Raw genomic sequence first — 144,179 nt, 5'->3', positions numbered from 1 at the left:
TCTGCCTTTGTACACACAATCCACCTACCACTTTCTCTTATTATTACTCAATACTAGGATAGCACATAAGGCTTCCATAAAGACAGCATTTTTTTTTTAATTACTAAATTACTTAAATCTTTGCAGTTTTTTATGCACATTTTTTTCTGCAACTTTGCAGGGTACTGAAATCCCCCAACCCCACCCCCACCCCACCCCACCCCCACCCCCACCCCGGGAAAAACTAGCACTACACTTTCATCATATTTTCTTTTATTTAGTAAGGAATCTGCATTCTATTGAATGAGACTTTAATGCATATTAATTACTCTAGAGGCTCCCGTTCTGCTCATGGAGAAAGCTGCAATTAAAATATTTTAATTATCCACGATCTAGGAATTTGTCTCCTTAAAGACAGCTTGATGCGTATATTTCCTATAACTACAGATCGTCTTTACAGTCCACTCCATTCATATATATATTTATACAATGAAGGACGTTTAGTTATGCATCAGCATTGGTGAGATCAATGACTGCTTTCACTGGTATCGTGTAAGAATATAATAAAAAGAAAAAATCCTAAACAGCTTTTCACTATATTCTTGTTTTATACACGATTTGTAATGACGATTTATTAGGAGAGTCTTTGGGGGTGCATCAGGGTAATGACCTTAAAAAGCAGCAAAATTGAGAGATTAATGATTCGTCCCAAATAATAATAATAATAATAATAATAATAATAATAATAATAATAATAATAATAATAATAATATATCTCTATAGATATATTTATACAGTCCTAGTTATATCTAGCAGTAAACTAAATGCTTAGCTCACAGCATTTGTGTTTTTTGTTGGTCATACACATTTCAAATAAAGCGTATCTTTAATTGACACCAGAAGGACCAGCCTGCTGTAACTGGGTTTGTTTTGCAAGTTTTCCTTTTTCTGCTTGTTTGAAGTAAACAGTAAAACTAAACAAAAAAAAAAATTAAAAAAAAAAAGAAAACGCAGCCCGCATTCACTGAGGATTAATGGGAATTCCATTTAACAGCTTGTATGCCGGTGCATCAATCACTAGAGATATGACAAGGTGCTTTGTGAGATGTGCAAACACACCTGCTGCAGCGTGCGTGCTTCTCATGCTGTTACACCTGCCTGCTACTGCACTCGGAACTGCACTGAAATGGGATTTAGCACTTATTCATATGTCTTTCCACTGTATCTATGAAATAATAAAAAAAAAACCTTTAGAAATACCAGCAGTCAAGTCTAAGATTGTCTCCCATTGCAGGGATACTTTCTGTAACCAGGAAACAAACTCGCCATTAGCACAATTACCCCCACACCTTACTCAGTGATAGGAATTTCATTTGAAATAAAACATTATTTTTGAACTATTTAGTTTAGGACTAGCCAAGATGGTCCATATACAAAAAATATAACAAAGTTGTTGTTCTGCGGGCGATTCTTTTTGATAGTATCAGCTGAATATCTGCATTCATGAAAGCAATCGGGCAAAAAGGCAGGAGATCAGGCATGTGTTAAAATAGCAATGCCATTGAGTAAAAAACAAATGATTTTTAACAAATAATAGCAAGCTTAAACTTTTGGCTGCTTTTCGCAACAATCCACTGGAGTTCCTTTTAAAACCCCAGGCTCTACAGGACTGTCTCAGTTAAACCAAATTGAATAATTCATTGACTGATTGAACCTCTAATCAGGGCTTTACATGAACCCTTTCCTGGGTTCAGATAACAAACACTTATTACATTTATAAAGTTATAAAACACATTTAAATATGGAGATAAGAATAATACTGTGATTGATGTAGTTGGTGGAATAATTATGTGCATTAAGACTGTAGATCATGTAAGTGAATGAGAACAAGCACAAGTTATTTACACAATAACCACAGAAATAAACACTATTCACCCCATCATGTGTGTATGTAAAATACTCTATTTATAGCTATGTTAAAATCTAATAGTACATTTTAATAAAACATATTCAGCTGCTCCTATCAAAAGGTCATTAAAAAAAATCCTTTTGTTGTAGATTAGTGATTATAAATGCATGCTAAAATCCCACCCTTCTTCATCTGCACATCCTTTTCACAGCCCTCATAATGACCTGCATTTATTTCCCACAGTTGAAAAGCAGAAGGTACATTATGTTTCAGTAATGAGTGTTCTGCAGTGCTTTAACTCAGTCAATAGCCGGGGCCTCTTATTTATAAGCCTTCTCCTGAAACAATGCCATACTGTGTGTGAAACCTCTGAAAGTCATTTGAGGTGGCAATTGAAAGTTATTCAGCACTCAAAGAAGTTTCAAAGACCTTCAGATGCTGGAATAGCATTGACCTCTTAGTTTCCTAAAGGCCATATAGGTGTATTTAAAAGAAAGAAAAAATATTGAGCAGCTGAAACAAGTCACCAACCCTGCAAATGTTTTGTGTTGACCAGAGCAGCTAAGGGAAGCCAAACAAACCCATTGAATTGTACACTCTCTATCTGGAACCTGCAATGCAACAGAAATACAAACATCAGCCCCTACAGTGTATTCATGCCTATTAATGTTTGCTTCATCACTGAGGCCACTTTACCTGCGTATAAATCAAGGCATCATATCACCATGAAAGTGCATTACTTGAATGTTTTATAATGTTGCAATGCATCTTGCTGTGTATATATGATTGCCAAGAGCAATTACGAGATACCAAACACAACTCTTCTGAAAAATCAATTTTAAGATGTTACATTTTCTTTGAAAGCAGAATATACTGAAAGTGGGAAAAAAGTCAATAGCCTTTCCTAATTAAGGATTCTTCAACACATCTGCTGCATAAAACCAGCACAGAATGGGTTTAAAACCATTAAAATCATGTGACATTATGATCCTTTAACTCTACTGGACCATATAAATGTACATCTATACATATATATATATATATGTATGTATATGTAAAGAGAGAGAGGGTGTGCACATGAGAGAGAGAGAGAGAGAGAGAGAGAGAGAGAGAGAGAGAGAGAGAGAGAGAGAGAGAGAGAGAGAGAATAAAATACCCTCAAATAACAGTTATGGGGTTCAGTACATCAAATTCATAGTGCAGTAAAATAAACTCAAAAAGTGCTCTTCTCCGTGAAAGACATAGCTTTATAGTTATTGTAACATGTAAGACATACACATTTCAGTTCTGTAAGGATCAATATTCATACATCATTTATGAGAAGACTGCAAAGGACAGTACAGGTTATTAATCACTGCCTCGATTACTGGGTCAACCAGAACAAAACCTTGTCTTCAACATTGCCTTAAAGAAGTCACAGCAAAGCATTACTATGAAGAAATCCTTGTCTAATACTTGGACATTCAGTTACACCTACAGTTAGGGGTCTCCCAGTCAATGACATTGCAATAACACAGTGACTACACAGGGCTGTATAGATAGAATGCAATGACATGTGTATAGATGATTTGGAACTGCTCTTTACTGTGGAATACAACTTAATCAATCTATATGAGTTTCTGAAAAACCCTGAGCCAGGTACGGTTAAGTGACAGAAGCTGAAACCTGAATGTATACCTGTGGCAAAGTGCCCCGCCCCTGTGTGCATTTGTGTGTTCTGTGTTGTGTATATGCGTGTATATGTTAATGTTGGTGTATAGATTGGTACACGGGATATAAACGGGTCTGTGTTTCACGTGTGTTTAAAGTGTATAATTATATTTAGGCACGAGGATGGCACATCACTTCACGTGCAGATAAAATGTGTATAATGTGTGGCACGGGGTTGCACGTAATGAATTCACGTGCTGGGATTCAAGTGAGTAATTAATTAGTAATTGAATCCCAGCACAACAGTATATATAGATGCACAGTTTCACTCAGTGGGGGTTGGTGTTCGGTGAGTGGAGAACGGGAGAGAGAGAAGGAGAAAAGAAAGTCAAAAGTAAAGTAAAGTAATTAGTGTTTTCACTCACCGTGTTTGTCCGTTTGTCTGTTCACTGTTTAGTCTGTTTTGTTTGTCTCTTTATTTTGGCGTATAGTGCCGTGTCCCGTGTTTTTGTGTTTCAAACCTTTTATTTTCTGTTTATTAAATGCTGAGCGCGATCACGCGCCCAGCTTATACCAAACCACATCTCTCTGTGTATTCCTTCCTGCTTCCGGTCTGACGCCACCCACTCTGGCCGTCTTTGTGACAATACCACACTGAATTAGTGCAATACAGGCTGAATGATGTAAACACTGTTTGCTTGTCATGTGAGCCATGCACATTCCTCGTTTCAATGGTTTTAAATAGAGGAAACCTTTATAAATCAAAACACTGTGGTCTATGACAGATAGATAGATAGATAGATAGATAGATAGATAGATAGATAGATAGATAGATAGATAGATAGACAGATCCAGCTAATATGTAGTATTCTACACATTCAATTAACTAACAGCCTCCAGTTAGCTTAAATAAACATTTGGTCAAACCTAATAGAATTATCCCGGAACTATCTAGTGATTACACAAATGAAAGCAACAGCCTGAATTCCGCATGGCATATGGCACTTCAACAGCTAATCCCATATGGGCTCATGCAGGCAACTTTACAGAAATACTGACAAAAAAAAAAAAAAAAAAAACTAAATATGGGTCTGTTGTGACAGCCAACAAATATATTTGCAGTTTACAAAAGAAAGAAAAAACGCTGGAACATGATTGTTCTGCTGTTTAACAAACCCACAGTGCCTGATGGAAAGAGGTAAATGAATTTGCCAACTGTTTATGTGCTAAAATAGTCGCGGCAGCATGTTCCTCCAATAATTCAATGATACTCAACAACAGACATGAAGAAAAATAGCTCTGGGCTCTGTTTGAGATCTGCCTCCAGCTTATTTCAACCAGAGCTCCCCAATCCAAAGCAATTACAAACAGCGTTTATGAGTAAGAGTTCTATCACACAGATGTGGCTAATAGACAAAGACATGTTTTTATTATTATAGCCCGCATCCCTTAGTCTTCCCTAATTAAGATCTGTATGTGCCTGTGGCAGTCTGGCTCGCAGTGGTGACGTCACGGACCAGGAAGTAGAAACCAAAACAATGGATGGGCGGTTAAAGCTGAGTGCAACGGCACTCAGCGTATTTATTAATAAACAAAATATTTAAACAAACCAACAAAACACAAAACAAAAGGGCACGAGGGCCAAACGAATAAACAAACAAACAAGTAAGTGTCATGCTGGACAATCCAGCACGTTTTAGCAATTGTTTTTCGAATGTTGCTCGCTCTCTCCGCTCCCCGTACTCTCCTCTGTACACCCAACAACCCAGAGTGCAGAGAGCTGCAGGTTTATATACTCTGGCCGAGGGATTAACTAGTTGTTAATTATCTTATTATCCCTCGGCCAGAGTCTGCACGCGTTTGGTAAGGATGCATGACTGTCAGCTAGTTAAATAATCAGTAGCTGATCAGCCATGCATCCTCACTGGGTTTTTAAATATAAAATAATAAAAGACGCAGCGCTTTTACCCGCGCCGTAAACAAAAATACAAATAATAATACATAGAGGCGGGACACTCCGCCACAGTGCCCGAGCAATGAACTGGAAAGCAAATGCTTGTATACATGCTTGTGGTAAATATCCACACATGCTGTACCCACCCCCTAAACACACCCTGTACTGTCACTAATTTCAATTAGATCCAGACAAAATCCATAATAGCTAATGCGATCTGTAATACTCCTTTAACTAGTCTCATTATAAATTGCACTAGCATTGCAAAATGTGTAAATTAGTACAACGTATGTGAATATTTCTGAACTTCACCTCCCTCTTTGAGGTATATAGTTCTTTAAAGTATCATATCTAGTAGAAAGGCTACACCTTGTCTTATTTTCTTGTAGCATTTTAATGGGTTTTCTATTCCACCAGCATGATATTGCTTCAGGCTCAAAACTCAATTTCTTAGTCTTGAATAGACAGCAATTGCACAGACCTAACTGAATTGAGAAGATACAGTGGCCTTTCCTCTTGAATAAATTGGGGCTCAGTTTTAATACAGCAGCACTCATGTAACACACAAACACATTCTGATTTCATTTCCAATGTACAGCATTAACAATGTGAAGGTTTTAAAGAAAAAGCAAGCTAAGCAGCTCATTAATGTACAAAACATATGAATCAATGCATCTATCGATCTAACTACATGTGTGTGTGTTACTTCTATGTTAAAACCTGAGGATCCTGCATAGCACATGTAGCTGTTACTGGGTCCTTTACTGTAATGGAAACTGCTGAGGATTTCTCTACAAGAGTAGAGAAATGATAACTTATCAGCTTCATTTCATATCACTGCCGCTCTGGACGTATTGAGTTGACTATTCAATATGTTCCGCCGCCACTCTGGTACTGTTCTGAAGCAGACATCTTACACAATACTGTACTGTGCACCAGAGGAACAGGAGCTTTTTATTGCTATGCATCATGCACAATCCTCTCATCACTCTGGCAGGCAGTGTATGGGTGCAATCAGAGATTCTGTGGTTGAATGTGGCTCCACTTTTCCATGGAGATGCTATGACGCATTCTGTATCTTGTGTTTTGATCCAACAGAAGCACAGTCATGTTATTTATTAGTGTGTTTGTTTAGTAAAACAAACCTTTTTGATTAAATAGCGATGTTTTTATGTGTCTTTGCGTACATTTATTATTCCAAATAAATTATACAAATAGTACGCATCCTCTATTTAAAGTCATCATTTACTGTTTTGTATTAGCTGAGATTCATCATACCCTGCAGGTGAATGTGTCCATTAATACATTACTATAATGTACATTTTCACAACACACAACTTCCAGGAATCAATGCAGAATCTCAGCAAATCATTGTTACTGGGATTAGAAGAGTCTACAGTAAATTAGCCCACTGTAGCATTCCTGCTCTGTGCTGGCTCAGCATGGAATCAGCATTTATATATGTCCATTTATAATCCAGTTTGCAACGGCTTTAAAACAAACATGCACAATAGAACAGGGTTTTTACTTGTGTTTCTTTAGCTAGAAACACTCGTCCAATAGACACACAGTCCATTTCCTCCACCTAAGCAGTACTGCCACAGATTTAAGACTGTATTTGCTTTCATAAGATTAGTAAAACACAGAAGTGTCTGTCTTCCAGTCCTGGACAGGGAATACATATAGTTTTCTTTTACCCAAAAGATTGACTGTACTTCAGAGGCAATTCAGATATGGCACGATCGTTTTTTAAATTATGTGTGATTAAATTAAATGACATATACCGGTAATGCAGACTGCCTTTAAGGCAAACTACTGACTGCTGTCCTCTTTATTTTCATATAAAGACGTCATTGGTGCCATACATGCTTTATAAGATCCTAGTCCCATATCATGACAAGCAGCCAGCCCATGCAATCACATTTTCACCTCTCTTACATAGTCCTGTCATGGTTTTTATTCATAAAAAATGCACTTTTACTGTAGTCAGGTTTTCAATAAACACAGACTGTGGTGATGTTTGTTAAGGCTTTGACATAATGTTACTAAAGAAAACAGGACTGGCTGCACTTACTATACATTGTGCTTGGCAAGCAATTATACATTATTCAGTGTAAACGCAGTGAAACACTGAGGATGCAGCAGTAGCCCAATAAATCTAGCACTGTGCTGCCAGATGTAAAGTAAAAGACACATGTCCTCAGCTTTGCAGCACCAAGCTCAATAAAGGTTTCAAATGCAGTGTAATTACATTCCAATGAGATTTCTATACGTTTTTACTACCAATTACCACAAGTTAGCTACAGTAATTTTCAGGATCTAACTGGTACCTCATGTGTTACATAGTTGGACAACATTGTATCTCTTGTAGAGGGTGCACCTCTTCTATTCTACCAAATAGAAAACACAATAATAACCATACATTGGGTTGGTAACATCGATTAAAAACAAACACCATATCAAAGCCTTGTAAGTAGATGTCTTGAAATGTTCATGTTTTCTCACCCTTTATTAAAGCCCCACCACCACCACACACACACTGCTATTTCATTGAAAGGTATAGACTTCCTCTATTTGTTCAACATTAGGTAGAAAACGTATTTTTTGAGATATTACAGAACTCTTGTTTAGTGTAAGTGTGCCCTGCATCAGGATCTCTCGTTTTGAAGTCTCTGGCTTCTAGGAGAATACAGAGGATCAAAGAAAATGAGAAGATAGACAGATAGCAACATTCAATATGAAGAAGAGCCTGTTATACAGCAACAGCAAAACAAGGGCTCCTTACACAACCCCATAACCAGGGGCTCTCTTCACTCAGAGTCAACTCATGAGTTATTGAAAGAGTTTATTTTTATGAATTCAATGTGACAGGCACTCCTCTAGACTGTTATCAGCAGCAAAGCCAAAACGATTTCTAAAAACAAAGCAAACGGAAAAGGGCCAGATGTTTGCATATGCAAGACATACCTCAGTGCTGGCCACAATTATTATAGGGGTGTCCACAATTACTACAGTACTGTCCAAAAACACTACAGTTTCCGATAGTATACGACACTTAGCACTGCAGTATACTACAGGCAATGAGGTTTTGGACAGCAACATAGTATTTTTTTAAATATGGGATTGCTGTATTGAAGGTTCCAGTAAAGTATATAACTACTAGATCTTAAACTTATAAAACGGCCTTTTCTATACAATGAGGCTATGAAGGAATTAGTCAAAGATAAACATTTTTTTGTGTTATTCTTCTTCTTCTTATTATTTATTTCTTAGCAGACGCCCTTATCCAGGACGACTTACAATTGTTACAAGATATCACGTTATTTTTACATACAGTTACCCATTTATACAGTTAGGTTTTTACTGGAGCAATCTAGGTAAAGTACCTTGCTCAAGGGTACAGCAGCAGTGTCCCCTACCAGGGATTGAACCCACGACCCTCCGGTCAAGAGTCCAGAGCCCTAACCACTACTCCACACTGATTGTTCTCCATGGGCGCTGCATTGTGCATTGCAGCCCAGTGTGAATAGCTACACACTCGGCTGTGTGGTGTGGAATCTGTGCTATGGAGGGCCCTGCTCCTCTGGGATTACATTACCGAATGTTTTCATTTCAGTAAACTATGTAAGCATCCTTGGGGAGTTAACTGCAAGCTTGTCCTACCATCAGCGATAACAATCCAACCTACAAGGTTTTTTTTTTGTTTGTTTTTTTTTGAGGAAAATCTATTGTGCCTTCTGCCTTACGCCGTCTTATTAATGGCAAGGAATGCTAATGCATTTTGAAATAGAGCCATATCTTCTTGGTTCAGTTTTATAATTGCATATTCATGCGGCCTTTGTGTGTGTGTGTGTGTGTGTGAGAGAGAGAGAGAGAGAGAGAGAGAGAGAGAGAGGGAGAGGGAGAGGGAGAGAGAAGAGAGTGTTTGATGGACCTACACGCGAATGTGCAATGCATACTGATCCCTTAACCATTTTTACAGCCAGTCTGATTCAATTAGTTCTTGTCACATCAACAATAAAATGGACAGAGCCAAAAACAATCAAGATGGCTTTGACAGTAAAATGGTTATTCATATGAAAATATAAACGCAGCATAGACAATTCATCAAATTATAATCTGCACATTTTTAGAGATTTTTAATTGGTTTGGAGAAGTTACCCTGCAAAACTTTGAAAAAACAATATAAAAAAAGATGGAACAATTATTCACACTGTGACTGAAGGGCATATAATAAAAAAAGAAAAAAGAAAAAATGCTAGCAAGCACCAAAGATCCTACTGTTGTAGAAAAGGAGTTATTTTTGTAATATTTGTCTATTTTATATGTTGTATGCCTTGTCACAATTTTCTAAATGTAAAGGCAAACTTGTGGAATGTTACATGCAGTACAATGTACTTAATGTGCAAAAAAAATTACACATTAAGTACAATGTAACTATGCATAATAACATTGAAATTATGTGTAAGTCAACATGTATTTACTAAGTAACTATTCTGTAAATACAGTGATTAGAGACACTTCATGTAAAGTGGTACCGCACTTTCAGCTTGCAACATTGAAATCGTGTGTTTGAAACATGTATATTAAAGCTATCAATATTTTTCTTTTTTTTTTGTAAATGTTATTTTAATATTTTATCACCTTTAGGGCGTCCGTATACGTTGAATATACAGACTTCTCGGGGGTTGAAGCCACTTGACTTTGTTTCGTGCCTATATTCAGCGTATACGGACGCCCAGCTGGGCCTTATTACATACATATCACACACGCAGATGGGATGTGATATAAACATAGCAGTCCCAATGTAGCTTTTTGTAATACGATCTGAAAAAATACACCAGAACAATGTCAGTAATGCAGGAAAAATCATACAGCGTGGATCAATACAACTGTTGGCTTTCTTTTATAGTTGATCTTTTAATTATAAAATGGAGCCAACTCATATGCTTTTGCCATTTCAATTGTTTAATCTTTCCCTATTACATTCGAGAAATGTATGCAAACCCTGGATTCACAAGCACCAGAGACACAGTTTGCATTTGAAGATTAATCACACAAATGTTTCTGAAGTCGATGCAGCCAGTGTTAGACTACTCTTTATTCAAAATAGCTTTTAGTCCCTATAAACCTCAACATGGTGGAGCGCAAATCCTCTTTGAAGCCTAGAGAAACATGCTTTGACATTTTAAGTCTACAACCCAAGTTAATGAAAAAAGATTAGATTCATGTGTAAGGGTGAGTGCCGGGCACAGTCTGAGAAAGACATTCAATTGAATGCTGAAGTTCAAAGTAAGAGCGTGTTTATGCTTAAACAAATTCTCATGGTTGTCTTTATTCTCTCCAGTGGGAGTTGAATATCTCCAGTAATGGAAATATAATCAAGAAGGTGTACAGTATGCATAGTACATACGTATATGCATATGGTAATTAGGACAATGGCAATTATGATATTACAAGAGGTTGAATTACTAGTGTAATAAAAATGAACTGTACATATTTGCACCGAGAAAATATTTTGTTAGTGCCATCCAAACATATTCATAAGAGCACTGTGCATGTAAACACACAGCCCTCCTGTAAACCTCACAGTAAGAATTAGCATGTCTCTATTGCTTTCCTTCTCTCTATAGTGAAAAGAATCTGTGAACAAGTGGAATTCTAGAACGAGGAAATGGGACTCTTCTGTATGCTCCATGTGTGCTACTCGTGGGCTTTCCGACAGCACTGTTTGTATGTGATGCTATCTGCTAGTTCATTATCAGCAATAAGTCAACTACATTCTATCTGCAGATCATCCAATCCAAACATGGTACCTTTTTGCAATGTAAACCAATTTTGTTTTTCTATTGCAGATAGTATTAAACAATGCCCTAAGAGTACAAGGCTGTCTAGAAAGGAGTGATTTATTACAAAGCAAGGAGTCTTTGCGTCAGTGTGTAGTGCTCTGCAGTGTAAAATAAACTCATTTATATTCCATATTGCCGGGCTCCCGTACTTAATATTCCTGTCAGCATTCTGTCCATGCATTCTGTTGAATTCAGCAGCAATAAGGCAACCATTTTTGAGAAGTGTACAAATAATATCAAACACTTAAATGCAAAAAAGAAGGCATATCCAGATTTAAAAAATGCAAGGCTTCTTTGAACATCTTTCAAAAATGCTAGATTTTAACTCAATTCGTTATCAAAGGGGATAAAGTACAAGAAAGCAAGCTGCATTACTACTACTACTGCTACTACTACTACTACTAATACTAATACTACTGCTACTACTACTAATAATAATAATAATAATAATAATAATAATAATAATAATAATAATAATAATAAAAAGAAGAAGAAACCACAGGAAACCCATCACATTACCATGTTCATATTCTGCCTAATGTGTGGCTGTGCAGTACATGTTGTGTTGGTTTGGCATGAGGGTCTGTTCAATTGATCTAAACAATGGTGCATCTAAATACTGCTGTTTTTTTTTAATCATTAAAATGTTAACATGTGTTTTTGTCTCTCAAAGGAGGTACAATGTCAGCTTTGGTCCTAATTGAATACTTGCAGTATATAGATTTGCTGTGGTATAGACCAACTGAATAAACACCATTATACCCACAGAAAAAGGCTGCATGTTATAAAGAATGTTATGAACAAAATGCCATGTGCTGTTAATAACAATGTAGTAATGTGTTTTATAACATTCTTATAACAGTGTAGCAAATAATAATTATACTAATAACAATAAAAAAAGTGTATTGACATTCACTGCTATTATTTCAAATCCCAATCTATAACTGTTAATAGCAAGTTAATAACGTATTTTAGAGATTCATGTACCCACTTACAATAGATCCCTACACTAAAGTGTGCCTACCAATATTCCTATATTCACAACATGAGATAGCAGAGCCTTATGAAACACATGTACACATGTACCTATGCTGCAAGACAAGCATTATACAAACTTTTATAAATGCTTTGCAGAATGCAAGAGGTCTATCAGTAATGGGGTTTGTTACTCTTATACTTGTTAGTCTATATAGTAGACAGTGTGGTCTGGTGGTTAAAGAAAAAGGCTTGTAACCAGGAGATCCCCGGTTCAAATCCCACCTCACTCATTGACTGGCTGTGTGACCTTGAACAATTCACTTAACCTCCTTGTGCTCTGTCTTTTGGGTGAGACGTTGTTGTAAGTGACTCTGCAGCTGATGCATAGTTCACACACTCTAATCTCTGTAAGTCGTCTTGGATAAAGGTGTCTGCTAAATAAGCAAATAAAAAATAACCAAAATAAATACTGGGTGTGAATAAAAACAAACACCACTTTGAGTTGCAAATTCAGCAGCAAGCACAATATACAACGAAAGTCCCGTGCTGTACCAGGCAGAAAGTAAGCAACCTTCCATAAAAAAAAATGACTGGTCAAGCTATTTAACAGCCAGACGTACAATGTATTCTAATCTCTATAATCGTTGGTCATCATTAATCATCTTTTTAATTGGTCTAGTGAGATCAGGCTAATTCCTCTTTATGAACAAGTGGTTTGTCATTGAAATCCTGTACAATATGATTTCCTGGTTCCAAATAAACTGTTAATTAAAGCTGGAGCTAAGTAGCCTGAGAATTGGTTTATGTAAATTTAGAAAACAAGATGCAGTTAGGAAAGTAATTAAGAAGAGTCAACAGATTATCCAGTAGCGTTGCTTATCAGTCAATCGTTTTTTTAAACAGTGAGCTGTATTTAAATGATGCAGTTACTGTAGGAACCCAAGTCATGAAGAGCACAAGTTGTAAGACGGGCCGCTCATTACCAACCATCGTGAGATGGATCATACTCTGTAGATTGTAGCCTCCTATTAATATTGAAACACACAGTCCTACAGACAGCTGAGCCACAGGCAGTGTCTCTGTATTCCAAGGAGGCTATGAATGAGTCATTTAAAGCAACTGCAAAATGCAGCACGGACAATTCAGAGATTTAACACTGACCACTTTAATGCACTACCTAATGTGATATGTTCTAACCGATGCCCATCTGTAATAGGAATACGACCTTTAATTCCTCTGAAGCCAGAATAAAAAGGTCTGTCTGAAACTGTGTTGATATGTGGCCTGTGGCTGCTGCTGCCACTGCCTATTTACAATTATAGTCAGGAACCTCGCAATGAAATAAACCCCAGCATGTTTATTAAACAAGACCATAGAAATTCCAATTCGGAATCAAATCAAAAGGCAATTGAGAATCAGACGGGCGTAGCAATGCATGAAGGACTCTGGAATCTCATACATACAAATGAAACGCTCATGTAATGCGCAATCATTACTATTATTTTTTAGGTGAAACTACTTTTTTTTATATGTTTTACACCCAGAAGTAATATGTTCAATTAGGTTCTCTCATGAGCCAGAATCATTGTTCTTTGATTTAAGGGTTTACCATATGCAAAACCAATTAGAGGATGTTGGTATGCATTAAGCAGGGTTTGCATTAAAAAAAACCCTCTACATGCACACCCCCACCCCACCCCCACCCCCCTGCACCCCCCCCCCCCCCCCACACACACACACACAAACACACAAACACTCACACACACACACACACACACACACACACATGCACACACACACAAACACTCACACACATACACACACACACACCAAACTGCATGGTTATCATCAAAATGGATCTGTTTAGTGACACAAACAGCATAATAAAAACGACCTTGGGTAGGTTGTATTTTGCTTGACACAATGGGAATATTCTGTTGACACAAACTCCTGAATGCATGGGAAGCAGTATAGCATTGATGCATTCCTCTAATTGGCACTGCTTGTTTTCAAGTCAGTGTTCTGTTTCTTCATGAATAGAACATCATCCCATTAAAATTCAATGGCAGCAAACATTGCATTTAAAACAATGACCTTTCTCATTAGTGAACGGAAATCCAGCTCCTATTTTTGCCTTAAAAAGACCCCCCCCCCCCCCTTCCATTAATTAAATATTGTATTGACCAGTCCACCAGCACCACGCTCAGAAGAACAAGGCTTGTACTGTACTGCCTAATTTTGTGTGTAAATCCCTTGAAAGAAGCATGTTAGGTTAATTTTAAAAAGCCAGCACCAGTGGGACAAGGGCTTTACTGTGAGAAAATGCTCTTTTCCCTTCGTAGGTGAGAAGTTCTTAATTCCGCATTAATGCTGTGGGTTCCATTGTTGGAGGAGGAGAGCCCTGCTGTGTTTCAGCAGAAATAATGTAACATGAAAACATTCTCTCCATGCAGCTCTTTGTTTCAGATCGTTAATGAATGTGTTAATGCTGGTTGGAAGTGGTCTAGTTCATGTGTTGAGGCTGTATTGTTATGTAGCGATTCTGGAACTTGTGAATTACTGACACTTGTTATGTTGAGGAAAGCAGATAGCAATGTATTAGCGCTATATCATGCTCCTTGGACTGGGTGTGACTGAACCCCCGACTCTGCCAGTCCCAACAGTGAGTTTACAGCTTCTGAAGCTGACAGTATTAAAAATCACATATATCACCATGAATGTCTTGTGTGTCCCCTAAGCTCAGCGAGGTGGATAGTATGATATCCTGTGATGACGGCCACATCTGAAGGCATGTCTTTCAAACCCTTGCTGGGTTCATTGGAAACCTCGTACTGCCCAGCAATGCTGTATCTTACAGGCTCCGCTTTCATTTCCTTCTCTCTGCATTGAGAATGGAATCACCTTTATGGGTACAGTTTAGATTGTCTCCTGGAAGCTATCAAAGGACCACCATCCAGGTTTCCTTTGTAAAAGCATAGCAAATTGTAATTAAGCGAAGTGAAAGCATAGTATAGCCCAGAAAAGTATGGTAAAGCAAAGGTATGGTAAAACCATAGTGTGGTAAAGGATTGAGACTGATAATTTAGCATTACATATGGAAATCTTGAAATTTTGATTTGTTTCTTTCACATTGTCATTGTGTTTTCATTCCGCTGAACCCGAAAAGGTCCCTGTCCTGAATTGGATGTATTGGGGAGCAGAACTGCTTCAATTTGCTGTGCACTGTTTCTGAGGATCATCAATTACAGCAGGAAACAACAGCTCCCACAACAGCCCTTTCATCGCTCTTCCCAGCTCAAGGAGAGTTTATTCCACCCGGAGCATTCAGATTTAACTTGCAGAATGTTGCTCAGATTCTGAAAGAAAAGGAATTTAAATTGATGGCAGAGTAAACAGTAATGTCTGTTTTAAGCCTTCTGAAATCTTCTCTGAACTTGGTGTTAGGGTTATTAGTATTATCTCTATAGTGTGCTGTTAATGTTACATATGGAACAGTCAAGTTGCAGCTCCTAGTTAAGGAATATTTGCACCTGGCTACCATTAGTACAGGCAGCCAGTTTGCCCTGGTCAAGTGGACCTTATTTCCTGCGTTACCAGGTGATCCTGCTCAATTAAGGATTCTTAAAAATGATGGTAGCACTTTACAAAAACATTTACACATGAAGTACATGGTAACTATGCCTAATGACATTGGAATTATGTATATGTACAAATGTATTTACCAAGTAATTACTTTGCAAATGCAGAGGCACTTAATGTAAAGTGTTAGTGAAATGCCTCAGTGATGCGTTCCTGAAACACTGTTCATAAGAAACCTTAGAACTGCTGTATAACATGACATGAAACATTTCACTAATGAGGTGTCATTAAAATGTTATTGCAATAAGCTGTCACTCCTTGTTAATAGTTGTATTGTCAAAATGCTTAATAACACAATTCTACATGTTTTATAAATAGATCCTTGAACCAAAGTGTGACCTTTATTTTGCAAAGAACAAAGTTGTAACACCATGTAGCCATGCAATATGCAATAACACCAGCATGGGTATCCGGGATAAATAAATATATTTTTCCTTCTTTTCACATTTTTCCAATGTGTACATTTAGCCCCGGTCCAGAACAGTGTTGCTGCCACCTGCTGGCTGCAATCAGCAAAGAAAGTTCAGTTCAAAACAAACATTGAAATTCTTTATTACAATTACAGTATGATTCCCATCCTTATTAGATGGATGACTATAGGATTTGTGATTTTCTGGTAATCTCTGTAATACAAATACAGAGCAATACAATACAATATATATATATATATATATATATATATATATATATATATATATATATATATATATATATATATATATATATATATATATGTATATATATATATATAGTTTAGACTAAAATGAAATCTGAATCTAGTCCCCTCGGGCTCCACAGTTGTCTGTATGTCCTGAGTACATGAATATTTATAGGCAATGAATATTCACAGCCATGCTTGACCTTAACCTCAACCTGCCTTCCTCCAATACACTTGTGCCAGGTTTAATAACACAGACCATGTTTATTAAAAGGTAAGCTGAAAGGAGAATGTTTCTGTTAAACAGCAACTCTGAAAGCAAGTCTATGCTGTTGTTCTTATATCTACAGATCTGATACCCTCACCGTGAGATCATTAGGCTCCATCCTTCTGAAATGTTTAAAAATCTGTCGATAGCCAGCAATAAGATGAAGCAGAGATAAGTGACGACACCATTAAATGTGTGCTGTTGCTGTGCTCAAGGTGCCTGCACGTTAATTTGAAATTGACATGCCCCCCATCTTCATGTATCATTGGAATATTCTGATTAGACTTGAACTGACATTTAAAAAGAAACACTGTGAAACAAAAAGAAACACTGTGAAACAAAAAGAAACACTGTGAAACAAAAATAAACACTGTGAAACAAAAAGAAACACTGTGAAACAAAAAGAAACACTGTGAAACAAAAAGAAACACTGTGAAACAAAAAGAAACACTGAAACAAAAAGAAACACTGTGAAACAAAAAGAAACACTGTGAAACAAAAAGAAACACTGAAACAAAAATAAACACTGAAACAAAAAGAAACACTGTGAAACAAAAATAAACACTGTGAAACAAAAATAAACACTGTGAAACAAAAAGAAACACTGTGAAACAAAAAGAAACACTGTGAAAATGGCATTAGAGGAGAGAGAAGGCCGAAGCCACCATTTTCTTACTGACTTTGACTGCGACAGCTCTCTGGAGTTTTTGCCTTTTACTGTCAGAAACGCATTGTATTAGATTCATTCTGTGCTATCTGACCGTCAGAAACGCATTGTATTAGATTCATTCTGTGCTGTCTGACTTTCAGAAACGCATTGTATTAGATTCATTCTGTGCTGTCTGACTTTCAGAAATGCATTGTATAAGATTCATTCTGTGCTGTCTGGTTTTTGTTTAGAGTTAGGGTTAGGGATAGAGATAGGGCTAAGTTTGGGGTTAGGATTAGGGTTAGATCATGCAAAAACATTACACATTAAATTCATTGTAACTATACATAATAATATTGTAAGTATGTGTAAGTACACATGCATTTACTAAGTAACTACAATGTAAATACACAGTCATTAGAGATACTTAATGTAAAGCGTTACCCAAACTGTATACTTTTTGTTAGGTTACATCTGAGCAAATTTACTGTGGGCATCAGGATTTTACTGTGGGGTCTTTTGGAACCCACGACCAAACCAGATACAGCAGCTGCTTGAGGGGCACCGGTATGCTGTTGCTATTTTTCTGCACATTAATAGGAATACCAGCAGCTGCCTAAAAAAGACACTGAGAGCAGCTGGGCCCTGAATACAAATAACTCAGGAGTTATTTAAAGTCTAAACCAAACCGTCCCATACATTCCAGAATCATGCTCACTCCTTTAATTAAAGTTAATCTAGAGCGTGCGGGCTCGGGGCAGCTCCGTGGTGCACTTCATAAAGTGGCTTTCACTGGCACATTTATCCATTGACCTTTCTCAGGAATATTATCTCTATGCCAATGTTGTTTTTCAAGGCAGTCTTTATTGTACAGATGTGGACTATCCCAGCTCCATAGCAATGCCATCTGGCTTATCATAGTCACCCAGCACCATGAGCTGTACCATCTTGTTATGAAGGCGATCAAAAGGTACAGCAGATAGCCGTATGCCTGCTACCAGTTATGTTAAGGGAAAAATATATATATATAATTACTATAGAAAAGATGACTCTGTCTCTCACTCCTAATGCAAACCTAACAGGACAGAGCAGCAATTGCAAAACTGCTGTATATGCTTTTGCTGATAAGATGCATTTCTTCCAGGTTTTCTTATTTGTGGGTCTCTTTCAGGACATGCTTTTCAAAGAACAAGGTCAGCCCTGCAACCCCTGCTCCCCTCCCCCATTATTCATTTCACAAACAAGACTTTAAAGAAAGCGTAAACTGTAGCCAAACATAAATATACTGTACAAAGAGCCTGCCAGGAACGATCACACTGGGAAGAAAATCAGTATGCTACTTCAGCCTTCCTAGCTCAATTTGACTCGGGGGCAATGCAATAAAATGTAGTTGCTGTTGTTATTTTTGTATTTATTGTTTGTATTTGCTAGCCTGGCACAAGGCAAGCCCTCCTGCTTGTTGTGCATTGTGTTGCTGCAGCAACATCTCAATTCATCCTGTCAGACAGCTATACAAATAGATGAGGTACAACAACATGCCGTTTTCTGTACTTCATTTACTTTCTAGTGCAATGTCACATGGGGTAGAAGCCAACAAACCATAACTTCACTTGACATTTCCTCTCTCCAGTGACCAGTGATAGATACTGCCTGACAAAGCCTTCATTATCTCCAGGAACAGAGTGGACACTACATTTTTTTTTTTTTTTTTTTTGGTTTTGTACTTAAATTGAAATGAACTCTCATTATGTAAGTAATAAATGCATAACATCAGAACAAAATGTTAGCAATTGCTGGGAGCCATTGGACATCCTCCAGCAACCACCCATTTTATTATTTGTGTTTTAGGTCTTTTTCTTTTGGAATGTTTCTGAAAACCAAACAAACACTGTCTGCAGATACAAATATTATTCCATTATAATAACCATATGGTTACATGAAAATGAGTACCCTACTGGAAGAATTAGGTTTTTTTCACTACTGAAATTATTTTGTGATATTGTGAGACAGAAAAGGATGGGCCAGAGCATGTCACCCAAATCGCATCACAGGGCAAAGGCAGTTTGCTATATTTTATAACATAATTATAACATGTTAGTATTGTCTCAATAAAGAGTGAATTGCAGTTAACTGTAGTTCCTTGTTAATAATCGTCACAGACTTTAAACTTTGCAGATTAATTAGAAATGGATCCTTAAACAAAAGAGTGATACACTTTGCAGTTCTATTGCAAATACATTATTTGTCTTAGTGTTGTCTGAGTGGTGGCATATATTTCAATGCCTTGCATTCCCCCATGATAAGCACCAGAGGGAAATCAGACAAGTCGATTCGCTGGAAAATTAAACAATTGATGGTTCACCTCTTGTGGAAGCGAATGGGCAGGCATCCACTTTCCACTGCTGCGCTTACAGTTTCCATCAATAAAACTCCGTAATTAAAAAGGTTATCGAGCTGAGGTGTTTTAATATTCTTAAGCTGGCTATTGAGCACAGATGTTATGAACCTGTAAAGTGTTCTTGTTCAGTTTGAGACTCCAGCATGCATTATTTACACAAGACCCTGGAGTGCTGTTTAAAAGATAACAAATGATTTGCAAGTAAACAAACAGCATCTTCTGGTCCCACTGATTGTTGTACACTTTCAGAAGCATGCTGTAGTACATTAATTGCTCTTCTAATTACTTGTACAGAGACCTGAAGGCTTACAATTTGAACATGCTGTACTGTAGACAGTATCTGCAATTACTGGTTTAAATCCTCTGCAGATTGTTGCACAAACATTTTATCTATCTATCTATCTATCTATCTATCTATCTATCTATCTATCTATCTATCTATCTGTCTAATCCAAATCTAACACAAATCTAGTGTACTATAACTATTAGATTGTATTATGATGTATATGTATATATTTGTATTCATATGAATCTATATATTTCGAAGCAGCCCTAAAGTTAACGCTATATTATTTATTGTTTCTCTCACTTGCTTCTAACCCCCTCCCTGCTGTGTTACTATATATATATAGTAACACAGCAGGGAGGGTGTTAATATCCTCCCTGCCAAAAACTTGTATTGGTTTTATTGTTTTACTGTTTAATTATTATTTATTGTTTAATTATCACCTGCACCTGGCTACCATTGTAAATTAGAGCCAGGTGCAGGGTATTTAAAGGAAGCAGCCAGTCTGTGAAGGAGCCAGATTGATAGAGTGCTCAACTGTAGTTAAAGGTACTCTGTGTAGGCTTTTTGTTATTTGTTTAAAAACTTTTAGTTTTGTCTGTTTGGTGTCTGTTGTAACAGGTAAACAGTTTTGTTTTCGTTTTTATTAAAAATAGCGCTAAGTGCGAAAATTCAAGTCTTGGGTCTGATTTTAAAGGGGCAAACAAACAGTGGAGAGTGAAGCCTGGTTTACAATATATATAACCCTGTAACCCCGCCTATGATGAAAGTCATGGATACTTTACAGTAAAACCTGTATTCATGGCCATCATGCTTGTTCTTTATATATCGGGCCTTAGCATCTAGCTTATTGATTGCAGGCTGATCTGTCGTCTGATGTGTGTAATGATACAACACAAGGGCAAAAACACACTGACACGCAAACCTAAACCATTTTGAATGCCATTAGGCTGTAACATTTCAACTGATGGCTTATTAAAACAGACAAACCTGTTTCCCACAACTGCAGCGAAATAAATCTATTCAAATACATCTCTCTGCTAGCACTGATAAACCCCACTGTCTATTTAATCTCGACAGTGTAGAGCTGTGGATTGAAGGAGACAGCGCAAGTTCCCTGCTGCAGACAGGCTGTTTACAGAGTTTAACTAAATGTGCTAATGCTTTAATATATATTCACTTTCATATCTAACATTTGGTATTTTACAGAATCCACTTTATGTTTACAATACAAAATATGACATTTTAAGGTCACCTTTCCACATGACTGACATTTAAAATACATTTCCCTTCCTTCCCCGTCCCTTTGTTCACTGCTCAGGATAAACAAATTCACAGGAGCGGGGAATATAGCACCTGACATGACAACCTGTTCCTTTTATAGTGATGTCACCAGGACCAGTAGCTGTAATTACTGATCTGTTTGTTCATTTCACACATTGGGGTCTATTTTAATAAATACATGCTCACACTTTACATGAAGTGTCTCTAATGACTGTGTATTGCATAGTTAATACATTGCAAAAGAATGAGGCGGATCCCAAAATACTCAGGAATACCGGGATAGGAAACTCAACTGGGGTAACCGTCACAGTTTCCTAATTTAATCTAAAAGAAAGGAAAAGAAAAACAACAAACACAAACAAAGACAAGTAAAAAGAAACAACTCCGAAATTGTATTTAAGAGCCAACCAGCTATGATCACTACTGAAGTGAATCCAAAGGAATGTCTAAGTGAGACAACTGACTACTGATTAATTAAAACTAAACCCCTCACAACTTCTCTCTGAATTGCAGTAGGACAGTAACATATATTAAGGTGTTAAATAATCTCCAATCCATGCAATGCTTTTTTTTGTAGAGAATTTTTCAGACCCTAGAGAAGCACAGTATTCACTGCATTTTCCCTTTTTTTTTTTGCCTAAAATGAAGCGTGTGTCTTTAAAACTGCAGTTCCTGAGCTCTTCTCAGAGTTTGAAGGGGGTTACAGAATAATAAATACTCCCCTGTCCTCTGTTTAATGAAATATGACCTGTCCGCTCATCTTTATCTTTTGTAAAACGCATCCACAGTATAACATCATCCACTTGAAATGTTTCAGGTAATAGCTACTTTTTCATGTTAACTTTCCACCCTTTCTTTGGACTGGTCTAAATAACCAATCAGATGAGTCGACTGCTGATGTCATTTCCTGGTGGTATTCTGAACTGTTTTAGGCCATGTAGAATGACACCTGGTTAAACCTATCAAAACATTTATGTCTTGTGAAAACCTTTAAGATGTTTATGAATGGTAGCCTATGCTTAACCATTAATGAAATAGGATTAGAATATGAATCAATAAGGCTATACAGTTTGTTTAGAGGTAAGTCACGACTGTCTGTTTTGCTTTATTATAACAGTAACAGCAATGGTTTTAAAAGTGCTTTTAAAAATAGAGGCTACATTTCTAAATACATTACAAAAACAGATCTAGGATATGTATTACTGTCGGCTTACTACAGCGACTCTGAAAACATGTTGTCATGTTTGTTATTGTACTATTCTTATGATGTAATAATTATCACTGAAGGTATGGATGTGGGCTGTGGGTTTAGATTTCTACATGTATGAATGTTAAAGCTATGTCTTTGAGAATATGTTTGCATTATAAAAATATAGGCTACAGGGTTGGGAGGGAGGTGCGTAATTAAGAATTATGCAGCAAAGTTTCACTAAACTGCCACACCATGGTGCTCAAACCCAGGTTTTAAAGACAGAACAAGCAGTGTGTTTCGTCCTCGTCCTCTCCCGTGTTTAATATCAGCCATTATGCCACGATTCTAGAATACTCTTGTTACCAAGACAACAGGCAATATCAGTTATCACGTAAACAATCTGCTGTATTATTAAACCCAATATGAATTTCGGTCATTAAGATTCTCATTGAGAGAGAGAGAGAGAGAGAGAGAGAGAGAGAGAGAGAGAGAGAGAGAGAGAGAGAGAGAGAGAGAGAGAGAGAGAGAGAGAGAGAGAGAGAGAGAGAGAGGTTGCAACTCCCCAAGGAATGAAAGCCCATAACATATTTGAATTACAGTTACCATTATCTAATTTCCTATGTCTGCAGATATCTTGCTTTGAACACTGCCAAGTCCTCTGTGGATTCCGAGATTTTGTTACAACATTCCACTAAGTGTGTGTGTGTGTGTGTGTGTGTGTGTGTGTGTGTGTGTGTGTGTGTGTGTGTGTGTGTGTGTGTGTTGATACTGGAGACACACATTAGGTTCAATTGAATGTAAACATTACATTTTTGCAGATTGATTATTGAAATGTCTGTCTGTCTCTACCTAAACATGCTCCCTGAGCGCCCTCTGCTGGCTTGCTTGTTGCAATTGCTCCCTGGTCATTTATGTCACAATAATTGTAATTAAATAATAATGCTTTGTTTTTACATTATTCCAGGTAGAGTTGATTTAGAAGTAAAGCCAAGTAAAAACAAAAAAACAGTTAAAATGGTAATTAATTAGTTGTTGGTCTATAAAAGTATAACAATAATAAAGCAATGACTGGAGAGATGAATGATAACAGGGTGATAAACCTGACCAGACTCTGCCAAACTGGTCTCTAAAATGCTGGTAAATCCAGGTGTGTTATTGGGTGTTATTGCTATTATATGTACATGAATGAGGGGTGTTATTGCTATTATATGTATAGCGCCTTTCATTCCCTGGAACCTCAGATAGTTTGCAACCCCTGAACTGCAGTGAATCACTGAGCAACTACTGAAGCACAACCAACCCTGGGGTCAAATGCAGCACACCGCAGATTGAATTTTCTCATTGAGAACTCCTTTACAAATGCTTACCATGGTATTTTTGAAGCTTTCCCACCCTTTTCTCAGAGTTACGCTATGCATTTACCACAGTTTGCCCTGATGTGCCATGTTTATTAGTATGCTTTACCACACCTCGCTATGCTTTAACATGCGTTCACTGCTCTTTATTACTCTTTGCTGTGAAACTGTTATCAGGGCTGCAGCTATTGAGGAAAGCGAAGGGGGTAAGGATTTAACACAGGTCCTACAAGTGCAATCAGAAGTGACCACCTTTTTTATAACTGAACCCATAGCCGCCAGTTACATTGCTAAAGCTGAAGTGGTTTCCCTGCTAAGAAACAGGAATTTGCCCCATACTGAAATATTACATTTAAGTAGCTTTCTTAATGACTTTGAACAAGAATAAGTAGACCAAATAGACTTTATTTCAAACAAAATTGGAAAACTACACCAAATAATAATATGCCCTATCTCCAGATCCTTGCAATAGCTCTAACAAAAAACTGAAAAACAAAAGGCCTGAAACAAATAACAGTTTATACAAAAACAATTCCAGAAAGTCGAGAAGTGGTTGATTTTTGACTCTTACACAATCTTTTGTTTAATCGATAAATTACATAATGTTTGCATAGCATTGCCATCATTGACAAGTCATGATACAAGTTAATTTAATATGAATAAATACAAATTGTATGAATCTTATATACATCCTATATATATATAAAGCCCCTGGAACATGTGCTTAAATATTTCATTTGACTCAGTTACTCAGTTAGATTATACGAAACATTCAGTATTCATCAAATATCACAAATGGGATTTCTGCTTTTAATACTCTCATAAGTCTATATGCCATGAGACACCAAGCAACTTGGGGGTCGTTTTTCAAGCAAAAAGAACAGTTTAAGCCACACAATTTTTTATTTTTTTTTTAATTTTTTTTTATGTAACTATAACACATTGTACTTTAAACTGCCATTGTTGTTTTTATTAGGGGTTTTGTGTTTTTTTGCTTATTTTTTTCTTTGTTACTTCCATGGGGTTCAAAACAACTTACAACTAGCAAAACAACATACAAGAAAGTCCAGCCATCAGCGGCTGGGAAAGAAAGCCCACTTCGACAGCTCCTGTTGCCCATGTTGAAGGTGTATTCCTTATGGACTTCCCCGTAGGGCCAATGATTTGCTGCTGCTGAAGTTGTCAGTTTGTTAGTTAGTTTGTCTTGTTTATTCCAGGTAATTGGTTGTTTGAATGATCTGGAACTATAAAAAAAAAAAAAGAAGAAGAAGAAGAAGAAGAAAAAAGAGTCAGTATAAAATGTGGCGTTCTGAAGAATTTTAAACAAAGGTGAAACAAATCAATAATATGGGTTATATATATATAAAAAAAAAGAGAGAAATGTTAAGAATTACTTCAGGAGCGGTGTGGAGATGAAAAGGAGAAGGCTCAGCTTGTCCCGTCTGCTGTGTTTTCCGCCACTGCCTCGTCCTGCTGGCTGGTCACTATCTCAGTGTCATGTTCCTCGCTGGTGTTTTCTCCCTCTGGTGTCTCTCCTGGTTTTTTTGAAGCATCCACTGCTGTGGTTTTGCTGGTATTGCAACCCATCCTGGTGTCTTTGTCTTGCTGGAACGAGCCTTGCAAGGTCTTCTAGCAGAAGATGTGATCAGAACCTGGTCCTGGAAGTGTATGAGCTCCGCTGGCTTCAATTTGGCTAAATAGCTCCACTCCTGTACTGTTTGTAGAGGAGAGTCCAAGGTTTCTATGACAACTAACTAGGTGCCAGGCAAGCTCAAGCCCACTGGCAAAATAGCAGCAGAGGATTTGCAAGGCTGCAAGCTTTAAAAACAAAGTTTTAAGTTTCAAAGTGCATTAGCATCTTTGCTCTGACCTATTGTGTTTCTCATTTGCTAAGCAATAAGAATTCTCAGTTTAGTTTTAACTTTTTAATGCGTTGAGGCATGGTTACCGGTAAACAGACGTTCTTTGCCAGGAGCTAAGTAGCCACAGCAACTAATTATCATAGCTAGGCCTATAGCTAAGTTCATTAGTTCAGCTTTTGCAAAAATGAAACCATCAGTTATTTTGTTTATATACTGACAGAAGTAGTAATGAATTAAATGGTTTAACCATGTAACTGTTTTAAAACAATATTATAGCCTTAATAGCTTGTTGGCCACTTTGGTTTCAAGTTAATATTTGACATGTCATGGTGACTTTATCATATCACAATCTCATTGGTAATTTAAAAAGCAGAGGTTGAACAAACAGCAATGTTTACAGGTGATAAGGCCTGCAAGGAAGTGCTTGTTAATGATGTTCGTCATAACAACCAAAGCAAAGGCCTACCACACGCCTCATATGCAGGCTTTCTTGAATAATCATCATACTGCTGACGTTGACTCACATGCCTTACTTCCTAGGTTGTTGACGCACAGCACACCCAAGACTCATGCAGATCTCAGCATGGCTGAACAAGCTGCTGCGTGTTTACAATGAAAAATAAAAGATCACATTTAAGAAATGTCTTGGTCGACGACCAGTACAGTGGTTGCTTCTCTGCTCTGCATTTACTGATGTACTGATCTAGTTCATACTGTAAAATTCTTTCAATAATATATGAAATGCCTTTATTTGCCCAGGGCTGCCACCGCAGACCCCAAGTCACTTTAAGTAACCTTCTAGAAAGCACTTTGAGAGCCCTTCACTAATGCTGATGCGAAATGTTACTGCTAGCTACATGTGTTGCCACTTTCCCAGCCAGCTGCACTTTGCCCATTAGTTTAATGTCTCTGTTGTATAAACAAGCACAGATCAAAGAGAAATCTGCTCTAAGGCCTTCAGTGATATAACATCTTTAACGAGTGGGTTCAATCAGCAGATGTGTAATCCGTGTTCATTCCCTGTTTTATGGAGCTACTCAATCAGAATTCCAGAACTTCATTTCAAACACATGTGTACTGATCCCCTGTGTTTGGTTGGATATCACCGTAGAGCTGTGTAATAATGCAGGGGCTGTATTTCAGCATTGAATTCTGATAGTTCATAAATGAGGTCCAATCTCTCCCTGGCTCTCAGTCTGCTTTGGTAATCAGGCCTGATTCATAAAGCACTTTCCAGCAACGGGAAAGCAACATGCTTAATGCACCTGAGCTGTTTCTTGCTAATCTTTCAACATGGCAAGTTTGAGTTCCCCTTTTTCCATTGGCAAAGAGCAGGTGGTGCAAACTTAGCAATGGAGAAAGCACGCCCTTCACTCACCTGGAAACGTGGTTCTTGATGTTGAAAATGAGGTGTATGCTGTAATTAAGGAGATTGCTATTGAGTATTTAACACAAAGCTGCTAGGAAACAGCTATGACTAGCAAGGCCCATGCTTAAGGATGGCCCAAGGCATGTTTGCAGCTTGCAGCTGATGTAATTGCAGGTTGATCTACCTGTTTCCAGCAGTCACACCAAGCAACACAACATCAGGGATAGAGAGTTCATATAATTGAGAGGTAAAGTTCTGCGATATGCAGAGCACAGCATAGCGTCGTACAATCACGGTTAATCACATGTTATATAATTATTAGTAATAAAGCATTGTACAGAAACCTGGTCACCATGATGAATGCAATGCAGATAATGACAAGGAGGGGTTGATAACTTTATTAGCTGTATAGATTTCTACACAAGGCTTGCCCCTACTTGCATTCAATATTTAAAAAAAGCTGTATTGAAATCCGTCTGCAATGTGAATGCTGATGAACATTGTTCTATTACGTGCACTGTGATGAAGTCCACTACATCATCTCTCAGGAAATTCCTTGTAAATCAGAAGCATACAGTGGATCATGGGAAGCAAGTCCTCTACTGAAAGAAAGAAAGAAAGAAAGAAAGAAAGAAAGAAAGAAAGAAAGAAAGAAAGAGGAATTAACAGAAATGGTTCAGGGAAACCCCAGGGCTCAAAAGCACCTGGAAATACTAAAGAAAGGAAGCACACCCAGGCAAGTTGCTTCTTGTATTTGTGTGCTGCTTGGCAGGCCAGATACTGTGTGCTGTGTGAAACGCGGTCATGAGCAAATACTCCCATGATAGCCTGCTGCTTTCCTGGCAACGCAATCAAACAAGCCCTGAAGAAAGTCTTCACCTTCTGAAAGTGAAACTACAATGATTTCACAAGTAATAAAAAACACCCATAACCAATGTACTCTCAATCATGCTACATTTAGAAACACTACCAAGAAACTTAAAAAGTTAAATGATAAACGTTTCTACTAGAAGTCTTTTTCACTGTTATCAATGTATACTTGAAACATTTGCCGTTTAACTTATTAGGCCTAAGTTCTTTTAGTATTTCTAAAAATAACAAGGATTCTTTATCTGAAGAAGCTTAGAAACTATTTTCTTTTCTTTAAACTGTTAACAACTATGTGACTTGTTACTGATGAGCAACAAATTGGGTTATCTAAAGTTGTAAACATATACCATTTTGTGGGAGAACTACAGTTTGTCTTGTTTGTAGTGACTTGTGCAGTCGTCAATCACAGCACTGACAGTGTACCAGGCAAGTGAGATGTAAGTATGGTTAAAGCATGGTGAACTAGAATCAACCACGGGAAATGATCCTATATAGGAACTCAATGTTGTTTGCAATGTGTCTCTCTATAACACTTTATGTTCTGTCTATTCATGGCTCAATTAAGCTCTGTGATATTGTAGCACAGTATCTGTTTGTGTATGAGTGCTATCTGTATTATACTAACTTCTGCCTGCTATATCAGTGCAATACACAGTGTTTGAATGTGCTGGTCTGCTTCTTCATAATAGCTCCAGTTTTATTGCATCTTCATTTGTTTGTCTGCAGATTGCAGGTCGCCAGATTCACGGATGAGCAAGTCCCAACAGCAGTAATGTTTATCTGTATGCGTTTCACCTTTGAGGGCCTGTCGCCACAGAAACCAAGATGACTAATGTATATAAACAGTGCATTCATGTTTAGGTTAAGCACTGTAAACAAAAGATGAAGAGGGCTATGCAAACACATGGGAGTTTCCATGGTCATGTACCCTGCAGGCATTCACACCAGGCCTGATAGCCCACCCAAGGAACGCTGGTTTTGTCAGCCGATGAAAATTCTAATGAGAATTCTAAAGTCCTTTCCATTGTCTCTACATTAAAGGGTATATCCCCTTCTGTCACAATTTTTTAATTTATTTATTTTAGACATTTTCAAACAGCTGAAACAATGCACCTATAACCGACGGCGTCGTTACTTCCTGCTTGCCGTAGTACTTCGGGAAGCACCCGTAAGTGCAAGCTTGAGTTCTTGGTGCATTCTTTTATGTTGCCACTAGATGGGGGCAAAGAGTTCATCAGCAGAAAACGAGTAGGCTTTAATTGTGCTTTTACAAGACTCATTGACATTGCACTGTGTTAAACAAGGTGTCTCAAGACTGGAAACGTCTTAAGGAGTGTTTCTGTTCAGTAACATTTTAAATACTGCTCAGTGTCCCATATTTAAGGCTGGCCTCCCAGTTTTTTTTATCAAAAATTACAAAAATGTATATAAAAAAGTGATAACATAGATAATTAATTAATATTAATTAGTATTAATAAATCTGTCTCTACAGCATGAAGGCACCATAAACTCAAAAAGCAATGTTTTACATATTGTGTATAGCATTGTACACAAGCTTCACCTATTGGCACACAATCATATAAAAAATCAACCAGAATCTCAAACCCACAAAACCCACACAAAATAAATACATAAATACATACATACATACATACATACATACATACATAAATAAATAAATAAATAAATAAATAAATAAATAAATAAATAAATACAAAGTTTCCATTAAACCATAATATGAGGAATAACTATGGTAGCGTTTTACCAAGACACCCACCAGGGGGAGCCCCTCTCACTGCAGTTTCTTTAACTTGTGGAGGATTTGATCACTGCAGGGTGATTCATAAATTGAAAGATTGCTTGTATTGATTCTCACTAACCTTCACAGAAGATTCACTGTGAATGTAAGAGTGTGGAGTAGTGGTTAGGGCTCTGGACTCTTGACCGGAGGGTTGTGGGTTCAATCCCTGCTGCTGTACCCTTGAGCAAGGTACTTTACCTAGATTGCTCCAGTAAAAACCCAACTGTATAAATGGGTAACTGTATGTAAAAATAATGTGATATCTTGTAACAATTGTAAGTCATCCTGGATAAGGGCGTCTGCTAAGAAATAGATAATAATAATAATAATAATAATAATAATAATAATAATAATAATAATAATAATAATAATACTATGCTCTCCAGAAGGGTCAGTGCATTTCAAAGACCCCCTCTTGCTTCCACACCTGCCAGGGGGTTGGCAGCTGGAACAGCCAACCCAGTAAATAATCCTGCTAACCCCCTAAAGCGGTCCCTTGAAGTTTGTGCGCTCTGTTCTAGAGCTATTACTGTTGATTACATTAGACAGGGATGACTTATTAATTAGGCTTCTGCAATATACGGGACGCTTTGTTCAGTGCAGGTTCCAACACCCCACAGTATATGATCAAATGGATTTTAAGTATTAACAAAGCACTTTCTAATGTATTTACTGCAGTTTATATCTGGCTTTAGAAATACATTATCAGTTAAAATCATCGATCCTGGGACATTTGAATCAAGGGATAAGGAAATAGATGTTTAACAGTTGATTTTTTTTTTTTTGCATCTGAGGGTGAATTTTTGACTAATTCAAGGAGCAGGTTTCCTTGACTTCCCTTCTCCCCTCTCCGGTCCAGCCTGCACTGAAGATGCACACTCAGGGGAGTGCAGGGCCAAGGCTCTGGGAGTAGTTTTGCAAAAGCCTTGGAGCCGGGAAGCTTTTCTGGTGCCGTACCAACCCAAACCCAAGAGCTCAGCCCTGAAAAGAGTCCCCTAAGTCTGCTGGCCTTGAAGCTCACTGCACTGACCCCCACTAATGCTAACACAAACCAGCTTCAGGTCAACACTGCTTACCAGCCCCCAATCAGGGTAAACCAAATTATAAAACAAACCAAAAACTCCTATCTGAAACATTGGGACATTGAGTATCTCTCCACTGTCAGAAATACAAAGCAGAGACAGATCCTGACCAAGTACCGGCTCAGTGACCACAAACTGGCCATTGAAAAAGGCCGACACAGGCAGACCTGGCTACCCAGAGAGAACAGGCCCTGTGGTCACTGTGAGACAGGAGAGGTTGAGACAGAGATGCACTTTCTCCTGCACTGTGAGAAATACAACCAAACAAGGGAAGCATTCTTTATTAAAATAGTAAATGCCCATCCACTTTTTCCAAATATGGCAGACCCAGAAAAACTGTCTGTACTCCTGGGGGAGAGACACACAGACCCCCTGGCTGCCCAATTCGTAGCCACCTGCCACAACCAAAGGGACACGCAGTGACACTCTGCATGAGGAGCACAACTTGGGAGGAGAGGAAATGCATTACTTGTAGCCACTGTATTATTTATTTTAATTATTTTCTTTGATTATTATTTATTTATTTAATCATTAACAGTACTATTTTCACTTTTTTACTGTACTTTATAAATCAGTTTGTATATATATATATATATATATATATATATATATATATATATATATATATATATGTGTGTGTGTGTGTGTCTGTATTTATGATGCATTGTATATATACATGTAATTATTGTATAATTGCTTTGGCAACACCTGCTATTGTAAGTCATGCCAATAAAGCACCATTGAATTGAACTGAGAGAGAGAGAGAGAGAGAGAGAGAGAGAGAGAGAGAGAGAGAGAGAGAGAGAGAGAGAGAGAGAGAGAGAGAGAGAGAGAGAGAAATAATCGAAAGCATTAAAGAAAAGAGAGAGGTCAACTCAAGTCAAGTAAACTATGTTTCGGCCAGTGCCTTCTTCAGTGTACTCATTAAAAACTGTATGTGGGTGTATTTTTAGATCTGCAATCATACTGGTATTAATCTACTGAAGAAGCCACTAGCCAAATCGTTAATTTATTCAACTTAGTTTCCTTGAAATTCGGAGTTCAAAGTTAGGGGCGACTAAAAAAAAAAAAAAAAAAAAAAGAATGCAAGCTTGAATTAGAGACACAAGCACAGAGATGCTCTGGAAATGAATGAATTACCAATTACATTGGAGACACAAGCACAGAGATGTTCAAAAAAATGAATGCAGTCACCAATTACATACACAACACAGACTAGTATCAGCCATTGCTGAAACGCTAGCATGGTGCACCGGGCTAAGCTATATTTGGGCATGTAAAGATGTGTCTTAAGCATGTCAAATAGTTTGTGTTTCGTGTACCATGCCCTTTGACAGTAATTTATTTCCAACAAAGAACTCTATTTTACACAATACATTAGACAATTAGAAACAAACAACACAGATGATTACGTTGCAAACTGATTTGACTACGCCTTTAAATAAGAGTTGCAATGCATTAGCAATCTTTCCTCTGCAGCATAATGTTCGTGCAGTTTTGAACTACAAGAGGGCGCTGCACACCCACAACGGGACCTCCGCGTTGCTTTCCCGACAGCCTCGCATCAGTATCCGGGAGACTAATGCCTCGGAGCAACCAAAGTAAAACCTCCGCGGATTGGCTTTAGCCTCGGCGCGGCCATCTTACATGTGCTCCGTAATGGCATTTTTGGCTTTATCCCTGTGAGCCCGTCTCTAATTCATCGACTGAGCCGCGGCTTCCAGGCTTCGGGGGCGATTGGATCACAGTCCCTGCCGAAAGAGCCCCGAATTGCGACTTGTCGTGCCCCAAAATCAAGATCCTGCCGACTGTCCAATCAGAAGGCAAATAACTAATATGCAAATATTATGTGTCATCATCACGCTAGCGGCGGTGGAACCGCTGAGGTAGCCAGCACTGGTGGAACCAAAAAAACTTCGCAAATAGCTGTTCTTTGGAAATTATTCCTTTTTAATCTCTGCTTGGGGGGGAAGCCCGTTTTCACAGGTAAGTCGGTACGATTTACATTTAAAAAAACATATTGTGAAGCTGCTGTGCTGTGTGTGGGAGAGAGCGAGCTGTCATATAGGAACAAGGAACCCTGGGCACTGTGTTGGTGAAAGGAGCGTGTAGTACTGGAAATCCCATAGTGATGAAACTGCGAAATAATATGCTGAACTGTCTCCCACCATCAATCAGCACACCCGCCCTGTCCAGCAGCGTAGTGTCGGAGAAGAAGAAGTCAGCTATATTTATTGTTATATATGCATACAGCAAAGTAGAAGAGCGTAATGGCGAAGTATTGCACATAGTTGCCAGAACACACAAAAAAAGGAAGGTTAGACCTGTTGGAAATGTAGGAGGTTCCCTACGCGGCACACTGCGTTGTATGGGTGAGGGAGGGAGGGAGGAGGAGGAGGGAGTGAGGGAGTGGGGGGGTTCCACCAGCTAGTCTGTGCCTGACCCCTTTCCCTCCTGCTTTGCCCCAGGGAGAACTCCCTCTGCCGTTTTCCTCTTGTGTAGCGTCAGCAGACCAGGGAAGGGTTTTGGGGTTGGGTTTAGGAAAAAAAAAAGTATAGCGCTGTAGAAACACGTGTGCCATTCTTTGATAGCAGAAACAAATTAATCCGGGGTACAGCCTTACAGCATGCATCCAGCAGCTGCGTGATTTCAATTCAGAAGCTAGTATTGAGGTGACCCCGGCGGCTCTAGATTTGTATTTGCAAACGGGATTTGTCAAAGAACAATTTGAGGATAACAATAGGAAGAGACACCTACACACACACACACAGGATGACAAGGTCAGTGTTTTTATTTTTGTTGGTGTTGGGGGTTTATTTTTTAATATTTAAAGCCTTTATTGAGCTGGAAGACAATAATAGAACTGGGAGCGATTGTTAAACTTTCGTTTTGGCCTTCCGAAAGGAGGTAGCAAGATTAATCATACATACAGTTCAGTGTAGGGATGAATTTCCAACGTAGTGCATGTAAAACACACACAGATAGGCATGTGGGCGTTGTGTGCACCTGCTTAGACAATAGATAAGTGGCTGGAGCTTGACTTATTGATCTTTATGGACAGAGTGTAGCCTAAGAACGCAGACCAGCCAATGCCTGATACCATCCACCTATCCCAGTGTTGAAGTTGCGATGTTTTTTTGTTTTGTCACTAAATAAGATACAAGCTCAGTTTGGGTGGTGTTCCGGCAATGAATGTTTTTATTATTGGGGAGACCACCCCTTATGCTAACCATATAATAACACTTTATGCCATTGTGATGTTCCAGGGATTTTTGAATTGTGGTGTGTGTGTGTGTGTGTATGTGTGTGTGTGTTTGTTTGTTTGTTTGTTTGTTGTTTTACTGTTGAATGTAACATTGGCTTATCGGGGATGGAAATAAGACTCCTATTCCACAGCAGTTTCACCCATTCCAGGTTTTAATATGATTAGCCACGCTGTATAGGTAACAGCTCAGTTGTGTCTAATTAAACTTGTAGGAAAACCAGGAATGGATCAAACCGCTATGTAATGGGAGTCTTATTTTCATCCCTGCTTGTCATTATCAGATTTGTGAAAAGCTCCCAACACATCAGCACGGTAATCCCAGGTTTCCTATTAGTCTGATATAAACTTGTTTTTTTGTTGTTTTTTAAAAAAAAAATAGTTTAGATGTATTTTTTTTTATTGAATTTTGTTATGTGAAGTCTGATGTCTGACGCTTGACTCGAGGAGGGGTGAGGTCTGATGTCTGACTCGAGGAGGGGTGAAGTCTGATGTCTGACGATTGACTCGAGGAGGGGTGAAGTCTGATGTCTGACGATTGACTCGAGGAGGGGTGAGGTCTGATGTCTGACTCGAGGAGGGGTGAAGTCTGATGTCTGACGATTGACTTGAGGAGGGGTGAGGTCTGATGTCTGACTCGAGGAGGGGTGAAGTCTGATGTCTGACGATTGACTCGAGGAGGGGTGAAGTCTGATGTCTGACGATTGACTCGAGGAGGGGTGAAGTCTGATGTCTGACGATTAACTCGAGGAGGGGTGAAGTCTGATGTCTGACGATTGACTCGAGGAGGGGTGAGGTCTGATGTCTGACTCGAGGAGGGGTGAGGTCTGATGTCTGACTCGAGGAGGGGTGAAGTCTGATGTCTGACGATTGACTCGAGGAGGGGTGAGGTCTGATGTCTGACTCGAGGAGGGGTGAAGTCTGATGTCTGACGATTGACTCGAGGAGGGGTGAAGTCTGATGTCTGACGCTTGACTCAAGGAGGGGTGATAGAGGAATTTATTGATGCGTGAGACTTGAGTGGGGGGTGCCTAATACTTGACTCCAGTAAGGGTGTTCTAAAATGGACACCGTACACATGATTGCCGTTACTAGTTTTAGAAGACGTGTGGTTGGTTTCACAGAGCCTGATTTAGCAGTGGTCTTGTTTTGCCGCTTTTTAAATTGGGAAAGGTAGTCCAAGATTAGTGCCAGTCAGGGTGTGTGATACCAGCCCTGCTCATTTTGTGTTTAAGACCTGAGCTTCGCTACTCTTCCACTGTAGCTGAGCTCGTAGTTACAGAAGGGGGACCAGATTGCCAAAGCTTAGAATCGGAACATATAAAAAATAGTTTGAAAACCATACCTTTTTTTTTTTTTTTTTTTTTAATTTAGTAGTCACCAATTAGATTTTTTGTGTTTTCTCCCCAATTTAATAGTGTCCAATTTTTTTTGTTTAGCTCAGCTCACCGCTACCACCCCTGCACTGACTCGGGAGCGGTGAAGACGAGCACACGCTGTCCTCCGAAGCGTGTGCCGTCAGCTGAATGCTTTTTTTCACACTGCAGACCCACCATGCAGCCACCCAGAGCTACAGTGTCGGAGGACAACACAGCTCTGGGCAGCTTACAGGCAAGCCAGACTACAGGGGTCGCTTAACTACCAATTAGTTACGCTAGGATAGTCTTCCTGTTAAGTTGCTCAGTAATGTTCAAGTTCCGACTGTATGTCAAACTCGGGACAGAAAATAAAATGAACTGACACACATGAAGTTCAGAGCACCTACTGCTCACGGTTGTAATTCCAGTATCCTGTGGGCAGTTTGATGCAAGTTTTTGGTCATTAACAGCAGTTTGTTACCATTTAGTTTTCTTGTATTTATTATTATTATTTGTTTATTTGGCAGATGCCTTTATCCAAGGCGACTTACAGAGACTAGGGTGTGTGAACTATGCATCAGCTGCAGAGTCACGTACAATTATGTCTCACCCGAAAGACAGAGCACAAGGAGGTTAAGTGACTTGCTCAGGGTCACACAATGAGTCAGTGGCAGAGGTGGGATTTGAACCGGGGACCTCCTGGTTACAAGCCCTTTTCTTTAACCTCTGGACCACACACTTAACTATTTTATATTGCATGCTAATCACAAACATTATGCAACAGGTTGACAAATATGTTGTTGTTATTATGTATTTATTTGTTTTTTTAATTATTGTAGTAGAGGAAGCGTTTCCAGAAAGTCAGTTATTTCAATTTTATTTGTTTTAACTTTTCATTTCACAAAGACATTTGAATTTAATGCTAATGGCTGTCTACGTGCTGTACTTTTAACAGAGAAAACAAAATGAGAGATTGAAGGTAAACAACATGTTTATTTTCTGGCCTGAGGCCAAGAACTGGGAAGGAAGCCACTTCCCACCTTTTCACAGCTCCCCTGGGTCCTAGTGCTCTTCTAGTTACAGCTGTTAGTCAACCGTGCACTGCCAAAAACCAGCAAGAGAGAAAAAAAAAAAAAAACAGCTTGGGCAGGCGTTATTTATTTCAAGAATGCATGCTAAGAGTATTTGATTTTGTGTAGATCAGGTTCTGATTTAAAACATTTTCCATCCAAAGTGACACGTTGTGTCGCCTCCGTGGGGATGTTGGGAACCTGTGCCTCGGAACCCTCAAGACCTTTCCAGCCGCGGTCCCTACGGAACCTTGGAAAGTACTTCTGTTAGCTTCTGTTCCGCTAGATCTGCAAGTGCTGTACATGCAAGCACAAACCTACCAGAAATTACAAACTGCCTACAAAAAAGAGAAGTTGAACATATCTAAACGAATCAGGGTTATTTTAGTAACAGATCTCAACATGGCAAGGCACACAAATGCCAGTGCCCATCAGGTACACTTACAACAGGACCATGCCATGCAGCACCTGACCAACCCACCTTTGGTGTATGGACAGATGCGTACATTTTAATACCCTCTGTAATGCTAAACCTAACATTGCAATTAAAACAAGGGCTATTGGATGTAATAGGCCTATATATTTTATTTTGTCGGGTGCAAATGCCAAGTGGATATGTTCGGCAGTACAGTTGTGTGCCCCAGTCTGCAGAGCGTAGGAATTGTATAAACTCTCCTATCTTCACTGTTAAAGGTCTGGCACCCTGTTATGTGAGTTTACTGTCAGTAACTTCTGTTCACTGAGCTGACTCTCAGATAGTGTTCCAATGTCTTGTTCAGTTTCTGGCAAGATTGCATTATGCTGTCCATTAATCTTCGACTTCCACATTCTTGCCATGACTGTAGATCCTAAAAAAATATATATATATATATGTGTAGATTATTGTACATTAAACTGGATGGTCTTTTAGAGCGCTTTCAGAAACCATGTTGCTGTATGACTCAGGTGGTAAGTAAAGTTCAGTTCACGACGATGGTCTGTAAATAGGGAAATGGCCTGTGATGTGCAGTCTGCAGTAAAGAGACATGCAGGAAGCTGCTGCCTTGCTCTGTGAGACACAAAGACTGACATCACTTCCTGGAGCTGCCTCGCCTGGTGACCATAATCTCACGCACAATCATTTAGCAAAGACGTGGTGAATTGTTTAGTGAGTTTACTGGCAGTGACCTGAGAATGGGTTCATCCGTGTGTGCAAGGCAGCTCGAGGGAGACCACAGCTGAGAAAAGACTTCCTTTCCTAAAGTGCTTTTATTTTTTGTTGAGAATAGTATCTGGTGTATCATTGCATTCAGGGTAAATCTTCATCAACCTTATAACCCCTTTTTCATGGTGAAGACATTTTACATTTTTTAATTTTATTTTGTGTTCTATTTTTTCACATTAATCATATAGTACAATGCAAAAATAAAATAAAAAAAAACCTTCCTGGTATCCAGCCCCCGAAAAAGAAGAAAGATACCAGTGATAACATTTTGCTAGTGCTAATAAGAAATGAGAACAGATTGAAAAAAAAAAGTAAAAGTACTCATATGTATAACTGTACAACAGCAGGACTTTTTTTTCCTTTTCTAGAATGATCAATCTAGGCTTTACACTTCACTATTAAGGAGTAACCCTATTTTTCTCCCCACCCTCAGGGTCATGATGAGATACTGCATGCCATTGCTTTGATTGTCTGTATGAATGGAGCTGTCCTGGATTTGCTGGTGATTCGGTCTTGAGAAACGTGTTGCTTGTAACCTCGGGAGAAGCTGTGCTGAGCCCTGAAGCGGCAGGATTACTGATCCCATGATGGACTTTTTCGATGATGCTAATCTCTTCGGAGGGGGATTGGATGGGCTGACGGACGACAGCTTTGCACAGACTGACCCGGTCTCTCTGGTGGATGAGCTGGGCCTGGGTGCCGAGTTTGAGCCTCTGCAGGTGGAGCCTCTTGGCCAGGTGAAGCAGCCGGGGAACTCCCCCTCCCAGCCTGGCCTCTGCTTTGAGCAGCAGATGAGTCAGTTTGAGCCCTTGAAGGGTCACCACCACCACCACCACCACCGGCAGCAAGGGGGACAGCCCTTCTCCATCCCCAACGAAAGCAACAACAATGTGCTGCCCCGGCACTCCCAGTACACTGCTTCCCCGGTGCACCAGCCAAGCCAGTCGAACGGGTTGTTCCCAGATGTGGCGGACGGAAGCCCGATGTGGGGGAACCAGAACGGAGCTCAGTTTCACCAGCACCACGGGAACCTCCAGTCTTTGCAACCACAGCAACAGCAGCAGCAACACAGCAAAAGCTTTGCAGCACATCATGACTTTTCCTTATTTCAGACCCTCCCCCGACAGCAGCAGCAGCACCGCCCTCCTCACACGCTACAGCGGCAACAACAACAACCGCCGCTCAACAAAAACGTCGGCCCGTTTAACCCTGGTGGCCAGGAGGCTGTGAACCAGTCTAACTCCTTTCTGGAAGTTCACAGCTCCTCACCCGTGGCCAACGTCCACCAGCCAGATAGGCTGTCGAGCCACCCAGCTCCGTGTCAGGCCAGCCCGGCAGTTTCTGCGCACCACTTCTCCAACCCTGCGGCGAGTGTGTCCCTGTCTTTCCCGGGACAGTCATCACCCTCCACCTTGAACTTGCCTGCTTGCTCAGTGAATGCCAGCTCTCTGTTCCCACCTTCTCAGTATTCCTTTTCTGGCACCTCAAACGGAGGCACGCTGCTGTCTTCCACCCCCGGCAGTGGTCACTCCCTTGGTGTGTCCGACTTCCCTGGAGGGAACGGAGCCTTTCCACTGATGGCAGGGACCAACGGGGGAGCGTCGCTGCAGCCGAGTCGGTACCCGCAGGCTATAAACCCCAGCTGCGAGAATGCTTTCCAAACTATGCATTCGGGGCTGGGAAGCTTCAATGGATCTCCGATGTCTACGGAAGACATGAGCTGCTACCCGGCTGTGGTCAGTAGGTCCTCCGACACTCTGGGGCACGCTATCCCCCCTGCGGAGAACCCTCTAGCCAGCAGCAACGGCTTTCCCATGCTGGAGGAGCACTTGCTTCAGCAGGTGCAGAGTCACAGCGAGGCCTTTCCAGAGCTGGACACGGTCGGCCTCTTGGAGGAAGACCTGCTGCCCCAGTTCGAGGCCACCTTCGGCCCGCAGGATCCCGGTTGCACGCAGGATCCCGGTTGCACGCAGGACGATTCGGGTTCCAGCGACTCCTGGCCAGAGGAGGGTAGCTCGCCAGGGGACTTTCAGGAACAGGTAGGTCCCTATCTGTTGGTGGTCCTTAAATCCAGTCCTTGTACGCTTCCAATAGACCAGGTTTTAAGGTCGTATTTTTCTTCTTATTATTTGTATATTAGCCTATATAGGTTTTTATTTATTTATTTTTGTGTCATTAATTGTTGTTTTGTTTATTTAAATTGCTGTCTACTACTGTATTTAGATACACTATTTCTATTTTCAGCTGTAAGCGCTTAGTTATTAGAACACTAGAAAATTATACAGATTAAACAAAATGCCTGTTAAGCACCTGGTTGAGACTGTCAGTTGGAAACCTGATTCTTTGGGGTACTCTGGAATTGGAGCCGAGGCTCTGGTTTGGCTGATTTATTCAGTGTATAGCAAGTTGCTGGAAACACAGCCCGCTAAGGCAAACCCTGTTTCAGTTCCTCATGCACTTCCTTTAAGACTAGGAAGAGGTTTCTCTGATGCTGTACTGAGAGCAAGCGTCATTATATAATCCCTTCAGATGTGTCTTTCACGGTACAGTGAGCTTCGCTTTCCAACTTGAAGTGTGAATGCTAATAAACGGGCTGCTCTCTGGTACACTAGCTTGCATCTCGGATCCTTCAACAGCAATTAAACATTAGAAATGACATTTTTAAAGTAGTAGTTGCAAGAATGCCTTTCCTGGGTTGAACAAAGAATACGCTTTTAAAACCAGAACAGCTGGGAGCCTCTGGGAACTATATTTAACCAAGCAAGCAATCAATTTAACCAAGCAATCGTTGATCAAACATCTAGAACTGATTGCATTTAACACATGCAATCAAAGTTATTTGGAAAACGTGTGCATATGTTAAGGTGATTGTTTGAATATACCCACAACCAATGCAGATTAAGCAAGATAAGCAAAAATTACAAAAGGTAATTTATAAGTACATATAATTAATAATAATAATAATAATAATAACTTAAAGCATCAGAATAATATTCTGCTCCCAGTTCATCGTCGGATTTAATGTAGCATCAGGTATGTTCTGCTGCACACAACTCGGCTATCCTATTGTTGTCGTCAGATATTTAAAAAAAATCCAAACACAGCTCTTTACTGCAGCTTGATTGCATGTTACACTGCAAGGAAAATGACTGTCTCAGTGTTCTTGCGTCATTAGTAAGCAAACCAAACATTAAATTCTGTGCTGGAAGAAATTTCAAGCATGAATATTGGTGTACATTATCGATAGGCAACCGATTATCTGTGTACCCCTAAATTAAACATACTGCCGGTACAAATAACTATAGTAAAGGTACAGTATTAACTCCATCCCATCCTTGGAATACATTTTCTATTTTAAAAGTACCTGTAGGAATTGTCCCGTCTACAGATCTTGTTCAACCAGCTCTTGAGACGGTGCCTCACCTCTTGGTGTTTCCTGTAAAAGACAGACAGATTAACCAGCCCACCGAAATCTACTGGCTCCATCTGGATCAGCCCTTTAAAAACGGATTGCCCAGCCCTAGACTTGTTTCTATTTCCAACTTTTTGTAGCAAGAGAAACTGCGGCACATTTTGCCATTTGTTTACATGCCATTTTGTAGCGATGAGGTGCATTCGTGGAAATCAGAATACAAAACAATTCAATGATATGACGGCAGATCTGGAAAGACTGAATAACCCAATCAGTGTGCCTCAAGACACTCTCGCAATGACAAGTCACATTGAGTAAACCATTTGAATTGAAGTTTGATGATAATGAGTTATCAGGTTACAAAACAGTACTGTATCAGGTGTGAACGAATCGCTATCGGTGCCAAAAAGGTGTTCTTTTAAATGAAGTTCCTGTTCCTTTAGGTGGAACATTTACATGGGAAAGACGAAGTGTTCTCTTAGGAGGCGTTCCTCTATGCAGTAGAGTAGTAATTGTAATAATAGTTTGGAAATTGTGGCTTAACTGACAGGCTTTGAGCATTAACAATGTTAATGTATCCCGACACAAAGGAAGCCAAAACATCACTAAATAATGTCCATGTCCAGATGACCGAAGTTCAATAAATCTGATATTGCTGGAGGCTGAGGGCTGTATTACTATAGAGCAAAACGATCATTCAAAAGGTTTAGTTCAGTTACAGTATTGGTTTGTTTTGTGTAAAACTATCCAAGGAGCAGTTAGTGAGACCTCGGATTACCATGCATATTAACTTCCAAGCCTTCATAACCAATGCTTGTTGAAGTATGAGCTTTGAGATACCGCTGAACAGCAGCAACAGATGCAACATGTAGCCACCAGACAGAGCCTCCTGTAAATGTCACTTGGAAGCCTGTAATTGTAAGCTCAGAAGGTCTCCCTAATGAATACCTCCTATTAGTTAACATGCTCAAGGTCTGCAATCCAGGCTTCAGGCAGGTAGGGGGAAGCTGATTAAGGAATTACTGTAAGCACACTTAGAGATAATGACATGTGGGTCAGACTCCAGGCTTTGTCCCAAAGGTTACAGGTTTGAGTCCCATCCCGGTCCAGGGGTTTGGGTGTGGATTATGCTGTGTTAAGGAAAAGCACAGGCAAAAACTGAATACCAGTGAAAGGGACAAAACTTTCTTCTCCTCCTTTCTCTATAAACAAAGTGGGTGTGAATAGGGAGCCCAGAGCAGTCCAGTGCTGCCCGTTTGCTGGGATAGCTGGAGGTGTGGGAAATTGAAGATAAAGACTCATAATGTACACGGTTCTAAACAGGCTTAGAAACTAACAATATTGTGCTACTAGTCCAAAGCCCTCGTACCTTTTGAAACTTGGTAGTGCTGATGTAAACTTACTAGTCCTTATGTGAAGTGCCTAAGTTGGAATCAATAACAGCATGAAGCTCTGCCTGAAATTGACACCGATGACACAAGTAAAATGTTTATTTTATTGTACATTACCTATGTTGCTATTTACAAAAATGCTGGCTAGCTATGAATTACTATCTACAATAAACTCGCGTACACATGCAGTCTTCACAAAAGTCCCAACAATCCCCCTGGGGATGAAATTGTTAGTTTGGTGGCTATTTTTTTTTTTTTTAATTAGCAGTAGGAGAAAACCGCTTCAGCAAGTACAGTAGAATCTGCCAGAACTGACGGACGCTGTATCTACTATAGATACTAATGAGAGGATTACAAATACAAAAGAAAAATGAGGGAAATGCAGATCTTTAAGAAAGCTGGGAGACTTTGTATAAATGGATTTTATATGTTTAAATGCTGCAATAACAGTTCTGCTTGTCTTATTTTCCCCCATTGGTGCTTGAGCCCCGGAGCGCTCACCAAATCACCGCCTGTGCACCTATTATCAGTGATTAAAGCCTGGTTTTTAAACAAACTGATTATCGCTCACCAGTACTGTGTTGGGATAAGAAAAGTGTGTTTTAAAAAGTAATTTCAGCTTCCAATCACTTAAAATAGCGAGTCCCAAGCTTTAAACGTGTTACTGTTTATAGATAAGAATATATTGTGTTATTATGTTTTAAGCAACATACTACAATGATGTTAATTATGGTAATTGTTTGTTTATTAGTTTTAAAATGTTTAGTAAAACATGGCCTATTGTTTGACCTCGTTAGTACAACTGGCCCCCTTTGCTAATGACATCTTCAGTCAGGGTCGTAACCCAGTATAAATCTCCATTTTTGTAAAATGACTTTACACTTGCTTCAAAAGATGCAACGTGTTTCAGTAAATTCAAACGATAAACTTCACATCCCGCACAGAGGGAGAACACAAATGTAAAACGTGATTAAGTGGGATTGGCATTGCAGGGGAGGTGAAGGGAGGTTTCAGTTCCGAGTGACTGTTTCCTAAGCATTATTTGTGAATGCTTATTCACCACTGCTACACCCCGTTAGAAAATTGAATTCCCTGCATTTTTTTAACGCAAGACTGAACGTGAGAGTATATGAGTACATTTGTTTTAAGTACTCGCCCAGAGGATTACTGAGACACAGACATCAACTAGCCCTCATCAGATTTAATTCGCCTCGGGCGAGCATGAGTTTCTAACCCTGGTTCTAACATTTCCTATTCCGCTGTAGTGACCAGGGAATCCCCCTCCCTTTCGCTGTAAACTGAGCCTGATAAGGGAGATCCCCTTGCCCTCTTATTGCATTTTATTATATTGTATTGATTTGACAGGGGGCTTTGTGTCTGTGAGTAAGCAGGCGGGGGAACCCCGTTGTGTTTAAAAGACTTTAACAGGTTAAGATGGCATCCAGGGCATGCTTTAGCCTTTACTGTGCATGTAATGTCATTTACTTTTCAGGATGCACCTAGTGTTAGTTAATTCACCGTCAGATATCATCCCAGAATGATCAAACGCCTGTCTGTTTTTCAGTGCTAGTTCTTGCCTCAACCTTGTCCTGTGCACAGTACAAATAATACAAACAGTCGCTTCTCCTGCATAGTGTTTGGTTGTGTTTATTTATCAGCATAAGATCCTGATCCAGGAAAGCTCAGGAAATTGGGTAGGAGAGTGTTCCTAGAAATGAAAGGCTTCATCTATTTAAACACATTGCTTTGCTTTTCGGGAATCGGTTTAGAAGTAATGGAGGTCAGATATAATGAGAGTCTGCATCTGCTGCATTTTATTTTCACTTGGAGGTGAAGACAGACATACAGAAACTGAGAGAGAGGGAGGGAGGGAGGGAGGGAGAGAATGCAGTTTTGGATGGCCTGCGTGTGCCCCCTGGTAATTGAAGGGGAGTAAGGAAAGTCAGTATAGTACAGTAGCTGTGAAGGTAACCCTGCAGATTTAGCAGCAGTAGGAGTGTGCTTTGTGAGAGAGGACGGTTGGAGCCAGCCCAGAATTGCTAGTCCTGTTGCTTCCTGACACAGCTGAAAAGACTTGTAACTTATAACTCTGAGACACCTGGAACTGCACTTCGCTGGCTCTGTGTGTGTGCGCGCGCTGCCCTAGCACGCCCACCTACCAAACTGACATGGTTGCACAAAACCACTCCTTACCAGGAGCTTGCAGGCTGTTGCCCTGTTTTGCGGAACTCCCGAGGGGGGGGGGGGGTTAAAGGTTAACAGGAAGTAAGTGCCAGGAAAAGGGGTGGGGGTGGTTCTTGGATTGGCAACTGCCTGTGAAGAGCTTGTGCGACTCCAGTCGGTGTGAACAATACAGTAGGTCTGAGCGAATTCTTTTGGGTACTTAGGTTTCTTTGCTGGTGTAGTTCAGTGTCTCGGGGGCCTGCTCAATCACCCAGCTGGAATTGTGGGCCGTGGATGTGACGCAATGCCTCCTCGCTGTGTGGTTGAGGCCTACAGTTCAGCTGGTTAACCTTTTGCATACAGGATAAAGTACTGGAACTATACAGCCTGTCTGCCTTTTGCTTTGTTTCTTGTGACGGGACTTTACTGGTAGGGCTGCAGAATTGAAAACAACTTAAAGCCTGGATTTCAGAATTATTGTAAAGGAAAGCTTTTTATTTTTTATGAATTAAATTAAACAGATGAAACGCTCAATTAAACGGATGTTTTGGATGCAATAGACACTGACTTGATTGTTTAATTACATGTGGGTGGGCAGGCGCTCTGTGTGTGTGTTTGCTTTTTGTTTGTTTTTGTGTCCTGTCCATGTGCTATGATTGAAACAGCAGCCATTGTTGATGTGCATTTAATTTTTGTTCAGTTTTGCACAATTCAAGTGAGTCGACACAGGATCGAATTGTATAAAAAACCTACAGATGTACTGTAAGGTCTTTTAGTTTTGCATGTACAGCACTGAGAATATCTCGCTGTAATCTGCTAGTTGAGCAGTAATTTTGTTGTTTTGATTGTCCCTTCAGCGTGTTACTCCCAGTTTAACCCTGTGTCTTTGTCTCAGTGTAATCTTGTTGTGTGGTACGCTGCCTGCAGCATGGTGTTGCTCTTGTGTCTTAGCTCTGGGCTGGTATTGAGAAGGAGAATGGTGCAGGTCTGTTAGCAGAGGGAGGGGCTGGGACTCAGACCCCTGAATTACTATATAGGGAAACGCATTGTCTGTAGAACTGTGTAAAATGGGTCATGTCCTGCAGTTTGGCTGTGAGATTACACACAACAAAAGACACTCTGTACATGACATGTTGACATGTTTTAAACCATAGACATGTACACAGCTTAGGAGGTACTGGGATTTTAAAAATGAATAACTGAATTTTATTCTTTTATTTCTTGCACATGATTTGTAAAGTCAATCAAATGACGCCAGTATGAACATTTCTAATCTTTAACCAGCATTTCCTTGGTGATAGTATTACCATAAACAAGAATAACAGCAGTTAAAAGAAAGCAAACACGCTGTCCTGTTGGATCGTCCAAAGTTCAAATGATGAGGTTTGGGTTTGTAAAGCAGGTTATTCCCCCGTAACGGAGTTGTAGGTCTAGGATGAACTTTAGTGTACAGCAACAGTACCACTTATTGTGTGAACCATTATACATTGACACATGAGCTCTGGTCATAGCTAGCCCCCCCCCCCCCCCCCCCCCCAACTCTTTATTGGAATGAACCCTTTCTTATGATACTGTGCCCCCAACTCCCCAAATTTGACCAAAATCTAGGCCTAATCAGTGTCTCTGGATGCAGTGCAGTGGAATCACTTTTGTTACCAAAGTTGATGTATTCTTTATAAATTAGCTTTTATTTTCTGCTGTTCATTCAGCCAATGAAGAGTGCCCTACCAGAAGCATGCACGCGCGCACACACACAGTGACATGCTAATAGAATATTCAACAGGAATTCTGAATGAAAAGCATTTCTTTCAATGGTTATCCCACTAAACTCTTTAGCTGGTCCTTATCTCTGCTAAAACATTCCTTTGAGACCACAGCGAAAAATAAATAGAATACAGCGCAGGTAGAAAGCGACATGCTCTTGTACCATTGTCTCCAGGGATGATAGCGTGGCTATGTCGTTTGCTGTAACTAGTATTAAAACCAGGCAGGCCAGATGTAGATCAGTAATATTGCATCGCAGTAAGCCAGATTTCGAGGCTGTGTGGCCCAGTGGTTGATGGCTGAAGTGAGCTTGTTCAGGGCACCGTGGTGGTGTGCTCCTGTTCGCTCCTGCTTTGTAAGAGCTGTATGAAAGGCAGGCTGTGGTGACCACAGGGTGACCCCTTGTGCTGTTGTCTCAGACAGCTGTGAGGCAGAAAAAACTAAAAAGGCCCCGGCAGTTATTTGACAAGGCACTGTGTTGGGCCTTCTCCAGTGCAGACTCAGGGCATTTCAGCCTTCAAGGGCTGGGCTAGTGCAGTATGTCTGGCCTGTGAGTACTGTTCTGCCTTTTTGAAGGAGAAGAAAATATAAACGGATTGAAAGGTAGCATGTTGAGTCCTCCTTTCCCAACCACAAATGGGGGGGGGGGGGAGGGGGGGGCGGCGGGTTTGGCATTTATTTTTTTCTGTGCCCCAAAGATGCCCTTGTACAGTCAACATCTCTGTAGGTGTGGTCTTTATGAATGAAAGCCTTTCAGAAATTACAAGTCAGCCAGCCGGCATGACATGGTCTCTTATTTAGAAGAAAATAGCAGGTTGGCAGGATGATTTATTTTTTTATTTTTGCAGGTTGAACAAGAGCCGTAATTTCCTCCTGCAACCGCGTCCCAGTGGAATGGTAATTGGGGACGATGAGCTGCAGTAACGTTCTGACAGCCTGATGAGTATTTATAGTAACTGTCATCCGTTCGTTATCTCCAGCCTGCACCTACCAGGGTGGAGTACTCATTGCATTAGTCAGGCTAATCTGCACTGGTTATTTGAGCATTGTACGGTGCAGTTAAACATGCCAATCTGGGACATGATGCTGATGACACAGTAGGTTTTTTTTTTTTTTTTTTTTAAGCAGTGTCAGCTGTAACATGTCAAAAGCATGTTATATCTTGTAAGTATAGTAGGTGCTTTAAGACCTGGTCAGGGTTCTGACTCAAGTCCCACGCTAATATCAGCATGCAAACTCCAGAACATGCTTACGTACAGCAAACAGATACACTTTAGAGTGCAGGCAACAGCTTTTAGAAATGTACTGTGAAGGCTAATTGATGTGATGATGGGCATTCTGTTTTTATTTGTATTTTTTTTTAGATGCACAGCTTCTTTTTTTCATGCAGTTACAGAACCTTGACCTGCTTGACAAGAAAGGCCCTGTCTATACACAATGTGTGTTGATAGAGGGGATGTTTATGAAGGATTCCTCAGCCAGCTGCATTCCCACAGCTGCGGTCTTCACACATCCTTATGTCAGGAGTTGATGTCATTTTGGTCAGGAAGATGGATGAAGCTGTGTTCCCCTCCCTCTTCTGTACAGCTGACGTCCCGCTGTCATGCTGTGTGCAATACTGGTGGCAATCGACTGCTTCAAACCTCACACCTGACTGCTGGTGTGCAAGCTCTCGAGTCACTTTGGAATTGGGATACAAGTCTGGGTGCTGCAGGCATGAAGCATGAAGCACACTAAAGCTCTGTGCCAAATTTTAGACGTTGTGATTATCCAGCTGCAGGAGATTAGTTACAGTAAGGCTGCATACTGCAGAATGCAGCTTGTAATTTACACTTTCCTAAATAATGCTGGTTCTCTTTTCAGTCGTGCAGAACTGCAATGATGAAGACGACAATGGCAACTGAAACATATTTCAGTAAAACTGCATATGCAGAAATTGTTAATGTTATGTCGACTAAGTTCACTGACTTGTAAACTACAGCATGATCCGTTCTTGAGTTCTTCAGCAGCACACTAGCCTCTAAAAAGTAAAAGAGTTGAGTTCTTCCTATTCCTGTTTGTCATTGCTCCTTGATTGCTTCCATTTAATCCCATTCCATATCACTCAAGCCCATCGTAAACCCCTTTTCTTTCACTGCGCCAGGCTAGTGGGGTGCCAGATTGAGTGCTTCAGTAATGTGAACACTTATCTCGCAGAAACTTGGCAGAGGCTACTTGTGCTGGTTTCAGGCCAGTGACTTTGGAGTGGAAGATTTCACATCCCATTGCAATCCACTGACCCAGTCCCAGACAGCCACCCCAGACCCCTCCTCATGCCTCAAGGTGCAGGCACTGGATCCCAGGCCAGGGCTGACTGGCTCTGTTTGCACTGTTGTCTGAAACGGTCAGAGCTGCGTATGCCGGCTGCTTAGAAAAGATAACTGCATGAGACGAACACAACAGAATACTGTGCCACATGGAAGCCAGCAGCGCTCTGTCTTTGTGTGCAGGGCTGCAGAATAATCGCACGCTTTTTGGAAGCCGACAGGAACGCTCATGTCAGCAACAGCATCTGCCTGAAACCCCCATAGTTTTTTTTTTTTTTTTTTGCACAGCTAATTGAATCTCTTATCAAATTCAAAGTGAAATACAAATATTAAGCCTAGTCTATTACTTTTTGTCTTTTGTTCATTTTAAACGTATCATTGTTTGGTTCCAGAAGGTTTGGAGTCTGTGCCCCAAAGATTTTGGACATTGTGCTACCTGGTTGTATGTACTGTAATTAAATGCTGTAGTCGGAATGACTTGCCCTTTGGAAGTAAGCAGGCAGTGAAGGGGTTTTAGACGTGACTTCTGTTATTAAATTCAGTGCAATGTCTTGACCTATTCTTTTAATTTTCAGTAACCCCCAACGTTATTTGTTTCAGGATAGGCTTTCTGTAAGGTTCCTGCTGCTGAAAAAGTTTCAACAGGAGCAGTATAACTTGATAAGCACAATTCATGTTGGTTTATCATTAATCTGCGTGAATGATAAGAAGATCGTCTTCATGCAATAACAAGTGCATACCAATGAAAACGTGCTGCACGTATGGCAGGTATGTTTGTGAGGCAATGCTGTCGAGACCCTAGGATAGATTTCCACATGACGGAGAATGAAATCTAAAGGCGTCTCTCTCATGATGCATGATGTCCCTGGCAAGGCTGGGAATTCCTTGTGTTTGCCAGCTGGAGAGCAGCACAGGGTGACTCGTCTGTCTGCTTTCATTTAAAAAAAAAAAAATAATAGATTTCAACCTTGAAAATAACAAAGTTCAGTAAACTGCACGACTACCGACAACAAATAAAAACTGCATTTAAAAAAAAAAAAAGATATTAAATGGGTGCTAAGGTTCAAATTGCAAGTGAATTTAATTAATAATAATAATAATAATAATAATAATAATAATAATAATAATAATAATAATAATGTAAATTAAGTCAGTATTAAAGAATCTTAAATATAATTTTCTTTTTTGATAATTCAGGAACGGTATAATGTGGGTAATCATTTTGCCTCAGGTCGACACTGCCTAAAAAACCCCACAAATTGTTCCAGGTTCATACTCACTGCCATCCCCCCCTTTTATTTTATAAGAGTTTACCACAGGGCTTTTACAGTTTTATCATGCTTTTCCCATGGTCCTACTCTGCATTTCCCATAGTTTACCCTGGTTTACCATGTTTATTAATATTAACTTTCACTGTACCTTGCTATGCTTTTACTATGGGAAACTTTTATAAGGGTAACTAAGACAGGCGGTCAGGTATAGTTCAGTTATAGAGAGCTCTATGGGATTGTTCATATCTGTTCTTTCTTAACTTCCCAACACAGAAAGGGGCTTCCTTTTCAGTTGACACCATTTCCAGTTGCATAACACTGTTGAATTTCACGAAGGTGCTCTTGTGGGAAGTACAGGGCTGTCTGAAGTCTGTAATCTCCATTGTGAAGCAAATGTTAATTTGAGCCTTGGAGTGCATGTCTGCGTCCTTAAGACACCCACACAGTATCTCAGTGACCTCATCCTGCAGGGATATTCAAAGCATCACAGCCATTAATGCAAGCCACAGATGATTCAGAAAAGATTTCTGAGCTATGAAGGTAGTTGAAAAGAAAGTATCAGTATTAAATATCAATCTGGCATTTATTTGGGTTTATACAGTATGTTTATTCAGAGAGGCTTTAGGTAGTTTTCGTTTAGACTATTCAGATTGCAACAATGTTCTGTTCTAAAAGCTCGGAATGCAATCAATTGTTCTGAAGATTCTGCTTGTTCTGCACTTCAGCATTAACCTCAAAATGGTTTGTTTTTTCCAGTATCATGTTGCTGGACGTGAAAGATTGTGGTGTGTGTTTGCACCGCACTTGAGGCTTGCCGGTTCATCGTTCCCAAGCAGAAAGCCAGTAAATCTGTATGAAAGAGCTTTTATAAAACAGCTAGTGGTAGCTGGAGAGAGAGAGAGCTGTAATGCATGGCCTTTAAATGCGTACGCAGCTGCAGAGCTGTGTAGAGGTGCTTTAAATGTGTTGGAGCAGGTCCAGCACAATAGTCTCCCGCCACGTACCCAGTTACTGTACTGTAATGTAATTCACTGACTGCGCTGCACAATAAGAAATGGTCCTCCTGTTTATGCACTGGGCACTTTCTGTATTCTCCTGATACTGCATTATAATGGAATTCATTAACAGGAATGATTTCCACTTGCAGTGACCGTCCACCTGTGTGTGTGAGAGGACCATGGCATAGCAGTGCTCACTGTACCGGATTACTCTCTGACAGGATGTTAAATATCCCTGGAGATTACTGTACATTTTAATTGGTCTGGGAAATAATATATCTGAAGTTTATGTCCATTTAATTAGTCATCACTCCAGACTAACTTTTTTTAATTGAGCAGGTTTATCTAACCTTGTAGCCAGACCTGCCAACCAAGTGCATTCTATTGAAACTGGTTTGTTATATTTAAACCTGTCCCACAGGCATGATCAGCTTCATGTTAAGACATGATTCCTGGGTGAAATGTTTACTACTTCATCCACAGTTCAGCATTCTGTCTGCACCCAAGGTGTTGTTGGCTTACCAGTTTGTTTACATTTGCCTACAGTACTTTTGGCAGCAGGCACACAAGCTTCCTCACTTCTTGCAGCTTTCTGGCCACGTGAATGACATGCAGAAGCAGTCTTATGTAAGCGTGAAGGAAAAACCCTTCTTTAGACATGGCTATTAATATTAGCTAATCGTTAATAGCTCTGAAACTACCACCTGCTTGTTGCTTGCGTTGAGAGAACAGAACCTCCTTCCAGTGTTCAGCGGAACAGATTTGCATTTTAACTGCTTCGTTGCAGAGAAGTTTCTGCTGTGGGCCCTGCATCAGGCATGTGCAGGCTTTCGCTAGTCTGCTGTTGTGTTCTCTGCTATTTCAGGACGAGATGTCTAGATGCACTGTCTCGAAAGCAACCAAAACAAGCACAGGCAGACGGGGGAGAAGATAAATGCAGAGGCGCGTTGACTGCAGTACAATTTAGCTCAGCAGGGCTGGGTTTCTCTGTAGATGCAGACGGTGTGAAATGCAGTATACAATGCTGTAACGTACAGTACATGGAGGAATTCACTGAAGCTACAGTACAGGCTTGGGTTAGGCAGTGTGTGAGTGCAGTGTTACACTGCATTGTTTTCTAACGGTGCACTCACATACATACATACATACATAGATACATACATACATAAGTTACAAACCTCTGTACTAGACCAAAGTAACTGGTTAGTTGGCAGACCCTGTAAGTTTAGTAACAAGTTCAAAATAAGTGGCTAGTTGGTTCACACTGTAGTGGATTAGGTATACAATTGATTTAAATATAAATTAGTCTCTAGGCGCCCTGTTTAAGAACATCCAAATGTTAATAACTGAGACATACCATAATAGTTCGGTGGGATCATGTTGAACTCGGATTACCTTAGACAATAACCGACATTCACACAACGTGTCAGAAATATAAAAAAATAGTTTATTTAAGAATAAAAAGGGGTGCTCAACTCATCTAATATTACAGAAAGGAAAGGCTATTGGTTAGAGAGATGCATCAAGGGTACAGTTCATTGATTACTTAGCCAAACGGTTACAACGACCATAACATCATTAGCATACATGGTTAATATACTAATATTAAATATGGCTTATCACACAAAGTGTCTACTTTGCATTAGTGTTTCCACTACCCGTTTCTCGTTGTAATCGATCATGTCAATATGCACAAGAATTAATTCAACTTGCCATTCAGAAGGGAATGCAACATTCCCGTACCTAATTTGGCAAATTAGTTTTACTGTGTTAATTTAGTTTAGACGTGATGTACTAAACTATTAATATTTTATCAACCTCAGTTGATTATATATTCAAATTAACTCAGAAATGGGGCAATGATCAAATTCTCTGCATTTACGAGGCAACTCCTTTGAGTTGCACATTTCAAAAAACAAAATACATTTCTTACACACTCTAAAACAGGACGTTATATTCTATTCCTAGAACAGTTTATCCACTAACTTGGTAGCATTTGCTACAGTTACTTTCTCGAGTCATAAAGTATTTAATATTAGATATGTTGAATACTTACCGATTTCCATATAAAGAAGTCAATCTGTGTTGATGAACACTGCAGCTCTTTGTGTCTGCAGTTCCAATGAAGACGGTACTTTGTTGTACGCATTGTATTGGGTAGGCTCGTAATAAACAAATAGTTCTTTTCAAATGGAGATCAGCTTGCTGTCGTTCCTCTGAACTCCAACACGCTCATGGGCAAACTCCTTCTTTTCTGAAAGTCGCGCGGCTGGTTTTGTTGTCCTCACTTCCACCCTGTGATTGGTTAGTTTGGTTATTTAGGGCTGAGTCCACGTGGGGTGTTTCGCATTGGTTGTTCTCGTTCAGAGACCTTGTTCTCAATTGGCCTCTGGTTTCGACCCATGTCGGCTCTATTTATGAGGGGTACTGTTCACTGTACGAGGTGTCAAAGCATACTTAAAACTGTCTGGCTTGCCTTCTGCAAGATACTGCTGGTGCCTAAATGATTAATTCAATGAAAGGTAAAGATAAAACACTTGTCCAGCAGTTAGTTTAGGACTCTTTCTAAAAGCATTCTTTGTTAGTGGGGGAGTTTGTGAGCAGAAACCAAGTAGACACAGAGATGGCTTAAGACCCCCCTTTGTATATTTCAATCCTGTTAATTTCATACACAGAATGATGTTATGACTCCCTCTGACGCTACAACACTAACTGTACAGAATACTAGCAGCTCTGGACAGTGTTTCATATCCGCTGTGTAAACGGTGTTTAATGTTGAGGCACATGTCCACTCTACTGTAGGTCTGTTTCCAAAGGTTCCAATTCCAAGGACAAAGCTGGCCTGACTCTTAAAGGGGCAGTGCTTACAAATGACCGTATTGACGATGACTGTTTAAGGGATTGTTTAAAAGTGGTCTTCTCTGTACCGGGAGGATATGTACACAGGCATTCGTCATGTACGGTCACTGCAGACGTACTGAACTGAAGCAATGTGATTTACTGGGTGCACACCGTACATTTACTACTTAACATTGCTCCTCTTACCATGGAATCTGGTATTGTTAAGAAGTTCTGGATGGTAACACCAGCCCGTAATGCACAACAAGTCATGGGTGATTGGAATGGTAAAAGTACTTTGCATACTGCACTACTGCAAAAAAAAATGTTTTTCAATAAATGGGTTTATAGTACACGATGAGTTTCAGGCATGGAAATAAGACTCCTATCCACCCATTCCAGGTTTTACTACCAGCTTGATAAGCCACAGTATAAAAATAACAAGTACAGGCGTGTCTTATTAAACTCTTAGTAAAACCAGGAATGGATGGAAATGCTGTGCAATGTCCTATTTCCATCCCTGAGTTTTCTTAAAAAAAAATAAAAAGAAAAAAAAGAAAAGCAAACAAATCCTACTTGCGGGAATTACAAAATGACTCTTTCTCAGTGCAGGCAGAGGCCCTAACCTATGTGACCCCTCTCTCCCCCACCCTACAATATTAAGATAGACCAGCTCTCCTCTCCCCCTACAATATGAAGATAGAGACCAGCTCCTCTCTCTCCCCCTACAATATGAAGATAGAGACCAGCTCCTCTCTCTCCCCCTACAATATGAAGATAGAGACCAGCTCCTCTCTCTCCCCCTACAATATGAAGATAGAGACCAGCTCCTCTCTCCCCCACCCTACAATATGAAGACAGAGAGCAGCTCCTCTGAGAGGATTGCACACTGGGGCATTGTGCATAGAGACAGGATTCCTTTAAACTGCTGTACAGAGCAGCTCTACAGTAGACTGCAGATGAAATACTGTGTACCGAGATAATGCACTTTGCAGGGGGGGGGGGGAGAGGGTGCTCTACAGTATTTTATTTGCATGTGTTATTTGCTGATAAAATATATACATTTTTTTTTCCACCTCATTTATTGTTAAGTTTCTAATTAGCATGTAACTCAATGAGATGTCTGTATTATTACAGCAGCATAGTGAATACACCCTCCAGGTTTTCTTCTGAAGAGAAGTGAGGGTTTGACTAGGTAATGAGAATGTGTGGAGCTCTCCCCTGTTGCACAAGATATTGATACTGGGGAGGTGATGTACTGTACAGTGTGCAGATGTGCAGGTTCTATTCAGCCCTTGAGAAGCATTACTTTAAGTGAATGTGCACAGTAGGGTATGCTGTTATTAGTATTATGTATTACTTTTTCAATAAGTAGTTAAGTAGTTGTCTTGTTTTTGCTCTGTAGAGACAGTATAACCGGACTATCGCTGTGGTATTACTATACTTTTATGCTGAATAATTAAAAAAGAAACCTGCTGTAATTGTTATTATAATTTAGATGCAACCCCCAGTGAAGCCTTGTGTTAGGTCTGGATTCAGATAGCTTGCAGTATGTAATATATTTACATAACATAGCAGTTAACATAACAAAATAAACGGAACAAAGTATCTATTTCTAAAGCTTCTTGATGCTGATGTACTGGTAACGCTCCCCCTTGTCTTTGGATGGCCCTGTGAAGTCAGGTTGAGTGAACAGTGCTCTTTACAAAACCACAGAGGAATTCAGGAGGAAGCAGACAGCCAGATAGGAGAGGGGTCCTGTGAGCTGCTATATTCATGGCCGGGCCCCCCTCCCTCCTCATATTCATATCAGATGGGATGGTTAGTCCAGTTGTTGTCACAATCGGATTTCCTGAGGTTTCTTAATCGCTGTTTCACTGTTGTCAATGGAAATCCGCAGAGAGCAGTCTGTTAAATTCACACAAAAAAACATGAAGTTAAAATAATGATGCAATTATTCACACCCTTCTTGGATATCTCCTGGCCATGCAATAATCAGATTTTTTTTTCAGTATTATTGTTGTTTTTTTTTACAGTGTATGTGATCTATATCAGTCCTATGTAATAAAAAAAGAAAAAAGAAAACCAGGTGTCTATAAAGACCTTCCTGAGGTTGTTCCAGTAAAAGCCTGTTTGTCTGTGTACGCGGTCGACGTATCTCACTGGTCTTGTGTACTGTGCAGTTTGATAGCATTCTTTAGATATGGTTTCTTGTGGGGTATTGCATTGCATAAAAGAAGGACTGAGAGACCCAGAAATTGCTCTGCCTCGCTCGGTTGAACTGCAGATGAGTTACTACCCAGAACCAGAAAAAAAAACACAATGCTCCTCGACTGCCTGTTTTTACTGAGAGGAATCCCGCGGTTCCAATCGCTCCAAGCTTCACTACCGTACGTCTTGAAAGGAACCCATTCAGAGAAGACTTTAAAGCATGCTACTTTGTATACCTTCAGGGATTTACTTTCATCCATTCATAGAAGTGTGATAGTACAGTTGTGTCGCTGCTATAGTCTCCCTGCTCACAATGACATTAGAAAAGACATTTAACAGCATTCCCAGGCATTTGTATAGAAATCCAGTCCTTTGGAGGTTAAAGTATAGAGAGCATAATGGAATAATAACTGGTAGCACCATCTGCTGGTCTACTTCCGCAGAGAGTAAGAGAGGAGGGGGGGGGGGGGAGAGAGAGAGAGGATTTTAACGACATCTCTAATATTCATGCTGATGTATTTTGATGCTTTGTGCTTTCATTTTACTCTGCTTTGTTGGAGGCTGACTGGCTGTGCTGGCTATTGAGAGAGATAGAGAGAACAACACACAAAACCTTTCAGTGTACAGAGGAGGAGTAGCCTACCTTACCCCGGGATGTGGAGAATCAATGAGAGGAGAGCGAGAGGGGTGCCTTGCTAGATCACAATGTGTGTTTACAGGCAGCCGTACTCCTTCTTGCTGCTGCCGAGATAAATAGGCCGTTTAGCAATCCTCTCCTAATGATTTCCTCTTGAGCAAAGCCTGGGGGGTGGGTTTGGAGAGAGAGGGAGAGAGAGGGGGAAAAAAAACTGGCAAAAAAAAGAGCAAGGCTTTGTTAAGACGACCGAAAAAATGTCTTCAGTGAAGAGGCCAAGAGGAAGGGTAAGTGAACTGCTGAGCGAGTGGGAGGAGGAGGGGTTGCCAGGGCTAAAAGGGTAATAGGATTGTATAACGTTCTTTGCTACTGGCTGCGCTGCAGAGCTGGCCTCGCATCGCCATCTTGTGCTTGTTGCTGTTTTCTTCAGCCTCAGTAAATTGTTTAGCTCCCAGGCCTAAAGGTGGCTTGCTGTGTTGTTTTTTTTTCCCCCTCCCTTCCCATTTCCTGACGCTGGCTCCCTTCAGCCTCCCTGTGCTGCAGTGGGTCTCTTGGTGTGCTGTAACATTACTCACTGAAGCACACGCAGGATCTGGCCCTGAGAATGTGTTTGGAGAATCCCAGTGGCTGTTTCCCTTGTTGTTGCTGCTCTCTACAGTTTATTCGTGGGTGAGAAAATGGTAATAATCTCAGGCGTGTGTGTGTGTGTGTGTGTGTGTGTGTGTGTTCATTTTATTTAGATTTTATTTGATTGTTTTCAAGTTGAAAGCAAATGATTAAGGTGTTCAGTAGTAAATGCTGCTCTTGAAAATGGAAATTGAAATGACCATGTCTCGTTTCACAAGGCAGATCTTTGAATTGGTGGTTTAATTTCCTGTTGAATGACATGTAATATTTGTTTGATGTTGTCAAGTCATGGTGAGGTAACATTTTAATAATGTAGACCTATGGAATACGTCTGAAATGTATTTCCTTAGTACACTATGCTGTTAAACATGTGAGACTTAAATTACTTGTTTTATCTCCCACTCTAAAAAGGTTTATAATTATATTAAGCAATGCTAGTTGGGGACACAGAAATTGAATGTTTGTTGGTTGCAGATAATTAGGTTTTCTTGCAGTGCAGTAAATAAATAAAAGGCATGTTGTAAAGTTCACCAGCTACCAGCTTTTGCAGGAATAACAGTATGTCAGAGGTGCTCAATGTTTTGTTGCACTTGTTCACTAAACCATCACTCGTTTTAATGCAGGGCAGTTGATCTTGGGATAGTCATATGGCTCAGAAGTGCAAACACATTATTGCAGATCTTGTATCCTGTGCAAGGCGATTCTTGAGAGCGACTCATTTTGTCCGGTTGCTTGTTGGGTTATTAATTGGCATGTTCCTGATACTTCCCATTGCAAATGTTAACCTATTTGTGGGGTTCAGGGGGCGGAGCTAGGCACCAACAACCTATCATCTGCTGTCATCAATTAAATCTACCTTATTTAAACATTAGTCACCTTTACCTAGCTGTCTTGTGTTTTTTCGTTTCCTCTTCCTCTAGCATCTCAACCGCCTTTGCATCGGTCTCCTCTGGGGGGTTAGTGATTCCACTTTCTCCAACCCTTTGTTAAGCTCCGCTTCATTTACCTCATAGAGGAGGGTTCTCCATGAGTCAGAGGGGACCCCCGGCCAAACCCTTCCATCTGCATGTATGTTTCTTTTGGGATTCTTCTTTCAGGTCTGATGCCTCTATGTGAGGGTCCCCAAGCGGTGGCATCCCTTGTATTTGTCGGGTTTCCTCAAAGACGGTGGCCCCTCTCCTGTTTGTCGGGTCTCCTCAGCGATGGAACCCCCCTTTTTATTATGTTGGGCTTCGAAGAGGCGGAACACCACGCATTATATATGTTTTAACAAATACTAACTTTATGTTTTCTTTCCGGTTCGTGAGCCTCTTTGTATGTCGGGTAACCTCAGAGACGGTGCCCCTCTTGGTATGTCGGGTCACCTCAAAGACGATGGCCCCCCTCCTGTTTGTCGGGTCTCCTCAGCGACGGAACCCCCCTACTGTATATGTTGGCTCAGGAAGAGCCGGAACCTCTTTTGTGTTATCAATACTAATTCATGTTTTTCTTTCCGGTTCACGAGCCTCTTCGTATGTCGGGTAACCTCGGAGACGGTGCCCCTCTCGTATGTCGGGTCACCTCAGAGACGGTGGGCCCCCTCCTGTTTATCGTGTCTATCGATCAAGTAAATGTTGGGCCTTGAAGAGGCGGAGCCCCTCTCTCCATGTGTATATGTTTACTAACTCTGTCAATAAACACTTATCAGGTGGCATAGCTCTGCCCTGTGAACTGACACTTGCAGTGCAGCAAGAGGAGGTCATTTGATTGCCTTATCCGTTAGATGAAAAAATATTGATTACATTCATGATGTTGCATCCCGTCTGATCTCAGCTGTGAAAGGTGAATCCGATGCAATACTTTTTATTTTTATTGTACCCCCTTCTATAAGTTTGCTAAAGCAGAAATAACGTGTAGTGTATACAGTGCAGATCTGTGTACAGGTGCTGTATATCATGGTTGGTGTAGTTGTTGTTATCGCAGGATAATAAAACCTTTCAAATTGCATGTTTCCTGTGGGGACAGACCATCATTTCTGTTATCCGGACCTATAATGTTACAATCTACACATTCATATTTCCAATACTTGATTTACTGTTGAAATGTTGAGACTCAGGCTGTGTGATTGATTGTTTAGAGCTTGCCTTAAAGGCCTTGCCTCTCCCAGTAATACTTTACTGTGACACAAGACTCCATTGAGTGTCGGAACTGCCCCAGATAATTAATCAGTATGTATTTGCTATGTGCAGCACTGCTTACTGTAATAATATAAGATACAGTAGTGCCGATTCTGTTATTGAAAGTTGCCTTTGTAAAATCAGGTTGGGAACTCAAATGGGCCTCCGTTTGGTAGGAGGGAAAGGTGAGGTCTGTGTGAGATTTCGAGGAGCACATTTCCAGTCTTAAATAGTAAACGGATTGAGAAACTCTTTCTGAAGTTTGTGTGTGTCTCTCTCTCCCTCTGTCTGTTGCAGCCCCCTTCCTCTAAGAACACTAATGGTTCAGGCTCCCAGTCCAAGCTGCACAGCCCCCAGGTGAGGAGCAGCCCGGTGTACTCTGAGAGGAGGCTGAAGAAGGCAGCGGCGGCGGCAGCTGTGATGATGGAGGTTCTCGTGGAGGACAAGCAGGAGAAGGCCAACCGCATCATCTCAGAGGCCATCGCCAAGGCGAAGGAGCGCGGGGAGAAGAACATCCCACGCGTCATGAGCCCCGAGAGCTTCCCCAGCTCCTCCAGCGAGGCCCGGCAGGAGCGCAAGGCGGCACGCCGGCTCAAATCCAAACCTAAACCCAAGGACAAGCTCTCCAAGAAGGCCAAGAGTGGCCCGTCCTCCAAATCCAAGCAGAAGACCAAAATCGGGTGAGTCGGGGTGTGTCGGCACTTCTTTGTCAGCAAATACCCAGTAAAAGCTGAGAACCTTTAGACAGTACTAGAAAAGAGGAAAAGATATTTGTAGATGTTAGGAAGGATATATGTAGATGTTAGGTGCCCCCCCCCCCCCCCCCCCCCAAAAAAAACTGAAATATCTGCTTCCCATTACGGTCCCAAAGTTTAAAAGTTGTGCAGTGTGTTTTAAATGCGAGGACCACATTATGATCCGCATACTCTTTGGGTAGGACACTGGGTTTTACTGTAGTCACTGTTCTACCATTCTATATATTTCCTAAACAATTATTATTATTTTTTTTTTTCATATTTTACCATTGCAGAAGTTACTGACTCAAGCCACTCATGTAAGTCACTAACTCTTCTGATCTGTAGGCTATTGGTTGATAATTATATCTAGCTGGCAAACCACCCAGTTACAGTAACCTGTAGATAGCAAGAGGGGCTGTGACTTGCAGTAATAGTCCAGAGATGGAAAGAAGACTCCTATTGTGTAGCAGTTTCAACCATTTCCAGGTTTTAATACAAGCTTGATTAGCCACAGCGTGTATAGGTAACAAGCTCAGGTGTGTCTTATTAAATTCGGCAAAACCAAGAATCAATCAAACTCTTATGCAATGTCTTATTTCCATCCCTGTAGTTGACCTTGTTCTCGATAGACCTAACAGTTGAAACAGCTTTCTAATCATACCCTGGTTTGAAAGTTACTTGCGAGTTGGCGAGTCACACACTGACAGCAAGCTCCTGTTGTGTACAATACCGCTCCTGCCGTTTCAGATGATCAGAGATGCAGCCAATACCAATGGCCAGGAAACAGCAAATGGTCTCATTTAAAGCTAATGAACCAGTGGTCAGGATTGGACCGGGAGTGGATCCATTAGGAGCTGTGCACTGGTGGCTGGCCGGGTGCCTGAGTGCTACGGTGGTGCTGGTGCTCAGCCCTGACTGTCTATGTAGGGCAGTGGTGCACAACCCTGACCCGGCCTCAACTTCCACTCCAGTCTGGGTTTTGCTCTAGCAAGGTCCTAAATTAGTTAACTGGCCCTCAGCAGGCTCAATTAAATGATGTAGGACCTGCTTTTAACAAAGACCTGGACTGGAGTGGATCTAAATGAAGCTAGGCAATGCATACAGTATTGCTGCTGCATACTACAGTTTTTAACAGTCGTTTTTTTTTGTTTACAGAAATTATCCGTAGAATGAACAACATTTTATTTTTGAAGTCTTGCTATCTTTCATATAGCCTATTGTGCAAGAAAAGCACATTTTAAGTACAGTTTTTACCCTATGGACATAATTATAATGCTCCGAAAACAAACAGAGTTGTACATTATGGATTAAAAAGATTGTAATTGACGAGACAAGGCAAAGCGATCTCGTAATATCCTTGTTTTTTGTTTAATGGCTCTTGTACACTATCTCACTGATAACGTGCTTAGTGTTGTCGGATGTGCATTGTTTTTTTTTGTACTAGATTGTGTCTGAAAGTACCGTTGCTGCTCTGTAGAAGCACAGGCCTGGTTTGTTTAGGATCGGTGTGGATCAGGGGGTTTGGGTGCTGGAGAATTGATGTCTGATATAGGATTCCTGAACTGTTTGCTGTGCTTGGAGGGGATGCCAAATCTGCAATTGCACCAGTCTGCTAAGCAAGAAGGGGCGACTGCTGCTGATTTAGAGGAGAAAACACATTGGTGGATAATATTGTCTGTTCAGTTTTGACAGATATTTTAATATTCCTGCTGTAATGTACCTCATGTGTCTGAGGCCTGACGACGCACTTCATAATCCCATTGCACAACCTTCTGAAGAATGCGTTCTGGCTAAACAGTCAGAGGGTGTGAGATTTCATTAGATGAAAGGAAAGGAAAGAGGTGTACAGCTGTCCTGCAGTGTAATATTGGGGGAAAAAATGCTGAAGGACCCTTGTACAGGAAAATACAGGACTTTACTGACAACATGGCCTAACTGTGAGCTGAGCACATTTGTGAATTGCAGTATGGAATAGTGAAATGTGGAGGGAGCACTGTCCTGCAATAGCAAGGCCATACAGTAGGTGGAATTGGAAGCTTAGTGTCGTAGATTGGCTGTGAAATACCCGTTCCTGTCCTCAGAAGAGGGTGTCCCCGACAGCACAGGGGCCAGTGTGAATGAAATGAACATTTATTTTAAATCGTATTACTATATGCCCCAGCTACAGAATCTGAGCTGGACTGTAAGATTATTTTGGCTGGTTTCGCAGACCCCGATTAGCACAAGACTTAGATTGACATTTGTTAGTCCAAGATTAGTGATAATTGGGGTGTGAAACCAGCCTAAATTCCTACTGCCACATAATTTTGTTCGATAGTTACTGGGGAACTAATGTGGTGCGTGTGTGTGTGTGTGTGTGTGTGTGTGTGTGTGTGTGTGTGTGTGTGTGTGTGTTCCTGTTATGGCTCACGTCAGTTAAATATGATTCATAATAAACCTCTTAACAGCCTCTGTGTTTTGTCTAATATTATAGCATTAATGTAGCCGTGGCTTCAACATTCTCAAGAAGGGATTATTTCATTGCAAGCCTGGCGATGAGTGAATGACTGCAGATTGGCTTACGTTGTCAAGAGAATTGAAGGTGCAGGAGTTAAAATTGCTGCAGCTTTATATTAAATGGAAGAAAATAAATATGTAGCTCAGGTTTATTCCTGAAATATTTATGTTTGCTGCATTTGCTCTTCTGCAGAGGTATTAACCTTTTCTCTAGATTTATTACTGTACCCTCCCTCCCTCTCTTTCTGTGTTTCTCTCTCTCTCTCTCTCTCTCTCTCTCTCTCTCTCTCTCTCTCTGTGTGTTTCTCTTTCTCTCTCTCTCTCTCTCTCTTCTCCTGTATGCATGCTTTATGTTCCATTTTTAGAGGAGAGGGTAAGATATGCTCTGTTCTTTGGCAGAAAGAAACACGTATCTGTACGGTAGATATTAGGTTTTATATTAGGCAATATTTTCTGTGAGTGATGACCAGCCATTAATTGCAGAAGCTATATGCATTGTGGTGTCCTTGCAATACATTGATACAGCTGAAATGTGATCTTCTCCTTGATCTCCAGTATTTAGACTATAACCCGCATTCTTAAGCAAGAGGATATCACATCTGCACAGGGTATCAGCAGAGCTCCTTCTTGTTCTAGATGATATATTGTGAACTCTCAGACTCCAGTGCACAGGGTATCAGCAGAGGTTCATGTTGAACCTCGGTTCCTGGTATAAGCCTTGTGTGGTTTTCATTGTAATGTTTCAGTGTAGCATGGTGACAGTATAGACTGTGATGCACCCTTTCAAGTGAACTCATCATACATGGGAAAAAGAATCCAGCCCTCTTGTACTCTACATATTTTTTTTACATATTTTTGCTAGCATGTATTGAATTATCTGTATTTTTGCTTGTTCTGTATTTTTTAAAACAAATGTAAAAAACATATTTAAGTAGGTGAACATAGATGTATTGTATGCATATGATCGGATTTGTGATCGGATTTGTGATCGGAAGGGGGTGTGAAAAAAGTTTCCAGAACAGTGGGTAGCAAGAGAACACCTTTCTTTTAATTTTTTTTTTTTTTTTTTTTATTATTTATATAAAGGGTATTAACCCCCCACCTCTGTCTTTTAGCTCCCCCTACTCAAAGAGGGACAGCAGCAGCAGCAACAGCAGCAAGCTCCCCCACTGCCGCAGCCTGTCGGTGAGCGGTGCCGGTACGATGACCCCCAAGCCAACAGTACTGAGACCCGTGAACTCAACGAGCTCCCTGCACAAGTAAGGATCAACGTACAGGAACGAGGCACAGTGCCGACTGGGGTCCCCGTGTTGAATATTCATTTATTTACATATTCAATGTGTCCCAACTGTACATACTTCATTTAATGCAGTGCTACGTCCCTTTTTATAATGCATTATGTCTGCAGAATTCATTTTTATTTAGTGTTTGCAGCTTGTCTGGATAAATCGCCCTGGCCTGATATGAAGGCTCCTCGGTTAAGTGCTCTGTTGTATTAGTGTGCTCTTGCAAGTCTCCTTTGCACTGTAATTCCACTTTGACAAAAGACAAGGTTGCAGATATGAAGCTCAGTGGAAGCATGCATGAACCAGTTCAATTACAATCTGGATGTTGAGTCAAAACGATCATTTTTGACATTTTTGTGTGATTTTTGTGGGGGGGGGGGGGGGGGGGTTGCGAGTGAAGGGCACCACTTCTGTTTATTTACAACCATGGATAATTCTGCTGTAGACTTGCAGTTCTCAGTATGTGCGACTACTGCCTGAGGAAGGTATACTAAACTATACCTGTTCATAGTGCTTCTTGAAGAAATGGATTCAATTATTGTCAGTGGTACATTTATGATTTTGAATTTGTCATTTGTGGTGGTGTGGCATTGTACACAGTAAGCCAAGGGGTGTGTGGAGTGGGGTGGGGACATCCCCACTTTGTAAAACACTTTTTTTAAGAACTAAATATGCCTTAAGAAAAAAAAAAAAAAAAAAAGCACAATATTTTGTTGTCAGCTTTCAACCTGTGTGGAGTTTTGTCGGACTGGAGTTAGAAATAGTAAATAAAAATATAGTGAGAGTCAATGAGAAGTCCCCACAAATATAGGAATACAAATGTGTGTGTGTGTGTGTGTGTGTGTGTGTGTGTGTGTATATATTTTCATCCTCTTCACTGCAGAGAATGAAAACTACAACAAGAACGGCATGTGCCCAGAGAATAACGAGATGTGATTCCAGTGTGGCCTGTTTGAAATGAGACGGCGTCATGAGTCGAGGGAGAGATTTACAATGACGTGGATTTTTAAAAATAATGAGGAGCGCTTAGTTGGCTCGCTGCCAGGAGTCTGACTGGTTCAATCCGGCTCCAATAAAGAGAGACACCCTGGATAGAAAGCAGTGATGTCAGCACTCTCAGTACCGGAGCTTGCTGCTCACGCACAGGCTCACACTCCACAGAGAGGCACCCTGGATAGAAAGCAGTGATGTCAGCACTCTCAGTACCGGAGCTCGCTGCTCACGCACAGGCTCACACTCCACAGAGAGGCACCCTGGATAGAAAGCGGTGATGTCAGCACTCTCAGTACCGGAGCTCGCTGCTCACGCACAGGCTCACACTCCACAGAGAGGCACCCTGGATAGAAAGCAGTGATGTCAGCACTCTCAGTACCGGAGCTCGCTGCTCACACACAGGCTCACACTCCACAGCTGCCTCGTGTGTCAGATTGCAAACCTATCACATCAGCTGCTTAATAAAGGCTACAAGGTCTGTATGCTGGCATATCATGAAATACATTGCAAAACAGTTGTCCTTTTATATTCTGCAGAACTCTTCATTACAATAAAAACAACAAAAAATAAAGCCCCAAAATAAGCCAACTCGAACAAATATAGGTTTTTAAATATCATTTTGAAAGATTAGACTGTGCCAGCATTCCGGGTATTCCTTGGGTAGGAGCTCCAAAGGCAGGGACCATAACAAAAACAAAGGCCCTTGCCTCATCCTGATTTTTAGGTTTCTAGGAACTACCAAAAGTTCAGCATTCACTGATCTCAAGGTGTGGCTGTTCAGGACTTCAGTACTTGAATTGCAGGAATGTTTCTGGCAAGTGCTCAATTGTAGGTCAGTACAGTCAGTATAACAGAGGTGTATTCTGTACTGTAGTGTGGAGTTCATTGGGGAGGGCAGGCTGAACTTGCGTCTGCTTACCAGGGGAAGCGTTACAGCAGGAAGCTCTCTAGTGTGCAGGCTGGGATATCCCAGCATACAGATCAGAGACCAGGGCTTGGGAAGTGCTTTTCAAACAAGATTGGAGTTCCTGTAACTGAGAGAGAGAGAGAGCTGAGCGCTGTGAGATCAGGACCTCCCTGCTTGTTGGCACAGCGTTCACGAGAATGCAAGCCAGCTCCCAGACCTCCAGTGGGAGCCTTACTAGACGAGTAGCAAAGTAATTTTCAAGTGAAACCCTGTCAGGTGTCAGCCTGTCTCACTGTTTCAAGGTGCAGGAGCAGCTTTGGTTTCTTACTCAGTATTGCTCAGCACAGAGCCAGCTGCGATTTGCTATGTGAGTCAACTTTCAGTGGATAGACCAGTTAGAAATCACTGTTAGCAGAGCATACGCTGTTCAGGGTGTGTGGTTTATACTCATTATTCATAATTTGTTCTGTGTGCTACAGTACTGTAGATGCACCGTGCACCTAGACTATCTCATAAGAAGTTTAGAAAACAGTGTGTTATATAAAAGGCTTAAGATTGTATTTTAAATCTTTTTTTTTTTTTTTCTTTTTTTGCATTTATTGACTGTACAGTGCTTTCTTGTTACAGTTTCTATTTGACTTGCACATCAGAACAGTGAATCACTGAAGGGTCCTTATACAATGACATATAGTAAACTATTTACTGTCAACATGACCTAACCATGAATTATCGAATTAAGAAATATATATATATATATATATATATAGCATGCATGTCTCTTCTCCCACCTTCTGCATTGCTCAGCAGTGCGGGCTGGTTGATATTCAGGCTCTTGTAGTTTTAGTGATATCATTGAGAGCTTGCACAGTCCAGACATGTAAACCATGGTGCCTGCTTCAAGCAGACACACACTGGCCGTGTGGAAGTTGTTCAAGACGAGTGATTGTAATGAGAGGTGGGGCGGTGCTGAATCAGGGGATTGAGCAGAGAGGGTCACTACAGAGAGGGCCCTCAGATTTTACAGCTTTTACTTTGGAACCTGTGCATTGTGTTAAACCTGTCCTTTATCAGATACATATGCTGATCATGAAAAACTGCAGAGTTACAGTAGACACTGCAAAGGATGGTGTGCATTCTTTCAGTAAATATCTCACGTTTAATTCGGCATAATCAATGCATCAAACTTGATTCTTTTTTTTATTATTAATTTTATTAAATTACTTATTTCTCTTTCTACAGAAAAATTGTTATCAAATTTGGTAAGAAGAAGAGGAAGAGCGAGTCCTCGGATGAAGAGTCCGACAGCGAGCCGACGCCACGGCGCTCCTCGAAGGACGATGACTCGGTGAGGGAGCGCTTAGATACGTATATTCTGTCCTCTTGACATGCTGTAGTACATCCAGCAATGGCATGCTTTTTGGTACAGTACTTGCCCTAGTAAAACTGTGATCATTCCTTTGATGCGCAGAAGAGAAGATCTAATCGGCAAGTGAAAAGAAAAAAATACGTAGAAGAGGGAGAGTGCAAGATATCAGACGAAGAGAAGAAAGTGACGGTGAAAGTGAAGAGGGCCGGCACTGCACCCCGCAAGGAGCACGCTCTGCAACTGTTCGTGGTGAGAAACATCACCTTCCCTTCTGGGCACTGAGACTCGCCGGCTTTGCAAAGCTGGCCATGCAGTATTTAGAAATGCAAATGGTCCATGCAGCAGGGACATGTGCTATTCTTGGGGGAAGACATCATCTGGTTTATTTCGGTACAGTGCTGTGGAATACCTCTGTGCCTGAAAGGAACCGAGCAAAGAGATGTTCCCAATGGAGGCAGATCTTCAGATGGGCTCCCAATTGAAAGGGACTGCTGGAGAGGGGGAAGGCTCCAATGGTGTGCATCGGGGGAGTGTGTTTGATTGCTACTTCAACTGTGTTTATAAGTGGTTTCATTTCTAAAGTGATCGTTCCCTGTTCTTTAGGAGAACCCGAGTGAAGAAGATGCAGCGGTCGTTGATAAAATCATGTCTTCGAGGAGAGTGAAAAAAGAGGTGAGAAGCACATAGAATGAATGCATGAAAGAAACAAAATCAAACGACTGTACCTTTTTAATAATTTAGCGTAGCAGCGAGACCTGTGTGTCCGCTTGGTTCAGACTTGGGCCCTGGTGTGATTACCCACCCCTGCGTCCTGTTGAATGCATTTTAGTTCTGCGTGTGGATTGATGGATTGAGAGTGTGCTGGTCTATATGTAGTATTGAGAGCACTGCTGTATATCTTTTGACTGAGTGCTTGTTTTTTACAGTGAACGGTGTTTACAATAATCACACTGTTCTATTTCAGGTCACACCAGGAGTGATGGCTGAAGTTGAAGAGTTTTATGTAAAATACAAAAACTAGTAAGAATTCTGTTTGTTGGTTTATTTTTATTGAAAATGTGTTGATGAGATGGTCTATTTCATAGAGTGGAACAAAATTATTTAATCTGCAGAATATAGATTAGTGGCAAGACATTCTGGGCGTGGCTTTGTGAGATTTGGCGGCTCTGTCTTTTTTTCTTTTAGCATAGCTTTCCCTCTGTATGTATTCTTATTATTGCTCTTCCTGTTTGTCTTGCTGTATTCCAGCTCCTATTTGCATTGTGAATGGGCCACAGAACAACAGCTCTTAAAGGACAAGAGGATTCATCTGAAGATTAAACGATTCAAGATTAAACAAGCACAAAGGGCCCACTTCTTTGCTGATGTAAGCCATGTAGCAGAGCTGTGTGTTCCCATTAATCAGCCACATCCTCCACACCGCAGCTCATTGTCTTTCCTTTCCATTGTAGATGGAGGAGGATCCGTTCAACCCAGACTATGTCGAGGTAGATAGAGTGCTAGACGTCTCCTACTGTGAGGACAAGGACACGGGTGAGGTAAGGACTTTACCGCCCGTCTTTTTGTGCATGCTAGGATTGGGGCATTTGATATCAAATGTGTCCGCTCAGGATGGTCAACCCCTGCTTCTTGGTAAGTAACCCAGCACTGGGTGAAAAAGCTTAAAAAGGTAATGCAAAGCCATAAATCAGTGTTATTGTACAGGGTTTAAGTCATTTAATTTCTCACTGAGGAACCTGGAGACCCATTGTGACAGATCCTGTTCACTAATTATTGCAGAGCTGTGGACAGCACAGTCTCCACGTCCTGCAGATATTCTATTTTGTATTCTTTTAAAAGGTCAGGTTCTCCTGCAGGGCTCTCATGGATTTCATGCTTTATTGTGCCTGAAAGAAGGTACGTGTTGAAAGGGCTGTGCTGCTGTTTTGGACTCGGACCTCCATGTAATTCATTTATATGCACACTCATACTGTACTTTGTGAAAAAGCACGTGTATAAATGAACTGAAAGCCAGTGTTTCAGTGAGTGACCTACCTTGTGTATTCTCCTGATTCACTGTGAAGTTGGTATTGAACAAATGTTTCCCTCTTAAGTTCTCTTGCCGTAAAATAATACATCTGCAGCATTTTGGTGGCGATGATAAAAGTTTAATTGTATTTATTTATTGTTCAAACGTTGTGTTTTGTGCAGCCTTTGATTTATTACCTGGTGAAGTGGAGCTCGCTGCCTTATGAAGACAGCACTTGGGAGCTGAAGGAAGACGTTGACCAGTCTAAAATCGAGGAGTTTGAACTACTGCAGGCAGCCAGAGCAGACCCTCGAAGGAGGGTAGGACTCCTCTCTCCACATTCTGTTCTCTCTTTACAAAGCCAGCTGTGCTTGTCTGTGTTTTCTATGATTACACAGACAAACCCAGCTGTATTTTATAAGTTTCAGCCTGTGTGGTCCTGCTGAAATTAAATTAATTAAAAAATAATACTAATTTGAGTAATTAACGTCATCTGTTTTAACTTCTGTTGTTTCCAATATGTTGCTGTACTGCTTTGTGTTTAAAATAAATAAATAAGTAAAAAAATCTAAGAATATGAAGCCCCTAAAGTTGTGTGTCATCTTCCCAAGCAGTGTCATTTTGTTTGTTTGTGCTTGTGTTGAATACCTAATTATCGCTATGTTTGTCGATGAGTTATGCTGTATATTTTTTGGATGTTGATGTCTCTGTGTTAATGCTTTGTACACAGGAGCGACCTCCAGCCAACATGTGGAAGAAAAAAGAGGAATCCAGGGAGTATCAAAATGGAAACCAGCTCAGGGACTACCAGCTTGAAGGAGTGAACTGGCTTCTCTTCAACTGGTACAATAGGTGGGTGTTAGTCCCAAATCCAGCCAGAGCTGGGGTCAATTCCCTCTCTTCAATTCCATTTCCAAATCCTTTTTAAAATCAACTCCAATTCCAAGGACTTAGAATTGGAATTGATTAAAACGGAATGGGAATTGAAATTGGGAATTGATCTTAAAAAGGAATTGGAATTTAAAAAAGGGAATTAATCACAACCCTGGATCTGGCACACTGGAAATGATCTTGTCTGTCTGTAAAGTCCCTCCTGCAACAGTGTGCCACTCTATCATTGTATGTAATCACTTAATGACAAGTGTAGATGAGACTGGTGTCCTGGTAGCGGACTGTGAATCTGCGCTTATATTGTAAGAACATGAGGGCAGATAAAGGGGGAAAGCTATTTATTTTTATTTGTATTTTTATCCCCCCCCCCCCTACAAAGACGGAACTGTATTCTTGCTGACGAAATGGGCCTCGGCAAGACCATCCAGTCCATCACATTCCTTGAAGAAATCTACCTGACGGGAATCCGGGGGCCCTTCCTGATCATCGCCCCCCTCTCCACCATCGCAAACTGGGAGCGGGAGTTCAGGACCTGGACCCACCTCAACGTTATCGTCTACCACGGCAGCATGATCAGCCGGCAGATGCTGCAGCAGTACGAGATGTACTGCAGGGATTCCCAGGTACCAGCCTTGTACCGAGTACCGAGTGACAAACTGGGAGAGCTTTTTAACAGAGTCTGCGGGAAATGTTTACAGTGCAAAACAAAGCAAAAACATTTGCCGTGTCGGCACGGACCTTGCATGATAGCCTGTAGGGATCCCTCCAAATCCATTGCTATTCCAAATAGGACCGTGCTCCTAGACAGCATGGCGAGTTGTTTGCTGGTATTAGGAGTGCATAGGAGACGGGAGTTAAGCTTAAAGACAAAGCCTGCCTCCTACTCGATTGTTGGGCAGGAGCAGACAGACTTCATTGCACAGCTTGAGTATAAGGACAACCCAGTTCAGCTCAAATAGCCATGGAGATGATTACTGTGCATCACCAGCAGTTGTTGTAGTAGTAATAATAATAATAATAATAATTGATTTAGTATTTGTTTTCAGCATCTCTTATTAAGTAGTGGGGTTTAGGTGTAGCTCAGGGTGAGAATCCAGATCTTTGGTTCACTCCCGTCTCTGTTTTCATCTCCAGGGCCGCGTGGTTCGTGGAGCGTACAAGTTCCAGGCCATCATCACCACGTTCGAGATGATCCTCGGAGGCTCCCCGGAGCTGAACGCCATCGAGTGGCGCTGTGTGATCATCGACGAGGCTCACAGGCTGAAGAACAAGAACTGCAAATTACTGGAGGGGTTCAAGCTCATGAATCTGGTATGAGGAGGCTTTAACAATGTGTGTTTAAGTCACTGGCAAATTGTCCTGTGGGACTGCGATGTCAAAGATATCAAAATGTATTTGATAGAGCAAAGGAAATGTGTCCCAAGAACTTAGAGAGAGATTCTGTACAGTGTAGTTTTTCTCCCCCGTCTTCAATGTGGAAATAAGTTTAGTTTCCTGTTCTTATATCACTGGGTGGTAGTGTGAAGGGTCTCTTCATGCTGAAGAGGATGAGCGCATGTTGATTTTGCCCGAATTAGACATTAACCTTGCAGAGGTGTGAATGGTACTCGTTACAGCAGGTCACATACTTGAGGGAAAATGAAGATAAGAACATTTTCTAGAAGTTTACCAGCACACACATCACTTCTAGATGAAACGTTTGCTGTCATTTATCTTGTTACATTTCTTTTAGTTTTTCTAAACTGAGTGTTTTAATGGTTATGGATGAAAGCCACATCTTCACACATTGTACCATTCCTCCCCCTCCCCTCCCCTGCCCTGATCCAGGAGCACAAGGTGCTGCTTACAGGAACCCCGCTGCAGAACACAGTGGAGGAGCTTTTCAGCTTGCTGCACTTCCTCGAGCCATCCCACTTCCCCTCCGAATCCACCTTCATGCAGGAATTCGGAGACCTCAAGACCGAGGAACAGGTACTGCAGGAATCTGCTGTTAGCTGGATGGTTAGACAGTCTCTCTCTCTTCTATACCATGCTTCCCTTGTTCACTGAGCAGAATACTGGAGAATGCTCCTGCAAGACACGGGACTGCATTTAACACATCCCAGCATGCAGCTGCACACTGGCAGAGCCAAATGTTTGTGTATCTTGTAAGAAGATCACAGTGAAGATTACTTTAATAGGATTTATTGCTGTTGGCTCACAATTCATTTGTGGTAAAAAGGGAGAGCCTGGTACCAAGCGGCATCATTGTTTTGTTTGTTTGCAGAACGATTTTTAAGTTGATAAATGTATAAAATGCCTCAAGTCAGGGAGTTGCTTCCAGTGTGCTTCACATTTGCTATATAAGTAACCCAGGTATTGTTGCTGTAACTAATCGCAGCTGGGGATACAGCAGAGACTTCACACTTTAGAGATCTGCTTATTAAAAGTCAGTATGTGGAGGCTGTCAGTCTGCCTGATATTGTGTGAATGTTACAGTTATATTACTAAATGCTTCTAGAGAACCCCTTATTGATTGAACCGGAATCTTTTTATCAGTGTATTATACCTGCATTAACGCACTTTGTAATCCTTACGATTTTGAAAGGTTCTCCACATGATGAATGGTTTTTGCCTGATACATCGGAAGCGTTTCATGCAGCAGTTGTAAATGCGTAGTGCGCTTTGTTTAATCGTTGTTGCTCGTTCGTGCTTTTTAACTCTCAATGTACGGTTATTACTTTTGTCTACTAATTAAGTGAAGCATCTCGGCAATGCAGGATTATTTTATTTTGTTTGTGTTTAGTGTTGACTGGGAGATGTAGAGAGCCTCATAATGTCATGAATGATATTGCTGTGAGAACGCTGTATATTTTTGTCTGGTTGTTTGTTTGAACTCAGTCAGAGAGGTGGCAGGATTCCCACGCTGCAGAGTGCAAACGGGACCCTGGCCAGCACAGAACATCCCGTACACAGCCTGGAGACACTGTGCAGATTCAGATCTGCTGCCTGGAGACTTCTCCTTGATCTGAGAACAGCTCTCCGAAGTTGTCATTTTTGCATGTGTACAGAGATTTGTAAAACCAGGAGTGGATCAAACTGCCTGTGGTCTTATTTCCACCCCTGGCATGCATTCATGTCTGTGTTTTGTGAGGACATCTCCATGCCTCTTCAGTCCTCCTCTGCTGTTGCATATATTTATCACAAAGCTCCAGGCACCTTGGTGTTGGTGCCTTCTGGGACTTGCTGTCTTAATTACTGCCAAGTGTTGGAATTGCTTTCTAAGAGCTTGCTTTTCTTTTGTCTCTCATCGTGCTTCTCCCGTCCGCAGGTCCAGAAGCTCCAGGCCATCCTGAAGCCCATGATGCTGCGGCGACTGAAGGAGGATGTGGAAAAGAAGCTGGCTCCCAAGCAGGAGACCATCATCGAGGTGGAGCTCACCAACATCCAGAAGAAGTACTACCGAGCCATCCTGGAGAAGAACTTCTCATTCTTGTCGAAAGGCGTGGGCCAGGCCAACGTCCCAAACCTGGTGAACACCATGATGGAGCTCAGGAAGTGCTGCAACCACCCCTACCTCATCAAAGGTACCGGCTTCAGCACAGAGCACGGCAGCTCAAACTGGGAGTGCCGGGGGGCGGCTGCGTGAAACACCTTAATTATTCAGTTTACATATAACGCTTAACCCTTTGCAGTCCATTTATTAAGTGCGCGTCAGGCGCGTCAGGTCCAATTTATTTTCACACGCGCAGTTAATTTTAGACGTGCTGTTTAAAATGTATTTTTTTCCACAGTCAAACAGGTTTAAATGGCCCTGCATATCAACAAAGCACTCACTAGGCTTCTCCAGCCCCGCCACACCCTTTCTTTCGCTATCGCTTTCATCTATGTAAGAAATAAATAATAATAAAAATAATAGTCGTACATACCGATCAATCATCTCCGGATCACTCGTTTTATCACCAAACTCCTCAATATTGCGATCAAAGTCATTATTTTATTACTATAACATCTGAAAAAAGCTCTGCAAATGTCCATGATAGTCTCTGACGCACTCAGCCAGCTTGTTTACTATGACCGTCCCGTTATCTGATACCAGGGCCATATATGACTATTCATGTGATACGCCTTTTTTTTTTTTTTTTTTTTCGACTTGTTTCGGCTCCTGTCGCTCCCACTCGGCAATTGAATGGTTTTCTCGGCTTTTTCCGGAGAAAAAAACAACTAGAAACACGTTTTTTGCGTTGCTATAATGATGTCGGACCCAGTCCGACAAAGGACCTGAGAGGAATAATTGCAATGTCGGACCCAGTCCGACAATGGACCGCAAAGGGTTAAGGATCTGTTTTCCCTTAACCCTTTTAGGTACAAGGGACACATGAGTCCCACAAATAAAATGATGCTAGCTTTCTTATTTTCACAATGAGGTGAATGAAACAAGGTTTAGAATTTACTGAGGTTGGATCTGGTCATCCACATTGTCAGTTTCCTCCTTTGTGATACCTGAGTCACTCTCAAATGTATTTAAAGAAGAAACCACTTGAGCAACAACCGCTCGATTCGTTCTGTACTTAAGGGGTTAAACGAAAGTATTGACTTCAAAGTGTTGAGCTGCTTTCTGCAGCACCCTTTAACTCAAGGAACGCTCGAGAGAGAACTAAGCGGAAATTTTACTGAAGGTCTTAAGATGCATCTAGCCCCAGCAGAGGGCCTGAAGCACATCCTGAAATAGCAATGCTAAACATTACATTACAGCTGCTATTGCACAGCGGATATTTGTAATAAATAATCTTGCCTTAGCATCACCCTATAGCATTAACTAATTTTGCTTCTTAAAGTCGAATGAAACCTGCTGAATAATGTTAACATACCGCTTTGTAGTTTTCCATATACTTTTAACAAAAAACAGACAAAAATTAAAAAATGTGACATTTTGAAATCTAACATGAAATATCGTACCACTATTATGGCTTCCGGTCGACTTTTTGCGATATCATTTTGTAGTTTTCTTTGATTCCATGATATTAAATAAAATGTCTAAATTATGTTCATATATATATATATATATATATATATATATATATATATATATATATATATATATATATATATATATATATATATATATATATATATATATATATATATATATATATTTTTAAGGATTTATTATTTTATTATTAGTTTAGCAGACACCTTTATCCAAGGCGACTTACAGAAACTAGGGTGTATGAGCTATGCATCAGCTGCAGAGTCACTTGCAACAACTTCTCACCCGAAAGACGGAGCACAAGGAGGTTAAGTGACTTGCTCAAGGTCACACAGTGAGTCAGTGAGTGAGCCGGGATTTGAATTGGGGATCTCCTGGTTACAAGCCCTTTTCTTTAATCTTTGGACCACACAGTCTCAATCCTAACATTTGAGGTGATTCAAAACTTTTGTCCATAGCTGTATATTGATCGGCTACTGTACTTCTCTATTTTAATCACATAACAACACATTAATTGTACTGTGATTGTGGGTGCATCATACACCAGTGATGCTCCAGTGTTCAGCACTAAGAGGCACAGCATTCCCGGTGCTGACTGACGAGCCTTTCAGGGCACGGTTTCATATCTGTGTCGCTGACACAGAAACAGGTCAGATGGCTAAAGCCTGCAATTGAATTATCGAGATGCAGATCCCTGTCGATGGAGAAGCTGTGCCCTGCGTTGCCGTCAATCACTCTGTGCTGAGTCAGTTAGTTTCACACACAACCCGGGGAGGGGCTGGGATTGCAGAGCATCGACATCAAATAAATACACAGCTGACTCACAGTTACACTCTAACAAGATGCATGTTTAAGGGAATCTGAAGACTAATTTATAATCACTTAGGGGTCATTATGAGCCTGCAGCCGTAGCCGAGCTTTCTATCCGGGGTTTGTAGTGCAACATGAGAAGGGCAAGGTCTTTAGCAATGCTTTAACATTACATTAAACCAAGACACTCTTTTTCAAACACTGTATAATTCAAATGTATTATCATTACTATATTTGTTAAGATCTCCAATTGAAATGCTTTTGCACTATTCTGTGACCCGCAGGGGCGGAGGAGAAAATCCTGGAAGATTTCCGCGAGACGTACAGCCCGGCTTCCCTGAACTTCCACCTGCAGGCGATGATCCAGTCCGCAGGGAAGCTGGTCCTCATCGACAAGCTGCTTCCCAAGATGAAGGCTGGGGGTCACAAGGTGCTCATCTTCTCCCAGATGGTGCGCTGCCTGGACATCCTGGAGGACTACCTCATCCAGAGGAGGTAAAGAGCCGTCTGGCTGCTCTCCGCAGAATCCAAGCGATCCCTGATTGAGATTACCATAGCAAAAGCAGAGCAAAGTGTAATAAAGCATGGTAAAGCATAGGTATGCATTGCAAACCACAGAGAGGTATGGTAAAGCACATTAAGAAACACGGTAAATGCATAGTATAAACATGGGAAAAAGCATGGGAAAGGTGGAACATTACCATGCACATTTACAGTGGTGAGCTTTTTAAGGGCTAGCTAGAGGCTGCAGAAGAGTATCAGAGTGCCTAAGGTCAGTTGAGTTTTTAATGCTAATAAGGCAGAGATGGTTCTTCCAAGTACACTGCATGCCACTGTTTAACTGGACGTTTAAATCAAGCCGTTGCTGACGGCTGCTGCTGAAGCTGTACTGTGCTGCTGCTGAAGCGGTATTGTGCTGCTGCTGAAGCGGTATTGTGCTGCTGCTGAAGCGGTATTGTGCTGCTGCTGAAGCGGTATTGTGCTGCTGCTGAAGCGGTATTGTGCTGCTGCTGCTGTTCTGCAGGTACCTGTACGAGCGGATCGACGGCAGAGTGCGGGGGAACCTGAGGCAGGCAGCTATCGATCGCTTCAGCAAGCCCGACTCGGACCGCTTTGTGTTCCTGCTATGCACCAGGGCTGGCGGGCTGGGGATCAACCTGACTGCAGCCGATACCTGCATCATCTTCGACTCGGACTGGAACCCCCAGAACGACCTGCAGGTGAGAGCACCTTGGGGGTTTATACTGTACAACTGTGGAGCTGCCCAGGTCTGTCGAATTACAGTCGACTTTCCTAATCCGAACCAGTTGTCTCCTGATCCTGTTCGGATTTGTGATTTGTTCAGAGTATCTCATCATAATCTCTACCGTTCCAAAAAACGTATTGCCTAGCCCTCGCTTTTATTTATTGAATTATTAATTTATTTTAATCAAGAATCAATAGCAACCATTTCAATACAAAATGCAGAGACAGTTGTACATGTTATATTGGTTCTTTTTAAAATAAATTGTTGCTTTAACATACATGTTTGGTTTGAGAAAAACGTATTGGTCGTTTTAAAAACAGACCAACACTATTTATTTTTATTTGGATGGTTTGTACACTCCCTGAAATATTGCCATGGAAATGATAGATCCCGCTAAACATCATATCCATATCGCAATCGATATAGACATGTATATGTATACCTGTCTCCAGATCACTTTGTCTTGAGGTTTAGGATGAGTGGATGCAAGTCTCTCCCTGTCTTGCTGCAGGCTCAAGCGCGCTGCCACAGGATTGGTCAGGACAAGGCGGTGAAGGTGTACAGGCTGATCACCCGCAACTCCTACGAGAGGGAGATGTTCGACAGAGCCAGCCTGAAGCTGGGCTTGGACAAGGCTGTGTTGCAGAGCATGAGTGGGAGAGACAACAGCACTGGGGGGGTAAGTGTGTGCACGGTGTCCTAGAAATACTAAAAGAAACTCTAGAAATTACAATGACAAATTGTTTCTCTGGCTCTTTCAGGGTATATGCTGTTCTGCATGCTGTTGGTGTGGGTTTCAGAGACCTGCTTTGTCATAGTGCTGCTGCCTGTAGTGGTGGAGTGTGTGTGTGTGTCTGTGTGTACGTATGTATGTATGTGTGTGTGTGTGTGTGTGTGTGTGTGTGTGTGTGTGTGTGTGTGTGCTAATGACATCCTGTTGTATTTATGTCTTCCAGCAAATGCAGCAGCTCTCCAAGAAGGAGATTGAGAACTTGCTGCGGAGAGGGGCCTACGGGGCCATCATGGACGAGGAGGACGAAGGGTCCAAATTCTGCGAGGAAGACATCGACCAGATCCTGCAGCGGCGAACCAAAACCATCACCATAGAGTCGGAGGGGAGGGGCTCCACTTTTGCAAAAGTAAATTGCTCTTTCTTTCTTTTTTATATATGTTCTGTTTGCATTCTAAACTTGCGCACAAGTTGCAAAGATGCATTTTAACCTGGGACTTGCAAAAACTAAGCATGTTTAGTATTCCAATTTGTTGATCTAAATTTCAGCTACAATTCTTAATAAACCTGCAAGTCTTTTAAAAACCATATTAGTCTATTAGGTGTTTGCATAATATATACTCATGCTCTTCAGATAGACAAAGTGGCTGAAGTCGGTGGTCTTGGATTTAACTGGAAATCAAAAGAACGCTAACAAAGGCACATTTTAAATTCCATTTGAATGCATTTGTCAGTCCATTTGGTTTGCTGGGAGGTTTACTGTAATGTGTTTTTTCTGAACCACAGTCTTACGCCACTCCTCCTAAATTGATTCAATGTTGTTTCAGGCCAGTTTCGTGGCATCAGGGAACAGGACAGATATCTCTCTGGATGATCCAAACTTCTGGGACAAGTGGGCTAAGAAAGCAGAGATTGATATGGATGCCCTCAATGACAGAGTAAGTAGGGCATTGGAACTTTTTGTGTATAGAAATTCTTTGTGTGTGTCTTCAATGGAAACAGACAGAAGACAGTGGGTTCAAGGAACGGCACTGATGATGAAGATAGTTATGTACTACCCCAATAATGCCCCAGTAATAACCTATGAGAAGACATCTGTAGAAAATTTTGCAAGTGTGCTGGCTGGGGTATTTTCATGGTGAACCGTATTTATTTGTAGAAGTGGTCATATTCTCAGGTGGTACTCGGGTGTAGTCTCGGGCTCCTGAGTTTGAACTGAACCGGACCCTGCGTTGAGAAGATGTTAAACGAAGCGCTTCCTCCATATCTCACCATTATATAATTTACTCATTTGGTTGATATACTGCAAGGCCATGTTTACAATGAATTGTTATAGTTTTTTCTGTATAAGGTAAATTCACTCATTTCAAATTTCATGTTTTTTTTGGGGGGGGGGGTTGTAAGTTTTTTTGATTTTTTTTTTTTACTCACAATTCTGCTAGCAAAACTCTTAAGGAAATCTGCTGCATAATTATGAGCATGCTGTCCTCCATTCTAGTCAAATCATATATCAACACTAAACAAATATGGAACATAAGACAGCAGATACCCTTGCCCAGTTAGCATACAAAAGATCTCCTCCCCATCAACCTCTCTTGAAATGAGCTTGCATTTCGATTTAAGGCCTTCCCTTAATAGAATGTATGCCCAATAGTGGTCCCCTGCTGGGAGAGCCAGGAATTGAGCAACACCAGCAATGGTGTCCCTGCTCACGTTAACCAGTGAACCGGCTCGTTAAATCGGCATCTTTGCTCCTTTGCCGTTTGCAGAACAGCCTGGTGATCGACACCCCGAGAGTGAGGAAGCAGACCCGGCCCTTCAGCGCCACGAAGGAGGAACTGGCAGAGTTATCGGAGGGGGAGAGCGAGGGTGACGACAAGCCCAAACTGCGCCGGCCGCACGACCGCCTCAGCGGCTACGGCAGGACCGAGTGCTTCCGGGTCGAGAAGAACCTGCTGGTTTATGGGTGAGCGTACATCATAGGGGGTGCAGGGCAGAGGGGGGTGCCGTGTGTCATCGGGGTGCAGGCAGAGTGGGGCGCTTTGGAGCTATTGTGTGCAAATCGTGCTAAACTGTGTGTGGCATTTGAGGTGCAAACCGCTGTCCACTGAGGACCATCAAACCTAATTTGCTTGATAAGAGCCCAGGCATCGCTGTCTGGCTTATTGCCCACCCGTAGTGAAACACAGCATCTGCAATGAAGTTGATCTAACTTTTGCAGAGAAGTCCTTGACCTCCTGCTGGAGAATGGGGAAGCGACTGTAAGATTCTGGAAGCTGTCTCTGCTGCTTTGCTGTGAACTGCTCAGAGACTGCAAGGTTGTTTTTTGTTCTTTCTGATCTTGCTGTCACACAACAGAGGAGCCGTTCTCCTTGGGGACAGTGTAGCGTTGAAAAGCCTGACAGTTGCTGCAGGCTCCACAGCTGTCTCTGGATTGGGAGCAGAAGCAGGCAGCGAGTCACCTTCTCTGCGGTTACCACGGCATGTGGAGGGGGTTGGGTTTTGTTCGGTTTTCTTTTTTTTTTTCTGAGCAAATTGAGGCCCCTCAAGGCCATTGCACTTCAGATACATTTTTACAAATCTAATCGAACCAAAAGCAAGGCATCACTCTCTTTCTTTCCTGGTGTGCACGGTGTGTTAAGAACTGCACATATCTGTTACATTAATAGAAATGGTAGTTAAATTCTGCGTAAAGAACCGTAGCCGGTGTGCGATGCCCTTCAAGCTTGAAAAGGAAAAAACAAAATAAATACTAAATACGAGAAACAAGCCAGGTTGCCTGTGGACTGAGGTGTGAGGTCACCTAAGGTAATCACTAGCTACTGCTAGAGCCAGAAAGCTGCTGCCTCATGACCCTAGCACTTGCATTGAGGATATGTATTCAGATATCGGACAATTAGCTTGGGGCGTGATTTATGAAGGCTTTTGTACTATCGTTCTGCAGCAGAACTGGTTAGCAGCCAGTGAAGCTTTTGAATGAACAGTGAAGGTGTAACTTCCAAAGCCACGAGGGATGACGGTTTGTTCTGTTACACACATTATTATCCCTGCTGGGGATGTTAGCGACTGTATGTGGTTATATGTAGAGAACAACTTATCCAATTGATAACTAGGTTAGGGCATTCTTTATATTGAGCATAACAATCTGTAATTATTTACGCTCGCATCGCGTCTTATATTTTTTACATACATCTACTGTATGTAAGTCAGTTTCTATCTCTGTGGGATGTACATGTCCCGTGCATCGGGTGGTGTTATTGTTGAAAGCACACAGTCTCACCGGCTGGATGTGTGTGTGTGTCTGTGGGGCAGGTGGGGCCGCTGGAGAGACATCCTGCAGCACAGCCGCTTCAAGAGGCAGCTGAATGAGCACGACGTGGAAGTCATCTGCCGGGCGCTGCTCTCCTACTGCCTGGTGCACTACCGAGGCGACGACAAGATCAAGAGCTTCATGTGGGACCTGATCGCTCCCAGCGAGGACGGCCAGACCAAGGAGCTTCAGAACCACCTCGGTGAGGCATGAGCAGCATCCTGGAGATTTCATCAACTGTTTTTACTATGAGTCTAATCAGACACACCTGAGCTTGCTACCTGTGCTCTGTGGCTAATCAAGCTTGTAGTAAAAGCTGTAATGGGTGAATATGCTATGCAAAAGGAGTCTTATTTCCATTCCTGTGTTATCCATACTTGCAAACATTCAATAATGCTAAATTTAGATATACTAAGATAAACCTAATATATTTAGTTGCTAACCCTTAATAAAGAATGTGCCTGGTGGTTTATTTTTCGTTCATAAAAATAGCCCCCACTGGAATAAAAGGAGTTTTCGTCTTGACCCTCTCTATGTCATGACCAGGGATCCTAGGAATCCATTTCCTGCGGAATAACACGGAAAAACGCAGATTTTCTACGTTTTTGGAGATTATTTAGTTTTATACTTGGAGGGTCAAAAAACATGCAAGGCTTTTTTTGTTTGTTTGATAATCAACACACGTGCCATATATAAACATTAACACAGGCAACTTTGCTTTAAATTTATGTAAACATACCTGTCTAATAAAACTGCTTCCGGTATTCAAGTTCAGTGCTGAATGGGGCTTCAGTTTACTGCAGTCAGTGTCCAGAGCTGTTCAAAGATGCCGAAAACAATAAGAATCACCCCTAAAGATCGGGTCAACGAGTTTGGCAAGGACGAATTTCACGTTGATGGTAATGTGCTGTTTTGTACTTCATGCAGCAAGGCTGTAGATTACACTCGTAGGCACACCATTGTAGAACACATGGGGAGCGCTAAACATAAATTTAATGCAAGGAAACGTAAACAAGATGAGGCTGAAACAGCAGGGCCATCGAAAATACTGAAACGGACCACTGTGTTTGGATAATTTCAGCGTCTTACAACTGCCAAAGAACAGCGTGAAACTGTTTCAGATTTTACAATTGTACAAAGTGGATCAACTGGTAGTTCGAGATTTTTTCAGCAAACACAAACACAGACCGATTGCAGCAGGAATGAGGCAGCTCTATTTGAACAATAGCTGTCCGGATGAGTTGAACTGATGAGTTTTTTTTTTTTTTTGTTTTTTTTTTATAACGGAACTATTTATAATATATGAAGTAAAAAAAAAAATAATTATAAAATAAAAGTGTGTTTGTTTTATTGATTAATGGCGCTGGTAAGCTTGTAACTTGCTTAGAATTTGAAAGTGTAACCATTTCTATTTTATTCATTTATTTAGCAGACGCATTTATCCAAAGCGACTTACAAATGTTGCACTGTAATACAAGGTTACAGTTCAATAATAATTAAAGTTATAAACTAAAATACAACAGAGACACAACAAGTGTAACAAGAACAATAAATACTTCCTGTGTTAACTGTTACCCAATCGTACTGTTTGTGTGTCTTATAATGTGGCAGGGAAAACTCATTTTTAGCCCTTTTATTATTTGCGGAATAATGCAGATTTTATTTTTTTTATTGGAGAATTTCTTTTTTTTTTTTTTATTTGCGGAAAACTAGGATCCCTGATTATGACACAGGTTTTGATAAATGGATACAATAAATCATTAAAACTTGACAACACTAGTAGTGTACCATTGACATCCCTAGCTTTTTAACAGTTTTATTTTCCTTCATGAAAAACCAGCTCCTTGATAAATGTTGTGTCCTGTTTCAGGCAGCTGCGTAGCTCAGTCCAAAGTGGCTGACACAGGCACGTAACTCACTGCACACGTGTCTGGCTCTGCATTTAGTTCATTGATACTGAGAACTCTGTGCAGAATGCCATATACAGAAGAGCTTGGAAATCGCTATGAAGTCTCTGTGTTGAAACTACTGTACTGGTGAATTATAGCCGGTAGACACCTGTACATCAGAACTCCTGGATAGCACTCAAGTATCAACCAAATGTGTTTTATGTGTGAAATTAAAAAAAGATATTTAAATAATAATTTCAGTTATTTGAATAGCTGTCGGCATGCTTGCCATGACTACATTGATTTGTGTTGGCATCAATGCACAGGAGTCAAACCCATTGTAAAACGCTGGCTGCTTGAGGTGGGGTAGGCTGAATGCCACTGCTGTAGCCCGCAGTATGAGCTCTGGTTTTGTGTGTGTTTCCACTCTTCTTTGTGACAATAACGGCATGCCTCGCCCAGGGCTCTCCGCTCCAGTGCCCAGGGGCCGCAAAGGGAAGAAGATGAAGACTCAGCCCAGCACTTTTGACATCCAGAAAGCAGAGTGGCTGCACAAACACAACCCAGAACACCTGCTGCAGGACGAGGGCTATAAGAAGCACATCAAACACCACTGCAACAAGTGAGCCTTTCACAGCTTTCTAACACTTTCAACGCAGTTCTGTATGAAGCCCGAGGCCAGGGACGCTGACTGTTCACATGTCTTTGCTCAGGGCTGTGTGTGCGGTGCTTTTGAAATCGCACACGGCTCTTCTGTGGGTTTAACACTCGGTCATGTCTTCCAGGGTGCTGCTTCGAGTGAGGATGCTGTATTACCTGAAGCAGGAGGTAATAGGAGACCATTTCCAGAAGGTGATTGACGGGGCTGATTCCAGGTAAATATCTCTAATCGCTCACCTGTTTGTTTATGGGCAGCGCTTGGTAGAGGTTTACGTAATTATGAAGTGCACTGGGAAGTGCGTGTGTGTCTGCTGCTGGCAAAGCGGTTTGCTTTCTGTAATACTCTGTGCCAGGGAGAGTCGAGCGAAGGGTGTGGTGTTTATCTCTGATAGTTGCGTGCTGTATAATCTAGAATGTTTCTGATAAGAGCATGGCTGGTTGGATATGTTTCTAGTGTGGTGAAGTAGTGTATTTTATCATCACATTGTGCATGTTCAATAAAAGGGGGGCAGTGCATCTTTATAGGGAACTTAACTACACAGTCTTTGTCCTTCCTTTTTTGATATTTTAGAATTTTATTGAAGAATGTAGTTCTAGTAAAAGCTGTGCATATTTATATACACTTATCGCTGCTTTTCCACCCATTTCCAAGTTAGGGAAGTCCAGGAAGGATCTATAAATAGAGCCCCAGTGTTAAATTTGGTAACGCTTTCAGAATGCATGGTAAATGATCCTTCACTGTAATGCAGCATGCCTCCAGTAACTAGTGCTGCAAGCTAGATAGCGAGACTGAGAGAGAGAGAGAGAGAGAGAGAGAGAGAGAGAGAGAGAGAGAGAGAGACTGCATGACTGAGCCCAATGGAGTAAGATCTTTCATTTCTCTCTGAGATGCTGCAAGATAAGAATTGTTAGGCTGATACTAAGCAAGGCTTCATGTTGAAGATTTGATTTTTTTTTTTTGATTAATGTATTTAACAGCCTGCTTTCTGAATTAATTTGCAAGATCTGCTGGATGTTCAGAAGAACTATTTTAATTCAGAGGAATCCAAAACATGTGACACTTCACATGTTTAGAAACAGCTGAGAGTCAGGATGTCTTAAATGAAACTGTGGCTGGACAGCTGAGAGATCTGCAGACAGTTCAATGCACTGTACATATAGCTTCTAATAATTGACTGTTAATTTAATATATATCAAGTCCTAATGTGTTCACTAACAAAATAAACACGTTTGGTTTATTTTATCATATTATTTTTTTCATTGTTTCTTCCAGCGAGATTGACATGTGGGTTCCAGAACCGGACCACTCTGAACTTCCTGCTAACTGGTGGGATGCAGACGCCGACAAGAATCTCCTGCTTGGCGTCTTTAAGCATGGTGAGTGCAAAAGCATGTCTTGTTGAAAACAGGCTGTAACCTCATTCCAGTAAACTGTGTGGTGTTTAGAAGACACAGGGCAATTGATTGCAGAACATCTTGTACTTGTGCCGTGTTGCACATCGGACTGTCGCACCTTGTTTTTGCAAAACCTGGTTTGTAACTAATAGCAGATCATCGTACAATACAATTCTGTTCCGTCTCAGAGCTGGCTCAGTAAGATAAAGGGGGAGTACAACAGCAGTGATCCCAGAGTAGTCTTTTCTAAGAGAGTTGAGATCTCCTGCACACACCACACCCCGTAGAGATTTGGCTTGCGTGCTGCAGACCACCGTGTTTCTCATGTTGTTAGAGTCCTGTGCTCTGCTGTTTTCCTTGCAGGTTATGAAAAGTATAGCACCATAAGAGGAGATCCAGCCCTGAGCTTTTTGGAGCGAGTGGGCAAGCCTGACGAGAAGGCAATCGCCGCGGAGCAGAGGGCAAACGACTACATGGATGGGTAGGTGTTAATGCCACCAGTGTTACATTCTTACCAGACCCAGGGGATGCATTAGGAGTTTATTTTGGGTTTCATAGTAATGCCTCAAAGCTGTCCTGTTTTATAATAACGTTGTAAACTGAGACTCCCATACATGTACTGACAAGCTTGGTTAAGAAAGGCTCTTCTGTTTTGTTTTGTTTGTTGTTGCGGACATGCCCAAATATTAAATAGCTTTTCTAAAATAATTATACAAAAACAATGAAAGAAGGGGGGGTTCCGTTAAAGAGATGTGTGTGTTACTGTATTTAGTTTGTTTGTTATTTAGTTAGTTTTTTTATTGACGCGTTTCTGAGATTTTCTATTCTTATTTTTCCAGAGATGGTGACGACCCTGAATACAAACCGGCTCCAGCGCTGCTTAAGGACGAGATGGAGGTAGTGTGTGCTGAGCTCGGGGTGTAGTGTGACTGCAGGGAAGAGAACACAAACAGAAGCACCGTTCTGTATTATTAGAACCTGTCCTTTTGAACTAGGCTTTTGTTTAAAATTGTAATTAAAAATAACTAAATAAATAAAATTGTTTATTGATATTGTATTGAATTCCCCCCAGTGCCTTTAACGGATATCCCCCTTGAGATATGTGTATGTAACTGCATCCTAAAGTCCAGTTGTCCTGTTTTAGGACGACGTCTCGTCCCCTGGAGAGCTGATCATTGCAGACGGTAATGGAGGTAAGCGCTTCATTTAATTATTTAGCATGGCAGCTACAGCCATAAATCACTAATATACCGTGGTGTGAACAGGAGGTTTCTAATTGCATCCTTGGAAAACTGACAAAAATTCACCAACTCCTGCAGCTCAGTGTATTGATTTGTGATTATTCGTTTTTTGGTTTTGTGACAGATGGGCAGATGATGATGATGATGGAAGGCGACACAATATATTGGCCCCCTCCCTCTGCCTTAACCACTCGCCTGCGTCGACTCATTACAGCCTACCAGCGCAACACCAAGAACAGGCAGGTCCGGCAGATCCGGCAGATCCGGCAGATCCAGCAGGTGTACCCAGTGCAGCCCAGCGCCCTGCCGCCTGCACACCAGGAGCTCATCAACCGCAAGATAGCAGCAAAGATAGAGCGGCAGCAAAGGTAGGCAGAGAAACCTCCCCAACCACCCTGGAATACTGGCACACAGGAGTGGAACTGTGCAGGGGCTTCGGGTTAATGTGTTACAGCAACATTTAAGGACTGGAAATCACTACTTATGAGCATTTAAACATTTTAATCAAGAACATTTTCCTTTAGGAAGCTTTTGGCTTCACACTGTGTGTGACCTGGCTCCCAAGTGACGCATCCAGTAAAGGCGCTCCACGTGAGTGCAGGATGCGGTCTATAGCCTGCAAGTCGCGAGTTCGAATCCAGGCTATTCCTTTGCCGATCGAGGACGGGAGCTCCCAAGGGGCGGCGCACAATTGGCCGAGCGTCGCCCGGGGGGAGGGAGGGTTAGGTCGGTCAGGGTGTCCTCGGCTCACCACGCACTAGCGACCCCTGTAGTCTGGCTGGGCGCCTGCGGGCTTGCCTGTAGCTGCCCGAGAGCTGCGTTGTCCTCCGACGCTGTAGCTCTTGGGTGGCTGCATGGTGAGTCTGCAGTGTGAAAAAGCGGTCGGTTTGACGGCACACGCTTCGGAGGACAGCGTGTGTTCATCTTCGCCCTCCCGAGTCAGCGCAGGGGTGGTAGCGGTGAGCCGACCGTAATAAATAATTGGCCATTCCAAATTGGGAGAAAATAATAAAAATAATTGGCAACGACTAAATTTAAAAAAAAAAAAAAAAAAAAAAAAAAAAAAAAAAAAAAAAAAAGGAAGTGTGTGTGACAGCAAGTTTTCAGTCTACATTACAATGCAGGAGGGAGTTCTGTAAACTGTAACACACATAACATGGAATGGGCCTTATTGGGTACTTGAGACCCTATATTGACATTTATTATTTGTAGCCTCAACTCTTTCAGCACAATGTAACTTTACAGAAAGACTACTGTAGGTTAACCACAGTACTCTCATTTTATAAGGCACCAGTTAGAAGACTAAACACAAATAGCACAGTCTCGTGACTATGGCTCCAGACCACAGTGTTAAAAGGGACTGTATGTATACACTGCTATTCAACATGTAAGCATAAACACATTGTCTTCACGTGTACATAGGCAATGCCTGGTCTGTCCATGCCAGTGTCCACGGAGGTCATACACCACATTAACAATGCACAGATGGTGGACAATCTATATATATTTTTAGTTGTGTATGCAGTTTTGAAAGAGCTTTCATTTTAATAAAATAATCTTGGCCTTCGAGATGGACCAGACGAGAAGAGGCAGATTTCTACAGAGTGGTGTCCACGTTCGGAGTGGTGTTCGACCCAGAGCAGGGCCGGTTCGACTGGACCAAGTTCCGCGCCATGGCCAGGCTGCACAAGAAGACGGACGAGAGCTTGCAGAAGTACCTGTGTGCTTTCTCAGCCATGTGCCGAAGGGTCTGCCGTCTGCCTCCCAAGGAAGGAGGTAAATCATCCCAGGGATTATTGTTCATTAACGGTAGCTTTAATCTGCAAGGGGAAAAAAAGTTACTGGCACCACGACCACATCTACACTCATTGTTTTGTTTTCTCCATATATTTATTTTGAGAAACACTTCTGCCCAAAACGTTTGTCTTCGAACCTTGAGAAACAACTTTTGTCATTGAATTTATGATTTTTTAGCATTTCTAAGTTTAGCAGTATTGAGTGTCTAAAAGCTATGGATTTAAAAAAAAAAAAAAATAATTAACCTTAATCTTAAAACAAAGAAGTGGCAAAAAAAAAAAAAAAACAACATTCATTCATCTGAATAAAAAAATCATTTTTCAGATACTTTTTTTTTTATTGTGTTCTATTCTGTTTCCCCTCTGAAGAATCTGCGGACCCGTCCATCTCTATCCAGGCGATCACGGAAGAGCGAGCCTCGCGCACGCTGTACCGCATCGAGCTCCTACGCAAGGTCAGGGAGCAGGTGCTGCGGCACCCCCAGCTCTACGAGCGGCTGCAGCTGTGCCACCCCAGCCAGGACCTGCCGGTGTGGTGGGAAACGGGCACGCACGACCGGGACCTTCTGATCGGCGCAGCCAAGCATGGAGTCAGCCGCACGGACTACCACATCCTCCGAGACCCCGAGCTGAGCTTCATGACGGCCCAGAGAAACTACAGCCAGAACAAAGGGGTGCAGTCCAGGACCCCCACTCCCCTCCTGCAGCAACAGCAGCAGCATCAGATGGGCCTGGCTGGGTCTCCCCTCACCCCGCAGCCCAGGTTACAGGACCCCAAGACAGGTCAGCCGGAGGACTCCCAACCAAAAGCGGAAAGGACTGACCAGCTCAAAGAGGAACCACACACGTCCGAGGAGGAAGGGTTTGGGTCAGCAGGGGAATCCAAGGTCAAACTGGAGCCTTGGAGCCCGCAGGGAGGCGCCTGTGTGTCCCTGGGTGCACTGGACAGCAAGGCAGAGGGAGAGAGACGCATGGTGGCAGCCAGGACTGAACCCCTAACTCCCAGCTCCGTGGTGAAGAAGCAGAAGCGCAGCAGCAAGAGGGGGCGAGGCGGAGGCGGGGTCGGGGAAGGGGAAGGGGGTGGGGGGTCAGACTCGGACTCTGACGGCTCGTCCTCCTCCTCGCGCTCCTCCTCTTCATCTTCATCATCCTCATGCTCTCGGTCTGGCTCCAGCTCCTCCTCCTCCTCTTCCTCCTCCTCCTCCTGCTCGTCAGGATCCTCCTCTTCGTCATCCTCCTCCTCTTCTTCCTCAGAAGACAGCGACAGCGACTCTGAGGACAGGAAGGAGAATGGTGAGTGACGACGCAATCTGCAAGATTTGTTTTTTTTTTTTTAATAAAGTAATCTGGAGCATTTAGCAAAGCTATATATCAGCAAGATATGTTAAGAACCAGGTAGTTTGTGTGTCAGTATAATGTGATTCGAACGGCCAGCGTACAAGACGAACAATTGGAGGAGTCGCTAGTCCGCTAAATTCAATAGTTAAGGCCAGCTTGGTATAATTAGAATGCTTTGAAGTTGAAAACTACCTCCATTTTGACTCTTCAGATGTTAAACAGGACCTAAGATGGTGTGGACTACTGAGTTACTGATTCATTTAAATGTCGAGAGTCAAGCTAAGGTTTGTGGTGTTTTTACTCTTTTAAAATGTCCAATGGTTCTCCAGTCGAAGTCACCCCTGTAGTGAAAGGTTTCGATGAAGACAGCGTGGCGTCGCTCAGCACTACCCACGACGAGACTCAGGACAGCTTCCTCACTGACAACGGGCCACCCAGCTCTGCCCACGTCTTTCAGGGCGGGTACATGCTCGCTGCCTCCTACTGGCCTAAGGTAACATTGCATCTGTTCAGTTCTGTATGGCTCGTTTTTATTGCTTCCCAGTGTGCTAAAATTAATGCCTTTTAATCCTAAAGTTTAAATGTTTAGGACAGGGGTGGCCAATGGTGGCCCTTCCATTCCTGGTCTTTGTTCCATCCCTGATTTAAATTGTTTAATTGAACCAGTGAAACTTCCACCCAGAACTTAAGTAGTTAACCTGTTAAACCTGGAGTGGAGTAGCCCTCCGGGAGTGTGGCTGGCCACACCTGCTTTAGGAAATGAAGTCTCAACACAGAGTGTCTTACGGTTTTGCTGATCCTTGCCCTCCCCAGGATCGGGGGATGATCAATCGTCTGGACAGTATTTGCCAGGCAGTGCTGAAAGGGAAATGGCCCACAGTCAGGAAGAGCTACGATGGCACTGCCGTGGCTTCCTTTTACACCACCAAGCTCCTGGACAGCCCAGGCGCAGACACAGGGCTCCAGGGGCACCCGGCTCCCCGGGACGAGCCGGCTCTGTCGTCTCCGATGTCAAAGGTGAAGAAGCATGTTCGAGAAAAGGAGTTTACAGTGAAAATCAATGACGTATGTTTATTTTTTTTATTCCTTTTAGGACCTGAATGCAAATTGCAGTGTGAGGCATGTTGTTTTTTCTGCAAATGGCTGCCTGCAGAATTTTTTTTTTTTTTCACACTACTTCCTTCTTGCCTTGGGATACTGTTTGGATCAGTTAAAAAAAAAAAACTGTCATCGTAGTTTTAAATTATTCACACTTTTTGGGAATAGGTTTTTCTTTTTCCTCTGAATTTTTTAAAATCTTGGCTGATTTAAAGATGCTTTCCTAATTGTTTTTTGTTTGATCGCTAACATTTTCAGAAAGAACTATGGGCTGTGTGGATACTCGTTGCTTTTATGTGTATTGAGAAGTCAGCATGCCCTTGCTCCTCATTGCAACAATACAGTCCACCTAAAAGCGTTAGCAAATATAACTTGTACTGCAGAAGTAAAAAAAATGCAGAACTGCACAGTGACATGCAGTAAAGTAACAGGAAATGCTCATTCCTCAGCTGCAGTTTCTCTGTTGTACATTGGGTCTGATAATAAAGTTACCAAAATAGCATTTATTTATTTATTTATTTATTTATTTATTTACTTACTTCTGTATTAATTTAAGAATGCTCCAAATGACATACAATTATGTAAAATAAAGAAAGTATAATAAAAAAATAACTGGGATAAGCTAGGATAAAAAAAAAAAAACTGCAACACAAAGGCTTCGTTATGTAAAGGGGGTAGCTGGAATGAGAGAGCTGGGGTACGAAGCTGTTTCCACGAGCGGCTCCTCTAGTAACCTCGCTCTTGCACCAGCAGGAAGGTGGCTTGAAGCTGACTTTCCAGAAGCAGGCCCCCCCCCAGAAGAGGCCTTTGGACAGCGAGGAGGGCCCTCTGGGGCAGCAGCAGTACTTGGCTCGCCTGCGGGAGCTGCAGAGCGCCTCAGACACCAGCCTGGCCGACTTTTCCAAGTCTCTGCCCGCTCCAGGTACGTCCGCTATCAAAGGGTCCGGGCTTGAGACTCGCATCAGCCTTGCTTAACGCCCCAGTCTTGGCTTCCAGAACCCCCCTCGTTTGGGTACTTTACTGAAGGAGTTTGAACAGGCCCCTGCTGAGTCTGCTCTGAATGAGCTGATCACACTAATTGCACCTGAGTCGGTAGTAATACGAGGAGGAACAATTTATTTAACATCAAACTCCTGGCTCTTGATTGTTTACATAATATGCTTATTTGAAGGCTCTGAACTCCAGGACTAGGTGCAGGGCTAGTGTGAAGCCCTGAAGGGTTGCGAATAGTTGTAGACTAGAGCAGTGGTCCTAGTGGCTACTTCATTCCAACTACTGAATCAAGCGTTCCAGAGCCTTGTTCCAGCCGTCTTTTATTGTTTAATTAAGCCTAGGTGTTCAATGCAGTGATTTAAGGACCTGGCTGGAACAACATCCTGGTTTGGAACTGACCGTATGGACCGAGGATTCATTATGGGTCACAGCATCACTGATATGAGATTTTCTTCCATAAGTGAGGGAAGAGCCTGATAATGAACTAGTGGCAGAGACTCAAGTTAGTTAAACAGACCTTACTGACGAGTGGAGGGAAATGTGATCAATAACTGTGACCCACTATAAATACAGTGTGTGTGTACGTATATTTTCTGTACAAATGCATGTTTGCTATGCGGTGCTAAACTTGCTCATTGTTTTGCATTAACAGCAGCAGCAGCAGCAACAGCAGCCTCTAGCCAGTTGAGACCAAATGGAGTGCTGGATGGCCAGCCTGCCGTGAAGAAGAGGAGAGGCAGACGGAAGAACGTAGAGGGCATGGACCTGCTCTTCATGACTAAGAACAAGCCAGCTCCCAACCATGTACGGCTCCTCTCCTCCAGCCCTGTTCACTCTGTCCCAGCATTCAGGGGCACATTCACAAAGCATTTACCCCGGTCCCAAGTCTGCACCAGCTTTCCAAAAAAAGGGTGTACATGTTTAAAGCTTTAAATAAACAACATGGGTGGGGTGTTTAAGAGCTCTTGCATGCACCTGTAGTGCTTTACAGCAGTTGCTAGTTCTCTAACATTACCGGTCAAAGCATATCATTGCGTTGCAGATTTTGTAAAGAGTAATTCAAGAACAATGGGTGGAAGTTGTGGTTTACCAGTAGTTGGTAAACCTGTTCCCCCTGTAAAGAATGTGTTGGATCACCCTGTTCCTATACCGCAAAGGAAAGGTCCATCAGTTGAAGATTTTGTGGCGTGCAGCCGTTTTTCTGTGTGTGCATGAGCAGTGTTCATACAGGGTGTGATGGTTTCTTTCACAGCTCAGCCCAGGTGGTGGCAGTGGCCCTAAGGACAGCTCCTGTGTGAACCCAGCACAGGTGCTCAGCCAGCCTCCAGGAGCGCTGGACACGGAGAGCAGAGTCCCGGTGATTAACCTGAAGGACGGGACGCGGCTCGCTGGGCATGATGCACCGAAAAAGAAGGATCTGGAGAAGTGGCTGAAGGACCACCCAGGATATGTAGCAGATGTGGGAGCATTCATTCCTGTGAGTTGGAAATAATTTTTTTTTGTTTGTTTTTTAAACAATAAACGAGCTGTCGGTGTAAAACCCAAATGCTGCCTCTTTTCTGTATATGGTGGTTTCATGTTTTTGTTTTGTTTTGGTTTGGTTTTTTTTCAGGGTAAAATGACATTTCAAGATGGCAGACCCAAACAGAAGAGGCATCGGTGTAGAAATCCCAACAAGATTGATGTGAACAGCCTGACTGGAGAGGAAAGGGTGCAGGTCATCAACCGGCGGAATGCGAGAAAGGTAGAGCCAGCGTCGCGCAGACCGTTTACATGAGGGAGCTGCATACTGAAACCTTGAAAATGTGTTGCAAAGGCACCGCATAGCTAAAGCTCAAACTGAAGCTTGATTTGCATGAATGCATGCATTGTATTTTTTCTTCTATCATCCAGTACCATCAGTAGCTATGCTAACGGGAGATTTGTTGTGTTTTCGCCCTGTAGGTGGGAGGAGCATTTGCTCCTCCACTGAAGGACCTGTGCAGATTCCTGCAAGAGAACCGGGAGTATGGAGTACCGCCTGAATGGGCAGAGGTAGTGAAGCATTCGGTAAGTAACCAGTCTTTTTAATGAGAGAGATAGATATTTCTTTTATGTGGGTGATGTTTTCTCAATTGATGTAAAGAAAATGACCTTCTTGAAAGCAATTGGAATTTCTCTAAAGGAAATAACATTTACTTTAAGTAAATGACATCTGCTTTACCCCACCAAAATGTACATTCATTTACAAAAAACACAAAGATTAGGCAATTGAAGAATGCGCTTCGTGTTTATAGCTCAGCCCTTACGGAGTTTCCTTCCTGTCCTCAACTGAAGAAAAAAAAAAAACATTGCAGGGGCCCCTGGTCTAGTTCACTGTACACAAAAGGTCTTTAATAAAATAAATGATATTCAATGGGCTATATCCTTGAATTCCCCTTTTTATCAAGAAAAGTTTTCAGAACTCCTCAGAACTTCCTTCAGCACTGTTTTGCATTGCTGTCATTTGTTCTCCATGCGTAACAAGCATGCTTCACTTAGACACAGCACACCATTTCTGAGGTTAGTGCTGCTGATTACCAGATAACACAAAAAAACCACAGAAAACCTTTTTTTTTTCTTTTTAACAGGGGTTATATATATATATATATATATATATATATATATATATATATATATATATATATATATATATTGCATTATTGATCTGTCTAACAAGAGGCTGTAATAAAGGGTCATGTCTGTAGGTAGTATCAGTGGATATACCTGGTTTCATCAGTTCTTTAGTTTTTAATTGGTTTACTTAAACCCTTCAATTTAAATGACCTGATGGTTTTGGGTTAATATATAAACCCTTATCGGGTTGAGCGGTTTCACAATGACTGTACTATTGTCTTTTCAAAGACCTGCCCAAAACTCAGCTATAGAGCTGGCAGATATTGATTTGACGTAATTTGTATTCTTGCTAATCCTTTGCCCTCCAACAAACCCAGCTACCAGCCAAGGATGGTGCAGTGCCGGTGCTAATACTTTGATATGCCTTCTGTTCCAGGGCTTCCTTCCAGAAAGCATGTTCGACCGCATTCTCACGGGACCGGTGGTTCGCCAGGAGGTGAGCAGACGAGGCCGGCGACCGAAGAGCGAGGTTTCCAAGGCGGTCGCTGGGAGCAGCGGCCCTGCGATGGCTGTCAACCCTCTGCTGACCAACGGCCTGCTCTCAGAGATGGACCTGTCCAGCCTGCAGGCCCTGCAGCAGAACCTCCAGAACCTCCAGTCCTTGCAGCTGACTGCCGGTCTGATGGGCCTGCCAGCCGGAGACGCCAACAACCTGGCCTCCATGTTTCCCATGATGCTCTCTGGCATGGCAGGGCTGCCCAACCTGCTGGGCATGAGCGGCCTGCTGGGCACATGCCCTGAAGGGCCTGGCTCTGAGGACAGGAAGGGAAGCAGCGCTGACCCCTCTGCAGCGGAAGCCAAGGGTGACAGGACAGAAGGTCCCCTGGCTGGCTCGGGAGAAGCCTCCATGACCAGCTCTCCTTCGACCTCCACTGCTGCACCACCAAGTGCTTCTGCTGTAGCCTCAGCAGCTGCAGCCTCAAACCACCCGCTGGCTCTTAACCCCTTGTTACTATCCAGTATGCTTTATCCAGGGATGCTACTCACACCAGGCCTTAATCTTCCTATTCCACCATTGTCTCAGTCTAATCTTTTCGACATGCAGCAGAGTACAAACAGTGACTCAAGCGCCGCGAAGGCCTCAGAAGGAGCGGTGCAGGAAACCCCGGGCGAACCTCAGGAAGAGGGGAGCGGAGAGAGCGAGCGGGGGCCTGTCGGTGTGGACCCCCAGAGGGACAACAGCACAGAAGAGGGCTCTGAGAAAGGGGCTTCTTCTTCATCGTCAGAGTCTGGAAGTTCATCATCTTCATCGGATGATTCGGACTCGAGTGACGAAGACTGAGCCGATGTGTGTGTGTGTGTGTGTGTGTGTGTGTGTGTGTGTGTATATATACTGTACTTTAAATTGTGATTTTTTTTCTTTGTACATAGCAACAAAAAAGTGTTTAAAAAAAAAAAAAAGAAAAGAAAGAGAAAACCCTATCTAGGGGTATCTGAAATGAAATTTCAGTAATTGTTCATAAGTACAATATTGTTTTGAAATACAGTTTGCATGTAAAACTTTATTAGATTTCTGAATTTGTGAACTTCTTATTACAGAAAGGTGTACAATTGCAACAAAAGAAGAAAAAAAAGAAAGGCATTATAATTTTAATTTTTGTTGGGGTTTAATTTTATTAAAGAGTACGCTCGGGATGAGCTGCACATTTAATATATTTGGAGTGAAAAAACAACAACTTTATACATATTTTGATTTATTTTGTAAATAGTTTTACAGCCTCCTTGACACTTCTAATTTACAGATCAAACTTTGGAAAATGCTGCAATAACTCGGGCAGCTATTGAGTGTCACAGAAACTGTAGAATCTCTGTGCTCCTCGCTGTCATTTCTTCAGATCCTCAATGATGGCTAGCATTTCTGATCGGAGGTCTTTGCTCTGGGACTCGCCCCGGTTCTGTTAGTGGCTTGGTTCTCTTTGTATCGCAGGATTTTCACATTGACTGCAATCTCCAGTCCGGTCCTGGACTGGGCAGTACAGACCGTGAGTCAGCATTATCCCCTCCCCCCCCCCAAAAAATGTTGTTACATAAACAGTAAATTTACTGAACTGAATCCAGTATATTTTACTGGATCAGAAAAGTTGTGCACATTTTATTTTTTCTTAAGAAATTGAATCTGAATTGCACTTTTAACCTCTACCCTTGATTAAACAGTCCCTAGTGTTTATCTCCATGCCCGCATTGTAAATTTTATATTAGAGAGCTAACTGCTCTATAGAGTTCCTGGTCAGATCTGAAATCAAGCCCCATGTGAACTGGAGCAATCCCCAAATCCCCTGCTCCGACCGGGAAGGCGGCTCAGGGTGCTGTCTAGTGTTGTAGTGCACTGCTGACGATATTTCAAATTCAGGTACAATAAAAAAAACATGTTTCCCAGTTAGCCAATTTAAACTGGCTTTGTTACCTCAGCTGAGCTACATTATAAAGTGTACAGCAGTTTCATTAATTGTTTGCAACTGAAAGGTTTAAAACCCCACAGTAATCCTGTGCAGTGCCGTGCTCATCTAGCAGATTGCTATTTGCTTGCCATGTTTTTCATTGTAAGTTGTTTGTTCTATGGTGGGCCTCCTCCTCCCTTCTAAATTACCCAAGAAGGAGCAAAGGCCTGCAAGCTATCATGTTGATATCTGCTTGGCTGCAGTTAGTTCTATTCCATAATGGTCTCGCGATCTAGGCTGGACACTGAAAAGTAGAGAAGATGAGTCTATGGCTTCACTGATATCCGTGCTATAAGCTGTGCCGAATGCGGAAATGAATTATGTTGCGTAATTAAGTATGCCATCATTAAACTGATCCCTGGGCTTGCTAGGCTGCAGTGGCATTAATATGAGAAACAAAATGCGTTGTTACAGCAAATGCAGACCACAAGGTGTTTTTCATTGTTTTTGTACACAGATTCAGCTAAAGTTAACAAAGTTAAGACAAATGCAGCGCAGAGCAAAAGCAGGTACAGTGACTGTGCCGATAGCTTAGAGATTTAAAAGATGATGATGATGAACTGGTACATTTAGAATTGAGAAGCTATCTGGGAGATTAGCGATGTTATTGTTTGCTTTAATATTACATCAAGAAAAGAACTGACCCAAGTTAAAGCATGGATCGCATTCAAAAGGCAGTATATTGTGTATCCTGTGTTCTGTGTGTGCCTCTGAGGTTGTGGAGAGTGCACAGTATATGTGGAGGAAACCTACACTATTACCTTGCTAAATATAACACAGGCCCTCCTTCATTATAAAATGGTATTATGTGATCTTCAGTGTCCATAAAACGGCAATTGCATTCAGAGTTCCTCTCCTAGTGACTGTGGAAAGTCTGCACTATTTCAGTTTGGCATAACAACACTAAAGCAACCAAAATGTATTGATCGGGCGTCTAAAATGTGTGTAGCGATTCTCTTCTGAATATCAAGGTAATTCATCCACAACTTCAGTATCAATCAGATATTGTAAGGTAAAACTGTCCAGAAACTAGGATGTAAGTAGGCAAGCAAAGGCGCTGCTGAATGCACACACTGAAACCTTGTTCCGCTTCACACGGCTTCTGGATAGTTTTGCCCTTTTAGTGTAATGATGACAAGTTTAAGTGTGCCGTTCAGTGGTGCTGAGTGGAGGAGGCGGTCTCATTGTTGTCAGCAGCCTCTCCCCTCGACTGTGCGTGTACTGATAGGTTGAATTTGCAGTCTGTGCAAAGCTTGTCTGGTGCAGTTTTAGATGGAGGATTGGAGGAAATACAGCGGAGGTAAAAATAAGGCTTTGAATTGGAAGCAGTGTGAGCCGTTCCAGGCAGCCTTGCGAGCTCAGTTACACGCGCACTAGACTTCACCCCTGGAGTGTGACTAATACGTTCAGCTCATAGCAGAACTAGGAATGGTCTTGAACTGCTACGCAATGGGAGTCATCCACAGAAAAGAGCAATTACAAAGAACGAGTGAACAAAGTGCGGAACTGAACAAGTGGCAGCAATTAAGCAAGAGGAAAAGGCTGTTTTTAAAGAGGGGAGTCTGATAGCGGAAACAGAAGCCCAGTCTAGACACCCACAGAACTGGCCATGTGCAGCGTTGTGCTACCTTGTCCTGGGGGGGGGGCTGTGTTACAGTGACCTTCTTAAGGCGCTTTATCAAAGGAATGAATCTTAATAAAGTTGTGTATCATATTAAAAAGATGCGATTCTTGCACAATTTGAGAGTCCACAGAATATAAATGATTGATCTGATATTATGAGTGTGAGCAGCCTGTAATCTTACACTTTGTTCTGCTTTGTTCACTACCACAAAGAGGTCATATTCAAGACAGAGGCTTAATGTTTTTTTTTTAATCCATTATAATAACATAAAACGTTTGTCTAAATTACTTTAAATGACTACTTATTGAGTAAGGTATTTGTCTATATGAATTAATTTTCTGCAGGAAAACCCGTTGTAAAAGTATAGCTACTGCGACATGCTCGCGTCCACTCGTGGGGAGGACAAAAGAAAAAAGCGAGATAAATTGGTATTTTGTATTCCTGTCTTTTTTTTTTTTCTTTTTTTTTATCGTCTAAAATGCCGTGGGCACTGTACGAAAGCAGCCTGGCTTTTCCTAATCTGGACCTTGGTGAGTTTGACACCTGCAAGAAAAAAAAAGAAAAATCTCAAAAACTGTCCCTTAACCCTATGATGATGTCCCTGTATGGCTAAAATCTTATTTATTTGTAAATTATGCAATCAAATGAGGATATTATATTCTGAATATGAAAATAACTTTTTTTTTATTATTATTATTTTTTTTTAGTGTGCTCGGACTACAGCAACAAACTACAAGTGCTGCACTGTTTAATATCAAGACTTAAAAAGTCCCCAATAATGGAGATCTATCAATTAAAACACACGGAATTGAAAGTGTATCAGCCAACCAATATGCAAATAGTCTTCTGTGTGCAGGTGTCGCAGCAAAACGGAAAATTTACACTAATAAACGACAAAGTTAAATCATTTAAATGGAAATAATTTATGTAAAGTAGTTGCTGGAGAAAATGAGCTGTTCTTGCCTTGTATTTGTATCCTTTGTTCCAAGCTTGATGATACCTTGAAAAGTCACTCAGAAGTCCAGTTTTCCTGTAGTCAAAATAATGCTTTCTGTAGTTGAGGAAAAGCTTCTTACAAAAAAAAGGCATTTGTAATTTATTGAATTACTTTCTATGAAGTTCTATAGAGCAAATGGAAGTTTAATTATTTTTATTAAACATATTCTTTTGACTATCCATGAAGTCTGTCTGTTTCCATTAAGTTTATTCGTATTTAACATATTGAATACAAGGTCATAAATACATGTGTACTTTTAAAGTGTTTTCTTACAACCTGCATCTGACAATTGCATCCAGAGTAAAACATCACATTCTTATGTTTTAAATCAACGGCTTCCTGCAATAAGACACTGAACAGAATTCTGGAATTCCATTCAATTGGAAGATCAGAGATTGGAATTAAAGAATGCAAGGGGCTAGATTAATGGAATTGAGAATTCTCTTAACTGGCAAGCCATTCAGTCCACCAGTTCCGAGGCACATCCGTATGAGACGTGCTGGAGGCCAGGTGACAATGGCCAATGAAAAGGGTGAGGGGGTCTTAATTTCACCAGAATTCTCCCATGCATAGAAACCATACCATGCTTGAATGAGCTTTGCTAATTTGAAGTACTACTGATTACCTGCAGTCTTTTCCTTCCTGCTAGGACCACCTTTGGAAATAGTGTGTCTCTTACGGTGAGTAAAGCATGCGTGTGAAATCCTGGTGAATCCCAAGGCTGGACAGACACGTTCATCACAGGACGGCAGAAAACAGACCCAAGCCGACGCAAAGCCTGCTCTGGAGTAGGTCACTTAGGACGGCTGTGTTTACACTACAAAACAAAACTGTCCTATGCAGCTTCAAAGCATGATTGAAAGAGGCTAGTGTAAACGGGATTATTCGTAGTCAGCTAAATTAAGCAAACTAAAACAACAACAAAAGAAGATGGAAATCCCAGCAAGGTCCAGCACATTTCTTGTGTTCAGATGGTTCATGGTTCAGGAGCTACTTTAGTGAATATTTGTTCCGATTCCCAACTCTTAGTTGGCTACCAGCAGGTACTGGAATTCTAAACAGGGCTGCCACTGTTAAACTGGTGACTAAAAAACTGCCACTAAAAGATACAGCCTTGCAAAAAAATGTACTAACATTTGCACAAGGCGGATGTAAGCACTGCAGAGAGAGAATGCAAGAATAACACAAGGTCAAGGACTTGCATAACCCTTGACCTCGCGTTGATTCCCCCCCCCCCCCCCCCCCCCCATTTTAATTGTATTGCATTGCATTCGGAGCTCTAAAATGGGTTAAAGATTTTTTTCATTCTCACTGGTTTGAGCATTCTAGCGACTGAATACTAACACCCCTCATATGCGGCTGCAATTTGGCACGAATCGAACGAGAGAGAGAAATGGAGAGGTGTAAATCTCTTAGGCCGAGACCGGCGGAAACACAACTGTACAAATAAATATTGACCTATTTGCAAAAGGAAGTATATACCGAGCCTGTGCAGAGTGACGCCCACAGCTTCTATTCCGGCGCTGCAACGTTTAGGGGACGGCCTTTTGTCAGAAACTTGATGCTAGAGTCTTGTTTACAAAGGGCTCTTGCGCAGAATTTCTGACGCAGCTCTGGCACTTTGCCCTGATCGGTTCGCGTTTCTAACGTAGGGGTTGCGACACCAACGGAGCAGCTGTCAGTCAAAGGACATTTAAATGGCAACACTGTAAAACAACACAACATACTGTACTGTAAATTCAAAACCGATACAGTATTCATGTATCGTACTAATTTAGTCGGTCCTGCGTTAGGATTTAGTGGTTATATACATTTGAACTACATACTTGTTGAAGTGTGATATTATTTGTTAACTGTTGTTTTTAAGCATACGTGATATTAAAAAAAAAAAATGATCGACGAAGAGGAAGAATCATTACAGAGAACCAAACGCAGGTATGAGGATTTCTGCAGGAACCTAAACATGGACGAGGCCGCTAGCAGCGAAGCCTGGGGCAGCTACGAAAGGATAAGCAAGAACTATACCCTGGAAGTAAGAATTAACGCTATGAAAATATGTCATTAGCGCACGTAGGCTCCATATCACTTATATAATATGTCTATACATTACTGACACTGCATACACCTGTCAACGGCATTAAAGTGTAACGGGGAGTGCAGCAGAAATAAAAAGAGAAATCCATTCAATAAATACATTCTTTAATTAAACACCTAGTACATCGTTTGTTTTTAATTGTTGTGGCAGTGTAATGCGGGTTTGAAGGACTGAAGACTGTGAAAGTAATTTCACGTTAGGCAGTGGCTGCATTTGCTTAATGTTGTTATTATTATTATTATTATTATTATTATTATTATTATTATAAAAACGGGTTGTGCAAAACATTAACAGATCGAGTGCTGAATTTGGTTAGAAACATGAGTGCATTTGAATCGTATTATTTATTTATTAGCAGGGTACACCAAGATAATGGTTTCAAAATATTATTCGTGTTATAATTGTAAGCCTGTTTGTGTTTAAAAGTTTATGAAACACACATAAGGTTTGAATCGTCATACAAAGTAAGATATTTCATTTCATTGTATATTCTTAGTGCTTCCCTAAGCACTTTTTTTTCGCAATATATGTATTGCATTTAGTGAAGCGCCCTGCTTATTTTTCATCTTCCCTGTTTTTAGAATGTAAAACAATAACCAAAAGCAATAATGAGCTCTCGGTGTGGTGGTGTGTTAAGAAATAGGCCGACCTTACAATCGGGGACCTTCGCCACTAAACATGCATGCATAGATATATACAGCATTTGTGCTACGAACTTTAACAGCGGGGTTTCAGAGGGAAAATATCATATAGAAAAATGAAACCTGTTTTTATTTTACAGTGGTACAAGCTTATGCAAATGTGATCGAGTCACCGCTCCAGCATTTCATTTTGAACTGAATCTCACAACAAATAGAACGTTTCTTGGTCTATATTTTTTCTGTGGAAAAGAACTCGAAATAACCGAGTCAGTAATAACTGCACCGGCAAGCTGCAAAAAACACAGCGAACAGCTCAGGAGATTGAACGGAAGCAGGCTCGGCGATCTGATAAATAAATACTGCTTCACCTCGGCGATCTGATAAATAAATACTGCTTCGCCAGTTTGTTGCATACATTCATGTTTATTTTCCCCAAGCACTTTTTCCTCCGCTAAAACTTGAACCTTTTTATATTTATATGAATGATACAACATCTCTACAACAAACAAAACGTGTCATGAAGAATAATGTTTTAGGCTATTTAATGATACAGGAGTACATATCTTCGAAACCCTGTTTGACAGGCTTTTTATTTGAATCAACGGGGGTGTGATTTCCAATACCTAGGTATTAGTAAATGACCAGAACTGTCTGAATGGATTTCTAAAACCAAGACCTTGTTAAAAATAAATAAATAAATGCGCATCCCACACACAAAGCTTCCTACCTATCTGTTGCATGCTTTTAAGCTCTGTATTTAAGAGTGAGGAACCTTGGCTAGGGTATTCCATAGCAAGTTACCGGAACTATCAGAGTCAGTGCATATGCAGTAAGACCCGACACAGACGGCATTACCAGGCAAGTCGAGGCCGCTATTACAACCAAACGGTCGTATAATGCCTGGTATTGCCCGATGTGGAGGCACAATTAACGTGCAATGTCTAATGTTACAACACAATTAACTATCATTTGTATTGATTTTAACTGATTTTTTAAGTGTTCCTTTTTTCCCCTAGTATAATGACACATAAGCACTCTGAAATGAACGTTGAAAATATAGCCCACCATAACAACGATCTTCTCTAGACCTATAAAATGTGTACAAAACCGCGTTTTTAAAACTGTACATTTTTATTTGAAAACAGAGAACAAAATATTGTGAAAAATATGTAATTATTATTATTATTATTATTATTATTATTATTATTATTATTATTATTATTATTATTATTATTATTATTATTAGTGCGGTTATTAAAAATGCTTCAGTGAAAATATGAGGACAAAGATCGGGGAAAAAAGTGTGCAATAATAATAATAATAATAATAATAATAATAATAATAATAATAATAATAATAATAATAATAATAGTAGTAGTAGTAGTAAGTATTTTCCTTGGTAATTGATTTGAATATTTCCAGATATCGAGCAGTTATTAAAAATGCTTCCAGGAAAGTTGGCTAGTACTTGGACAGCAGAAGCTGCGTGACCTTTGGAAGAGCTTGAAGAAGAAACCGGTTCAGTTTGTCCCACAGTACTTCTCTCTGTACTACTTACAGCGACTGTAGACATCTCAGAGATGCTCGTATTTTCCGGGATGTTTTGATTTAGCCATTCCTCAATTGACATCTTATTAAAAAAGGTTGAAATTTGCTTTAAAACGACATTTTGTTAATAGCTGGTGGAGTAATCTTGTTTGATTTGTTTTTGTGATGCGGTTACAAAGATTCTAAGGGCATATATCAGAGATTACATCCCTCTAGCTCAACCGTATTTAGAATGCTGTGGAATCTTTCCATTGAAGTATATAAAGATAGCTGTCTTTACATAGCCTACCAACATCTACATGTTTACTTGTAACTAGAGAGCTGCTTAGCTTAAAACATGTTTAACCACATATTGTTGAGAATATCCTAATCTGGGGTACAGTATATGGAGGCGCCTGTCAGTCCTTGAACCACGTCTGTTTTGCCATGTGCATGCAGAGGGTGTATACAGTATATGGAGGTGTCAGTCCATGGGGCTTCGTCACACTTCCATGTGCATGCAGAGGGTGTATACAGTATATGGAGGTGTCAGTCCGTGGGGCTTCGTCACACTTCCATGTGCATGCAGAGGGTGTATACAGTATATGGAGGTGTCAGTCCGTGGGGCTTCATCACACTTCCATGTGCATGCAGAGGGAGTATACAGTATATGGAGGTGTCAGTCCGTGGGGCTTCGTCACACTTCCATGTTGCCATGTGCATGCAGAGGGTTGCAGGAGATCACAGGGGTGTCTTGTTCATGATCCTGGCAGCTCTGATGCTGTGTTACTAACACACTTTGTCTCCTTTACTCTGCCATTGCAGGGTAGTGAGCTGCACTGGCTCGCGTGTGCCTTGTATGTTGCATGCAGAAAGGCAGTCCCAACAGTAAGCAAGGGCACAGTTGAAGGGAACTATGTGTCTTTAACGAGAATCCTACGCTTCTCTGAACAGAGGTAAATATCAACCGGGCGATTCATTTTCCAATTATGCTTTGATGTGTTTTGCTGCAGTGCAAAGTCTTACACCATTTATTCATTATTTTTTTATTAAAGTAATGCTGTTATAAAACAAATAAAACACAGCATCGATGCAATTGGCTTTGAGGTTGTTTAATTCAAGTTTTGTATTAGGACATCCACTGTTCTATAAGGAAGAAAACAAAGAAAATGTGCAATTTCCACTGAATGAGTTGCATTATATTGGGGACATTTTTTTATATGAATCTACATTCATTGCTTTAAAGGCAGCAGCTGTTGATTTCACTGTGTCTCTTCTCTACTCTCCTATCATCAGCTTGATTGAGTTTTTCAGTAAGATGAGGAAATGGGAAGACATGGCAGGTCTCTCCCAGGAATTCCGTCAGCGCACTGAGAAGCTGGAGCGGGACTTCACTGTGTCTGCAGCGCTTTACAAGAAGTACCTCCCCATATTCCAGGATGTGTTCCGAGATTCCCAGGAGGATCCGCCCAGACAGCAGCGGAGTCGGAAACAAAGGTACTGAGCTGCGGCAGTCTACCAGCTTGATGACACTGCTGTCCTTTACAGTCATTAAAGACGAGTCAAGGATCTAGAACTTCCAATTGCATGTTCTTTTCTTGATTCATTTATTTATTTATCGGTTTTCAAATATTACAATTTTAAATTAACAAAATACAGACTATTTTGTCAAACTCCGATTATATGTATTTATCCTCTTTAACACGTTTGCAATCATTCTGAGTTGTTCTAACTGCAATTACTTAAGTATTGTGTTTAATTCAGTTTTCTGGTTAAGGTGGCCTGACCTGAATACATTCATGGATCTCCAGCTCTAATTACCAGAGCACCTTAACAGAGTGTTTGAGTTACAGTGATAAAAAGGGTAATGAGATACAAACCACATATGAAATATTATAATTATATATGTATATAATTAAAATATACATATTATATTCTAAAAGAAATGGCAAGAAAAAGTAAGTGTTTTGAATGTGGGATGGAAAAAGTGGAAAAGTAGTGTTTGTACTGTTCTGAGACTTACTTGTGTCTGTTAATGAAACCCTGGAAGCAGCACTCATTGTATTTCTGTGTTCCACAGGCGTCAGCCCTGCACAGTGTCTGAACTTTTTAACTTTTGCTGGATCCTGTTTGTACATGCTAAAGGTAAGCGAGCTGCTTAGCATTTCTGATTTGCCTAATAAGATAAGTACATGAAGGACATAATAAGATTGCGGCTCGTGGAGCACGAAGCATAACATTCAGTACATAAAGCTTGAAAAGTATTTTTTCTCCCAATGGAACTGTTTGATTTCGGGTTACATATACTTTCTTTTTCATACACTATACTGCACCATGAATGTTCCTGGAGGGCTGTGTTTATTTCACTCACCCTCATTCGTGGAATAGCTCCAGTATGCTATGAGCTATTGAAAGAATAACAGTTTCCTGACGATGTATTCATAGTCACTGTTCTGGCTGTTTAACAACCGTCTGGAATAGATTTATGAATATCACGGTCTCGTTTATTCATGATAGAAAACAGCATTTCAAGTGAGTGCAGCTAACAGAGTAACTCCCTAAATTGCACCTGTCATGCACTCCTGTTCATTCGCTATACAGGGTCCCAAATGTGCAGTTTAAAAAAAAAAAAAAAAAACCTGTTAAAGCAAACATGCATCATTGTTTTAAAACACTGCATCTGCTAGTACACTAGGAAGAAGGCTCTCAGTTACATGCATTGTCATTTTAAACACTGCATCTGCTAGTACACTAGGAAGAAGGCTCTCAGTTACATGCATTGTCATTTTAAACACTGCATCTGCTAGTACACTAGGGAGAAGTTTCTCAGTTACATGCATTGCCATTTTAAACACTGCATCTGCTAGTACACTAGGAAGAAGGCTCTCAGTTACATGCATTGTCATTTTAAACTGCATCTGCTAGTACACTAGGAAGAAGGCTCTCAGTTACATGCATTGTCATTTTAAACACTGCATCTGCTAGTACACTAGGAAGAAGGCTCTCAGTTACATGCATTGTCATTTTAAACACTGCATCTGCTAGTACACTAGGGAGAAGGCTCTCAGTTTGCTGTTTCGCGTGATTCTTTTAAAAGTTGCTTGAAGCGAATGGAAGTGCACCACGGGAGATTTATGGAATTATTGTGTCGGCTAGAAGCCGCTTTGAAACAAGCTGGCAGCGGGTGAAGCGAAGCCCTTTCTAGGGTTCCTCAGTAATGAGTGTTTGCAGGAGTGCTGTCCCCTCAGCATGGGCACTGGGGTTAGGGTGTCATGGCTTTGTTGCTTTTGCATTGGAAAATGTAGCTGAAGGCTTGATTGTTGAGCGACATTTCCGGGCTGTTTCTGCAGCAACAGCTGACTCCAGCGGAGAGGTTCAGGGCTCAGGCAGTGTTTTCCAGGAGGTTCACATATAGCCCTACTGTAGCCAGCACTGATTGTGTGCGCTGGGGCTTGCACGGGTTTGCATCTTTTCAGCTGGAGACGAGAGTTGAGAGAGTTAGTGGAATAAATTGTTAACTGCGTTGGGCACTTTCTCACAAAACTGGCCGGTGTGTTGCATGGGTAAGAAGACACTGGAAACCCAGGACTGTGGGGCAAAGAAACTCCTTCAGTGCAGTTAACTGTGATGTAAGGATGGCCATGTGCTCCCAGTATTTAATGAGTGGTAATAATTCTCTCCTTCCCACTCGTTGGTGTATAGCACTTTTAATATACCCTTGATTAATGCAATGGCTTACACTCTGCTAGATGTAGATGTCTTCAGAGTGAATACTGTTCTTTTTTTCTTTTTAAAAATTATACACAAGTTATACTACAAAGAAAGTGCTTGTTAAAATTCACTTTCACACTGATAAGGTTTGGGACCAGATTCATAAAGCACAAACTGCATACAGTAAGTAACATTTATTGTACATCTCCATAATAATTACCAAATCAAGTTGTTTGTCAATATCTCAGTACAATACAGTGAGAAAAGCCCAGTTTACGCGCTCATCTCAAACAGTGACATGTTTAAAACTCCCTGGTGACAGAACCCCCCCCTCTGTGTTTACTGCCTCAATGGCTGTGCTTGCTGATGGTTCCTATCAGACTCCGTCTCTTATCATAGCAACCACACATACATGACAAGTCTAGGCTTGCCTGTCAGAGAGGTGCCTGCAGGCCTGCAGGCCAGTGGGTGCAGCTTCCTCTGCTGTTGCACTGACCCATGGGGCTCCTGTGAGAACGCTGCAAGCTCGCTGCTTTTTATTGCTCCGTTAGATCACAACAGTAAGTAGAAGTCATATCATGTTTTATTTTGCTTGTGATTGTTGCTGCTTCTGAGGAAGGAGAAAGGCTATTCATTCATAGACAGGAAAAAAAACAAACAGAAAGACACGTTTTTTAAAATGTAATTTTAGGACTTGTTTGCATAATTAAGTTTTGTGTTCTTTTTAGTTGCGATCTTGCATTGATTAAAATAAATAGTTAATTTGTATGCATATTTTTCTATTTATGTATAATTCATTTATACATTAACTTTTGAGACCATACAGTACATTCTTGCTCATACATTCTTGCAAGTTTTTTGTTGTTAAATACAAATAAATCAATAAATCTAAAAATGTGTGCAAAACAATATTTAAATTCAGCAGCTTGTGTAGAATCAAACACTTCATAAATGGCCTGCCTCTCACGAGAAGCCATTTTGGCTACATTATCTTAACAGTTTATAAGGGATGTAGACCGAGTATGCAGAGGTTTTAAACAGTGAATTGCCGTGGGACTGGAGAAGGAAAGATTATACTGGAGACAAAGTGACCTTTGTGCATGTTTGTTGTACTGTTTTCTATTCAGCTCATTTTTTTTATTTTGTATTTTTTTGTAATAGTTTGTGGTTGGTGTTTGTGTGGAGATGGTACACTTCAGCAGGAAGCTTTTAAAACTGGCTTTTGTGTCCTAGAAAATAATATATGCACTTTCAATATGCGCTTGCACACACACATCCTGCCTGTGTGTGCGTGTGTGTGCGTGTGTGTGAGCATGTGAAAGGCATTGTCTGTTTGTCTGGGGGATTCAGGATTCATCTTGGGGTTTGTTTTCGTGACTGGGAGAGCTCAGTGTGTATCACACACTGCCTGTATCACGTCGGCCCACATTAACCACAAAACTATTTCAGCATGAGCAGCAGCAGGATCTTTTGGTCACATGTCTTTTAAAATGACCAGTGAGAGGAGTAGGACCACAGAGCAGAGCTAGAATCTTGTTTTTGTTCTGTTGATGTGACCGTTCTGTGAGGAGTCAGTTGCTTTCGTTGTGCATTCTAGAAACAACGCTTGGGTTAATGAAAGCTTGTATAGAGCACCTTGATAACGCTTTCTGAGTGTTCAGAGGTATAGATGGACAGTTCAGTCAGCCAGCAGCACCAGTGTCGAGTAGAGTACTTTTCTGAAAAGTTTGAAAAACAAATTCTGCAGTTCAGGACTGATTCCTGATGCCAGCTCACCTGCTCCAGACATTCTAAATGAGTTCTAGGATGTGTTCTCCTCTATTCCAGGGAACTTCCCTATGATCAGTGATGACCTGGTGAACTCGTATCATCTCCTGCTGTGTGCACTGGATCTGGTGTACGGGACCACTCTGCTCTGCACCAATCGGAAGGATCTGTTGAATCCCAGCTTTAAAGGTGAGCACATTATTATTTCACTGAGTTTTTACATGAGCTGTCCTTATGGTGTGACCCCGAGTGCTGATTAATTTATACAGTGCAGTGCTGCATGCGCAGAGTGCATCATGAACATTTAAAAGAAGGCCCAATGTGGCATTTCACGTAATGTTAGCGTTAAAGAAAAAAAAAAAAGAAAAAAAAAAACATGTTGCATTATGGCTGTGCTGTGTAGATCAGCAAAGCTCTCTTTTTGCCTGCCTGCCATTTAAAAACTATAAAGCATTCAGTGCTGATATTTTTAGTAAACATTGTGACTAGAAGTCTTTGCCAGTTTCTTCAATGGTGAAATAACTTTTGGATTCGTATTGTTGCTGTTAGTTATTTGCAGGTGTACTATAGTAAGTTGCATAAGGGTTAACAACTCTGCGCTTGTACAGTATTTTAAGTTGAAATGAGTCCTGCTGTAAAGGTGCACAGTTCCCGTGGAGGTCTTGCTACACTGCCAGCTTCAGGAGGTGGAGATTGAAAGACTTCTGATAAATATCTCCTGCTCAAACCTCAAAGTGTCTGATCACCAGGGCACCAGCCAGTGAGGAAGAAGACAGTCTGTAAACTGGCTTGATAACGAAGACATCTGTGAATAATTAGTAGAGGGAGGGAGGGAGGGAGGGAGGGAGGGAGGGAGGGAGGGAAGTTTCCATTGAGTCAGCAGTGTAAATTGCAGTCGTTTTCAAGCAGTGGTTCCAAGCACTCCAGAAAGGTATGTGTGTTAATGTGCTGTGTAAAGGATGTGTTCCTGCTATCACACTCTTCCAGAGAAAGTGAGGATTTTCAGGTGAGACTCTGTTTCTTCTAAACTGTTAGTGGCTGCAGGAGTGTGCAGTTTGTGCAGGAAATATATTGCTTTTATTAGTATTAGTTTTAGGAAAGTTAGGAGTCCTCTTTCCTATAGTAGTGGAGAGTAGTTCAGTGGAGCTCTCTTTCCTATATTACTGGAGCGCTGTGCAGTGTTCAGTGGAGCTCTCTTTCCTATAGTACTGGAGCGCTGTGCAGTGTTCAGTGGAGCTCTCTTTCCTATAGTACTGGAGCGCTGTGCAGTGTTCAGTGGAGCTCTCTTTCCTATAGTACTGGCGCGCCCTGCAGTGTTCAGTGGTGCTCTCTTTCCTATAGTACTGGCGCGCCCTGCAGTGTTCAGTGGAGCTCTCTTTCCTATAGTACTGGAGCGCTGTGCAGTGTTCAGTGGAGCTCTCTTTCCTATAGTACTGGAGCGCTGTGCAGTGTTCAGTGGAGCTCTCTTTCCTATAGTACTGGAGTGCAGTTCAGCATTGCTGTTCCCTTTGTTTTCAGGGCTCCCTGAAGACCTTCACAGTAAGGACTATAAGGCTCCCTCAGAAGCGGTGTGCATCATTGAGCAGCTGTGTAGTCTGCATGACGGCTTGGTGTTGGAGGCTAAAGGGATTAAAGAGCACTTCTGGAAACCTTTCATCAAAAAACTGTTTAATAAAAAGGTATGGCAGCTCTGCTTCAGATTTCATTTGTAATGTTTGTAATTGTTGATATTGATTGATATGTGAGCACTGGTTTAAGTACATTGATACATACTATAGTAAGTGAGACGGCTCCGGTTTTCATGGTTATTATCTATGGGTTTTGGAGATCACTGCTTATTTGGGATCCCACCACAAAGACATCAACATTAAACCAATTTGCAGGCATGTATATGTAGAGTATACCACAGTGTGTGGCGCGTAGTGGACTCTGAGAGATTGAGTGGTGCAGAATTCAGACTAGTCACATCAGCTCCTTCTCTACTGTACAATGTACACAAAGCTGATGTGTAGACAGACTGAGACGTGGTTCTGACTTCAGTAGTTAAATATATCCAGGTCTGTTAACATGGTACCACCATACTGTCCCTATTATATTAATAAGATGCAGTAACTGGTTTTTATACAGGGGTTTAGATGAATAACATGTCTAATACATGTCTTCTGTCTCAACCTATAGATTTTAAAAGGAAAGGAAGAAAATCTTTCAGGATTCTTAGATCCAGGAAACTTTGGAGATAGTTTGTAAGTATATTACAGAAAACAAGGACTGTGTGAGAACATTAAGAGTGAAGCGTTTTTTGTTGTGTGCTTCTGTTTTTTATATATATAAAATATATTGTCTACTTTTTAGAAAGTGTAATCCTTACCATAGTCATTTCTATCAGCAGTCAAACCTACAAACACTCTGCATTGCTCTCCTATTTGCAGACCACAGCCACTATCTGGAAATGACAAACAAATAAATAGAATATGCCGAGCTTGCTTTGTATCGACAGAGACTTGCAAAGTTTAAAACAAGAGATGGAAAACGCGGCAACTGAACAGCAAATGAACCTTACACAAGAATTGCTCTTGGAAAAGGGCCATCAATCAGCAGTTGTTGGCTCTACAGAGATGATCTGCTCATGTGGAAAAGTGCAGGTGAAGGATAGTGGCAGGAAAGCTTTGTGGTCAGTGGGGTTTCCAGGGTGCTGGCTGAACCCGATGCACAGCGCACTAGAAAAGGCTTTTAGAAAACAGGAGCCGTTAGAAAGCTGGATCGGATACAGGCTGAACCAGCAAGACGCTGCGGACACTCTTTAAGGGTTGGCCATGCCAGGGAGGAGAGTGCAAAGTGGGGATGTTGCTGCCTAAGAGAAGGGGAAGGCGGCAAACTGTACTTTTCTTCACTTGCATGCACAAGTCTCTTTAATAATAAAATGAGGACTGAAGAATTGTTGAATGCATAAAATATAAATCTTTAGAACAGACTTGCATGTGGAGAAAAATACAGTTGGCCTTTTCTCTCAGGCAGACCCCCTTCTACCCTCCCCTCCCTCTGCTGGGCAGGTCTCCTCCTTCTCCATCTGTGGAAACACAACCAACATCATTACTTACCTCAGGAACTCACCTCCTGGAGCTGGATTCAAACTGCAGTCTTCAGGGAGAGACGGCCATGGGATTAGCCCAATGCATCACCACCTCCCACAGGAAACTGGTGTTTCACACTGACTGTTATTATTATTATTATTTATTTCTTAGCAGACGCCCTTATCCAGGGCGACTTACAATCGCAAGCAAATACAAATACATTCAAGTGTTACAATACAAGTCATACAATAAGAGCAAGAGCAAGACTATATAAGGTCAATTAAACCATTTTTTGAAAATAAAGGAAAGAATCACCAGGATTTGAACCCAGTGCCTCAAGGAGAACAGCATCACATGCTAGTGAATTAGCCTACTGTGCCATCTCACTTCCATGAACAAACTTGCTTTTTCATTACCTATATTGAAAATAAAGGTACAAATCAGCTGGATTTGAACCCACAACTCCAAGAGAACAGCACAGCATGCTAGTGAATTAGCATATAAGATCTTACATCAACCTTATTATACAAGTTTGAAAAAATCAAGACAACAAATTAGACAGTAAAGTTAGTTAGAACATTAGTAAGTTAGAGCTGGAGTAGGGGGTCTCCCTCAGCTCTGGAGCCAGCTAGGAGCTGGAGCAGGGGGTCTCCATCAGCTCTGGAGCTGGAGCAGGGGGTCTCCATCAGCTCTGGAGCCAGCCTGGAGCTGGAGCAGGGGGTCTCCATCAGCTCTGGAGCCAGCCTGGAGCTGGAGCAGGGGGTCTTCATCAGCTCTGGAGCTGGAGCAGGGGGTCTCCCTCAGCTCTGGAGCCAGCCTGGAGCTGGAGCAGGGGGTCTCCATCAGCTCTGGAGCTGGAGCAGGGGGTCTCCATCAGCTCTGGAGCCAGCCTGAAGCTGGAGCAGGGGGTCTTCATCAGCTCTGGAGCCAGCCTGGAGCTGGAGCAGGGGGTCTTCATCAGCTCTGGAGCCAGCCTGGAGCTGGAGCAGGGGGTCTCCATCAGCTCTGGAGCCAGCCTGCAGCTGGAGCAGGGGGTCTCCATCAGCTCTGGAGCCAGCCTGCAGCTGGAGCAGGGGGTGTGCAAAACAAAACGGATTCTCCTCAAATGCGATTCTTGTGTTCAAACAGAAGAAAAAAAAAGAATAACACTGTAGTTAATGTATTTGGAAAGGCGCTAATCTCAACGCAGAACCCAAACAAGCGTGAAGTAGAATCATAGACAAAACAAACGGATCAACAACAAAACAGTCATACAGACTGGCTGTGTTCAATCCCCTTACATAAACATGCTAGCAGATGAGACAGTAAAATATTCATAACAACAGGAAGATACATTTAAAAGTTGAGTGGAACACCTGTAAATAAAAAAAGGTAATTGAAAGCAAAGCTTACTAACCCGTGTGTGTGTGTTTCCTCTGCCACAGCAAAGCTCTAAACCGGGCCTACGAGGAGTATGTGCTGTCTGTGGGGAGTTTAGATGAGAGGATATTCCTGGGAGAAGAGGCCAATGAGGAGATAGGAACCCCCAGCACGTACAGGCACTCCGCCTTGGACATGGACCCCACGGAGCGCGGTCAGGGCAGACACAGCCTCCAGCCGCTTCTCCACAAGGTGAGGAGACAGGGTCATGGTGTCAGGGTCTCAGAAAACAGTTGAATTAATTCATTTACTGGCTACTTTTGTGCTTTTTAATGTGTCAGTGTCTGCCTTTGCTGTAGAACATCACCTTAGAAATATTTCCACCAAGCCCTGCTGTATTTTAAAATGGCAGGCTTCACGTAGCCTTTGTTTATCAAGTGGGGGATTTGTAAAGCAATAGATTTGCATATTTTTCTTTCTGTTGGTGATCGGGTATTACGTAAACATCAGGGAATGAGAAAGCCTTGCCTTGTCAGAGAGCTTGAATTAGTCCTTGTTTTCTTCAAGTCCAAGGCCCTCCGAGTCTCAACACCACTTACTGGCCGCCGATACATAAAGGACAGCAACATTTCCCAAACCCCGGTTTCCACGGCAACGCAGAGCGTGGGCCGCCTACACAGCATCCTGACAGGACTGAAACAGGGGCCCAGTGAAACCCTGCTGCAGACTCTCAGGTGAGGGCGAGCGCGTCCGTTACGTGTTCAGTGCTGGACTGGCATTGCTGCAGACTGTCCAACCACACGGAGCAGGGAATACCACTAGCGTAGTTCCCCTAATTGCCTTTGTGGCATGCCTCAAGCCTGGACTGGGCTGGGGGGAGCACCTTTCCTCTTAGGCCAACAAAATGGTTTGAGAACCACCGTCTTCGAGAATGCACACCATCATTAATACACTCAGAACGCTTTTTAAAGAGTCCTGTTTAATACCATTGGTTTTATAACATTACACTACTGTTAAGTATTGCCTGGTTGAAGAGATTAAGAAAGAATGTGGCAGTTTTACATCTCTTTTGATTGTTTTTTTTATTTAATTTTTTATTTCAATGTGCAATTTACACCAAATGTATCTCTTGTGTTGGCAGAACGTGTTCAAGAGACCCTTCTCAGTCCATCGCTGTCAGACTGAAGGAAATGTTTGAAGTATTCTGCCAACATTATAGCACATCTAGTGAGGAGTATTCAGGTCTTTCAAAAGGTTAGTAGCATGATTTGCATTATTTTTATGGCATTTTTTTAAATTGTGCTTTAATTGTGATAAAACGTGCATCAGATTTGATATATTTTCTGTATCCCTTTGTATTTATTTGTTATTCTTGTATTTGTTTTAGACATTGCTGTGAAACGCTTCCGTTTGGCAGAAGTGCTTTACTATAAAATCCTGGAAGGGGTCATTAATCAAGAAAAGAAGAGGTTAGGGGACACAGACCTGTCTGTAAGTACAGAGTATAGGGATTGTTTACCCCTTCTGGATAAAGCGGTTTAAAAGTTATACAAAAAGACAGACACATGCGTGGGCTGCTAACTGTCATACTTTTCTTTGATTGCGTCGATGCTTCCTTTAACTGGCATCTCAGGCCCAAAGCAGCTGCACAGGAGTCTAATATAGCAGCCGTTATGAATTCTCCACATCGCTGACACACATCACTGCCACTTTTGCTACCTGTACATGTCTGTCACGCTAGCAAGTGCACCTACCGAATTGTCTCTGACTTGAATTCTCCACAACGATGTGAATTGCAGGGGATCCTGGAGCAGGATGTATTCCACAGGTCCCTCCTCGCCTGCTGCCTTGAGATTGTCATCTTCTCATACCGCCCCCCGGGAGACTTCCCCTGGGTCATTGAAATCTTCGACCTGCCACCATATCACTTCTATAAGGTAACTGGAGCGACCCGGATGTGAACTGTACTGCAGCACCAGCATTTACAACTTCAAATCCTCACTGTGATGCTAATCATCATCATCATTATTATTATAAATAAATACATGTAAACCCCACCCCACAACCCTCGAGTCCCTGCAAAGTAAAGTGTTGCAGAGATCTTGAATTGTAATAAGTGTACACTGTGATTGCCCGTGCCGATCCGGTCCCTTAGTGTGTGTGTTTGCTTGGCAGGTGATCGAGGTCCTGATCCGCACGGAGGACGGGCTCATCAGAGAGGTGGTGAAGCACCTGAACCAGGTGGAGGAGCAGGTCCTGGAGAGCATGGCCTGGAGACAGGACTCCCCTCTGTGGGAGAGCGTGCGCGGGGTCAAGAACAGAGTGCCAGCCTGCGAGGAGGTCAGTGTCTCGCCTGCAACGCACACCCACACAGACACCACAAGACATACACCTACATGCACGCACCTGATTACACAGTGCCAGGACATTGTCTCTCCCGCAACACACCCTCACACAGACACCAACACCAATGCACACACATACACACAAGCTGTGCAAGCTGTTCTAGAAGACACCTTTTATTTACTGATTCGTTTATAGTTGAACAGTATATATCACTCAGCTGCCGCATCTCTGTCAAAAAGATTCCAGAACTACCACTAAATTAAGACATCGCATCCCCACTGTAGAAGAATTGCACACTGCATGCACCCCAATAACTGTGTTCGTGTTCTTCAGGTGATGCCATCCCAGCATTTTGAGAGTCCAGAGGGACCCGGTACCACCAACTCCCCTCTGACCCCCAGCAGGGTGAATGAGATCCGTGCCGACTGTGCTGGGAAGGGTATGTAGCTGGCTTTTATTTTAGATTTAAAATAAAAAAAAAATATATATATATATATAGATATATACACACATAGTAGACGCTTGTTAGTAGCAACACCTGGTAAGAGCAACCGTTGCTCACGAGCAGCATTTCCCTGGAAACACTTTCCTTACCGTTACAAATCCACTCGGGAACAACATTGATGTCGTTGTGACGTCACATCCTCAGCAGATACCGTGAAACTTCCATTAATCGCCCACCCAAAGTCTGTACAGTGCGCTTATCAGTTTGTTGTACAAGGCAAATTCGTTCTCTGCTTGATCATTCCAGTGTTTACTTTCTGCAATGTGTAAGAAAAAAAAAACTTGTTTGCTTTGGCATGATTGCAACTAGCAGAAAATACAAAGAGCAAGGGAAGTGTATGTAAGTGCTGTACAAAGCTTGCTTATTGTTTGCTATTATATAGTATCTATTTGTGCAGTTCAGCATTGTTTCCTTCATAATGACAATAATATTGTATCTGTAAAAATGTAACCTACATTTAAAAAAGTAAAGAAAATAAACGTACCGGTAGAGAACGAGTTTGATTTTTTTTTTTAGAGATGTTTTAGAAAGTGTCTTAGCTGCAAATATACTTGAAAAGAATGTAGCATGTACTGTAGCTGTTTTGAGTATCAGAAAAAGCAGGCTGCCTTTGTTCAGACGTCGCTTAAGAGCAACATAGCAAATGGCACCGTTATGTTGCTACTAACGAGCGTCTACTGTGTGTGTGTGTGTGTATATATATGTATATTATGTATTTATATTTAAATACAATGAGTGTTCTGTGCATCTGCATTTTATTATAAAATAAATAAATAAATAAATAAATAAAGCTACATTTCTGATGCCAACAGATACAGTCATATTTTGAAATCCGTTAATCATTCCTTATTGGTTTGCCAAGCAGCCGCCTTCCCGTCTCCCGCGAGTCTGCACGAGCGCTACAGCTCCCCAGCAGCAGGGACTGCCCGGAGGAAGCTCTTTGTGGACGCTGACAGTAATCCTGATTCCGGAGGCCCGGTGAGAGTCTCCCAGCCACCCCTAGTGAACACAGTGCCAGTGCAGAGCAGGGCAGGCGACACCGTCTCCATCACTGGGCAGACAGTGGTAACCATGGCGACAGCTACCGTCACCGCCAACAATGGGCAGACTGTAACAATACCCGTACAAGGTAACAAACAGGAATCACTGTGTATTTTGTAGAACCACATATTGCCGCACCATGTTAACAACACACAAATAAATAAATAAATAAAAAACCTAAACAGCTAATGTCGTTGCAGGTATAGCTAATGAGAATGGAGGAATCACCTTTATTCCTGTCCAAGTGAGTGTGAGCGCTCAGACCCTGGCCGGCACTCTCAACACGCAGCAGATCACAGGCTCCACCCTGCAGGTGGCTGGACCGGTGGCCCTGTCTGCAGGACAGCAGCAGAAGAAAAGCCAACAGAGCCCAGCCAGCACCAAACCCAGGAGGACCGGCTCCCTGTCGCTCTTCTTCAGGAAGGTACCGCCTTCACACTTTCACTTTCAAATCTCATATTATTATTATTTTTAGCAAATGCAGTTTGGTTCGTTGGCAGTACTGCCTTGTGAATACACACACAGCGGCGGAGGTTCACTTGAACTAAATCAGTATTTAAATACCACCACTGAGATCATTGAAATGTGTGTATCAAGGTTATGAAAAAGCCAACAACTCATCCACAGAAAGGGAGGGATTTAAAGGACGACGTTCAGATCTGCCACCCTTTTTGATCCATTCAGTAGACCCCTCTGACAGGGTTGGTGTCCTGAAACGAGCTTTAAAAAATAAATACATAATACATCTGTTTCCCCTACTGTACATGACGTCTAAATTACTGTCAGCTGCTACAGAGTTTAAGCAAATGCTGCTTCATATTTTCTACCAATTACTTCCCAATGTTTAGAGAAACATTTCCATCTTGTAGTTCATTGTTTGTTTTCTTTCTAAACAGGTTTACCATTTGGCAAGCGTGCGCCTGAGAGACCTGTGTGCAAAGCTGGATATTTCAGACCATCTGAGGAGAAAGATCTGGACGTGCTTCGAGTTCTCCCTCGTCCACTGTACGGAGCTCATGGTGGACCGCCATTTGGACCAACTGCTTATGTGCGCTATATACGTCATGACGAAGGTATGGAAATATATATAGATCACACAAGAGAAATCGCCATCAAATTCCAGTGCATCTTATCTGTGTTAAAAGCTTTTTTTTATGTTTAGTTGTACTTCAGTCTTTCTTTGAACAGCCTTATATAGCAACAAGAAAAACCCTACACATGAAGTATTACGATCTGACTTCTGCGCCAGCCGTCACCGTGTCATTAATGATCGATCCATTACTGTCTCTTCAGGTGACAAAGGAGGACAAGTCATTTCAGAATATCATGAAGTGCTACAGGACTCAGCCTCAGGCCAACAGCAGCGTGAGTGTCTCTCCTATTGTCTCTTCTGTGTACAAACTGACATGACCGAGGGAGCAAGAAACATTAGGAGCGACAAGAGGCCGTGTGGCCCCTTGAGCATTCACTTATTTTTACCAGCAACCCTCCAGCATTGCAGCAGACCCCTTAAGACCCCTGCTTTGGCTTCTTTGATTTTGCTAAAGGCCTGAACGGCGCTCTCAAGTGGAGCCGTTTAAGGAATGCGTTGGTCATGGAGTGAGAGGAGGAATATCTAAACTCCGCCAGCCAGCGTCGGCTCTCCTGCAGTCCTGCTCTAGAGTGAACCCTCTGCTGCCCATATCAAATCACTTCTCACAGTCAGCGTTGAAACATTTACAGCTTCATTCTCTGTTAGATGGGTATCTGCTGCTTTTAAGTCTATGACGCAGAAACCCCCCCCCCCTTTTTTTTTTAATTGGTTTTTTCTCCCACCCTCTTGAAGTTTTAAGATACAATATGTTCAGTTGAGTGCCTAAGAAAGCAATGAAAGGCTGGACTGTGGACACTGTAAATAAAAAAAAATTAAGTGTGTTTAAGTAAGACAATGCTATTTATTACTAATTTTGTAACATTATTAGGCCCTTTTCTCCATTAAGAAAATGGTGCAATGTATCATGGTTTGTCCTAAATTTTTAAAGGAATTGCAGGTTAATTCGTCACTTGATAGCTTTACAGAACAAGGGACAAGGTCATGGCTGCTCCTCTGGCTAACAGTGAATAGCAACATAATTTAATTCAAATGCAGATTAAATTCTAACTGCATGTTTTTAGCAGAATCTTTTAGCAAACTATGACCTTCTTTCCACCGATCGTCTCCCCTCTCCTGCACAAAAGCAATGTTCCCTCTGCTACCGAGACTACTGCCCTTGCAGTTAGTTTTTTTTGGCTCCACATCACTGGAGCCTATAGTAGGAAACCTGGTAAAACAGTTTTTGTACACCGCTGGCTGTGTGCAGGCATTCCTTTCAAGCTTCACGAGGTGTTTCCACCGCACTTCATGAAGTGCAAGCACGACTTATCCACTGCTTTACTGATACATCAGCCTGCCTTTTTTATTTCTTATTTATTAGCTTTTTCTAACTGATTTGTGAAAACTGTCCTAATGTGTAATACGGTATCTTCACAATGCAAAATACGTTCAGTTTACTGCAGGTTCTAGTAAAATACCTTCGCTCAGAACTTAAGTATAATGTCATATTTTGCCTTGTTTCTGTGTACGTGTCCCAAGGCGTTTGGGCTTCAAACAGGACATGTTATGGGCCTGGAACCTTATTATATGGCTAGCAGATAATTTGGTTCAAAAAAGTGTTTTAACCCAGCAGGACTTTCTTGGACCCGCTTTTCACGCTTGCAAGCGAAGCGTAACATGGCACTGCAGAGCAGTGGAGGAATGATGCTGTGCGACGACTCTGTCCTGTTTGTTGCTGCAGGTGTACAGAAGCGTGTTGATAAAGGGACGAAGGAGACGGAACTCTGGGAGCAGCGATGGCAGCGTGCGTCAGAACTCCCCCAGCGGGGCCAGCAAGGACAAAAGTAAGTGCCTTAAAACGGGACTCTGAATATTTAGATTGAGCAGACGTGCTTTCAGGACAATCAAGAGTGTCAGTTTTGTGTGCGACATGCTGCAACAGAGCACACGCAGCTCAACAAGAAACAAACATTTTAACAGATCCCCCGACGGTGCTTGAATAATGTGGGTTTGTCCTCCTGTTTTGCAGCCAGTAGAGACTCGAGCCCCGTCCTCATGCGCTCCAGCAGCACGCTGCCCGTCCCCCAGCCCAGCAGTGCCCCCCCCACGCCCACCCGCCTCACTGGAGCCAACAGCGACATAGAGGAGGAGGAGCGAGGCGACCTCATCCAGTTCTACAACAGCATCTACATCAAAGAGATCCGCGAGTTCGCACTGCGGTACTCCCCCAATGGCAACGTCACAGCTGGGGTAAAAAATCTCTTGAAAAAGACATTTGGAATATCCCCTTTAAAAGAGAAACTTGCAACTTGCATAATGTATGTTTTTGGTGTTTTTGTTTTGTTTTTTTTAAACCACCCTTCATATGAGCAAATAAGGGAATATAAAGGGTAAATTCTTCAAATGACAATCATAAAAAGTCCAACAAAAAAAAAAGGTAACTTCTGTAACTGTTTCAACACTTTCGGACGTTGGCTACAGAACTCCTAGGTTACCACAAGTTTCCCTGCTTTGTGGACCAGTGGCTTTATTACCACTCTGTAATTCAATGCTTTACACACGAGCGCTCAGGCCAGGCACCTGCACATTGCAGTTGTTAATCTCAGCCTTCCTTGCCTCTTGTTTGTGTGCGACAGCAGGCGGAAGTTCCTCCCCTGTCGCCCTACCCCTCTCTGCGCACTGGCTCCCCTCGGCGAGTCCTCCTGTCCCAGCACCACTCCGTCTACATCTCTCCTCACAAGAACGGAGGCGGCCTGTCTCCCAGGGACAAGATATTCTACTACTTCAGCAGCAGCCCCTCCAAGGTACGCAGCCAGAGTGTAGCACTTCTGGAGACCAGAGGACAGGCTACTTTGTAATTTTCTGGAGCATTTTTAACTGGCATCCCCTACCTGTTATTTTATTTTTTTCTTTTAATTGTTATGCTAACTTACTCTTTTGAATGTAACATATCACATTCCATAAATACAGCCTGTGTTGTGATTGTTTCAAAGGAAAATGTACGTGGTACTTAATGTTTTTTAAATGAGGGCTCTCAATACAGTGGATATGTCAATTATGTGCTGTTATTTCAATTGACACTTCAAAAAAATAATTGGTAGAAAATATGAAGCAGCACTTAACTGCATTTGCTTAAACTCCGTAGCAGTTGACAGTAATTTATACATCATGTACAGTAGGGGAAACAGATGTATTATTTATTTATTTTTTAAAGGTCATTTCAGGGCTCCAACCCCGATTAGCACTACTCTTTGACTACCTAAGGGTAAGGTAGTCCAAAAATCAGTGCCAGTTGTAGTCTGGGAAACCAGACGTTAATGCTCACAGCTATTTATTTTTCCACCCCCCTACACAGAGGCTGCGAGAGATCAACAGCATGATTAAAACAGGGGAGACCCCGACCAAGAAACGGGGCATTTCATTAGAGGACAGCAGGGAGTCTCCGGCGAAGAGGGTGTGCCAGGAGAACCACACTGCCTTGTTCCGCAGGCTGCAGGATGTGGCCAATGACAGAGGCTCACAGTAACTTGCTGCGGGGTGTATCGCTGCCTCCAGGTTTGTGTGTCTGTATATAGACATGCATGAGAAGATGCCATGGTACCTGCTAGCTCTTGTTTGCACTGCTGTCAAGAGCTATGAAAAGCAGTCCAGATTTGAATCTCTCTCTCTATGATAAAATTGAAATTCCCATTGCAGTACCAGCAGTTATAATATTCAGCCAAATAATATTTGCACCACCTTTGTGATTGCAGTAAGTTTTATTTGGTCTGCAGTACTGACAATGCAGTGCAGGGTATTTTAGTAAAGTAATAACATTTTAGTACTGTATTTGTTATATAATATACATACACAATATCTGAAAGCAAACGCATCCATTTTCTAGACATGACCAGGTTTAAGATAGTCAAGACGCAAAATCGTGCAAGTACATCAGATATTTCACTTTTACAACAGGATTACTGTTAAATGTATATTTTTCTACTTCTAGAAGATTTTAACTCAATTTGGAAAACTAAGAAAATCGCATACGGTTACCTTAATATTTTTCTAGCCGTGTAGTTGTAGGTGCTCCATATGGCTACATTGTTATAAAATACCATTGGTATAGCACATTAATGATATTAAAAGAACTAACTGTATAGGGATAAGTTACATAAAAACATATATTTTCAGACGAGAAAACAGCAACTTGTTAATAGGGCGGAAGGATGGTATGGTAAATATAAACAATATATTAAAAATTGTACCAGAGTGCAGAATGCGCTCTATATCCTGGAGGTCATCGGTTTGAGTCCAGGCTATTCCACTACCGACCGTGGGCGGGAGATCCCGGGGGGGGGGTATCCTCAGCTGACCACGCAACACCGAACCCTGTAGACTGGCCAGGCGCCTGCACGCTTGCCTGTAAGATGCCCAGAGCTGCGTTGTCCTTAGACGCTGCAGCTTTGGGTTGACTGCATGGCGGGCCCGCGCAGTGAAAAAAAAACGGTCAGCTAACGGCACACGCTTCGGAGGACAGCGTGTGTTCGTCTTCGCCACTCTAGAGTCAGCGCAAGGGTGGTAGTGGTGAGCTGAGCCTAAAAATACAATTGGACATTTCAGATTGGGAGAAAAAAAAAAAACCAGTTGCTGACTACTAAATTAAAAAAATAATACTACAAATAAAGAAAGAATATTAAAAGCACATTACTGAACCCAAAACTTACAATCGCATGAACCAAAATTCAAAATGAGCTCAATATGCAGACTTTAGCATTAACAAAATCCGTCACTTTATAGTGCACAGGACTTACATTTACCAAGCTTTAAAAAATAAATAAATAAATAATAATTACAGGCGTTCTAGATTTGCACTATTTTGTATTTAAAATGTGCTTTGATATAATCGTTGGTCCTGTATGTCTACTTTTGCAACCAAAGTAATACATATTCACACTGAAAAAAAAAAAAAAAAAAAAATTCAAAGATTACACATGTATAGATTTGTTTATCTCTAAGCTTTATATACATGAAAGATTAGTCTGTTTTGCTGTTTAAGCCCCCCTCCCACATACAAAAAAAAAATGTATATATCATATGTAAATATTAATTTATTTATAGTAATTGCCGTACAATTAATATTCTGTAAAATGCCTTTGTCAATTATACCTATTGTATGTTTGTGTGAAACAGGATTTATTTGAGATGCATGTTATATTTTGCCATTCATATTGAAAATAGAAACATTGGTTATAAAATGGTTGCAGCTTTTTGCTTTTTCTGCTTAGTACTGTACTATGTAAAAGGAAACCTTTTCACATTAAAATTTAAGGGGAACCTTTTTTCTGATCTTCCTTCAAGTGGGCTAGTCCAGCAGAGTCTCAGCTTTTATTTACTGCATCAAATTAAGATACCGAAATGCAGCAGCCCTTCAAGTATCCACACAGCTCACTCCCTCACAGCGACAGTGCAGTAATGAAAATGAAGCACAGCTCTGATGTACTGCAGTGCGGGGACCACTTCTGCTGAACACCGGGTCCCATTGCAGGGCTTTATTTGAACCAGGTGCTTAATTATTTTAATTGACTTCCAGCAGGGTCAATTAATTAGTTAAGAAACTGGTTACAACAAAGTCCTGCATTGGCTTGAACTGGAAGCAGAGTTGCTTACCCCTTCCATTCATTATTTTTCACAAATTACTGGATACACATCTATTCCTAACAATGTGGTACTGGTCAGAGTGCCTTACTGAATCTCTCATACACTGGACTCTCAATCTTCACATCTTTTCTAGTTCATCTTACTGTTCACATTTTTTTCAGCAATACATATATATATATATATATATATATATAAAAAACATAGCAGACAACTTGCAGATTTTTTTTTTGTTACAGTTTTTGTTAAAGATAGGTCACTTACAAAACACACACATGGTCACATTGATAGTCAATTTCACCAAAAGCAAGAGTAATCAATATCTCGCTTTAAGTGGTCAGTAGATGAAAGCATCAGTGTTGATTACAAATGTGTTTACAATGCACCGTTCAGAATTAAATAGTGTTAAATAAAAATAACAGGCAGCCCAGATAGTTTCCTTGCTTTCCTTACGTGCTTTAATAACAAATCCAACTTCATATAAATTACATACCACCACTGTGTCAAGAATACAGTTCCCAACACAGTAAATCACCCTAAAGTGCTAAATACAGAATTATTAAACAAGTTATTTACAATAAGCCGGCTAACATATTTACACACAAGAAACCCAAAACAACTGCATTCAAGAAAACCGTAAAACGGCTGCAAAAACACTTCTGTGTGAAATGTTTAAATTATAACAATTTAACATCAAGCTTCATATTTAAACTCTATTTACCTTCTGCATATATATATATATATATATATATATATATATATATATATATATATAAATACACACACACACACACACATATACACACAAAACATTGACTTAAGATTGATACACCTTTACGACAGGATTTAACAAAACGGACTTTCTGAATTTAATTAAATAGTCACCATTATTGTCACCATCTGTAATAACTGTATTGCAACACCTAGCACATTATGCCTTGGTTCCACTTGAACCTGTGCAGTCTGAAACCCATTCACTTGGTTCGAAGTCCATTTCATATCTACTACTTGGATCCAGATCATCCCAAGCCATTTAATGCCGGTTCACTTGGAAACAAAACATTAGGATGTTCCATGCAATTAATGTTTGCATAACTCAATTAAAAGAAGAATCTGACAATATATACATGTTTATTATTTTACAAGAAATTGTATCAATTCATTAGAGTTCACGGATTTCCTGGTCCCCCCCGCCCCTCCTTCCCATTAGTAGAAAGTGGCGGACAGCAAGCTGTTTGGAAGAGCTCAAGCCTGCAGAATGTGGTCATCCTTACTGAAGGGCTGAGTTGATCCAGGCTTCACCCACGATAAGCCCGACACCTGCATGCCTTTGGGGTGCTCATCAGGCCTTCTCTAGGTACACAACACCACAACATTAAAACCCTAAAGACACTCTCTCTCTCTCCCCCCCCACTCCCCACCTTATATGTGCATGCACCTACACAGGGGTCTACTCATTTAAAATTGATCTAAAAAAGGGTTCTCACGTACCCCATCAGTAGTTCAATTGGTATTCAATGAAAACTCCATATAAAAAGGAGTGCTATCTCCTATACAGATCCATAATTGAGAAGAGCAAACTTTCAGATGCACGAGAGTTTAGTACACAACGATCGTTTTCATTTTCCTACATAGTATTTTTTTTTTGGACCTCAACAGAATCTGTCAGCAATACTTACTTTAAACGTAAACATCCTTTCTCTTGCCTCTTCATGTACAGCAGGATTCCACGGAGAAAAGCTATGGCAAGATAAGGAGGAATATGAAAGAATGTATTATATTTAAAAACTACAAGCTAGTTTTGTTTAACTGTTTTAATGGAGACTTATACAAATGACATTTACTGTAATCAAGGTGTAGCCCCACTGTACCACCAGCTTGAAAACGTGAGGTTACATGTTACACAATAATGAACACACACCTACCTACCTGATTGCATAGGGATCATCCATTTTAGGCTGGTCAAAAAGATGGCTGTTGCATAGCTTCACACTATCCACTACCTTGCTTTTAAAGAGCTGCACATCATTTTCATACCTGCGGATTACAACAAGTTACTCTCAATTTAACAGAGGGGAGAGGACAGAGAAAAACTGTATGTAGCATTAGTATAATGTATTCCACAATACAAACAGCAATCAAATGCACGCTTTATGATATTTATGATTATGATACAGGGGTGTTTGCATATCCCTGCCTGCATGCAGGAGACCTTTGCTTTAACTATAGACCCCCTCCTAATATTTTGTCTAAACAGACACACTCGAATGCTTCCGGAAGTACTTCTTCCAAAATACAGTGCAACACGACAAATATGTTATTGTTGATGGATATGATGTTAGAGTAAAATGAAACAAAAAAGATAAATAAATAAACAAAAATAAGAGAGGATTAAAAAACAGCCTGACCGGCAGTTCTAGAAGTACTTCTCTTAAAAGAACTGAAGAAACATATTAAGGTTAGCAAACCTACTGAAGTGGTGGGTCACCAAAAGGGGGCCCTAGTTTGACTTTGCAAGTTAATTCATTAAGGGCCATTTGAGGACTGGCTACATTGGAGCATTTTTTTTACTTTAAATCTACCGGTTATTTTAATTCTCTTTAACTATATTGTTAATTGTTATGGTAACTTACTCTAATTTCATTAAATCGCGAAAGTCAAGCCTAAATGTAATGTATCAAATTACATAAATGCAACTTGTGTTCTGATTTTTGGTCAAATAAATGAATTTGGGTTAATACAGTGTGCAATACCATCATCGCAAAAATAGAAAACTTGACAAAACTTACAGCACTGCAGCTTCTGGGTTTAGGGGATCCACCGTCTGTATCTTATAGAATACTGTGCGTGCGTACATCAGCACCTGCCAAATGTGATTGTGATTCCGTCTGGAGAACAGAAGAGGAGCAAACACATTGGAATGGTATTTGGACACCGTGCAGGGAGTGGTCTGCTGGTAAAGATACAGTAAAGACACCAAACATGGACTCCGAGCCTCCCACATACCTTTCTACTTACACGTAGGCATAGATAACATTTAGATTTTATATCCATTTTGCAAACATTTGAGTGTGCACTGTATAGATTTAAATTTTCTTGCTGCATTTTGACAGCATCAGCTAATTTGCAGCCTAACGCAGTGCCTCTGCTGTCAAATAGGTTGTCAGAGCCAGGGGAACAAAATCAGTATACAGACAAAACGGACCTCCACTTTGTAAATGCTCTCTTCACATCCAGCTCCCCCGATACTGGATCCACTAAAGGGTGGAAGACTGGGATATCAAATACCACTCGCTGGAAGAGGAGAAAAACAGGGGTTTTATTGCTATAGAAAATGTAGATTTATAAAAGTTTAGAATGGTGTCCTGAGGAGCACAAGAGGAATCTGCAGCATCCGAACAGTATTTTACTCAACCCAAAGCACCCCATTCCCCCTATGTCCAGGGTCTATAACTATAACAATAGAGCACTTTGTTTAGATCGGTTTAAATTACTTACAGGACAATTACCATCTGGGTAGTTATCAGGGATGTAAACAGAGAACTTGAAAACGCCATCCTGGTACAGTCCATGTCGGATAAAAATAACCCCGAACCACACTGCAACATAGGACCCAACATAAGTTATTAGTTTGGAACACCACAAATTTTTTTTTTTGCATTTAAAAAAAAGTGGGCTCATACTTAAAGCTGATCGGTAGGACGGCTGCACGTAGATTCCAGGCAGTTTCTGCTTTATCATCAAGGTGCTACAGGATGATAAAAAAACAAACACATTCTTTAAATTTAAAATCAAAACTTGATTAAATGTTTTAATCAAGTATTTTGTGACCTTCAGGAGTAAGGATTTGCTACTACAGAAGAGCGCTGAGAATAATGGCAAGCATGCATTTCCAACATCTCTATGGAGTTTAGTACTACTATTAAGTAGCACTGACTCTGTTTTGACCCGTTTTATTTTCATGTATTTATTTTAACTTGTTTAAGCTTGTACTGCAATGATACAATTACTGGGTTCATTTTACAGGAGATGGAGATTTAAAAAAATTAATAAATAAAAAAAAACTAAACTACTTACAACTCCGCAAGCAGCGAGTACTCCAAATAAAATGGCCCGTACGAGGCATGTGTCCCATTGGTAGATTGTGCTGAAGCAGCCAGGGATATAGGCTTGGTTATCGGAACTGCATTTTTCGGTATGGAAGGAAGTTGTTTTTTGCCATAGGAAGTGCGTGGAGGACTGGTTCTGTGTTCTCCCTGCACACATTTATCTTCACTGTCAGATCTCTGCAGACAAAAGAAAAAACCTTCTCAGCAAGGTACATATTTATAATACAGCTCTTATAGCAACAGGTTTAACCGTTTAGTGTTTTACGACTGAGAATGTATATTCGTGAGTATGCACAGGTGTCTGTTCAGTACCAAAGAGTGACACACTTTCACGGTCATAAAAATATTTATTTCTAAAATAACACCTTTTAAATTTGGCTTATTAACACAGAACTGGTGGTGAAGTCTTTATCATGCCAAGCCCTTGAAATACTGATGCTTCAATAGGACTCCGTGCTTATTAAACCAAAAACAGGGCTGACTGGCGCAAAAAGATTTGAAGACAGACCACAGAAACACACGTATCAAAGTTGAAACACAGTCCGTTTTTAAAATGAAAGGACACTGCATGTGTTACAACAGGCAGAGGTCACAGAAGACCTGGTTCTCTCATTTTTCAGACATTACCCAACCTTACACAGTCTCTATGAAAGGATCCATAAAATGCTGTAATGCAAGACGGGCATATTAACCATCTTGTATTTCTGACTTATCACGATGACCGACGAATATTAAAAGGAACACAATTCATATCTAATAATGGCTCCAGAAAGAGATCAAACACAGGAAGCTAGCTTTCTCCAACTGCTGAACATGTGACGGCATTCCAGACTCATTGAAGAGGCTCCAATCACAAAAACATGAAAGAACTCACACGCATACCAAAGAGTTTCAACACGGTCACGAGGGTGCGTAAAAACCATCTACAGTTTCCAAATGACTGCTCACACACAGATGTATTTTGATAGCCTTGCTATATGGTTTTACTCAATAGATGTGTACTGTGCTCTAGAATACAAGTGCAATTCTTCTTTCATCGATAGGGAAGAGTGTTCTTAAAATAGAAAGTAAAAGGAAATTAAACTATTCAACAATGGATTCTGCAAGGGAGTATGAAGGAACTGAAAATGACATTAAGGCAGCCAAAAAGGACTTTTCATTGTTTCACAGAGCACAGCGGAAATGCAAACTGAAGCGTCTCGGGCAGCTCCATCAACCAACGCAACAGAGCTTCAGTGGAGAGGTGGGGTTTTGACCTCTTCTGATTAAACAAGCTCTTTAATGGCTGAGCTTTAAATCCTGGCTACCAGCAGACATGTTAGATGAACGCTTCACATTTATACAGGCTTCCTGTGGAGGAGTTACACATCTGTTTCCTTCATTCTGCAGGGCTGGACAGCATGCCAACTGAATACAAAAATGAACTTGGGCCTGGACTCGCATAAAAAGGCCAGTTTACACAGGAGGGGATCACTAGAGGATAGTGATTAATTTCACACAAGCTCGAAGAGGTTTTCCAGTAGCTCTACTGTCCTCACTGTTACACCGTAAATGACACTAGCTGAAAGACAGGACCAACGAAAAGTGGTTTACCTTCCTGCTGTATTACAAAAGCACTATTCCAACTCCCTTTGCATCAAACCTTGCTATCTAGACTACACTGCAGCAGAACGTGCTCTCAGTAAATGCTTTCGCAAAATAACATTTGCCCTGGAATAGGCAGGTTTTTCCAGTTTCATTTTTCACTAGCTGTGCAAGGCTTTCACAGTTTTAAAGGAATAAGCAGGAATACAAACTGCAAGTTTGAACCTGACTTGATGCAGTGTAAGAAGTCTAAGAAACTGGCATTGATTATGACTTACCCAGGCTTTGCATTACTTGCATATAAAACTACCATGTTTTATAGTTTATCCTACCCATGAAAAAAAAAAAACAAAAAAAAAAACCTGTACATTCTAACAAAACTGACATTGGGAGGATAAAGTGCCATCTGATTTAAATCTCTGGTTTCTGTGTGTGACTTGAGCACCAATTTTGCAAAAGGGTGCAGCCTAAAACTTGCATAACTAAGAGTATGTTCTTCTTAAGCAATTTCAGGTGCTGAGTAATCATCTCTAATATCTCCTGTGCCTGATAACTGTGTTAAACCTTAGGTGTGGCAATACCTAGCATGATTAATCACACCCAAGACCTTTATAGAACATCTCACCATTGCAATCAAATAAAATATAGGTTACTAAGTGAATAGGTTACGTTAAGACAGACATGTAGTACTAGAATATAGATAAGTTTAGTTCTCCATGTTGGTGAATGTAATAAGCAGTAGAACTAGTTAAGTATTCCAAGTACATCTCCTGGTGCAAAACTGATTGCATTGCACAGCATCCTTTAAAACAGAAATACATACATTGTTCAATCTCTTAGGCAAAGCATGCAAATCCCACATTCCCAAACCGTTATCAATATGCATAAACTCAGTTGACCTAGACTCCTATATGATGTGCAGTGCTGTAATTAATGCATCACATTCCTTTGTGAATCGATTAGGCATCGTCTCAGAAGTCAAATTGAGGAATCATTTGTAACTGATTATAGCACTAATTTTAAGTGACCATAAATACGAGAAATTATAATATTGCTTGACAGAGCTAAGCATTAAGAAAACAAAACAAAAAAAGTCCTTATATACTGAAAACAAAGACTACTTGTCCCAATCAATGAACAAGATTTCAGGGACTAGAATACACCATTTCTAAAAGCAACACACACATCTTTGTAAGTGGTTAAGCTTCAACACTTCACTACCTTGAAAAGTAATTGTCCTTTATCTTGAAAGCTCTACAAAAGAGAAGATCAGCAACACCTGTATAAACACAGCCGTTCCTGTCGCTCAACTGCCAAACCAACATCTCACTGGTCAATGACACTCAATACTCTATTGTGGCGATCAGTTTACTTTCTGTGCCTCTTGCGTTCCTTCTCAAAACCATCAGAGCACAAATGAGAGGCTGGCTTTCCAAACACATGCATTCACCTTGTAGTTCAGCCCCATGTCTCTTTCTGTTTCGTTGTTTACGCCCCAGCTTGCTTACCTTGAGTCCGGTACTCGTAGACATTCTCCAGAAAGGATGTATCACTTGTATTGAACTCAAGTGTTTTCAGCTTCTCTACCTCCTCCACTGCAAATCTCCCTGCAGCCTCTCACATCCACTTACTTTACTGGGAAAAAAGAAAGCAGAACTAAGATATGTTTTTTTACACAGTCCATAACAGTAGGCAGTTGTATAGAGATCTAGTGAAATTCAACCAAATCAGCATCTGTTCATAGTCAACTGTCAATAAACGTTATATATAATATTAGTGTGTTTATTGTTTTCAATATCAACAATCATCATATTTCACACAAGTCCCCTTTGAAAGGGAACTTTAAAACTCAGTATGATGTTTGTTACAATCCACACCGCATTGTGACATGTAGTCTTACACTGGCTGGGGTGCATTTGAAATCGTGCAAGAAAAATTAAACAAATTGCAATAAATATAATGCACTTCCAATTACTTTCAAAGAAAATCTATGGGTGATAGTAAAATTAGAGTTGTATATGCATTCTAGTCTATTACAAAAATCTACAGATATGATGCAACTACGAGGACTGTACTAGCACAATAAACTACAGCCAGGGACATAGATGCTGCTGTGAGCCTGTGCTGGGTCTGCTTCAATACGCCGCAGTATGCAGAGCACACAACATTGCATCGGGCTTGGGTAGGACAAGGAAGAGCACTCGATCTACTCATCTAATCAGGAAAGAAATGAAGTAAGGTAGGGCAAATCGACTCGGATAAATCGCATGCCGGCTTGTCAATGTCTCTGATTTAAAATGATTCAACCTTATTTCTAAATAAGCAGACATAAGCACACCTATACCTAACATCGCGTCATTACTAGTATCTCAGATACTAATAAGGGTTACATAGCTTCGGTTTAGCTTACCTTGTTTCGCCAGACTATCACGCAAAATCATAAACAGAAAAACTCTGAATCACAGGGACAAACGATTAGGACGGTAGCAATAAATCCAAACGAATGAAGCTCATTGGTCAAAGGAAGGCGCATGGCTAAGAAAGGGAAAATACGATTCGCTAGCGACCCGTCAGTTACGATTCACGAGGGCCAGCAGGTTTGGTTGTGTTTAAAAGTATTCGCCCTGTCTGTGTCTGTCTTGATGATACATAAAGAGAAGCCACCCTAAATACTGTCTGTCGCAAGATACGTTGTCACTGACAATGAGCTAGGAGGTTTACACACCTGAATTCAAATACGATGCCACCCGGAAACACCGTTTCTAAGGTGCAAAAGCATAAGTAAATAAACAATAAAACGAAACGGTCATCCGTCCGACGCTTACCTGGTATGTGTTACAACATACTATTTCTGCTGGTCCAAACTTCGACGAGACGTCACAGTCGAAATAAATGCGTGGCGCTGCTTTTCTGGTCAACGAAGTCCTGTTAAAATTACCTTTTACCTGCTGTCCACAGCGCTTGCACTGCCACAAGAAATTAAAAACCGACTTCTTCCCCGAATCAGCCCCACTAGAAATCAGAGATCCAGACCTTGCCTCGACTCTGATTGGCTTATCGTCCAGGGTTCTAACTTGTCGCCACCTGGGAGCGTAAATCAGCGACCAGATTGGCCAGTGTCGGTTTGGGGCGGGTATCTGTTGATTCAACGTTCTCATGGGCGGGTATCGATGTCAAAAGTGTCCTTTCCAGGTTGATATGGTTTTGTGAAAATAGGGGAAGGGGGAAGGGGGAAGGGGGAAGGGGGAAGGGGGAAGGGGCGGGGAGGGAGTGAGGGACGGAGGGAGGGGGACGGGGGAGGGAGTGAGGGACGGAGGGAGGGGGACGGGGGAGGTAGGGAGGGAGGGAGGCGTTCAATGGCGTTTTTAGCGGCGAGATTCATAGAATGGCTCCCTCCCCTGGTGAGAACAGGTATAAAACTGTCCCGCTATACGATTTGCTACTCAAACCGAAAATAAGCACTATCCCAATGAAAAATACACGTACTAGATAATAATACATTGTTATGGCATGGTTTATACTACATTTTCTGACCTATTTTATTTTTAGCACTAGCAGCATTCTCGTTTTGGTTCTTGTATTTAATACAGCGGTTTGGATGAATATGCAGATATTAGAAAGAAAGACAACATACAGATGCCAAACTGCCGCTTCCTGCTTCCTAATCACTTCACTGTGTTGTGGTTCAAAAACTCACTCCAATAGGCTAGCTGTAATCAAACCACGTGACCTTCAGCTGCGCAGGTACCAGGATGCAGCACTTTAGCTGTAGGCTATAGGGGTGGCCAAAGTAGGACCTTCCACTCCTGGTCTTACCTAACCCTGTCGAAATTATTTAATTTAACCAATTAAACCTCCATCTGGACCCTGAAGTAGTTAATTATATAATTTTACCTGTTAAACCTGCAGTGGAATAGCCCTCCAGGACTGTGATTGGACCCCCCTGGGCTATAGCAAGGTGTTTGAGACATTTGAATTAACATGAGCAATGGATTTTGGCTCGCGCTCTTCTGTGCAATAAGGGCTGGCATTGCACAGAACCTCTGTCTTGTGTATTTGCATTGATATAGTGTATATTATTGTATTTGTATATCTCTATATTATGGCGAAACGTCTACTAATATTGGGCTGTATTTGGGTATGGTTCCTTGGGTTGCCACCTCGGAGGTAACAAAAAAAAAAGGGACATCGGAACGGAGGAGGGATTGTAAAAGTTTCAACTCTCTAGAACTTCTGTAGTCACCCAATAGGTAGCATTGATAATATTACTATTACAAAATTGACTTATTTAACTTGTGCTCAACCTACGGTACTGGTATTGCTGTGGTGCTGTATAATCTACATGGATGTGGAAGCATAAGATTAAAAACAGGGTAAGATTAAAAACCAGGATTGTTTAATGTCCCAGGAAGGCATATTGAAAACCTTCTTCAATACTGGGATGATCCAGGGAAAACAGGGACAGTACCTTAGGCCAATCCATTGTCCCTGGCCCATAACTCAACTTCTGAAGTCTTGTGTCAGCTCCCCACCCTGGGATGACCTCTTTTAACTAATGCATTGATGAGTAATATGTGTAAGAGCTGACAAGTTTAACAAAGCAATCCGTTCTCTCTCTAACCAGACTGTAAGAGAAAGGTCATTCCCAGCAGCGCAGATGACGGGTCTGGAAGCTGCTGCAGGCACTTTTCTGTTGTTAAGTTCTTTAGGATAAATGATAAATGATCGATTTCATGACAATTAAACTCTGTAATTATTCAGAATAAATCTGATTTAACGCTTCCCTGGTGAAATTAATTGGTGAAATTGACGCTGTCCAGCTGTGAATGTAAAACCTAATTATTGTTCTGTTATTGGATTCTATTATTTTTTTTCTTTCACTGCACTTCTGGCTGCAGGTTGCATCCAATGCTGGGTCAAGGGGAGCAGCGCTGGTAAATGCTGTACACTCGCCTCACTCCCAGGGTGTCGGCTTCAACAACATTACTGGGGAGTTGGTTCCAGACCCTCACAATTCTCTGTGTAAAAAAGTGCTTCCTATTTTCTGTTCTAAATGCCCCTTTATCTAATCTCCATTTGTGACCCCTGGTCCTTGTTTCTTTTTTCAGGTCGAAAAAGTCCCCTGGGTCGACATTGTCAATACCTTTTAGAATTCTGAATGCTTGAATCAGATCACCGCGTAGTCTTCTTTGTTCAAGACTGAATAGATTAAATTATTTTTAGCCTGTTTTAAACCCGGGATAATTCTGGTTGCTCTTCTTTGCACTCATTCTAGAGCAGTATCCTTTTTGTAACGAGGTGACCAGAACTGAACACAATATTCTAGATGAGGTCTTACTAATGCATTGTAAAGTTTTAACTGGCACCCGCAGGCTGAAAAAAGGACTGAAAATAAGACTCCTGCTGCATTCTGGGTTTCAATACCAGCTTGATTAGCAACAATGTATCTGTAACAAGTGCAAATGTGTCATCTTAAACTCGGAGTAAAACCAGGAGTGGATCAGACTGCTATGCAAGGTATTTTATTGGCTCCCAAAGGCAATTTAGTTGTAACTTTTTAATGACTATAGTGTTATTTGTTTTTTAAATAATGCCGCATTGTGATATCCATAATTTATATTCATTGGTAATTTGGTCTAGCCTGGTCTCATTCCCCAGTGTAATAACTGGATAATCGGAATGAAAATGAACACACCAGTCGCTTGTGGTTCAAGAGATAAGTCCTCTAATTTCCATGGTGTCCTGGACTGTACCAAAACTCACAGCGACAGGGCTTAGTCTGGATTATAACTACCATTCCCTCTTGTCCACTTACCTATATGAACAGGTTGTTAAGTCATCTTAAAAGCCATTGCATCAGACCATGCAAACCTGCCCTCAGTGTCCACCTGGACCCTCTGCCTGCCATTCAGTGCTGGGCCTCCCTCAAGCAGAACTGTGCTGGCGATGTGGATTAATGTCCTGCCGGGGTTAATCCGAGACCACCAGCACTCATTTAGCTTGGATTCCAAAACAGAAGGTTAAAGAACATAAGAACAAATATATGAATGAGGGGAGGCTATTCAGCAGTTGTATAGTATCTGTTTAATCTCAGAACTTTGTCAAGGATCCCACTGATTCAGCATTGATATGCACAGCTTGGCAACCTATTCCATACCCTCACCCCTGTCTATGTGAAAGAAATGTCTCACAGCCTTGCTCCTGTCTCTCTCCACTTCATTTTCAACTGTGTGCTCTGGACCTGCTTTCTGAGCTGCACTTAAACTGTTGTCTAGAACGGCATTTATTAAGACTTGTGAATGAACCTGCTGCTCCACCCAGCTCCCCACCCCCTACTCCCTCTACTGTCCACAACCATTGCTCTACGAGTCCTGACCATTGTGAGGTTATGCTGCGGACGAGAAACACAAAGCCCTTTACATCTTTTCAGCAATAAAGGTGCTGACCACTGAGTTTGTGGCAGGCACAGGCTGTGGACAGCTCAGCTCTTCCTGCAGCCATGACAGTGCCTTATAGTCAGCTGGACCACCAAACCACTTTAATATCCAGAGAAATATGTTCCCCAGTCCATTCCTAATTCAGAGGCTGAATTTAGTTTTAAGTGACAGTTAAAAATTGCATGTGGCATCTCCCAATGAAATTTGCCTTGACAGCCAGGACATAAAACTAACAATAAATGACTCCACCACGTCCTCATAATAAGTAATAACGATGTTAGGCTGCATAGAAATAGCAGGGGCTGGATTCAAATGCAATATTAATTTTAGGAATAAGAGTGACTAGGGAGTGAAAGAGGCAAAGAAACAAATCCTTCATAGAGCAATAGTCTCTACTTATCCCCCAGGCTACTGCCTCCCATACACCTCAATGCAGCAATTATGTGCTGTAATGTCTGCAGTGCAAATAAGCTGAGAGATTTTATTAAACCAAATGAGAGCATCATCTGTGTATTACTGCGCAGTGATTGACAGTGACGAGTGTTGGGCAGGCACAGATGTGAATGTGATAAATAAGCTTGCTGGAAAGCTCTTGATAATGTTACTGCTGATAGAGATGCACTCCAACCCTGTAAATACAGACAGCAGGGATCGCACTGCATATTCATTTCCATTGGAAGAAAGCTTCTTGCATACTGGTTGAGAGGTGGGGGGGTGGGGGGGGGGTGGGGGGGGGGGGGGGGGGGGGGGGGGGTTGTGGTGTTGGCAGTGGGCTCATTGCTTGGCATTTCATATGAATACCACCAAAATGTAATTTATCACGTGCATAGCCTTTCAAAAAAAAATAATAAAACAAAAAAATCTTCATATTAAAAGTAAAGGTCATTCCCTATAACTGTTAAGCTGTCTGAGCCTCAACCTTTACATCGGTAGCAGACTCAAGACACAGATAAAACAAGAAGTAAAATTAAAATAAAACCCTTAATGTTTTAACCCAAATGGAGCTGGGATGGGCCACTGGATTGACAGTTGAAAACACAGGAATCAAATACGACTTTGGTCATATATTCTCTTCGAAATAAACATCCAAGTACTGCAAGGGACCTTTTTTTTAAAATATATATATTCCCTAATTGCAAACAGTGTAGGGTTTTGGGCTATATTGCAGTATAAAATACAACCATTCTCCCCAGGAAAATGATGATAAGATAACGCATCAGAATTTCAATAGCTAACAAATGAATGATCTGCCGTGCACTATTATTCAGGGTTTGTTTAGTTTTAAAAGAATTGTTATAGCATTGATAAAATGAGATCTGGTATATCATCCAGCACATCCTTCAACACTTTCATTCCTGTCATGAGCCAACCAGTGGCTTCATTCACTGACATACGTTTCAATCAGTGGCATTGCTTGCCATCGAAGACACTGCTATGAAATGACCTAGGAAGTGTAAGACTACCTGAAAGTAAACCATGTAAAATGAGAGCTTTCTTTAACCTGGTAGCAAAAAAAACAAACAAAAAAAAAACGCATGTGCATCTTTCAAAACTGCACAAATGGGCTCTAAACGTTGGGCAGTATAGAATGATTGAATCAGCTGGATAAGGCCCTTTATGACACGCATCAAAGTATTTTTTAAATGCCATTCTGTACAGTTCCAACTATGAAACATGGATATGTACTGGCAGAGCAAGTATTCAATACAGTCTGCCTGCCTGCCTATCTGTTTGTTTTTTGCAGTAAGTCTGTATGATACAATACTGTGTGTTTATACAGTAGTTATTAGCTTAACGTTTCAGTTGTTTTTTGTGCCCAGAAATTGCATGACGTAGTGGTACACCAGTAACAGTATTAGCCCAGTTTGGCTGAGGGCAGATCTCAGCCTGGCGAGTGATGCTTCTGTCTCTGAATGACCACTTTGGGGATTCACTGTCCTCGTTACAGAAAGCATCCCAGGCATTATTGCCTACTGTAATGTATGGGACAGTTGTCTGGGAATGTATTCCGAGCTGGCATTCATTGGTGCCTTGCACAAGTACAGGTCATGTTATTTGATTTGAATAACAGCCCCGAGCTACACCCCGAGTCCTGCAGAAACAATCTCATTTAATAACACCAAAACTAATAACAGGAAAGTATTCCAACTGATTTGAAATTACATTTATGAATATTTGCTCGGCAGGATCAATGATCAGAAACCCAGTCTGTTTGTCTCGTGTGCTCCTATTGTACAGGAAAGGAATGAGTCTGCTCACAGCCCCATGGAGAACCAGCTAATTATATGTGACTGCCTGTAAACTGCCAATAAACTTGAATTACCCGGATCAGATATTGAAATGCACGGATTCAATATACAAAATCAATATGGGAAAGTAAGACTGCAAGGTATTTTATTGCATTTATTCTTATTGGGTAGCGGACTAAAAGACATTTCATTCGAAGTCACTGAGGCCCAATGTACATCTCAGTTCTATTTGTGTACAACTGTAAAATAGGTGTACACTGAACTTTATTTGTGTCTTAGGCACTGATTTTCAGTCTCTTTATAAGAGCTTTATAACTACATATAAGAACACATTATTGTGCCCTAAATGTATTTAGCCTTTAGAATTCATTGACAAGTTTCTATCCCCCATGTATATTCAGCAGTCCACCTTATTTGTACTATGTACTTACTGAGACTGGGCTGGATTAATTAATATATTGAACTACTTCAAAAACAAACTAAATCAAAGCCTTAACTCCATGATAATCAGGGGCACACTGAAAAAAAAAAAATCAAAGCTAATGAAAATGAATGGTTAAAAAAAAATAAAAAAACGTTTATCTATAAGGTGCACTACAATGACTATGTGTGTTTAACCTGTCAAAACTGTCATGTCCGGTTTGTTTTGAAGCGGAAGCTTTGCAGCAAGCTGGCTGTCTAAGATCTCTCTGCTTTGCATAGCTCCAATAGCCCCGAGCTGCAGTTTGCTGTTAGTCAACCCACAGGCATCATGCTGTTTCTTAAAGCATTGATTTCTGAATTTATTATACCTCATTGACTGATGCATTCCAGTAATTGATTAGTTGGCAGCTGGGAGTTTATTTATTTATTTTTTGTCAGTTTCAAGTCCATTAGCAGGATTACCTCTGAAAGGTACGCTTGCTACCTGATGTATTGGGAACTCTGCCTCTGCTCGGAGGAGATGCTCACACAGACCTGCAGTCAGCAGATCTGGGTTTCAAGACAACAGAGTCGCTGTAAACTCTGTGAGGAGCCACACTTTAAACAGTGCTCTGTGTGGGTGTAGGGGGTCTTTATAGACAGGTCAGGTAAGCTTTTTTTTTTTTTTTGGAATTAAATACCCCCCTCTGCTGCATACACTCGCCCTACAGAATCACACAACCGTATATATGAGTTTTGATTATATCTAGAGAATCACTTGTGATTAAACTTGCTAAGGACATACTTTATCACAAGCAAGTGAGTGTATTATAATAACGTCAGGGAGTATAGAGTCTGCCTGACTGATCGCCCGCATGTCACACTTTTAAATGTATTTTTATGGGATCCATATTCCATTAGAAATTATACATTAATTAATGCTGGTTCCCTTGACTTTTACATTGTTCGCTTACTTACTTATAAGATCCCCAGCATTCAAATAAGACTGCTTCAGTGCGACAGGTTATTTTTATTTTGTAATCAGATTGGAGCGGGTCTAATCCGGCATGCTGTAAATGTCACACTTGAGTCAAGCTGCAGCTCCTCCTCACACACTGTTAATGCAGAGATCAAATAGGACAGCAGCTTTTGATAGCATGAAGCCCAGTCAAGATCTTTGAAGATGAGTCAAGACTGACTGAACATGCACTGAATAAGTTTCAGCTGACAGTGACCTTTACATTGGATTTGAAAACAAGCATATCTGTTTATCTATCTATCTATCTATCTATCTATCTATCTATCTATCTATCTATCTATCTAACACAACATAAACACTCGCACCTCTTAAAAAAATCAATTTAATCCTTTACTGGTGATTAATGTTTTTTATACTATGCTAAAAATAAGAGATGACGTTTATTTAATTGTGGATTTATAACGGATATTGATTTTGGAAGTTTTGAAATGATATACCAGCAGCAAAAAACTGTTTTTAAACAAACCCATGAGCTCATGTTTTGTTTATAGGGGTTTATTGTATCAGAAAGTAATTGCATTTGTGACGTACCTGTTTGCAGACAGCAGGGGGCGCTGTAACACAACCATCCAGAAGCAGGCAGGCATGCTTGTGCTAGAAACAGGCACGCAACTTACCAGGACTACAGGCCATTCAGTTACTTGAACTCCGCAGCTTTCCTTAGATTTTCTTGTCCCTTGTGTGCACAGCAAATCACAGTGCTATATAACCTCTAATAATGTTATGATTTGCAAACAAGGCTTTTTAAATAAGGTAGTACAAGCCACGAAGGTGCTACTCTCAGGTCAAGCACACATTTCACTGCATACAATTGAAGATGCACATGGAATAAGAGTCAGCTGCACACTTTCAGTTAAAAAATAAACTTTAAAACAATTCCCATATGTCACACTTTGTGACACACATAGAATTACAATAGCTCACCTTAACATTCAAAAGTTTATATGAAACATTCTATATTCTATACCCACATCAATATTGTTTTACGGTATGTTGTAAGGACTCTAAGTGAATTAAAACATGAAAAGCAAACCAAACAGAAAAGGCTACACCAAATAATAATGTAATGTTTTATGTATGAAGAATATGCAAGCACCAAGCACTGCAGCAGCTCAACTATCTTCTGGAACATTGTTGCAGGTTCCACATAAGAGCATCCTCAAAAAGGTACAGAAAATACACTGGCCACACTGCTGCCATTTTTTCATTTCCACCTTTAAACAGATCTGTCTGGGCAGAAAACTGTCTCAAAAAGCAAGAGCTGTTTCTATCCTTTAGGGCCTTATTAAAACAGCACCAAATAACTCAACAAACAACCACTGTGATAAGGATAACTGATGGAGGAGGAGGAGGAGGAGGAGGAGAAGGAGAAGAAGAAGAAGAAGAAGAAGAAAGGTTGTTTTCTGGTTTCATTCTTAATCACATCAGGGAACGTGTTGGCAAGCTTTGCGAATCCTGAGTGCTTTTGAACTGTATCTTTGTTGGGTTGCTGCCCTAGCATTTCGATATCTGATCGCACTGTTCTGAACAGATCTGGATCCCTTTCTCAGAGAGTAACACAACTGATTTACTGCATATTTCCACACATACTCAGAGCGACTGCTGATCACGGTGCAGAAAGAGATAAACTTAGTTGGCAGCTCGGGCCGTGACGTATCCAAGCAGATGGAGCTGCCTGCCTGCCTGCCGGCTCGTACACTCACCCCACAGAGTCCAAACACACAGTAATATATTACTGCTGCGATCCAGGAAGGTAATGGAACTTTTTAATCATGGAGAGTTCCACACAGAAATTTGGAACCATGAAGTGCCTTTATATTAAAAAAAAAACAAAAAAAAAACACCAAATATGTTTTATGATGATCCCTTGCAGTAAATTGAAGTCGGCATGTTTGAAGGACCTGATCCGTCCGCGATGGCCTAATAGCAAGGTTCTTTCAATTACTTTTTTCTTTCATCAGAATTGAAGTAGGCCTACGCCACTGTGTTCCAGACTTGCCAAACACCAAAGAAGAAAACAAAAACTGATATATTAAAAAACAAAAAACAAAACCTTCATTGCTTTAATCCTAAAGAACACTGCAGGTGCTGTCAATCATGGGGTTTCCATGCGGGTCAATTTACACGTGAAACGGCAATGCACGAGAATTACTTGTGTAAATCAGGTTTGTGGCCGAAAAAAACGGTCAAAGAGAGGGATAGGGTAAATCTTATTTACTCGTGTAAATGACGAAACACACGGGAAAACCACGCCCAGTTTTGCATGGAAACCCGCATTTCATGTGTAAATGTTAACAAGCGTGTTTATCCTTAACTATAAATATTGCAAGGGAGCAGGTCAGTTGTTACTGTGGATTCCAAGACGGCAGAAAGTAGTGGCTGATGGGCGGTTTTATGGTTAGCAGTGGAGTAGTTCACCTTAATGATAATGCAGGCGGCTTTTTTTATTATTGTTTTTTGCTGTGTCTGGTCTTTCATGTTTTATATCTCTTGTGGGTTTACAGTTCTGTATAAAACCACTTACCATGAACTGCGTTATGCATTTGTTATAGTATTAAAGCAGCTGTTTGAGAACACCCTTGCTATAAAAACTACGCTAAAGTTAAACACGAAGAGCAAGTGAGCTGCTTAACTATTAATAAATATAGTTTGTGAACTGGATGTCATGAGCCAGCTCGATCCCCCAAAACAGCGCAACAACATCCAACAATTTGTTGATGCCCTCTCAGAACTGACCAAATAAAATTGCAAATGAACGTATCGATTGTGTTTTATTTGTTTGCATCATTAATATTTAACACAACAGTAAATTCAACACAACTTAAAAGAAAGGAGAGAATCTCTGACAGCACGAGCCTCCTCAGATCTCTGCTGTCCAATTAAAACTGGCGGCTGAGGTAACTTTCACAGTTGCCAAGTCCGCTTATAATAAGCAGGATTTGGCTCGTTTTTTGATAGTCGCGGGTTGGAATTTGCATAAACACCCATACTAACATGGGTTCGCTTGTTTTGGGCTTGTTTTTTTCTCATGAGACTTGGCAACACTGGTAACCTTCCCCGTCTGTCTCACAGGCAGCCACTGATTCCAGAACACCTCATTTTGTTGTTGACAGAGTTTGTGCAGGATACAGCAGGCAGTGGCAATGTTAGGAATGAACTAATGCTGCACTTCAGTCCGTGTCATCATTATCTGCCACTTCCCTTTCATGTGCCCACTACCTGTATTTGCCCAAGCCTGGTGTTGAATGCTTCCTCAGCAGCTGTCAGCCGTCTGGACGGGTGGGGTTTCTAAGCCAGGGTAGTACACGCAACATCACCTGATCCCCTATATGCTGTATTGCCTGAATGAAAGGGAAATATATATAAAACGTCTACGCTGGTTTTCAGCCATCGTGATCTGCAATACCTGTTGGTCAGTTTAATTTTATACCTCTGAGTTCATTTTTAATTAATGAGTCATAAGATAAAAGAAAAACAATTTAGGCAAGAGCAGTAAAACACATTATTAACCAACCAAAAGTCCTACGTAGGAGATACTTTTTTTTTTTTTTAATTGGCACTGGGACGCTTCTGTAGAAACCCAAAAAAGCATTTTACACGAGACACTTTTCTCATGCAAATGTCTCGAGCTAAAAAAAACACGCATGGAAACCCCATGAATGTCACATAGTTATACATAGTTAGAATGTACTATGTGTACATTTGTTTTGTATGATAATAGCCTAACCCTTACCCTTTTCTGATACAATTGTGTACTCACATATATCGTGCAAAAAGATTTAAACGTTAAGTACATTATAACTATGCATAATAACATTGTAATGATGTGTAAGTACACACATGTTTACAGTAAATGCACAGTAATTAGAGACACAATGTTACCCAATTTTGTAACACAACAAAGGATCACATTTGAATTCTGAAACCGCTGGTCAAGTCAGCGTAGCTCAGGTGCATCCCAACAGAAATGGAAATTCAGTGTTGGATTCACAAACAGGGCTGTCAGAGAAGATTTCC

General features: G+C 41.3%; 3 protein-coding genes and 1 long non-coding RNA gene across 20 annotated transcripts; 2 read left to right on the top strand and 2 right to left on the bottom strand.

Annotated features, from left to right (window-relative positions):
• Positions 1-24,433: 24,433 nt before the first annotated feature.
• Positions 24,434-25,926, bottom strand: LOC117424027 (uncharacterized). The gene is made up of 2 exons (XR_004547848.3): positions 25,443-25,926; positions 24,434-25,292 (listed from the first exon to the last, which is right to left on the bottom strand). It is a non-coding gene; the product is annotated as an uncharacterized LOC117424027 (long non-coding RNA).
• Positions 25,927-32,506: 6,580 nt separating this feature from the next.
• LOC117424501 (chromodomain-helicase-DNA-binding protein 9) lies at positions 32,507-99,749 on the top strand. Of its 13 annotated transcripts, none has more exons than XM_058992880.1 (40): positions 32,507-33,018; positions 38,360-39,965; positions 59,995-60,377; positions 64,046-64,189; positions 67,356-67,461; positions 67,585-67,731; positions 68,086-68,154; positions 68,447-68,502; positions 68,731-68,848; positions 68,934-69,020; positions 69,673-69,810; positions 70,221-70,342; positions 70,761-71,004; positions 71,516-71,692; positions 72,209-72,352; positions 73,692-73,947; positions 76,445-76,655; positions 77,185-77,380; positions 77,918-78,085; positions 78,363-78,545; positions 78,964-79,074; positions 79,906-80,102; positions 81,449-81,648; positions 83,798-83,957; positions 84,121-84,210; positions 85,269-85,372; positions 85,754-85,871; positions 86,230-86,287; positions 86,535-86,583; positions 86,756-86,999; positions 88,202-88,407; positions 88,797-89,720; positions 90,095-90,258; positions 90,579-90,830; positions 91,614-91,785; positions 92,521-92,660; positions 93,109-93,333; positions 93,469-93,600; positions 93,801-93,905; positions 94,888-99,749. In XM_058992880.1, the coding sequence occupies exons 2-40, from the start codon at positions 38,511-38,513 to the stop codon at positions 95,791-95,793; spliced, it is 8,961 nt and encodes a 2,986-aa protein (XP_058848863.1). In that variant the 5' UTR covers positions 32,507-33,018; positions 38,360-38,510; the 3' UTR covers positions 95,794-99,749. The 13 variants fall into 13 exon arrangements, with proteins under 13 accessions (XP_058848863.1, XP_058848862.1, XP_058848865.1 ...); XM_058992879.1 differs by having other exon boundaries at positions 92,512-92,660; XM_058992882.1 differs by having other exon boundaries at positions 32,508-33,018; positions 90,579-90,782; positions 91,617-91,785; positions 92,509-92,660.
• A 1,385-nt stretch (positions 99,750-101,134) lies between these two features.
• On the top strand, positions 101,135-124,044 carry rbl2 (retinoblastoma-like 2 (p130)). 3 transcript variants are annotated; one of them, XM_058992872.1, is made up of 22 exons: positions 101,135-101,602; positions 104,659-104,789; positions 105,130-105,330; positions 105,914-105,978; positions 109,372-109,500; positions 110,830-110,990; positions 111,490-111,554; positions 113,807-113,993; positions 114,309-114,475; positions 114,883-114,995; positions 115,129-115,232; positions 115,541-115,678; positions 115,917-116,081; positions 116,421-116,526; positions 117,458-117,721; positions 117,834-118,057; positions 118,530-118,706; positions 118,927-118,998; positions 120,447-120,549; positions 120,735-120,955; positions 121,345-121,509; positions 122,061-124,044. In XM_058992872.1, exons 1-22 carry the CDS (start codon positions 101,462-101,464, stop codon positions 122,229-122,231), a joined length of 3,270 nt encoding a protein of 1,089 aa, XP_058848855.1. In that variant the 5' UTR covers positions 101,135-101,461; the 3' UTR covers positions 122,232-124,044. The 3 variants fall into 3 exon arrangements, with proteins under 3 accessions (XP_058848855.1, XP_058848854.1, XP_058848856.1); XM_058992871.1 differs by having other exon boundaries at positions 101,137-101,602; positions 121,342-121,509; XM_058992873.1 differs by lacking the exons at positions 101,135-101,602; positions 104,659-104,789; positions 105,130-105,330; positions 105,914-105,978 and adding an exon at positions 107,835-108,104 and having other exon boundaries at positions 121,342-121,509.
• Positions 124,045-124,774: 730 nt separating this feature from the next.
• On the bottom strand, positions 124,775-133,103 carry aktip (akt interacting protein). Of its 3 annotated transcripts, none has more exons than XM_034040338.3 (10): positions 132,861-133,103; positions 131,544-131,670; positions 128,420-128,628; positions 128,026-128,090; positions 127,841-127,941; positions 127,548-127,636; positions 127,132-127,230; positions 126,272-126,379; positions 126,022-126,082; positions 124,775-125,695 (listed from the first exon to the last, which is right to left on the bottom strand). In XM_034040338.3, exons 2-10 carry the CDS (start codon positions 131,565-131,567, stop codon positions 125,588-125,590), a joined length of 864 nt encoding a protein of 287 aa, XP_033896229.2. In that variant the 5' UTR covers positions 131,568-131,670; positions 132,861-133,103; the 3' UTR covers positions 124,775-125,587. The 3 variants fall into 3 exon arrangements, with proteins under 3 accessions (XP_033896229.2, XP_058848857.1, XP_058848858.1); XM_058992874.1 differs by having other exon boundaries at positions 131,544-131,665; XM_058992875.1 differs by lacking the exon at positions 132,861-133,103 and adding an exon at positions 132,446-132,534.
• Between the last annotated feature and the right edge of the window lie 11,076 nt (positions 133,104-144,179).

This window comes from Acipenser ruthenus, chromosome 19, assembly GCF_902713425.1.
Source record: "Acipenser ruthenus chromosome 19, fAciRut3.2 maternal haplotype, whole genome shotgun sequence".
Taxonomy (NCBI): Eukaryota; Metazoa; Chordata; class Actinopteri; order Acipenseriformes; family Acipenseridae; genus Acipenser; species Acipenser ruthenus.
The sequence above is the reverse complement of the archived record's forward strand: the minus strand, read 5'-3'. Positions and strand labels throughout refer to the sequence as shown.

Bases quoted from the DNA above. Each gene is read 5' to 3' on its own strand.
- LOC117424501 (XM_058992876.1), top strand. From the start codon at position 38,511: ATGATGGACTTTTTCGATGATGCTAATCTCTTCGGAGGGGGATTGGAT. The intron at 86,288-86,534 runs GTAGTGTGTGCT...GTCCTGTTTTAG, and splicing joins TGCTTAAGGACGAGATGGAG to GACGACGTCTCGTCCCCTGG. The intron at 87,000-88,201 runs GTAGGCAGAGAA...TTGGCCTTCGAG, and splicing joins AAGATAGAGCGGCAGCAAAG to ATGGACCAGACGAGAAGAGG.
- rbl2 (XM_058992871.1), top strand. From the start codon at position 101,462: ATGATCGACGAAGAGGAAGAATCATTACAGAGAACCAAACGCAGGTAT. The intron at 104,790-105,129 runs GTAAATATCAAC...TCCTATCATCAG, and splicing joins CTACGCTTCTCTGAACAGAG to CTTGATTGAGTTTTTCAGTA. The intron at 121,510-122,060 runs GTACGCAGCCAG...CCCCCTACACAG, and splicing joins TCAGCAGCAGCCCCTCCAAG to AGGCTGCGAGAGATCAACAG.
- aktip (XM_034040338.3), bottom strand. From the start codon at position 131,567: ATGTCTACGAGTACCGGACTCAAG. The intron at 127,231-127,547 runs GTCCGTTTTGTC...TCTGTTCTCCAG, and splicing joins AGAGCATTTACAAAGTGGAG to ACGGAATCACAATCACATTT. The intron at 126,083-126,271 runs GTAGGTAGGTGT...ATCTTGCCATAG, and splicing joins GATGATCCCTATGCAATCAG to CTTTTCTCCGTGGAATCCTG.